Genomic DNA, 144179 nt, shown 5'->3' with positions numbered 1-144179 from the left:
GGTAGTATTTCTTTGAGAAAGCTAAATAAAGTCCTGCCTAGACTTCTCTGCACTGACAATATTTGCTGTGTAGTTTTGTTTGGAGCCCTTCTCTTCTTTGAGGTTTCCTGTTTCAGAGTTGGAGAGCTCTTAATGCATTTTAATTCTCAAGAGTTGCCAAGGTTGTTAGTTCTGTTACCAAGCTGGTCTTGAGGGAAAGACATTTTTGTCTACTTTATACACTGATTTTTGCAACTGCAACAACTAACTATAGCCTCTAATATTTTTAATGCTAATAGCCCTCTAAAGAATGGTATTTTAACACTTTGCACTCTGATTGGTTGATATATACATAAATAATATTAATCAGGAACAACTCCATGAGAAGATGTAGAGCAAGGACATAGACTCCTGCAGTTTTTCCTAAATTTTACTATTTAATTTTCATCATGTACCTCTAAGAAGAAGTATGAGAAAATTACGATTGTGTAAGTAGTATTTCTGCACCATCTATAACCTGCATCTTTAACAAAAAACATTACAGCACCTAGCTGTCTGCAGACATTTAGCACAAGTATCTGTTCCATGGGAAAGCTGGAGAACTGTTTGAAAAACTTGTGAGACTGCTTCTCAAGTTCAAAGAGCAACTTTTTTTTTTTTTTTTCTTCCCTGAAGTTTAATTCTTTTCAATGTGGACACAAGGGATCAAATCTCACCTGAATTTGGGACTGTGTATCTACTAGTAAATAACCCAAGGACTGCTCTGTGGCACAGAGGCCAGCTATCAAAGTGCAGCCTGCATCCATATTATTAACCTGTTAGCAACCAGAACAAGACGGTAACATACAAAATGTGTACCAGAAAAGGCACCTTGGTAACGCATGAATTGTGTGTATGCCAAAATCTATGCTAGCAACTGCTCTACCAATTAGCTGTACACATGACTGAGCTACAGTGCCCCAGAAAATTTCCTGGCACTACTGACTCTAGTAACATAGACGTAGTGTGACTGGCTTAATGTTAAGCTTCTAACTTATTTGGGCCTCTCTTTAGTCAACAATGTGATTCATTCAACCTTTTTTTTAAGCATCTATTTTAGGTTGAAACAACCTCTAAATGTATTCTTATCTCTCTATATAGTTAGGCATCAAGTCAAAGTTTTCTGGTGACAAAAAACTGGTGAGAAGTACCTGACACCTCATGGGCTTGTGGTTATTGAAGCAAAAGCAAAGCAGGAGCAAGAAAAATACCTAGGATCTTATGTTGTTTACTCTTGGGAGCATATTAAGTATGATACTAGAAAAGCTAAAGTGTGATCTCAGAAAATAAGAATGAACGTATTTAACTTGCTCTGTTACCAAATGTTTTTGTTCTCTTGATGATCCAATACAAAGCCAAAAACATTTTTTAATATATATGGCATTTTATGCACAGTTGTAACAGAGTCATAATCATCATGCAAAACCCAGTGTTAAAGGCATTTCCCCCTCCTTTCTTTATCTCATCTCTCCATATGAAGATGTTGTAGTATGTCAATGCCTTGCATAGCCTTTGTCCAATGTCATCTGAAGAGTAATGAAGACCTCAGGATACTCAGGAACAGCATAAGATAAAAGCTTGGGCAAGTAAAAACAGAGTTTGATCTGCAAAGTGACCACAAATTGCAGCAATGCATGAATAGAATCTGCTTGGGAGCTAAGGATGAGTTTGCAGAATTAATAAATGAAAAGTCTTCCTTCATTTTACTGTAGATCAGTACATTCAAGATTATGTTGAGGGTATAATTAACACAGACATCTTTTCTGTTAATACGTTAGCAGTAATTCTTCAAGATTTAGAAGTTGGCATTTGCTCAATATGGCCATAGGCAACATAATTATGCAATTATTTCACTCCTGAGGCAACTTCAGTTACACTTAGCTCCTTTGTTTTCTACATGCTTTTAAGATTAGTTCAAGCTACAGATTAGAGTTTTATAATTAATCTCCAAACCATTATCAGAATAATAAATCATAAACAATGCCTCCTGGATGAGAGGGTTTGAACTCTGTCACTGTTACCTTGGAAACAGAGTAACAATTTTGCATAGCACTATTTAGTATCAGAACACTGTGAAGCACTAAACCCTTCCTGAAAACAGTGTAATCATCTTCCTTTTAAATATTTATCCTTACCTCTCTCAATATTTAAAATAGTTTACTGTTTTTTTTCCAACTTGTCTATTCTGTTCATTCAATTACATAAAATCAAGTGAATAAATTACATTGCAAATATTGTTAGCTCATTTCTATATGGAATAGTCGTGTAGCATCTTTAAATGGAAGACAACACTCCTAAGTCTACAATGTTACTCACGGTATGCTGTGTACAGGGGATATGATGTGTCATGTTCCACTTAAGCTTCTGATGCTTACAATTTAGTGGAAGTATTCTTTCTTAAAAGATAACTACAAACATTTTAAAGAATTTCAGGATCATCTATGATTTTAGATGCTACATCTTCATATTTTAAAATTTAACTTGTCTTTTGCAAGATTTGTGTTTTGCAAATTCTACAAGCCATGGACTGCGAGTCTTTTATCTGCTGTGTAATGTATTTGACGCATCTGCTTTCTAGTCTATTACTTAATACACAAAAGAAATGCTTCTGCCACTTACAACAGGAACGATTATATCCTGACTCCAGAAAGAGAAGCTGTGGGCCCCAAAGACTGACAATAGATGACTAGCTCTCTGACTTGAGACAGTAACAGAGAAAATGACAAAAAGGAGAAGTCACATTACATGAAGTATGGAAGCTACACTGGGGAATTAGCAGAATCAGAACCGGTAGTCATTAAAATGAAAGGAACATAATAAAGGCAGCCACTCGGAGCATTCATTCACTCATCAGTCAGACAAGGCAAGAGGTGAGTAGTCACTGTATACTGGTAAATTAGGAGCCAATAAATAATATAGCTATGGTTGGAAAAAAAATGAAGAGTAGAAACAGTTCAGCATCTTCCTTTCACTCCACACAGTATCAGGACTAATTACAAAAACAGATCTTGTCCAGCTGCCACTTCAGCTAGGGTTCTATTACCTACTTGGGCTACGGTACCTCAAGAAAGGTACGAAGGTCATGGAAACAGAAGTTCATGAGAAACAGAAGTGATTGTGTATCAGGAAAAACACTGCATCAAAAACAAAACAAAGCAGCAAACAACAACACAATACTGATGCTGCAAGTCATACATATATATTGGCAGCAGCAGGGCAGTAGGAAAAAAAACCTCCAAAGTAATATAGTAGTATTAATTAGAAGACAGTACCCACAGACTTTGTGAGTATTCATTATTACTGATGTTTTTCTAATCAAACACATACCAAGAACAATTAAATACTATTAGCCCTGCCTGTAGGTAGGAAGAGAAAGCTCCTTTTAGCTTTCTTTTGTGATTCTGTTTTTGGCTGTTCACTAGACACGTTAGGCAGTCCTTGCTTTGTCCATCAGGAGTGTATGCATGCACACATATATTTGTTTCTGCTGGATACACCCAAAACCCACATCAAGGGTGTTGTGTTTTTTTTTTAGGGTAACATTATGCCTTATGGCTTATTGTAGAATGATAAAATGAATTCTGCAAGTAGTGTACTATTTTGACATAGATTCAATGTCTCCTTCAACTCCTTCAATTGTTACAAGAAAGGGGGCTTAATGATTTCTGAGTGTCAGAATCTGACAAAAACCAAAATAAACTGGAATTAAAGTCTCTGAGGAAGTCTCTTAAATTAATGAAGTGACTAAATACCTAGTAACTAACATTAGAAATTGCATTAGAAAGAGCAGTATTGGAACAAGTAATGCGTGTGGTGCAAGGAACATGCTGAATCTTAAATAGATGCATAACTCAAACCTGTATGGTTAAGTTGTCCAAATTCAGAAATGAATGTGGTGAATACAAGCAACACAAACTACTTCTGTTGGTTTTACTTTACTGGACTGTTATCTCTGAAGGAATTGAGGCAAACATTTTTTTTTTTTTTAAACTCAAACACAAAATTTATCTATAGATTCAACATAATGGACAACCCTCTAACATTAGCTGGCAAGATACAGTGACCTACAGTCCTCCTTCACTTCCAGATCCCGATGGATTTTTATTTTATTAAAGAAAAAAAAAAAAAGGAAAAAAACTAAACACACACAAAACAAAGTTCTTGCATCAGTCCTAAAGAGCACATTTGCACTGCATCGAATAGTTTCATATGTTAAGATCAAATAAGGTAAAAGGCACCAATGGACCTGCCAGACTATTGCCTTATCTTAGGCAAACATAGTGCCACACAGGAGAACAAACTGCTACACATTTTGAGGTAGGCAAGTGGACATATTATGAAAAAGATTGGAAAAAAATCCAGAAAAAAAAAAAAAAGCAAATATCTTTGTCCTCGTGTACCCTCTGGTGGCTGTACAAGGTTATACTGGCTTTACAGTAACTAAGCAGGCAGTTTCTTCAGAATGGAACCAGAGTGCTCACCTCTGCACTAGTTCTGTTAAATCAACAAAGATTCATGAGATCAGGGTTATGAACGAGAAAAACTACAAAAATTCTGCATTGTTAGCTGAATCCAATGGATTCTTATGTAGGTTTTCCACCAAAAAAGTCACTATTCTCATAGGAAGTATTACACATCTGGTGCACGTGCCACATTCTTGGGTGCATGGAAATATGGAAATAGCAGCAGCACCCACCTCTACATTAAACCAAGCATTAGTTCTCCAGAATTCCTCAAAGGGTAGAAACAATTTGGCATGTTGGTTGCAAGAGACCACATAAGAACTGCTCATACTGGACACACAGGTTACATGAGACAGCAACAAATCGCTCAAGCTATTGGACAGGCCTGCTGCTTTGAACCTGCAGAGGCTGCTTTGCCCACATGTGCTGAAGAAGTGGATTGCATCAGGGACCAAAACTGCGAGCGTAAGAACAGTCTTACAGCAAGCAGACAGCTAACATTTAATTTAGTACAGATAAAACAAACATAGAAGATAGCACAACCAATTTAAAATAAATTCACAGAAATAACCTGAAACAAAAACAGCAAACGTAAAAGAAAAAAAAAAACAAACCCACAATAACCACCACACCTCCCAAACCCTCCAATAAATAAAAGGAGAGGTTGGCACCCTAGTCAAAGTACCAAGTCCCCTCTAGGGTGAAAAAAATAAAGAATCCTCATTACATTATGGCTTAGCACAAGGACATAAAGTGAACTCTATTTGGTTGATGGAACATGCAACTGGTGAAGCAGAAAGAGCAGCAGCCAAAAGGACTAAATATAAAGTAGTTTTTTAGCACCTCATGTCTATTACTTCATTAACAGAAAGACGCAACAAGTTTTGCTACTCATTAAACAATGCCAGAAATGAAATATCCTGGCAACTGCTGAAGTGTTCAGCCTTGTACAAAGTTCTATGCAATTTGGCAGGAGGACATATTTCTGAGGCATATGCTATCATTACGCTGTGCCATATAAATAAGGTACTTAGACTGCCAACATGAAAAGGCATAGAGCAAGGTTATTTACCAATACCTGCATATTGACTATGAGAAAAAAATCTAAATACATTCTTGAAGTGAGATAACATATGTTCAAGGTGTAGAGTCCATAACATACAGAATGCACACAACGTATGAACAACACTTGAGAAGCAAACTGAATACCAGGCTGTAGGTGCAATTCACATCCCTTTTTAATTAAAAGGAAACCTCATCTTCCATACACCATATACAGCAACAGTGCTGCCCAGTCCCGAAGACAACTTTGAAAGAGCTTCCCTTCCTGTACAGCAATTGGGAACTCAGAAGCAGGAGAGCTGGCTCTGTTCTACAGATATGCAGATTTTTTTTCTGTACCCAAAGTGTACATTGGAAGAAAGCTACACAACTGGATAACCTCGGTAGCTCTTCTTTCATGCTATTCAACTGCTGCCGTTTTTGTAAGTATACAGTCACAAGCAGAAATCCAAACCCTCTTTTTTTCCGTGCATTTACAGGTGAGTTTAAGAAAGTGAGTTCCTCTTCCATTTTTGAAGATCACACCTATGCAACTGTGTTGCTTGTCTTTCACCCCCATGCCTGGGTTTTGCAATAATGCAGCACCAGCTTGCCATCACTTCCAAAACACTGCAATAAAATAAAACCAAGAGCTGTTAGGTTATTCACAGACTAGCATATACACAAAGCAAAACAAAAACAAGCCAGATGAATGTATCGTGAAATACTGTTGTTCATAACAAAGGTCTCCATCACAACTGGAGGCATGACATACACATGTGAAGTACTGCTCTTCCAGAGGCTGTATGAAGTCATGTCTCTTCAAACCTTATCAATACAGATCTGTGATTTGCAACTCTATTACACCAAATTGAAGATACCACCAGCGCAGCTAGGAGCAGTAACAGATTTAATGTGCCAGAATCATACCACAGCCTCTGCTAAGCACATTTGGAAAGGATATTTAAAATTGAAAGTCACCTCATAGAGGGTCCCAACTTCCTGGTCTGGAGATGGAGCAAAAGACTGGTTCACATATATGAACTGCAAGAAAAGAAAACAGAAGATGGAGACTTCATAAGTAAGGTACCCAGAAGAAATGTTCTTCAGCCTGGGATATGTAAATCTGTCCTATGTTCATGATGTATTTAATAATCTTTACAGACTGCACCAAACTAGAACAAGTTAGCACCTTCACTGCAGGGTAGAGGGGCAGCATGACTTCCAAATGAGCCCCAGCAAGGTGCTGAATGCATTCTCCTATAGGATGATCCACTGCTCTCCCATACTGCAGCAGGAGATAAACTCACTGGTTTAGTTCTTCATCTGATTTTGAGTATCCAAACCACTCCCACTAACCTAAATTTTCTCAATTAGAACAACACTCATAAACACAAACAGATTTTATTTTTATCTTGGTCACCATTCTCACTTCCTGCTTTAAACAGAAATACACAGAGTAGCTAGTCTGTAGTGTCAGAGGGCCTTGGGATCTGCAGCGTAAGATGGCAATATAGATATCATGCAGTTTCCAAAAAAAAGCCTATACAGTTCCTAGGGTTTTGTTCCTGAAGTTTAGCTTTAATTTCCATGCTGGAACAGTCTGTGCCTCTTTATTTTCTTGTTAAGACAATGAGTTAATGAATTAAACTGTTGATAATATTCACCAGCGGTAAAAACTAACTATTACTCTTTTTTGAGACATTGTTAGTTACCTTATCTGATACTTCAGTTGCACGTTTCAGCATTGTAATGAGTCTAGCTTTTATTTTATATCTAAAAAGAAAGCTCATATTAAAAAGTGTATGGGTGTTGAAATAAAAGTGGTAATTTCAAAATATTTCTGTACCAGTTCCAACTCCTACATTATCAGAAGGGCTTTTAGGCTTCAAGGGGATTAAGGAACAGCACTGGCACTGTGCTGCCCAGCTACGCACATTCCCACACTAACCGTTTTGAAAAAGGAATCAGTCTTCTGACAGCACCTTTAAACTGTCTGGAAGAGAACTTGTGAAGGAGACAAGCCACCAGCAATCAGAAAGTCAATCCCAAACACTTCAGCGTTTTTCCTAAACGCTCCTTCCATACAGCTGGTTTTTAGACCTATGCTGCACGTATGAATCTCCCAATGAAGAGCAATTTTGCACGGAATGTACAGAGCTGTGTGAAGTGCAGGCTGGGCTGTAGAATCATAGAGTCACTAGGGGTGGAAGAGAATTTCAAGACCACCTGGTCCGAGCATCGCCCTGCTACCAGTGTCACCCACTAAACCATGTCCCCAAGCACCACGTCCAACCTTTCCTTGAGCACCCCCAGGGATGGTGACCCCACCACCTCCCTGGGCAGCCCGTCCCAGTGCCTGACAGCTCTTTCTGAGCAGAACTGTCTCCTCATTGCCAACCTGAACCTCCCCTGGCACAGCTCGAGGCCACCCCCTCTGCTCCTATCACCTATCACCTGCGAGCAACACCCGCCTGGCTCCCCGCCGAGCCCCCCTCAGGTACCAGCTGCTCGGAGGCCATCAGCTTGAGGAACTTCTTGATGAAGTCGACGAGCCCCTGGATGGTGCGGGTGCGCTCCACGGCCCACTTCTTGGTCCTCATGATGGGGGTGTCGCCCACGGCCTTCAGCAGCACGTCAACTGCAGGGGGGGGGCACCGTTAGCAACCGACCGCGGCGTCCCGCCTCCACCGCGCCCTCATTGGCTACCGCCGCCAGCTCTCTCCGCTGATTGGCCCTCTCGCCTGCCCATCACCCCCTCCCCCCCCCCCCCATACCCGTCCCCACAGCGGCCCAACCGCCGCGTTACTTTTCTTCTTGGCGTCGCCGGCGGGTTCCTCGGTGCCCGGCGAGCCGGCCGCGGGAGGCACCGGCTCAGCAGCGCCCGCCGCCGCCGCCGCCACCCCGCTTTCCGCAGCCTCCTCCCCGGCTTCCCCCTGCGGCGACACCGCCGCCTGCTCCCCGTCCTCCGCCATGCTGCTGCGGGCCGGGCGGAAGCCACGCCCCGTCCGCGCAGCGCGGCGCCGCGAGGCGTTTTGTCCCTCGCGGGACGCCGTCCTTCCCACCCCCTCCTCCCGCCTTCCCCTCCGGTCCCGTCAGGCGCTGGGGGGCGGGGCGGCGGCGGCGGTTGGGTCCGTTAACGGCTGCGGCTCGGCGCGGGCCCGGCCGGCGGGGGCGGCCGCACCATGATCAAGGCCATCCTCATCTTCAACAACCACGGCAAGCCGCGCCTCTCCAAGTTCTACCAGCGATACGTACGGGACGGGCGCCGGCACCATCCCGGGGAGGGGGCGGGTGGGGTGGAAACGGGGGTTAGAGCCGTTGGGGGGTGTGGGTGTGGGTGTGGGTGTGTGTGTGGGGGGTGTCCTCCAACCGCCCCCGCGTCGCCAGGTCCCCGCAGCAAAAGGCGTTTTCCCAACGACTTCCTCGTTTATTGGCGTGTTCTCATTCAGCGCCGAACGTCTCCGTGGTTCTCCGGGTGGAGGGAGAAGCCCTGGTTCACTGGCAGGCTGCGTTCCCGGGCTGTCTATCTATCTATTTACTTATTTATTTACTTACTAATTTACATTTCTCGCGTTAATTAATTTCGTTAATTAATTCATTTGTTTCTGGGAGCTGGCTCGCAGCGCGTGTTTTTTTGGCCTCCTCTCGGATGTGGCGCTACGTGTCTGTCTGTCTGTCTGTCCGCTGGAGCGAGGAGGGCGTTCCGCGGCCCGCGGAGTTAAGTCAGCGCTGCCCTTTTCCCTTTGAAAGCTTTCAAAATAATAGGAAAATACATTTCTCCCCCCCCCCCCCCCCTTCTTTTACACGGGAGGCTGAAGCAGCTCTGAAAATGCGGCGTGAGGGCTTGGTCTGAACGGAAAGTGCAGCCCGAGGGGTCCAAGAAACAGTGTGGCCACGCTTAATTCAAGGATAAGAGATTTTAAGCTAATGCTTTAATCATGCATACAGCTTTTCCTAGCAAACAGGCTAAGCTCTGCTTGGGCTGACCTTGGACAATAAAATCCAAGTAAACAGCTGATACTCCCCAAAATTATGTAAACTAATTATTCTTACAAAGAAGTGCTATTATTTATTCGTATCTGTGGCCAGTTACTTAAAATTCTGGCCACTACGGAAGTCATATTTAGCTTTACTGGAAGGGATGTATCTTGCTACACACACCTCAAAGCAAAAATGATGACTCTGAGGCCTCGGTTTGCACTGCAAGGCTTTTAATTAATGGAGTGTAACTGATACAGGTTATTGCTGTGGGCAACTGAATTTGAGCCTTTCTCCTCAGAAAGTTGATACCGAAAAACTCTAATATATGTTGGTTAATCCCTTTTTCATCTCTCTCATCAATTCTGTGTTACCAAGCTGTTGTCTTTCTTTCACTGTTACTAATTTAACAATTCAAGTGGAGTATTATCACCTACCTATATTGATAAACATTCCCCTTGTGTATTTCTGTGTTTCTTTATGGATAACTTTCATTACAGAGCTTCAGTAACTTCTGAAAGATGTCTCCCTTATTCCTCCCTCTCAGTGGGGATATAACAATTAAATAGGTAGATGAAATACTTTGGAAAGGTATGCATCTCCATCATTAATGTGAAGCACTTAATTCCATTCTCATTTCAATTCAAACATAAATATCTTTTTCTATCTTCTGATATGGTTGTGCATTTGCAAATTTCTGGGTAGGAAAAGGAGAAACAGGGGAAGGAGGAGTGAATGACAAGAGGATAACAGATTTCTCTTAGGAATTCCACTCGGCTCCTGTCAGAAGGAACAGATCCTTAATGTATAAAGTAGGATAATATGCCTACATAAACAACACTGTGTAGTCTTTAAAATGAAAATAGCAAATGAAAACATGAAATGATGTCATTATCTATTATTATTTTTAGTTGCCTGTTGTTTGCAACCTTGTCTTGATCATCCCTTTCTGTGTAGCTTTACGTTTCATATTGTAGACTTGTGGCCATAAATTAGAAGTTGAAAATAAGCTTCAGAACAACTTTGAGAATAAGGGCAGATTCTGAAAATGAAAGCTGTTTTAAGTAGTCAAAGTACTTATCTCAGTTTCTCGAGGGGAAAAAGACACATCCTCTCTTTCCTGATACACACAGGGAAAGAAGCTGAGATTACTACAGTGGAGGAAGGCAGGCACAATGTAAGAAACACAGACTACACAAGCAGAGGAACCTGCACTTGGCTTGTTCTGTGTTTCATGGAGTAATTTATGTCTGTTGGAGCTTTTTGTTAATGTCTCTTGATTGTAGAGGTTATTTGTAAAGTAACACACAAATTTAAGGTGATGAATGCAAACTGCACTGATGCCAGGCTTTGTTTGCTTAGCAGTCGTGGAGGGGACTGCACCAATTGCTAGTTGAAGTCACTTTTAATATGCGTGCACCAGTATTTGTTCATACAGTGGTGTAAAATGCTGGCTTCCATCATTGTTCAGGGATTGGGGCTACCTCTGCTTGCTGTCTTCAGGGTTCAGTGCTTAAAAAACAAATGCAAAATTAGAAGAGTTACTTGTAAATTTTTTGGCTGCTGAAGCATGTATAGATTTGCAAGGAATGAGTCTGCTGTTACAGAAGAAAATGTGCAGAAATGATGGACAGTCACAGTGGGAACTCAAGAAGAATGCGGTGAACTCAAAGTTAGAAGCAATGTTTCTTATCAATAAAAGACTCAGAAGGAAAGTTTATAGCTTAGCTATAAATCTATATTTATATAAAATATAATAATATATCTATCTATATATATATAAATCTTATCTATAGTTTAGAGCTTATACATGGCTCAAATGCAATGGCTACATGAGCATACTTCTGAAAGAGTTATGTTTTGTGGGATTTTTTTACATAGCTGCACCACCCCCCTGTTAGAGCTTTGAGACTACATTCATGCATTTGCAGGCAGAAAACAGTTTCAAAGGATGTCTAGCTGTTCAGGCTACAGTGGAGATGTAGCTCTTCCTGAATATTTCACAGTACTTCCTGTTTATTGAATAAGCTAGTTTTAAATCATGGTATTTGTAGAATTTTCTTAAAAGCTGTCACATTTTTCACACTTCACAGTAACATGTTCTTCTGCAACTTAGCTTGTAAAAATCTTTCTTTTTTTTTAACCGCAGGTGTTAAAATGACATAAGTAACAAACTGCATATTGGTTTTGGCAGATTTAAGGCACGAAAGGCTGATAGTTTAAGGATACTCATATGCTTTGTGTTCTGTTTACTTGCTGTGGGTGCTATGCATTGTTAGTTAATTCATTTTAGCTTGATAGCAAAATATGTTTTCTTTTGTAGAGTGAAGATACGCAGCAACAAATTATCAGAGAAACTTTCCATTTAGTATCCAAACGTGATGAAAATGTCTGTAATTTCCTGGAAGGAGGCTTGTAAGTATCAGGTTTAAAATAAGCATTCTGTACTTGCAAATATTTCTGCTGATAGTAGCACACTTGTTTTTACAGTTCTAATGTAAATGCCATGTCACTTGACCAATTTAGTGCACCAGTAATGATATCATCTTGATCCCAGGTATGCTCTCCCTTACTCACTGGAATAAACACTTATACATGTGTGTGTATGTATCAAAATTACTTAGGCACTAAACCACATTTTTTTCTAGTACTGTAATTGACACAGTGCTATATCTAATCTTAAAAGGTATTCAGGCACAAGATGGGGAAGAAACAGGCAGATGATACCTAACCAGTTTCTCTATAATCCAGCTAAAAATTTATGGTCTCATTTGCAGATGCACTGGCTATTTCCATACCCACTGAGAAAATTAAGATATTTCATAGCTGTTGTTTAGGCTTAAGCTCTTAAAATTTGAGACAGCCTCCGAGAGTAGGAGTCCCCAGCCTTTCTGTCAGGGTTCAGACTTGCTCTATGAAGTAAGAAAAAAAAGTATTTAAAAAAAGCGTTAACTGCAGTTGTAACTAAGACTTTTTATTAGCATAGTTAGAGTAGGAAAAAAGCAAGACTTGGGTCCTACATCTCCAGAAGATACATACAAAATACTATTTCTTGAATCAAGTCTTTTTTTTTTTTATGTACTCTGGATTTAATTGAAGAAATTCTGACGAGGAAAAGTGTTTTGTTTTTAGATACTAGTTATTAAGATTGAATAGCTATGAAGGAAAAGGGTCATAGTCGATAGAGTAAGCTCATAATCTCCAGTATAAACATAGAGATTGTCATAGTCTGCTAAACATTTTAATAATGGAAATTTTCTGATTGATGAAAGCTAGTATGTTAATGCCTTAACTTTCTGTGTGCAGAGTCACACCTAAATATCTAGCTGTACCATGTCAGTTACGATGTCTTTTTCTTAGTCAAGGTGATCCCTTATATACATGTATATACATTTATATATTTAAAATAAAATGCTTCTCTATTAACTACTCAACTTTTGATCTTAGGGTTAGGTTCTTGAAGATGGTTACAAGCTGAAAATATGTTGGCTTGAAATCTCTAAGCTCAAGAACTCATTAGGAGCCTTAAAAAAAATACAGGGTACAACAGAAAGAAGCTAGACACAGAGAACACAAGTCTGGCTTTCCTCTTACTGCTCAATTCTGCAGTTGCCATTTCAATCTATATACTTTTTTTCAGGGCAGGTATCACTTTATAGTTTGCAATTTGGCCAAAGGCCTCAGATTTTATAGATACTAGCTTAGCGTACTGAAATATTTGGAAGAATTTAGGTAGTTCAGTTCTGGTATAGAGGTAAAGGAGAACTGTGAGATGTATAGCCATGTAGGTCCAGGCTAATTTTATCTGAGCAGACATCCTCGTGCCCAAAGTGAACGTTAATGATCTGCTGAACATCTCTTTCCTTGATTTGTGTATCTTATTCTGAGAGGCTATAGCAGACGAGAAATACCAGTTTAAATATTTTCTCTTCTTGCTGAAATTATTAATGTCCATATAGATAACACAAACTGTGCTTGTGTGTTAAATGTAACTTGTGCTGTCCTGGTGTGTTTTTTTTTTTTTTTTTCTCCTTTCTTCCATTATAATTATATCACAAAATAAAAGTTGTGTCATAGATTTGGGAAAGCTCCAGCCAGTCATTAGTAACAGGGCTCCTGTTAACTGAAATAACTCTGGGCAGTTGTCCAGCGTATCCTGAGATGCTAACTGAGCTTTTATGTTTTCTTTCAATTTTAGATTAATAGGTGGATCTGATAACAAACTTATTTACCGACACTATGCTACCTTGTATTTTGTGTTCTGTGTGGATTCCTCAGAAAGTGAGCTTGGCATTTTAGACCTAATACAAGTAAGTTTGTCTCATTGGTTTTTGTTTGTTTTTAAAGTTGAATTACGATTCTGAGTACCTTAGAAATTCAATTCAATATTTATTTTTTTCTGTAATACTTGGAAATGAAGCTAACTATGAATACTCTCAAAATGTAGAGAATTATTTTTGGGTCACCTGCAGTTTTCTGGACTTTCTTTGAAAAACTTATTTCCCAAGTAGATTGTAAAGAAGAGAACAGTTAATTTGGAGCAATCATCAGTTATTTTTAATTGCAGCTTTGCAAGGCCTTGTTTTGGCTGCAGGTCAAAATGATGCAGTCCAACCATTTGCCAAGATGATTTTGGATGATAGAGCTTTGACACACAAAGCTGCTTGTACATGTGTATGCGTGTGTATTTACGACGAACATAACAGATTAAAGCATCCAGAACCTCTTTAGATGAAAAGGTCCATGTGGTTTGGGAGCTTTTATTCATATGTGCCTTGGAAGTTCTGTACAGGGATGGGGAGGGGAAATGAGGACAGAGACAGAGATCTGGTACAGGGTTCTTTGGGTCTCCGTAGGAAAGCATTGACAACAAAGCAGCTTAATAAGGTAACTGTTTAATAAAATAGAATAAGAAGAGGAATGCAGATGCTGAGTAAATCCTATGTTCATTCAGTTGCAATGCATCTTGTGTTCATGCAGCATCAAATGGAGCGCAGGTAGATTTTCTCATAGCACATTGTACAGACTAGATTGTGTCCACAGAGAGAAGTTCTCCCTTTTTCGGGAGCTATTTTCAGATATTATATAATTTCCTCACAAGAAAACAACTCTGTTCCTAAAGGATGTTCTCATGAGTATTTCTTGCTGCAATTTTAGATAAAGACAACACCATGCAGGTGGTGTAATTGCCGCTATCAAGCGGGTGCTGCCGGCAAGCATCTCTGCTATGATTAGCTGGCAGCATTTATCCTGTGGCCAAGATATTTGTGCAGCACAACACTGTTCTGAAAGCTACAGGGTACGTGCAGTATGGCACAGGCTGCTTACATGAAGCATTATGTGGATTGCCAACTCCTGTATGTTCAATGGTCTTTTGGTCCTTGATCAATACATTCCACTCCGTGATCCACCTACAGTTTACCTTTCCCCAAGGTGCTGCAAGTTACAGATTACATTAATAACATATGGGCTTCTCAAGTCCAAAGTACAAAGCCCAGTAGAGCAGATGTGACCTGTATGAGATCACTAACTCCTTGAATACAGTGTCTTCCACAGTGCTTCTAGCATAGCATGTATGATTTAAATTGCTAAATAGGCCTTCATCAATTCAGCAAGAAAAATCATGTCTGGTAATACAAAAACTTGTATGTTCAGAGAACTCTGACTACACCAGTGATTTTCAACTTAAAATTTGCGCATGAGCAATTTCACTGATGATTGTTAGTGTAGTCAGATGTGTGAAACAAAAAATCGTTTCACACCCTGAAGTGATCTAGGTCATTACATAAAATTGGGTCTCAGCTCAGTGATTCACTTATGGTTAAGCATTTTAAAACTTGATTCCGTGCTAATTTATTAATGTGCTTGAACTATGTTTGTATTGTATACTTGTGTTAGGAATATTAATTCCCTTAAAAGCTTGTGTGTCGAGAAAATTGATTTTATTACGTGATCAGTGGTGTCCTGAGACATGGGCCTGTATGTATTGACTATTGCATTGCAGAGAGCCCTGTGAGCCTTAAAAGCCTTGTGGTTCCCTGCAGACCTTTCTTGGCACTGAATAGCTTCTTATAGTTACCTACAAGTGTTCAGAACAGCTCTTAGGAGTGAAGTGCTCTTCCAGACTGTAAATCCAAATTATCTTCGCAGGTGGGTGTGTGGATAACAAGGAAGGAAACTGTTTTTCTAGATTCTAGTATCATTTTTGCTCATACAAACATTCTGCAATACCTGAATAATGCAAGTTGTATAATCGCCTTGCGTGCTTTTAGCATTTTGTTCTACACAGTTGCTTAGTTGCTTGTTGCTTAGTTAAGTCTTCTAAAATACTTCCAAACTGAGAAAAGAAGCATATTAATGTTTCATGCGACTTAGAGATATTTTGCAGATAAAGTGGTTATTTATAATACTTCTTATTTAATCAGATGGTAAGAATAGGAAAGACTTACCTACATCAGTGTCTGACTTGCTACATTCTACCAGGCCATTATCCAGATTCAACTAGCTTTTTATTTGTAATGGTATATTAAAAATGACACACCAGTAACGTCCAATTATTTCCAGTTACATAGTGTAAACTAATTTTACTTTGAGGTTCTGCAGCTTCCTACTACATATATAAATATAGGACCATCAAATTCTCTGAATTAGGCAGTGCTTAACCTTTCCTTTAAAATTGCGTTGCTTCTTGTCCCAAAAGTTCTTTGATTTCCATCTCCATATCTATGTATTTCACATCTTTTCCATTAAGCCCCAGTGTTTATTTACATGCAATTGTAACTACTTAAAGGAAGCAGAAATAATAAAAATGCTATTTCTATGTATAGCAATACTTGTTTATTTTTTTTTCTGAAACATATGATTTTGTTTATAAATACAGTCTCACCACAGTACCTGCAGCTGCTTAGTGTTCCCATTTCTCTAGATCAGTGTAATTCAACCATTTGATTATAGTAGAAAATATACGGAGATTAATTAAACACTTTTGATTTCCAGTATGGCTGCCAGAAAGATCTGTTTAATCCTTTTACCAATAGCAATCAGAGTTAAATGGATCTTACCCTGCAAAAACACCCTCAGAATGTTTATTATTTCATCTCAATCCCATGTGCAGTGCATATTGACAGTATGTACACATACACATGCACATACTCTAGTAAATAAGCTTAGTTTTTGTGTTCAGAAATGTTGAACTTTTTGCATATGTCTTCGTTTACTCTAGTTCAGAGACAACGAGCTAAGAGTAAACCATCTGTAGTTATGAATTGTACATGTATTGAATTGTTTAAATAAGTAGTTATATAGGAGGCCAGTTTACTATTTCATGAATATAAAATGGTGAAATGAACCTAGACCTTTGTGTAGCACTTCAGACTTACTCTGTTTTGTAAACTGAAAGCACCATAGTAGATTAGATTGCACATAGTGGTCATCAGTTCTTTTCAGCATAACATTTTTGCTGTACATAGTAATAGTTGAGATACTTCTGTGAAGGCCGCTTAGGTCACCATTAGGTCTGAGCTGTTTCATGGGTAAGTCTTCTTGGCTCTGGTTTAATGAATGCACTGTATGTATTAAAAGTCACAAGATCTACCCCAGTATTTATACTGAGTACAAATTAGAGACGTTTGAACATAACAGTAGGAATTTGCTTGAGGTATTAATTTTGGTCTTTCTTTTCTTTAACGTGGACACTAGCAATATTTTATTTATTAATGTATCATTATTGAATGATAGGTCAGCATCTGTACCATGTTGTGCAGTCTTTTGGATTCAGTGTAAGTTAGGTGGTAAGTTGTAGCTCTGATAGACTCTTCTTGTTGGTCTTTAAACATAATGTTATAGCCCATGGAAAAAAAGTACATAAAAATATAACAAGCTGTGGACTGGCATGAGTGTACAATTAGTGACATTTATGATGGAGCCTAACTATCCTAAGGGCCTAATGGTCTGTGTCAGCTGTAAGCATTTTTGAGGATTATAGCCCACTGCTACATTCCCAAAGCATGTTGTCTCAATAAGTAGCTAAATCTGTGAGATCATAATCTTGCATGAAAAGTCTTATATAACCTTTATATAACTATATAAGCATGATACTGTTGTTCAGTAAGATGTATATAGATGTATATGGGAGATGTAGTGCAGTTCCTTTTGAGACACAGTTTTCTCAGTTTCTAAGGATAGACAGATCATCCAGACCAGAGATTCTTTTATGCTAATGTGGTGGTTCCGCTCGAGTGGGCAGCCAAGCTCCACCATAGCCGCTCTCTCACTCCCCCTCCTCAAAGAGGAACGGGGAGAAAATACGATGAAAAGGGCTCAAAGGTTGAGATGAGGAGATCACGCACTAATTATTGTGACCGGCAAAACAGACTCAGCATAGGGAGACAATAAGATTTATTGCTTATTACTAACAAGCTAGAGAAGTGAGAAACAAAGGAAAGAAACCGAAAGCACCTTGCCCCCCCCATCCACACTCTTCCACCTCCTCCCCCCGAGCGGTGCAGGGGAACGGGGGAATGGGGGTTATGGTCAGTCTACAGTTCTTCTTCTCTGCCGCTCCTTCTCGGTCACTCTCGTCCCCTGTGCTGTGGGGTCCCACCCACGGGATGCAGTCCTTGATGAACTGATCTGGCGTGGGCTTCCCACAGGCAGCAGCTCTTCCAGAGCTGCTCCAGATATGGGTCTGTACCACGGGGTCCATCCCTCAGGAGAAAACTGCTCCAACCTGGGTCCCCCACGGGCAGCAGCTCCTGCCAGGTCACCTGCTCCTGTGTGGTCTCCTCTCCACGGGCTACAGGTCCGGCCTGGAATCTGCTCCGGCAGGGGTCTTCCACAGGCGGCAGCCTCCGTCGGTGCAGGGCCACCTGCTCCATCATGGTCTCCTCCACGGGCTGCAGCATGGAACCCTGCTCCACCGTGGTACTCCATGGGCTGCAGGGGGACAGCCTGCTCCACCATGGTCCTCACCGCAGGCCGCAGGGGACTTTTTTACATAAAATCCCTCATTCCCTTAATGGTAATGCATTAAGTTCATTGGCAGGTCTGCTTGAAAGCCAATGCACTTTTGTTTTGACTAATAGCAAGACTTCAGTAGTCTTTCCCTTATGCTGTAATCTTGGTGTTCTCTGTAGAAGCTGTGAGTAAGAGTACTTTATTGAAAGAAGGATGGGATGTCAGTGCCAGTGTGGGTAGTGCGGTGGCTTCAGATGCTTGCAGTGATATATGAATGATGACTTACTACCACCCTCAAAGCAGAAAAGAAACCAGCTTTGTTTATAGAGGACTGGCTATATTGTGGGACTGTTGTGTTCCAAAGTTAGTTGGGAGTCTCAAGTAGCATTTGAACAGGAAAAAGCAGTGAAGAGGAGGACCCTTTATGGGCAGATGGAATTAATTGTGTATTAAAGTTTGCCACTGCTGTTTAGCTTAGAAGTAGGAATGGGATCTTCTTGACGTGAGTAATGCTTGCTGGTTTTGTTGCATTTCTGTACATACTGTTTTTTGTTGGTATTTGACTTTATCTAGCCTCAGACAGATGAATTTAACTGATTACGTATTCTGCTTTTTCTGCCATCTTTCTTATCTTCCCAATATTAAACTATATTTTTCTCCTTTGTCTTATTATTTGCCTGTTTAGGAAATAAGGTTTTCTTGGTAAAAGTGGTGGTCTGTGTTTTGACATATTCATGATTATGGGGGGCTCCTGGATTCTGTTCTGTAAATATAAGCAGCAAATTAATACTATGATACATATGCTTTACTCTTGAGTTATGTACCTGGCTTAATTGGAGTGTACTTACTACAAAAGAGGTTTTTTTTTGTTTTTTTTTTGTTTACTTTCATGGAGGTACTCATGCTTTTTTTTTTCTTTGAATTGTAAAAAGCTATAATTTCAAAATTGAAGCACAAGGGGGAGCTAGACAGTCATTGTGAATTCATTCTTAAATCCTTAATTTCCTGCTCTGTATTTGACTCATTCATTTGTTTCTTTTCCCTTTGCTTTTCCAATAACATCACAATGTAAATCTGATTTTTTTTTTTTGTGTTGTTTCGCCTTTTTTATTACCTGAAACAATTGGTGTATATTCTCTTCTGTTTATTTTGATCTGCAAGAATGCAGTATCTGAGATATTTACTGAACATAAATTCTGGCACTGCTTGTTATTGTGTGCAGTGTATTCAACTCTCAATTAAAATTGCAATGAAAGCAAAGTGGCTCTAATTTTATCTAACCGTCAATTTTTTGAAGACATCTTAAAACAGATGAGAAATGTTAATGTAAAAAAAATACATAGTTTGCCTTGTAGATCAGTGCTTTTATAGACCAATAGTTTGTGAGGGTTCTATACCTTGTCAGTGCTGGCATTACTCTGAATGAACATTTCATCATGAATGGAAAATTGAAGAAGCTTCTAGGGCTTTCATCAGAAGTCTTTAGTTGGTGAAAATACTCTCTAAAGAATACTCAGTTCAAGCTGATTTCTGTATAGAAAAACAAATGTTTAGTGTATCCCTGTGTTGTGTGCAGAGATTTATGAGTTCCTGTACTGTGTACTGTTGTCACTGTGCAATGGGTAGAGGTGTGAAAGCAACTACTGTAGATACGGGGCTTTTATGGGAGAAGCCCCGGTTACTGGAAGAAAAATAAAACTTTTGTGTTTCTGATGTGTGGGCATACATACTGCTATTAAATAAACATATCTTTGGGGTCTTCTGAGCTTTTTTTAATGTGGAACATTTGTTTCTCAAGCTACTAGATGAATGTCCAAGTCAGGATATATAAATTTATGTGTGAACTTTGTGATGTGTATGAGGAATATTTTCTTTCAAAAATGGTCTCAATCTGTGAACTCTTATAACTAAAACCTTTAGGTAAAGGTTACGTTTACACGCTATTTTCAATCTTCTTCCTGCAGCTGATCTCGAACAGCACTGTCCTTGTATCCACATTCTTCTAAGGTACAAGGAAAGTAAGAGAACATCTGTGGTTATTTGTTTTGCTGCACATACTTATGAGCTGTGTAGTTTGTTCTGCTTAATATATATATATTTTATTTGCTTGCCTCCCTTGTTTATAGAAGACTTTTATTATCACAACAAATTAACACCTACTCGAAGAAAAAAATCTGCTTTGCTTAGTTTCAATAAAATTTAACATAAATGTGTTCATTTAGGTAGTTAACTTGTTAATGATCTTCATTGTCTTGAGTCTGCCTGTGAAAATGCTCGGTGTTCCTGGTTTACATTATTCACTGGTATTTTAGAATGTAAGAATAATCCTTGCTTTAAATGCATAGAACATCAGTTAGATGTAGTTGGACTTGAAAATGGAAATTAAAAGTAAGTTACTAGCAACAGCAGTACACGGTACTCTTTTATATGTAAGCAGGTTCTGAAACTGAGGGATTGAAAATAGCAATAATGTGAGTTGTTATGCAGAGTAGGCAACTGGAAATGACTGACATCAAATGGACATAAATATGTATATGTAAAGGCAGGCCTTTTATTCCCTTTTTTTTTCGTCAGTAGAAGATGTCAGCAGAAATTTCAATTTCTTTGGGCCTAGGCATTTTGAAATCTGGTTTCTCTTGAAGACTAAGGTGGAATTAATAAGCCACATTGAAAAGACAGGGAATCAAAAACAGGTGCTTAACTTCTTCCATATTCCTGCATTTGGGTGTGAGTTTAGAATTGCGAAAAATAATTTATGTGCAGTGACAAGTTAAGAAATAGTATTAAATGCATATTGTGACAGAACAGCACTGAAATATAGAAAAATGAATTTAAACTTTCCATAGGTTGCAGTTTCTTTACTAGTCATTAATGCATGATCTGTAAATGCTTACAGAAGTTCTTTCTAACTTTGAAAATCCTAAGCTCTCAAACCCAAGCATATGTTTCACTTGGAGATCTTGCCATATCTCATGTGAAGTCAAACAAGAGTTACCCCTTGCGTAAAGGAAATTCTGCTTATATCTCTGTAAGACCGGAGTCTGCCAGTATACCACAAACAGATGGTGATTGACACTCAGGGGCTACAGGAGTACGAGTGTCGTCATTTTTTTTTATTATGCAACCTAAATGGGGGCTGGGATGATCTTAGAGGCCTGGAACTGGCTAGCATGCCTGCCAAGGGTTCTGTTTGGAGGTACCAGAGCAGGGTAACCTACAACCCATAGCTGGCAGAAATCATCCGTGGCTGGACTTGAACAGCTGCTTTGATTTTTCTGCCCTGTTCTATTTTGAATATTTTGTTGATTTTTCTACCTACATTCTAGATTCAAGGAGGGGTTTTCAGCCTGGGTAGAAACTGCTGGACCTTTCTGAGTTTAGGTGGTGGTATGCCTGAAAGTATCAATGGGTGTGACACTAAGGCTGATACCTTTTTACCTTGGTCCTTCCTGAATTCAGCATGTCTGAACCATGTGATAGTTGCTGTGTTGCTCCCTGAACTGTTCCCAGAAGCCATAATGCTGACATCTTGCATTGGATCTGCGTCTCTGTGTAGGAGAGTTGATTGTAGACTGGTAACTGGGAGATGCCTGCAACGTAGTAATCGATAAACGTAACAATAATGGAAAAAAAAACAGTAGATTTTTGCTTAATAATTACATTCTAAGGAAATGGGAATGAAAACTTGAAATGACAGCTGAGAAAATTGTAGTGTAGGTGGTGTCACTTTCTTCAGGATTCAACTATTTTCATAACTGTTTGTGATTTTAGCAGTTACGACATAAAATGACTTGTGCATACAGTTTTTCCTCTACAAATAACATTCTATTAACATAATTATGATAACCACCTAATTTTTGTGTATGCTTTTAATGTCTTAAAATCTGCCCATTTTTTATTTTCTGTATTTGTCTTTGTTGAACCTCAGACATAATGGGTCTATTGAGTTTATGTTAAAACTTGACCTTTGTTTTTGTTTTGCCTCTCTGCAGGTATTTGTGGAAACATTAGACAAATGTTTTGAAAATGTCTGTGAACTGGATTTAATTTTCCATGTGGACAAGGTACTGTGATGAGCTCCTGTACTATTTCTTGCCAAGTGAAATGTTTGGTTCAGCTGATACTTGGTATTAAAAACTGCAGTGATTTGACTTGTATTGTCAGTGAAATCTAGACAGATTCTAGCAAGGTATTATTTTTTAAAACTTGAAAGCTAGGGGGGAACCCACCTTTCTAAGAAAAAAAAAATGTATTTGGGAGTTTTGTGTGGTGTTATTGCACATGTAAAGTTGGAGACAGCTCAATATTGCTTTTACTTATCAGAGTAGGAGAAATTTTAAAGAAATAATTTGTTCTATTTTGTTGATGTGTAGGTGTTACATTACTGAGAATTGGAAGTGTTGCAGTTTTCCTGTTAGGTCTGGCAGTTGCCTTTCAAATACGATGTTTATGTAACTTAAATGCTGTGCAGATCTTTCCTAAATCTCAGACACTATGTTTTTCTTCAAGAATTTAAAAACAGCCTTCTTTGAATATTCCCAGCTATCAAGTACTTCATTTACTAATTTGGTTTTGAGAAAACCTACTATCATAGTACTTTTTATTTAAGAAGACATTGCCACCTCTTGGTATAAGTAATACCTAAATTACTGAGAAATGAATATATAGAGATCATATTTATTCCTTCAGTTGCCTTTTCTGCCTGTGATTACTTCCTGTGCAACTGCCTTCCCCATTTGTGAACATCTTTTTGCATCAGCAGGAAAGGACATGAAAATGAGATGAATATTACTGGAAGTCATTTTCAAATAGTAACAAATATCTGAAATAACCTCTTCAACTGACTAAATTTATTTCAAAATCAGGAAATTCTTTATGGAAGAAACAATTGTACCTTGACCAGACACTGAAATGCAAATGACCTTGAGTAAGTGTTTGAACTGATAACATATTTATGACAAGTCATTAGGATTTCCAGCCTGCCTGGAACACCTTGGCTGTTTCCAAAATGACAGGCTAAAGTTCAAAAACACTTCTAAAATGAGTGGCTTATATATTAGCTTCTGAGCTTAAAGAACCCAGATCTTGCAATACTTTTGTGGCAAGGAGTTTGATCTTTAGCTTAAGCTGCAAAATAGCTGCTGTGTAGTCTAAGCTTTAGCTCTGTAGCATGTTTCGTTCAGCAACATTCCTTAATGTTGCCTTTTACATTCTACAGGAAAACATCTCTCAAAGAAAATTTAGAAAATTTTACGTGCTCCACCATTTTAAATTCCTGAAACTATATTTCACTTTGTATTGTGCAAGTTACAAGCTGCAGAAGTTACTAATGATGAGATTATATTTTCTTGGTGAAAAATAATTGTCAAAGGGAAGCTAAAAGTGAAGTATTTAATTTGATTTAGTAAAAATAGAAGAAAATGCATGAGAATCCCTTTAAATGTTAAGGCTAAAATTTTAAACAGTGAGGAAAATGTGAACCCTCTATACCTAAGTAGGTAATTTAATAAGAGTAATCCATCTCAAAAATAAAAGATCAGTGGAACCTTGAGTTCAAAAGTTTTTGAAAATGGCATTTACCAGCACAGTGATTTTTAACTTGAGCACAAGTCTGTAAGAGAATACAATACTGCAATACCTGTTGAACTGCAGGTAATGCAAGGCTACCACCAACAATACAGTAGCAGTAGTTGTACAGTTCTGTCTAACCTGATGTCGCTTCCATTCTTTTTTTCCTTTTTAGTTAATACTAAAAATGTTGGTCTTTCTACTGCTTATATGTGGGCAAATTTTTGCTAGTACTCTTTTATTTGTACAATTTATTTAAGAGAAGGGAAATAAGTGGATTACGTTGTTTGCATAGTATTACTTGTTATAACCATAATTTCCTTCCATTTCAGATTAACAACTAAAAACATTGCATTCTGTTATTTAGAAAAGCATCTCTTTAAAATGGAGCAAGGAAAAAAAAATCATTAATCACTGTGTTTATAAATGGTTTATAAATGGTTTTAAATACTGCATCTTAGAACTGTATATTGCATACTAAAAGTGGGAATACAATTACAGAGAAACCTAGGAAGCATAATTAAAACTATGGAACTTTTTGCATTGGAGAAGAGGTTAAATATTCAAGACACTGGAAGCAGAGAACAAAAAACCATTAACAATAATAAAGTGTTGAAAGGCCTGAAGAAGATGAAAACTTGTCATTGGCAAAAACAAACAAACAAACAAACAAACAACAAAAAAAAAAAACCAAAAAACAGAACAATGGCATATCAGATAAAATTTGCAGGAAATAAGTTTGAAACAAAGAAAACAATGTATTTTTCATGATTTATAATTAAATTATGGAAGTCCCATAAAATTGTCCCATTTTATTGGATTTACCAATAATACAATAAATAGGTTCAAAAGTGATATATATTAACAAAAGAAAAATCTGACAAGGGCTGTAAAATAATTCAGCAACAAACAACAAATAATTTCTGTTTCAGGAATCCTTACATAGGATACTTTGAAGGAGAGATAATATATCAGGATAAAGAGTACTTTTCAGATTTCTTGCTTAATTTTTTTTAAGTGTCAACTGATGAATTTTTAGAGCTGGATAAAGTGCTGAATGTATTTTGCATCTGATTAATGTTTTTAAAGCAACCATGAGCATAAGTAGTAATTTTCGCTTTCCAGCATGCAAATTGTTTTAAAAAATGTGAAAGTTAAATGTTATGATGAACATATTCTGTAATGTGAAACACCAAATACGAAATACTGAATCATCTGTTCATCAATAATTCATGGTGCTTTAATCTGAACTGTGTATTTAATACTTTTTGAGATCATAATGATAATAGAGCAATCCTATAAAGCACCAAAAGCTAGAATAAAGAAATAGTTTCTTTATGACTGTAAAGATTGAGGAGGTATTTTCTTAATGTTTTGATGTATTGTAGAATACTGAGGTTTCATCTGTATATTAATTTGTTTTAGAAAAGAAATGATATGCCTGTTTTTCTGCCTGTCTTTAATGCTAATTGTATATTCAGAGTTGCAAACATTACAGTTTCAATTATGAGCTTTTGTGTGTGTGTGTGAAGCTGTTGTATTCATTCTTTTTCACTGCATCCATCATAAGAAGTATAAGGGCAGTATCTACCAAAGGCTGTATATTAACAACTGTCCCTGCCCTATGCAGGCATACTGGTGTTCCACACAGTTATAGCATCAGTGCCATAACGGGTTAGAATCCTGAAGTTTGCCTTCTCTACCCTTTTCCGTCTGCATGTAGTGCTACCTTTTCAATTATTTCTTTATCTGTACCTTGCTTCCATGTTGTGGACTTCTTTCAAAACTTGTATAAAGGGCGATTGTCCAGGGAATGCTTTGATGGCAGGCATTCGCCTAACCTTTTAAGTGAAATTCTTTCTCTGTGTCATGCAGCAGTTGCCATGGTTTGTTGTTACAATTGGGCTGCATCTTTTTGTAAGTGGACTGTGTGTTCAAGAAGCATTTTTTTTTCTTTACAAATTAGAAAAATGGCTCATCTTCTTCATTCTTAGAATTACGTAATAGTAATAATAATTTGCTGAATTGACTCCAACTTACATGTAACAATGTATTTCTTGCACTGGCTATTCCCTGAATTGGACACAGTATTCTAAATGTAGCCTATTGTATTGCTTATTTACCATGTTAGCACTCTAGAAGAAAAAAAAAAATATCTTTATTATTACTGACAGGACTGCAATTACTTACCTTTGTACTTTAGGAGGCAAAAATAGTCACCAAAACTGGCATGATTGAATGAGACTTATTTTTTTAAATCTACTTGTAATATACTGCAGAGAAACCAGACCATTTGTAAAAGCAAGATCAGATACTCACTGTCTTTGGTCGTTTTGGAGATTTGATATGAAATTCAATTTTTATTTCAGCGTTTGACGTCTGAGGATGTCATATCAGTAAGCTGTTTGAAACAAATTGTCTGAGAAGAGATATTTTTGTAGTAATATTACGACTTTTTTTTTTAAACAGTAATGAAAAATCTGAAAAGACCAAGACCTGCTCGTTTGTGTTTTTGTTCTGTTCTGCTAGACTTCCATTGCTTCTGTGAAGTTCTCTGCTGACTAGCAAAATAAAAGGTGTCCTTTCTTCCCTCTTCTGTCAGAAATATATATGAGTTACTCCCGTGCTTTAGAAGAAGGGCCAAGTTCTAGAACTTACCAAAGATTTCAGGAATATTAAGAGGAAATTAAATTTCATTTCCTCACCAGGATGTAGGCTGGAATTTAGTTTCTCATGTACTTAACAATGCAGTTTCAGGTGCCTGCGACATTAAAATGTATTCTTCAATGATGAAAATACTGTTTTGCTTCCACCCTCCTTGGCTTTAAAGCGAATAGTGTCTGAATTTTAAGGATATGCATTTGGGCTAAAGTTACAGTGGAATTTCTTTCTTGATATCACCAGCTCTGCCAAAGAGAGCAAAATGTGTGGTACTTCTCTAAAGTCAAAAGGTAGGGACTGTATTTGCTGTTTTAGAGCCACGTATACTTTAAAAAAGAAAATATAATTCAGGTCTATAATATGCAATAGTAAGTGATGGTATTTACACTGTTATGCTGTATTTCTGTTGAGAGAAGGAAAAGAACAATTTAATATTTGGTTAATGCTGGGCTTATGTAAGACTAACCTGAAAATTTCTCCCTGACTTGTTTAGGGAGACATGAATTATGTATTAGTCCTACCATAAGTCTGTACAATGCACATTCAGAAACTAGGAAAAAACAACAACACTATTTACATAATATGTGAAAAATACTTGCTTAGTAAATGATTGAAATATAACTACATTCATAGAACCATAGAATGGTTTGAGTTTGAAGGGACATTAAAGATCATCTAACTCCAACCCCCAGGCCTTATCTTGGTCTCATTGGCAAACTTGCTGAGGGTGCACTAGATCCCACTGTCCCTGTCACTGAAAGATGTTAAACAGTACCAGTCCCACCACTCGCTACTGATCTCCACTTGGACATAGAGCCGTTGACTGCAGCTCTTTGGATGCAACCATCCAGCCAATTCCTTACCCATTCAGTGGTCCAGCTATCAAACCCATGTCTTTCCAATTTCAAGATAAGGATGTCGTGGAGGATGTTGGGGGGGACAGCACCAAACTGACAGACTTAGAACTCTGATTCTGTATCATCTTTTGCTAGACCACTTTAAAGTGGACAGGCTTTATGACCACCACCAGTGGCACAGATGTAGTGTTTTCTAAACATGCTCTGTGTTACTTACTGTTAACATGCTAAGGGAAAAAAAAAAAAAGCTATATCTGTATCAATTTTAATATTATGTGTTTATCATGGTTTCCATATTAATATCTTTGATATTTTGTTTTTCATACTAACAATATCTTAAGTCAGTATTTTACATCATCAACTTGTATTATCAAGCCTTCTCTATGAGTAAAATTGAGAACTGACTGAAAGAGCAGTTTCTTTTTCTGTTGATTCTGTTGAATGAGTTGTATCTTTCATGAGTTGTCTATGAAATCATTCTTTGCAAATCTGTAGCCAAATGCAACTTCACGTAAGTGTTCAGTATTGTAGGTAGCCCATGCAATGTGTATGCTAACTCCTGTTTGTTTAGGGCTGTACATTTTCTTTATACAATAAGTAAAAATGAGTCTTCAATAAAAGGAAGTAAATATTGATGTCATTTTTCAATGCATTTGGATTGTCAGTGAAGAATGTGTTAATGCTAGATTACCATGTTTGTATCTTTTCTGATTGTGATGCTAGAAAATCTTTAAATTCACGTCATTGCAAACCAGGAGAACTGATTGCTTAGCATCACTTTCATATTATGCTTACCATTTTGGTATGTTGTGAGGAATACATACATACTAGGAGTGAAGTGAGTGGTTTATTAAGGAATTTTAGCCTTTCTAACAAATATTTGATTCTTAAATCTTTACTTAGCAGCAATAGACAGAAGAGAGCTGCTTTCTTCTGAAATATACTTATGAGGTATGGCACAAAAGCAGGAAGTGTGGTGGTTTTTAATATATTACCCTCAACTCATCTTTACATCTTTGATTTAGAGATTTACCTTTCATTCATGGGAAAACTTCATGCATATCCAAAATAATAGCGTAGTTATGCTTTGAAGTATCAGGTACGATGTGTTTATCTCAGAAAAGTGATCATATGTTCCATGTCTTCAGAAACACAGAATTACAGAATCATAGAATATCCTGAGCTTGAAGGGAGCCACAAGGACCACTGAGGCCAATTCCTGGCTCTATATAGCCCCACCCAAAAATCAGACCATGTGTCTGAGAGCATTGTCCAAATGCTTCTTAAACTCTGACAGACTTCGTGCTGTGACAGACTTAGTGCTGCTCCCTGGGGAGCCTGTCCCAGTGCCAGAGCACCCTCTGGGTGCAGACCCTTTCCCTAACCCCCAGCCTGACCCTCCCCTGTCCCAGCTCCATGCCGTTCCCTCGGGTCCTGTCGCTGTCCCCAGAGAGCAGAGCTCAGCGCCTGCCCCTCCGCTCCCCTCGTGAGGGAGCTGCAGGCTGCCATGAGGCCTCCCCTCAGCCTGCTCTGCTCTGGGCTGAACAAACCAAGGGATCTCAGTCACACCTCATACGTCTTCCCCTCCACACCCTTCATCATCTTTGTAGCCCTCCTTTGGATGTTCTCTCACAGCTTTTTGTTCTTTTAAACTGTGGTGCCCTAAACCTCACACAGTACTTGAGGTGAGACTGTACCAGTACAGAGCAGAGCAGGACAATCCTTTCCCTCAAACAGCTGGCAGTGCTGTGCCTGATGCACCTCAGGATGCGGTTGGCCCTTCTGTCTGCCAGGGCATGCTGCTGGCTTATTTCAACTTGCTGTCAACCGAAGTGTCCAGATCTCTTTCTTCAGGGCTGCTGTCCAGATTCTCTTCCCTCCGGCTCTACATACAGCCAGCATTGCCCTATCCTAGATGCAGGATATGGCACTTGTTCTACTGTTTGTGATTGCTAAGCTCTCTAATTTGTCAAGATACCTCTTCAAGGCCTGTCTGCTCTCAGGGGAGTAAACAACTCCTCCCAATTTAGTGACATCTGCAGACTTACTGAAAACACCTTCTAGTCCTACATTTGAGTCATTTATGAAAACTTTAAAGAGAACTGGCCCTAAAATGGAGCCCTAGGGAACCACTCTAGCGACTTGCTGCCAGCCAGGTGTAACCCCATTTACTATGACCCTTTGAGCCAAACCCATCAGCCAATTGATCACCCCATCATATATTATGTTTTTATCTAACTGAACATTTTGTGCTGAAGGATACTGCTAGTAACAGTATCGAAAGCTTTGCTGAAATCCAAAAAGTGACATCTGCTGGCTTCTCTTGATCAACTAGATCAACCTTTTCATAAAAGAATTTAAGGCTGTTAAGCAGAAACTTCGCATGTTTCAGCTGTGCTGGCTGTGGGCAATTGCCCTTCAGGTGTTTTTCAATAAGTCTCAAAATAATTTTCCCCATAATTTTACCAAACACTAGAGTGAGACTTACAGGCCTGTAATTACCAGGATCTTTCCTGCCCTTGTTGAAAAATGGAACAATATCTGCCAGCCTTCAGACAACCAGGACCTCTCCAGCTTCCCAAGACCATTGAAAAATAGTGGAGAGAGGTCTTGCAATGACATCAGCCAGCTCTCTGAGTACCCTGCAATGAATCCCATCAGTCCCCATAGACTTTCATGCATCCAGCAGGAGCAGCAAGTCCTGCACAAGTTTGGGCTTGGCTGGGAGTTGTTACTGCAGTCACGGTCCTCCAGCTCGGAGCACTTGGTATACCCGAGCTCATCATTGGTGTTGAGGACAGAGGTGTAGAAGGCATTAAATGTCTGAGCTTTGTCTACATCTCCAAATTGTTTGTGAGGTGACCATCCTCATCAAGTATCAGAGCAATGAATGTTTTCTCTGGTCCTCCTTTTGCTGTTAACATATTAAAAACAACAACAACAAAAAAAATCCTTTTCGTTGTTCCCCACAGTACTGGCCAACCCTAATTGAACCTTGGCCACGTGAATTTTCTCCATTCAAAGGCGAACAGTGTCTTATTAGTCCTCTCATGTTTCCTGACCTCACTTCCAGTGGCTATACACTTTCCTTTTCTGACTAAGCTCTAGAAGAAGATCCTTGCTCAGCCAGACCACCCGTGCCTGCTTGATTTCTGACAATTTGAAATTGCCCGTTCCTGTGCTTTTACTTAAAAATTGACCAGTACTGATGGACCCCCATGCCTTCAAAAGCAGTTTCCCAGAGGACCTTATTAACTAGTTCTCTGAGCAGCCTGAAGTCTGTTCTCCCTATATCCAAGGTTGAAGTTCTGGTGACAATTTAGGGGAAATTTTTGGGATTGCACTATTTTACATTATAAATGAACTCAAGTTTTAGTAGAAAGTATGCGAAAGCAGAGATTAGTGAACCAAGGCTCTCATTCTGAAATCAGGGTTACAGGGAAGAGGAATTTTAGACATAGCAATTTCATTAATGTCTCCAATTGGTTTATTCAGTCTTTCAGTTTGGATCCAGGCTGTCAATCCCCATCCTAGATACCGACATCTTTGTGTTTGTGGTGTGTGTGTTCAGTTGAGTTACAGCCGTTCCTGAGCCTAGTCGTGGTAGTCATGGGTGAACATCACTCAATCTCTTGTCCTTCATAGATGTAGCCCAAAGTAGTTTTTACACAACTGTGACCAATTTGTTAATATTGTAGAACTTATGCTGCTAATTAGAGCTTTTGTTCATAGTGCTTGGACAGAAGACACATACTGAAAGAAAGATGAATGACAGTTTCTTCTCCTAGCATTGATAAGCAAAGTGGGGTAGATTATGAGATTGTAAAAGAACTATGAGCAAAGAGGATGTTGCAGAAACAAACAGCAGGTTATGAGCTTTTTGTCCCAAATTGTTTTAAAGAAATTATCTTAATTTATTTACAGAATATATGTGTTCCTGGATTGATGAACCTAGGCATCATTTGTCCAGATATGTATTTGACATTTAAATTTTTTCCTATGTTCTTTTTTAGGTCCATAATATATTGGCTGAAATGGTCATGGGTGGAATGGTTTTGGAGACCAACATGAATGAAATTGTCACTCAGATTGATGCTCAAAATAAACTGGAGAAATCTGAGGTAAGAATGAAGCAGCACTATGTAGCATCTAAACTAAAAACATGATTGTAGTAAATGCATGCTTTGTAATGCTGCTTGTTCTTCAGTAGCAAACTATATAGAGCTGCTTGCTTATAATGCTAAAAATTCACAGTGTATCACTAAGTTAGTGTATTGTACGTTTCATTATAAGTAATAATTGCTTAAAAGATTAGCTGTTTAGTTTTTGCTATCTGTATCTAATAGCAGTGCCTGTCATTGCTATTGGGATACATCTGTAGTTCTGTAAGTTTCTTCTGCAGAAAGCATTTTATTTCCAGTATACTTATTTTGTTGGAAACCACTGATGACTATAATAGTTGAAATTAGAAGAACCAAAGTATGTAGACAACATATTCCTGTCTGCTTCTGGCAGCTGAAATAAATGGAATTGTATTTAGTGTCACAAAAACACTGTGACACGATATAGTAAATTGGAGTTAGATGGACTTGATAGAAAGTAAAGCCCACTTTTAGGCCCTTTGAAGTTGATATGAATTCTGTTATATTGATAATCTGAACATTTGGTCATTGGTTGAGTAGATTCTAGTGAGAAGATGGAATTCTCTACATACCCATATTAGTCTTAGCAAGGTATACTTGCATAACTTGTGGAAATCTCTTTTCCACTTGCTAAGTGGAAAAGATATACACTTGTGGAACAGTGATAAGACATACCTGTAATTCCACATCAAGATTTGGAGTGTGCAAATCTGGATATTAAAATGCTTGTCTTTAATACTGTTGAATGTTTAGGAGAGAAATTTAGAAAGAGAAGGGATTTTAAAATTATTTTAGCTATGAGACAGAATGCTACTTTTTTAAACATCATCAGACTTGTCATGTAAGCTAAAATGCTAGTAGTAAGACTGTGATTCTTACTGATAACAGAGAGAACATATCAGAAGAACATATCATCTGACTTTCAAAGCTTTTTCAAATTTGTAAACCAACTTTTGCTTGAATTGGAGACTTGTTCTAAAGCTGAGGTCAGCTGAGTGGATTGAAGTACTACAGGTGGCATAAATATGAACTAAATGACATTTGTGGGGAAGACACAGAGAGCTTCCTAGTTTTAACTCAAGTACATCTTGTAAAGCAGAGAGAAATTAATTCTTCAGCTTTTTTGGGGTAAATGTATACTGTTCTCCTAATTCTGCAATCTCACACTGCATCATCTTGAGTGTTTTGATACATTTAATTGTCTGTTTTACACAACTTCCAAACTGTTCCCAAGAACAGGACAACACTGTGAAAAGCAGGAAAAAGCAGTTTGATAGGATATTGTGCATGGCAATACACATCCAGAAAGATCATATTACAGATAATGAAGATATTCAGTACATTCATTTTACCACTTTCTCAAACTCAGAATGAGTTGTTGTTCATAGAGACGAATACTTGGATTTATTCTCATGAATTACTGCTGTATTTGAATAATTTCTGTATACATATATTTTTTATATATTGATGGAAGAGTAGTGTAGTGTCCCAAAAGCTGAATTTACTAAGCAAGTATGTTCTACCTTGTGTTATGCACAAAATCAGTTTCACCTAAAAGCATTTAATGAAGAAGGTTTTTCTTAATTATATGCATTCTATCACCGAATCAACTATAAACCAGTCTCTCATTAGGCATCCAAAACATATAAATTCAGTGCAGCCAGCTGCAATTTTTGCTGTTTTCCATTATCCATCAGTAAGTCATTCTTTCTGTTAAGGTACTTTTAGAAGAAAATCAGAAAACAACAACAAAAACATGGAGAACTCAGAGCATAAGCAGGGAAAATAGCAAATAGTAATTTATTCTTTCACATTCGGCGATGAATTATGGAAGGTAAAGAAGTAGCAGTAATAAATTGAAACACTTGGTGACTGGGATGGAGTAGAACATTTCACAATCTGCTTACCACAAATGTTTTTTTTAGTTCAGTGACTGTCTCTTCTCAAATATAACAGTTATTGTGATAGTTCGCAATACCTGATAAATATCTCTGTAGCTCATTAATTGGTTGTTTCATGGATATTCTCAGAAATTTGCTGATTGATATTTCTTTTCCTTTTGTCTCTTTGATCAAGATTGTAAATCTTTCAGTGTCTTTCCTAAACATGTATTTAGATAGAAGATAGAGGAAAATCCAGTTTGTGTAAATCAAAAACAGTAATAACTTCATTAATAATATTTTTGATTGCTGGTCACTAAGAAATCAAAACTAGTGGATCCTCTTAGTTTTGTTTCATCAGAAAGAAAATTTATTTTAAAAACAAATTATTATTATATCAGCTGTAGTTCATAGGACCTGTGCCACAGCATTCAAGCTTTATTCTGTTCCACTTTTTCAACCGCAGTCATGGTTGTGGCATCTATAATTTATCTGTGTTGAGGCTGAATTGCTTTTTGAATTTTGAATTGCCTTTTTGAATTGCCAGCTGAAATGGTGAATCTAATGAAATTGTAAGTAAGCTCCATTTACAGAAGTGTTCTAAATTTTGCAGTGTGTCCACCCAACTTTCCTTTGATACACAAAATCAGCCATTTGACATTGAGTATTTGATTAGTTTTATATTAGGTTTCTAAATAAGCTTTCAGTTGGATTTTAGCAAGTGAGAAAAAATGTGTTTGTTTAATTCACGAATATTTGAACAATGTTATCCATTCAAAGTATTAATTAATCCTTTCAACAGAGGTTATTTGTTTATATCACTGTGATTGAATCCCTAGCTTTGATTTCTGATTCAGCTCTTTAAGTAGCGTGGATGAGCTAAGAGGGAAATTGTATTTGTACCCTGCAAAAATGTCTTTACTGTATCTCCCGACCTTAAAGTTTAGTGTTTATCTGTGAATGGATTTCTGGTCAACCTTTCTAAAGCCAAAGGATCGTTGTGATTAAGGGAGGGAATTTATGGGAGAGGGGTCATTGGGATTTTATCCAGAGCTTCTGGAAGTATTGTAGGTAAACCTGGGCTACCTTTTCTCTATTTGGAGTGTTCAACTGCCTGTGATTTAGACTTTTAAGTTGGACCTCATTTTTTCCGAACCTCCTGATCTTTTCTAGCTCTTTCATTCTTCTCTCTTACAGACCTTTATCTTTCAGTCTCCCAGACAGGACAGGTAGACAAAGGTATTGCTGACTTTGAGAAAAAAATGTACTTTTAACAAAAAGGGAAAGCAAAATGATGTCAAAGGCAATAAATTATGTAGGCCAGACTCAAAAATTATGTGTAAAAATACCCATACTAGTCCTTGTAGCCTACTTTTTGTGCTAGTTTCTTCTTGTAGCTCCCTCATCTTTTTATTGGCTATAGTGTATTTTACTAGCTTTCCATTGACATCATATTTTTTCTTTTATTTCTCTTCCTGCATTTTAGAATTTAACTTTTCTTTGTATCATTGTTTAAGAAACAAAGAAATATGAACTTGTATGATTTTTTTAAAAAAGGTGCAAAACTGATCTTAATAGAAACTGAACACACAGCTAGCAAAATAGAATGTGATGATATAGTCAATATAGCTTCCTGATTGAAAAAATCTAACATAGGTAAGAAATGTCTTGCTTAGTACAACTTAATACTTCCAGATGAAAACAAACAACTTACCTGCTTGCAAAGAGAAGTGAAGTTTCAGAGTAAGTTTCAGGTAAACAGAACTTAAAAAGAAAACAAACAGATCCAAACAGTTTTATACATGTGAAATAAATTTTTCAGTATAGTTTATAAAGGTGATGTAGAAATACCAAAATTGTTCTTTCAATTACTAAGTGTGTCAAACATAAAATGAAAAGGGCAGTAAGTTTGTACTAAACTTCAGATGTACGTTTACTACCCTTGCCATGAATCACTGGATTTTGGTTTAAGATACCTTGGTAACCCCAGTCACTGAACATGAATGTTAATGAGGACTTGAAAAAGGAGGAGGAAAATATATGTTTAAGGTTCAGTTTATGGTCATTGTCCCCCTGTCATTTGCTATTTGAAACATTTAGTTGAATTCAGCCGTTTGAATGTCGGTCAATGTTAATTACACTATTTCAAACTTCATTTCCATTCATTTTAAGTATCTATGTATTTGAACTGTAGGTAGTTTAAATAGCTAGACTCTTAAGGAGATGAAGTTTATTTAATTTATAAATAGCTTTGCTCTTGTCTTTTTACATGATTTTTCCAGGAAAAAAGGTAATATAATACCTTACTTTAAAACTTAGAAAATACAGTTCTGTAATTGGTTTTACTAGCAGTAAGTTTTATAGCATTAGCTAAAATATTTTTGGGTAGTATGAAATATTTTACATAAATTTGGATTTGTTATGGCACATGAAGAAAATCAAGGAAATGACCTTCCTCTGCCTAATATGTCAACACTTGTAACATATAATCCGTATTTCATTGTAACAGTAGGGAGCTTGATTTCAGTTTTTTTTTTTTTTTTTTTATTATTTGTGCAAAGCTACTTCTTTTCTTTTTTTTTTTTTTTTTTTTTTCTCTGTTCTGCTCACCCATGTTCTGTTTTTATTTTTGGGTCTGGCAATGAAAAACAAACAAACAAATAATTAATCATTCCCATCCATTACTCTTTGTGATTCAAGTGCTTAAAATTTCTAAGAGTACGTCTTAAGTCTTCTTATCTGTTTGGCCTCATTTTGATATACTTGCAGACTTCATTTTGTTTTTTCTCTAATTATGTTCATTTATTTAACCTCATAAGCAGGGGACATGATCATTCCTTTATATTATGTATTGCATCTTTTCATTCTTTCATAACCCTGCTGCTTTGAAGTCATACTTGTTCTGGAAAGAAGTATTAGTATGAAACACCAGCAGCAGAGAGGTCCTTGTACCTCCAGTATATCTGGAAAAGCTTCTTTTGCAAAGCTTTAGCCTGAATTATTTTGTTTTCCAGTAAGCTATATATTTTCACGTTTGTTTTGGTGGTAGCTAGCTCTGTGTAGAGTTGCTTGGGATGGCAGTCTGAATCTTTTTTCCCTTTTCCTGTTTTTGTTTTTGTTTTTTTTTTTTGGTATATACACATTAACTAAATTTGTGATATGTAATCTTCTAATCTTCTTTCCAAATGATATGAGTTGTTTTTTTTTTTTTTTTTTTTTAATAAAACAATGTTTTGGGGGTTACTTTCATGTAATGTTACCGCTGGGATATTATAAGAAACGGTGATCATAACAACAAAGGAAATTGATTCTTACAGTAATAAAAAATGACCTAAGTAAACTAACAACAGTTCATATTTCTCACTTGATAGACTAGGACCACTAGAATAAGTTCTGTTATTAAATTCATCTATTTCAATCTTTAATATAGCATCGTTGTTTTGCATTTATAGAATTGCTTTTTCACTCTAAAAGCGTATGAACATGTTTGCAATAATTTTGTGCAGTAACTGAACCTAAAAAGATAATATGGAGTGTTTCAAGATTCAAGTACAACTTTGATAAGAAATGAAATTGAGAATACAAAGCAGCTGTGGCAAAAAAAAAAAAAATCTGATTTATTGGCTCTTTGTAATACCAGCTGTATGCAATTCGTACTGTATTTCTGAAAATTCATTAATGTGTCTTAAGAAGTATCATTTTCACTTGCTTAAGTCATTTGCTGGCTGTGACAGACTACTCATCATTCACTGCATGTTTAAAGCTTGCGTGTTTTGATTTTTTTTCAAGTGAAACGGTTTTTTCTTTGCACCTCACCAAGTTACTTGCTGAATTATTTTATAATAAAGGCAGTTGAAACATGTCCAATGCAGTGTTACAATGATGGCTCTTTTAATCAGGTACCTCTATAAAACTGCTTAAAGCACAGTGGTCTGGAAATATTTCATGTAGAACCGTTGTGTTTGTAGATACAGTTCACCTGCTCTAAAAGATGATTAATGGCAGACTACATACTAGTTCACTGTTTGACATGCTAAAAAGGAATGCAATCGCATTTGAAATAATTTATTAACTATCCAGTTTTGAAGTTTAAGTAGTTTTCAGTCATTTTATTAGATATTTTTTACAAACTGCTCTGACTTCAAAATACAGTATGACTGTTATGTTTTGTATGATCAACATTAGTTTTAATAAACAGCATTCTGCTGTGCATATTACCTATACATTGATACAAAACCACTTAATATAGAGAATCACGGGAGAAGAGACTGTAATAGTTTGAAATTCTCTACTCCAGTATGTGGTAGTGAAAGACAACCTTGCTGGCAAAAAAAAAAAAAAAAAAGAGGTAAACTGAAATTCCTAGTACTTTTTTAAGGGATCTTTGTTGATCCTGATTCAAGTGATCCTAATGAAATGTGACTGTTGGAAGTCGTGACTACATAGGGGGGTGGAAGGGCAATGTGTCAATTGTGGTATTTTGAATAATTCTCAATTGTGTCTCCATTGTGTCCTATGCCATTGGGGCGGGAGGCAGGGACTGTAAGTCTGTGTAAAGAGGATAGCTGCAGGTAGGTAAAAATAATGACGAGTTCTACTAAAACTTCTATTTGTCCATTAAGAATAATTAACTTTCATTAAAATAGGGTGAGGAATCTCCATCCTAGTCACCTAGAAGGCATCTCTCTTTTGAATTGCCAGCCATGCCTGTTTGTGTGGACCATGTCCATCACTTATGGTATTTTTCTGGTTTCCCATTTTTTCAGTTACGAATTGTATAACTCATTGCTTTTGTTACTACTTTATTAGTATTTTCATCTTCTGTATGGAAAACAGTTTACATTGCCCCATTTTTGGCTTTTCTTCAAGATTTTTTCTTCAATTACTGAATATAGAATTTAAAAGGTAGAACCAAATAAAAAGGAAATGCATTTATTGGTTTATCTGATAAAAATTCACTGGTATTTACTCTTCATTTAAAATTAATAACTCTAAGTTCTCAAACAGGAAAAGATACTGACAAACATCTACATATCTTCTGCACCATTTTTGAACATGTTAAATAACAAGAAATTGCAGTATCTAATGCTGCATCTTTAAGATATTGCAGATTAAGGGTTGTGGATTATGGACATGTACTTTTCTTAATACTACTAGTATAAGGTCCATACATTCCCCTTCAAGAAGGGATTGGAATTGAAACGGCCTCAGAAGTGCATAACACTTGGTGACATGAAGGGAAACCAAGGAAAAAGAGGCTTTAAAATTAATTTTTTCCGCCTTTCTAGTTGTAGTTAGCCATACAGCTGAGAAGGGATAATTTGGATTATGTGAAGGGCAGAAGTGAGAGCAAATTACTTGGTTGCATTAAGAGACAGAAGATTTCTGGAGCTTTCTCCTATACCCCCACCTGCCTTTCAAAACTTTGGCATGTAGCACATAGGAGTCTTTGGCAGGGGGGATTTTGTAACAGATGACTCACGGCTATCTGGTCTCTGTTCCTAGTACCAGGAATCCTCCTGTGGCTAACATCTAGGGATTTATGATGCTTAAGCCTTTCCACATAACATAAGTGGGTTAGCTCAAAGTCAGAAACTTTAATAGGTTTTATTTTGACTATGGGTTATCTTTTTGGAGGGGAGAAAAGACTACAGCAGAACTCTAAGTAGGATTTAAGGTGGAAACTTTATGTTAATTTGGCTATATGTTGTTTCTTTATTAAGAGAGTAGTAAAAGGGAAAAGTAGTTGTGCATAGCCTTCAAATAGTAGATTTGTTCTCTGAGGAGTGTATGAGGTGTCCACCTCCTTTTGTGTATTAGTGCAGGTGTACACATCAGAATTAAAATATTCTCCTCTGTCTAAATATACCCTGTAATTACGATGAGTTTCAGCGAAAATTGAGAATATGAAAAGGTTATACTAAAAGCAGTAATCTACAAACACTAATTAATCAAATATGATATAAACTTTTTCCAGAATATTCTCCTTTTGAAATGCTGTGTTTCTGGCTCAGAATTATTTTATGCACGAGTGCACTGATTTCTTCAGTCTTTGACTCCCTTAAGTAAAATCACTTTTAATGAAAGACCTTCCATTTCTACAGGGTTGTTAGGCTTTTCTTTTGTTTGTTTGTTTGTTTGTTTGTTTGTTTTTTTACCAATTCTTAGCATGTTGCTTTGTTTCTTGTATTTCTCCCCTTTTTTACTGACCTGTCAGATGCCACAATGTAAAACCACAGTAGTTTTGAAGATCGTTTCACTTTATTGTGTTTTATCTTTTGCAAATATTTTTAAGCCTACTTTTAAAACAAAAATAAAAAGTCCTTTTTTTTTCCCCCTACTTATTCACGGAATTTCTGCAACTATTAGTTTTGCTTTAAAGATCTTACAGGCTTTAACTTTTTTTATTTTTAATTTATTTTATTTATATTTTTTTAGCAAGAAAAAAAAGACTTCTGCACTTCAGTGGCAAGTCTGAAATAATGCCACAGAGCTAATTCTAAATATACTTAGTGAATTTGGACTTCTAGAAGAAACAATTCCAAATTTTTAATGAGTGCTACCTTTTCTACACAGTATCAAATATCAAACAGTTTTTGGTCTTTAACAGTCCTTAAACTAAGGAAGCTTTGAAAGCTGTTCTTCAGAAACAGTTGGGAATGATCATGTTCTGTATGTCTTCAGACTTACAAGTTAGAAATCATCTTTCTTAGTACTTCAGTAATAAGCTCTAGTGTGTAAACTGCACAGTTATTTTATCTAAAAGGCAGAACTGAATGGAAGTCAGTAACGAACTTCTATATTGCTAAATATGTATATTTATGAAGTAGAACTATAGCTTTAAATGGAGAAACTGCAGTAGAGGAATTTATTACAAAGTAGGTAGTACAGTACTTAATTTGGCATAATCAGATTATATAATGCTCCTGTGTGCCTAAAGGCTGCAGATATGTTAGCAAATAATTACGAAGGGTAACAGATTACATCATTTGGTCTAGAGAAATAATCTTTCTACATGCTCCTTATCATCCAGAAATGCAAGGTTTTCACCCTTTTCATTTCAGGCTAAGCCACCTTGAAATACCTCATGTTTGTTTGCATTTTGATATGTAATATGGTTCAACTGGCTTTCAGTAACTTGCTACTTTGAGGTTACATATTCTGAACCTGTAACCAATATCGGTCAACTCCAAACCACATGAACTCTTAGAATAGGCGAGAGACAAAGACAGCACGTTGAACTTAAGTACCTCGACATTGTCTCTTCAATAACCTGCATATTGCACACACGTGGATGAGCCCTCTTATTCCTCTCTGCATACTTTTCCATCAAGTTGACATTACATGTTTTACCATATAAAAAGGAACGTGTGAACTGTTTTCTCTTTCTGGTTTAATATTTCCAAATAACCCATTTCATTCCAAACACAATTACCATCTGGTCTTTCTAATTGTGTAAAACCATGGAAATACTGGGAAAGTTAGTTGTCTGTGTACACTGCTATTGAATCTTTTCGTAACCAACTTTGCCTGACTTACATTTTTCCTCGCTTTGTACACAGGCTGGTTTAGCAGGAGCTCCAGCCCGGGCTGTTTCAGCTGTAAAGAATATGAATCTGCCAGAGATCCCAAGAAATATTAATATTGGCGACATCAGTATAAAAGTGCCAAACCTGCCCACTTTTAAATAACATGGCTACTCCAGGTAAAACCAAGGAAAAACGTAATAGAGGTTTACCACATAATTGTTTACTAAATAAACAACATGTCTAACTTTTACTATTTGGATAAAACTCAAGGTACTGTATAGACATTATTTGAAAAATCATTGTGTGGAGTTGAATGTTGCTTTTGTCTTGTTTGTGAAATTAAAGGAAATGGGTAGTTCCCATGTGATTTCTAAATTACATTCCTATGCCCTTGTAAGGCATATCACTGTGTCGCGGCTGCTGCAGTATTTTGGGAAAGTATTTAAGATGTTCTTTACTTTGTATAACCTATAATGCTGAGTTTTTTGTATGTTCACTAAGGTCTATAATTAGTGCATTCCTTAACTACTTCTGCTCTTTGTCATGATAATTTAAGTGCAAATATTGCATGAAAACATTAAACCTTTGTTTTGTTTAAATAAAATCATAACAAACTGGACTTCTAAATACCTGTTTGTCTGATATTGACTCATTGCAATAAATCACTTCTATTTCCTATTCATTGAGCCTATTGACTACACATAAATACTGTTGCAGCAAGCATTAATGTTGTATTTTAATCTCTGAAGGTATTACACTGGAGTGTTGTATTGAACATACTGGCTCTTAACATCTCTCACAAAAGCTGTTCATTGTTATCCTGAAGGAAATACTGCCTTTACTGAAGGTCTGATGACTTCTGTTTACATATAGATGTTGAGAAGATACTTACACAATCTGATAGACTTTTCCTGATGGTCTGACGTTGTCTGGGGAGAAAAGGGGACTCAGAAGGGTTTCTGCAGTTGCCTGTGTCTGTTGTGGGAAGTACAGAACAGGCTGAAATGATTGGGCAGCTCAGAACTGTAAATGTAAGTGTATCATGTAATGTGAGAAGAAAAAGGACTCTGCAAAGATACTTACAAGTATACTTTAATAGGGCCTCTGTGTCTGGTGGAATTTGCAGTTCTCTACTTGGAGATTTATGAGATACGTAGTGTTGTCAAGACCTCAGAAAATCTAAGTACTATCACGTCTGTGTAAGTTGCTCAGCTCTTCAGCTTTTCTGTGATTTAAAAAAATAAAGGAGGATAGTGATTAATTTTTATAGTCATGCACTTAAGCTCTGTGTGATGTACAAAACTCTTCAAATGAATAATAAAATCACCATTCGCATATTTAAGAATGCCTCTAAAGTTTTCTTCTCCAAAAACATGTATGCAATTGTAAATTTATATGAAAACACAATAATATTGCATCAAGGACAACACATTTCAGGGCTAGTCTGACTATGTTACTTTAGAAAGTTGTATTTTATGTAAGTGAAACCTTCTTTTGAGTCGAATGTTAGACATAACCCATAGGATAAATGTGGAATCACATCGCAATCTCAGCTTAATCATTTGTAATTACCATTGGTACTTTTTGAGAGCATATGTTGAGAGGGGAAAAAGAGAGACAGTAATTTTGAAGTATAAAATCTGATACAATCTGAGGAACTTAGATGTGTTTTTTAAGAAAATAAAGGAACTTCATTTGTATTGTTCTTATGACATTTAGTAAGCGTCAAGGAACACTTACTATTTCGTAAGTGCATTTGAAAGAAGAATTGCCCTCTTCATCCCTCATGAATGTATATTCTTCCAAGTTAAGTTTCGTAGTTAAGAATTCTGAGGAAATTTCGGGGGGGAGAGGGATAAGGAGAAAATGAACACTTTGTCATTTCCACTCTTAGAAAAAAGAGAATGAAACATGCAGCATTTTTTATATGATGTAGAGTATCTTTAGTATTCCCAAGTTACACAGCTTAGCTAAAACAAATCTGGAACTGTTAGAGCTTCACCTGCTTTTGCCAACTTTTGTTTTTCTGCTTAATGCATAGACCATGTGACATTCAAAGTAAAGATGTTGGAAATTTTCCACATTGTTCCCTTCTGAGGGATTACTCCGTGCTGCTGCTGCAGAAGAAATAGGAAACTTTGAAACATGTGCTACTCTGACCTACAGATAGTTCTTGCTATTTGTGAAAGAGTTCATAATTTCAGAAATTTTCAAGTCCTCCATTTCTTGTCTCACTTTTCTCCCTCAAGCTCATTTCAGACTTGTAAGTTCACATAATTTAAAAAAAAAAAATCATTCCCTACCGTGAAGTCTTTTCAGGTTTTGTTTGAATCAAACATTTTTCTAACTGTTCAGGGAAAATATGTCTGAGATGCATCTTGACATGAAGCATGTTTCAGTTGAATTTCTCAACTCTCAAGGAAGCCTAGCTATTAACAAATTATTTTAGTGAATTAGAACTTAGCTATTAGCAATTATGTGACTTTTTTAAAGCTTTATTTTATTTTATTTTATTTTATTTTATTTTATTTTATTTTATTTTATTTTATTTTATTTTATTTTATTTTATTTTATTTTATTTTATTTTATTTTATTTTAACTTTTGATTACTGTTATTTGTGCCACCTCCCTCCTACCTGAGAATGTGGCTTCTGCAGGAGGGTATTCTTCTCTGGACAGCTTTTCTATAGACATCAGACTTCAAGAAGCTTCTCTGCATGTGACTGGCTAGCAAACACTTAGTGCAAGGATGTGGCTAAAAGCTACAACTGGAGCTCCCTTAGTAAAAATCCTTGGATGGGGAGAAATTCTTGATTTTTGACATTAGAATTGCATTCCTTTCAAAGAGAAGCTCTCTTTCTCATGCACAAAAGAGGTATACTGCAGAAAGCCTGAATGGTAATAGTTTTGTCTTCACAGATGACATGATCACATGGACTTTCAGCACAGCTGAAGCTATTTACCAGTCCTCTGCTGGAGGAGTGTCATTAGTTTGCCAGGGGGAATGTAACCCATATATGTCACTTGACTCTGCCAGGCATTAAAATAAAACCAGTCATGGGAAGATTGACAGGAATGATGAGAATGTCATCCTTGTTCTTGATCTTCTAGGTCTTGCCTTGCGTGCAGGTAATCAAAGGTTTGCTGTGATGGTGACCTCCCTGTATTCATTGCCTTCATGAGAATTATAATGCATTTTATTTTTTTTTCCTAGTGTGTCCTCTTAAATGCTGAGACTGTTTGGTACTAGTGTTACCTGAAACAACACCTCGTGTTGGTTTCCCATGTTAGATTTTCCTTCGTACTCAGTTGTGTTTTCTCTGCTAGTGAAATTTTTAATGCAAGTTATGGGTTTTGGGGAGAAGCTTTTTCATAGGATCATAGCAACTGAACTGTAGTAAGTGTTATTTGTGCTAATTTTTGGTAGCCCTCACACACAGAGATAATTTTAAGAAGATTGCAACATTAATAATACAAATGAATAATCAAGCATTCAGGGTGCCTTAACTAATCCATTTTCCTACCTTTCCCCACACCTCCTCTTTTTTTTATTATCCAAAATTCCCTGTATCACAGGCCTCAGTATTCTATAAGGTGAGCATGTTCCACATCTGTTTGTGTTCTGGGGATGCAGGGGGAAGTGCCTTAACCAAATCTGAAGCTGCTCAGATTGCTTGTCTTCAAACCACAGCTGATCGTTCTTTTGTTATGTGTTCAGAGATATTTATTATAAAGCATAGTAATGGGAAGATTGATCCTGAATAGACGGTAAGAGTAACTGCCAGCTTGTGACAAGTAATTTTATTTTTTGTCTTTGGAAGGAAAATTCTCTCCTGGGCTAGAATCACAGAATAATAAAATGGTTTGGGTTGGTAGGGACCGAAAGCCCATCTGCTTCCAACCCCCCTGCCGTGTGCAGGGACACCTCCCACCAGACCAGGTTGCTCAAAGCCCCATTCAACCAGGCCTTGAACACCTCCAGGGATGGGGCATCCACAGCTTGTCTGTGCAACATGTTCCAGGGCCTCACCACCCACTGTGTGAAGAATCTTCTAAAATGTGCAGACTACATCTCAAGTATTGAGAGGAAAGGGTATGGAAGCATTTTCCTTTCAAAAGCCAAAGACTTTGTGTTAAGGCCCCTACGGAGCAGAGAGATTATTTTTCTTGCTTGCAAGATGGATCCTTCTAAATAAATGGAGAAAGTGCATAGAGGATACAAGTACCCTCAAGTGAGTGGGTGTTCCCAGTAAACTTGAAACAGTGAAACTAGTTTTCCTGGTGAGGCAGGGACATTAAGTACTGCTGGAAAACCTTTTGACTTTTTCCCCCAGAGGAGGAGGGTTATGTTGGAATCAGCTGAGAATGCTGCCTGCAGTAGCACAGATGGTACAGGTACTGTGTTAAAAGTACTCCCCTCTTCTCTGTGAAGTCACTGTCTTGAGTATGTTTTGGGAAGAGGGAATATTTTACAACATTGAAAGCATATAGAAAATTCTTCCTCTTAAGCAGATGTTGCTTCTCTGATTTATTCTTCCTGACAAGAATGGGTGGAGGAAAGGGTCACTCGTGTAAAGGGAGAAGCAGGTTCAAGCTGGAAACACAAGTTCTCTCTGCCTTCCTGTGAGCACATTTGACCTTTTTCTAGTAGCACATTTAAAAAAAAAAAAAAAAAAAAAAAAAAAAAAAAAAAAAAAAAGCTGAAATTAATCCTGAGCTTTCTTGTGCCTGCTTTGACAGCTGAATGGGAGCTTGTTCTAAGAGTTACCTAATAAAAAAGCTCATTGATACTGTATTCTAGCATATGCAGGACATAAAATACTGAAGGAACTGGAAACTAAAATGTCAGGAATCAAATAATTGTCTGTCTATAATTGTTAGAGAAAAACAGCCTAAATCTTGCACAAAATGTATTTCTCTACTTCTGCACAGAGCACTTACAATTGTACAAAGAACAAGGAAAACACCCAAGTACTGCCAAAAGCAACAAATGGTGAATAGTTAATTTCATAAAAGATACCATCTTTTGTTACTTATAATTATCATAATAGAAATTGTAAATCTGTCTTCATCGCATTGTTTAAGGAAATGATCTGTCCTGTTCATGAATACTCGAGTACTCTGCAATTTTTGGTGTTTGTTGTTTAACCCCAAATGCTCGTCAAGCCAAAGCTAATGAGCACCTTCCATTCCGTGGGTAGAAATGTGAAGGCAGGCACAGGCTATCCCATCAGCTGTCAGTTTTCTTGTCTGCATTTATTTAGGCCTTGTGTGCATCGGGTGTGTTGTGCCTGAGTGACCCAGCTCAGGAGGAGCCTCTGTGCCTGTGCCTGGAGTGCTGGGGCTATCTGAGCTGATCCATCACGCACCCCATGAAGCAGGGTGACGGTAAGTGCCACAGTCCACTGCTTACCTGTCCAGCTTGGCTCTTCTGAAAATCAGCAGCATGGGTAAGCTCCCAGTGCCCCTTTCTGGTCTGGGTCTGCCACCTGGCTTGCCAGCAGGGCAGAACAAGGATGGAGAAAATTCCCCTCTGGATTCTGTCAGAGCAGGACTATGAAAGTATCACCACAGCTGGAGCTGAAAGCAGGCCTGTAATGACAGAGAGCTGCGTAGATGGACTGGTGTTTGGTCTCCCCCTTTCCTTTTGGCTTTCACAGTCCAATCCACAGACTGTTCTGGTATGATTTTCAGTGTTCAGCCAGCAGAGTTACTGCTCTGAGTGCTGAATTTCAGAGCAAATTTCACAGCTCCAGCTGCTTTTAGGGTACCTACATGAGTAGTAGTCTGTGTGTGCAGCAGAGAAAATTCTGCTTTTCCTGTAGCCCTGTTATGGCACCCACATCTCTCTACCTTCTCCACCAAAACCCCGTCAAATTTGAGCAAACTATCTGAAAGGGTGCATACAAAGAAACAAAACTGGAGTGAACTCTACTTAAAACAGTCTTTAAGTAATTTGTTGTGCTGATGTGTGCAAAGACAGCAAAGGTCTTCCAAGATTCAAGCAGCGATCCCATTTGCAAGTGAGGTGCTGTTTCTCATGATAGGTCAAAAAATGGGTCACCCCAGGACAGAACTCTTGGTTCTGTTCCTCCCTGAGACTCCCTGAAGCCTCACGTGTCATGGACTAGCAAAGTCTGCTTCCCAGGAAGGGCTGGCTACCTGTCGTTCTTCCATGTCTCTTCAGGACAGATATTATCACAGACACCCCTGGCAAAGCCCAGAAGTGTCTGGACTGCCATCTCTCTGCGAGGTGGGCACTCAGGCAATGTTTGATTGGCCTGGGAATATTCCCAGGGTGTGTTACTCTATAGAAATAACTTAATGTAGATGTTTGCACCCTGTTTTAGGTTTCCCCTGCTTGCTTTGCACCACAGCAAATAAACACTGGCTAGGGACAAGCCCGTGTATAGACTTGCAAGCTGGAGTTGCGGTACAGAGAAAGCAGGGGTAAAGTAAGAGAGCCTCTTGATAGAGGGTAACATAAATCTGTAGTATCGGACTGGTTGTCTGAGGAAGCCCCGTGAGGTATAGGAGCTCCTTCAGGTGATGCGAGACCATCAGAATGGCCTGAACTGCAGCTCTCCAGCATGTGGTGCTGTCTCTGAGATAATCTTCAGGACCAAGCAGGTAGGAATAGCCTTTCACAGTTTGGAGTTACCCAGGAAGTGTGTAGCAAGGTAAAAGGTTAGTGCTCTTCGTTTTCCTCCTGGCATCAGTGCAACAAAGGGGGTGTGTAAGTACCACCCCCTTGTGTGAGGCCCCTTGTCCCTGAAAGTTTCAGTTTATAGGAATCAGTTACTGTATATTTTAGTAGCTTAATTCACCTGTATTTTTTTTTTTTTTAATTAGTTGGGTTACAATTTTTTAAAATACTTATATCTAAGAGTGTAAGGAGACTGCTAGGATGAGAAAAGAGAAGGTATTAGGGTTGTAGCTGAAAGGAGCTGCGCATGATGCATGAAGTCATTATTTTAAATCTGTTCTTCATTTTTTCAGCATGTGTGATGAAGGCTTCCTGCTACATCTCAGTTAGATTTCCCAACAGAAAAATATCCAGGAAAGAGCTGGGGTGAAAAGAAACTGGTAGTTTGGAAAGCAGTTTAGGAATAATGCTGCCTAGAAAAAAAAAAAAAAAAAAAAAAAAAAAAAAAGAAAAGCTAGAAGGGAGATGAAGGGTAAGGAAGGCTGTAAAAGAAGCAGCAGCAAAACAGGTTGTTTTATAGTCTATGGATGAAAGCATGACAGAGCTGTGAAGTAATTTACTAGATTCACTGATATATGTATATCTGTAGGTATAACTCTATAAATGGACAAACCCATGAAAACCAGATTTTTCAGGTAAGGATAAAAGCAGCAAACTTTAAACTGCTTCTAAATGCGTATGTTTTTTTCTGACTGTTGGTCAGAAAGCTGTTTGTTGGTTTATTTTTACCTTTCTGACAAACATCTCCTTTGTCTAAAGTTGGCATGAGTAATGAGGAAGCAGAGAAAGACAGAAGAAAGCACGTGGATTTGAATATGAGAGAAATCTTGCTGTTTTTTAGCAAGTGCTATGCAATATTTAAAGTGTTCCCAAGCAAAAGAAAATACTTACACCATATTTGTGTGCAATTTGACAAAAAAGAGTTAATGGGGCAGCTGGTGGGGTGGATATTCCAGGTGCATGGTGGTAACAGGTGAGTTCCTTAGCCCCCTCCTAGCAGTACAGCCAGTTAAGGAAGTGGCAGGCTGAAAGGAGAGGAGGGTTGCATTACTTTAGCATGTGTGTTAATTTCAGTGCTGGAGTCTGAGATGTCCAATTGATATTTACTTTATAAGTAAATTTCTCTCCTGTCCACCAAAAGTATGAACAGTATTCCAAAGTCAGTAAGTTTGTTTGACATCCACTTTTTTAAGGTTTTAGACAGTAATCAGATTTTTTAAGAACTGAAATATAAATGCATTTAAGCAACACAAAGTCTCTTGGTTGAAAACAAAAGTAAAAAAATACATATTCTAAAAATACTTTAGAGATGTGTTTAGCAATTCCCACTAGCCTTTCCCAACATATAGTTCTTCACAATGAAAGTCAAAGTATCAATTATGTGTTAGCAGAAATAAAGGCACATAGGGGCTGATCTTGAACAAGAGTGGCAGCTGGGAAGTGCTTGAAATATTGAGACAGTAATTGAATGTCAAATGGTCTAGAAGAGCTAAGGAGGTGTCAGGAAGATTGAGCTGTTGATAGGCAAGCTTCTACTGTAAATATGACAAAACCAAACATGTAGTCAGCGGGATGTATTGGGAAGACTGCTCCATTTGGAAGGCCTACAGTCAGTCAGGAGAGATGAGAATGGCTGTAAGAGTTTTCAAAAAGATAAGATGCTGGCTGATTCTGGTTGTGTTTTTTGTTTTGTTTCATTTTGTTTTGTTTGCTGTTTGTTTTTCTCCATTAGCTGGAGTTGGCACTGTTAGACCCAGACACAGATGTATTAGAAGGACTAAGGTGACTGCAGCCTCCAATGAGCCCAGCAATGTGCAGCACATTTGTGTCTTTCTTATGGTTCAGCCATGCAATTACCCTTCCTTCCCCTTTCCTTCCAGTTCAGATGGGGGCTGTGTGTGGCCCCACAGCACTGATGGCTGTACAGGGTGGAGGCTTCGGGCTGCAGGGCCGCCCCGCTGTGGATGACAAAGGCAGAGCTGTCCCCAGACAGCAGTGGGAGGCTGAATGTGGCGTGTTGCAAGCCAGGGAGAACAGCAGAACAGCAAAGAAAATAAAGACAGTCCGTCACCAGAAGATGTGCTGCCAGTGGCTTTCCACTTGGTCTTTTTATTACACTTAAACATCGTGCCAAAGGTTTGGGAGCCTCACTGGCTCATGACCAAACAGTAAGGCTTGTTTAGCACACACAATTTCAGCATGAAGCCAGTGCAGAAAGGGGGTGGTGGTAGGAAGAGAGAAGAAAGTATGAGAACTGTTCTGAGAAAGAAGATGGATTTGGGTGTAGCCACACAGAGTAGGCGAGTCCATTTTTGACAAATTCCATAAGATTAATGGATTCGAATGAAAGAAATAGTAAACTTTGGGAGGGGAGTGGAAACTGAAAAGTGGAGTTTCCTGGAAAGGAGAGAATGGGAGTTGAGGAGAGTTTGGGAGCAGAATCTGGGAGAGGGAGGTGGTGGAGAAAGTCATGAGAAGGACAAGCATGCAGAAGGCATACAAAGAAACACCTGAAGAAAAAACAGAGAGGTGTCTCATGAATATTGAAAGGGAGGGTGAGAATCAGTATTCTGCTGGGAGGCTCATCCACACAGGGTGAAGTTTGCTGCAGGACTTCCAGATGAGAAATCTGGGAAGGGCTATGACTTTTCTGGAGCTGTTTGACTGGATAAAAAATACGGGTCCTATCGAGACACCAGAGATGACTATGGGGGAAATTTTCAGACTGCTCTGGAATATCTTCTCCAGGTGGAGAGCATTTTATACCATAAATGAAATGGTAATAACAAAATCACACTTATTCTATTTTGTGAACACAGTAATTACTCCGGAATAAAATCAGTTTTATTCATGCTAGAGAATTTGCGTGACTTATGCTAGTGCATTTGGCAAAGTACAGAGGTCCAAATGATGGCTATAAAACTTTTTGGGTCTTGGACTGAATACATTGAAGTTGTGTTGTTTTATTAGCATATTCTTTTTTACAATCTTACTGTTAAATGGTATTGCGTGTTATGCTTGAGGGATGTGCCTTTCTGATTATGGACTTATTTGGGTGGAGGAACTAGCAGAGAGAGGAATGTGACTCAAGGAAGGGATGTGGGGGTTACTGCTGATGCCTGCGGGAGAAAGTGGAATCAGAGATCTCCTGAAAATTTGTTAACTTGTGTAATGTCTTAGCTACTAAGCAGGAATGGGCTCAGGAGACAGATGAAAATGTAAAACCTCTTCTACTATTACTCTAAACTCTTTTACTAACCACGTAAAGGTACTTTGTCCAAGATGGATAAACCACAGCCTTACTTACAGGGTACTTTTGCCAAGATGACTGTCACACATGGTCTGCCCTTACACACCAACTGATGAATAATCACAACTTTAATAATTAAACTTCAGTTATCCCAGTGTCTCTGTAGTTTAAAACACAAAATCAAAAAAATACCAAGATACCCCAATGCAACTTCTGATTTATGTAATTTCTGTTTTCTTTCCTGCGTTTTCTTAATGAGCAGAATCTTTCAGAAGTTAAGGACTCGGGAATTTGCAGTTACAGTGCAGTAACTCTTTAAAATGCACTTCTAATATGAAATATTATACAGCCATAACCAAGAAGTAATAGCAGTAATATCCTGCAAATTGTTGATTTATAAGACTGTAATCTTTGTTTTGATGCTTGGGTTTTTGTTTGAATACGTTCACTTTTCTATCCCGTTTGTTATGAGGGTAGCCCTAAAAATCAGATTTTTCAAGTGCTTTTGAGCTTCAGGAAGTCTGATCAGTTGTGACTGGGAAGTGTTCATATCTGAAGATGAAGCAGTACACTTTTTAAGCTTTAGTACACAGCATTTGTGCCACTTGGTGCAAGCAGCAAAGAGGCTGCCATCCTCACATCTGCAGGCAGCGTTACTTAGCGTTACTTCTTGTGTGGAGCGTACATGGTCACAGTGTGAATGTCCCTGTATAAAGGACAGTAGGGATTGTGACCTGAGCAGTCCTGGGTGTGATAATGACCAAGTGCTCCTTAGGGATTGGCTGTGTGTGGGGAAAGGGATGGGGACGAGCACAAAGCTTCTCTTCTGGAGCTTGCACACCGTGTAGAAGTCCTGCTCAGCGTCTATGTGAGGTTGGCTCTGTCACTCCACTGCTTTCAAATAAAGAAGCTGACAGTCTTCAGGCACACAAAAGTATGATATTAATTTGTACTCTACTGTGACTCACTAATATAATTAGAAACACACTGTGTTTATTTGTCTCCCTAAAACTAATGAGCCTAACTTACTCCTCCTTTAGGAATATTGAGGTACATCCCGTGTTTCCGTGGATCACAAGCAGAGGCTAGCATTTTCACACTCACCATCTTTGTTTACTTAAAAATTTCATAATTCCCTACCACACATTAATTCCCAGATGCAACCACTCATAAATCAATACAGAGCAGCTTGTTTATCTTGGGAGTGAGGCATCAATTCAGCAGGTTAGAAATTTTGTAACAAAAGCATTTTGGACAACTGTAATTTGCTGCAATCACAGCTGCTAATGAGTGACTCAGAGTTGACAGGACTTTTACTGAGGGTGCTCACTGCATGCAATTTTTGCTTAAAACCAAAGAAGCTCCCAAAGTAGCACCCCTACAAGGAATGCTGATGCCCTGCAGTTAAATAGTTGTCACATGTCAGACTGAGGAGGGACTTCATTGAGTTTCTTATGTCTCAGAAGTGCTTTGGTGTGCCTGTTATGAGCAATGTCAGGGCTGTCCTATGCACTATGTTGAAATTCCTGGGAAAATGAAAACGTATGGCACCTGAGACCACAGGAATGGATGATTTTGTGGGCTGCAGGTGAATAGTCTGATTATTTGCTCCAGCTGATACTTGGATGTCTCTACAGTCTGTGCTGGGTCGAGCAAGAGTCAGACAGAAAGAGCCATGTTACGGTGTCCATATCCTCATGAAAATGACTTTCAGCTGGCTTGGGGCAGACCCAGGAACCAAAATCCTGCCCTGTCAGAGGAGCCTTCCACATGGGTAATGTGATTGCCAGCTCTGAGTCTCTGATCCTCAGTTTCTTTGCAGGAAGTCTTGAAGGATATGGTTTTCTCCCTATGTGGGGTAGGGATATGTTTCAAAGTTAGAACGCTTTCCAGGCATTCCTACTAACCCTTTCTGAACTGTAATTGTCTTAATATACAGTATTCTTTAATTTTACTAGTAAAATTTATGAAATACCTGCCCAGTCTTATTCAGTAAGGGTAATGTACAATCTTTATTTTTATGGTATATTCAGTTACTGTAACAAAGGTATAGGAATTAAGGTAAAATAATGCATCATGAGGATCTAGATCATGAGGAAGCTAGTAGGGTGTAGCAGGATGAGGTATCTAAATGTAGTCATTTTGAATAACCAGTCCACATCACAGTTGTCACAGAAAGTCAGATTTTCACTATTAGATCCTAGTGAAATGAAGGTTCACATCAGCATTCAGTGCAGGTTTTTCTCCTACTTTGTATGTTATCATTTAGAAAATAAAGGTGCTCTTTTTTTTTTTTTTTTTTCCTTCAACTTTTCACTTTTCAGAATCATTTCCAATTTGTATGATTAAGATTGATTATGTTGGATGTCAGTACATTCCCTATTTTTATAATAATATGATTTTGTAATGCAATACATTACAGTGCTTGGTTTAGTGTAATATGACTACACCACCATAAAAACAGTTTGTTCCCCCAAAATCCAAACAAACAAAACATGTTCTGTGTTTACTTGATGGGTTCAACCACAAGAAATTTGACCTTTACTGAATTTGCATGCTTTTTCTGCAGTTGAAAATGTACAACATCCAACACATTCATCTAATCTTGTATTAAAACTACTGTAAGAGATTATTGTTTCAATATGTAACATCTCAAAATAATACAAGTGGAGCATTTTTTATTTGCTATACAATGCAAGAGCAAACATTTAATACTTTAAAAAGATAAAGAGACTTAATTTCAGGTGGCAGTTAATATTATATAGGGAGAAAGCTGCCTGTGTTTGTGGATACCATTATTTGTTTATGTAGGACTTTATATATCTTTATATCATTCTCTTTATCCCTCTGACCTCATTTAGTTTATGAAGGTTGTAGGGAGGGGTTGCAAGCAAGACTTACTGACTTTGCTGGTTTATGCCATCTGCAGATTTGTCTTCCTTTGTCTTTGGTAACCAGAAGTTATGGGATCAGTAAACTTGGAGACCAGAGCACTGATCGTGGAGAATGTGGGTTCCAAAAAAATCAGGCTAGTTTTTATAAAGTACAGAGCTGAACTTCCCAGTAGTGCCAACCATCTGGGACTCTGTGCAGAATCAGCAGAAACCATCAGACAGTGTAACTGTACATTCGGAAAGAGGACAACAACCCTGCAATTTGTGTTTCTGGGTGTTAGAGCAGAACTGATCAACCCAGTTCCCTTGTAGCTCTTGCACATCAGTGCATAGGGTTGAGATGGAATAAGGGAAACTGGAAGCTGGTCTCACAGTGAAGCTAAAGTAGCTTTATGTAACTGTGTCAATAATGTTTAGTTAACGGGGCCAGGAGGTTATGCAAGTTTCACAAAAAATCTTGAAAGTAGAATGAGGGAATGGATGCTGTGACCAAATGTGCCAGTGTTGCTCCATGCATTTTTGTACTCTTTTGTATTCTTTTGGGACCGCTGCAATTCTGGAAGCCTCTTGGGTGTTACAATCTGCATAAACTCCTCCAAAGTGTGCAAAGATTAGCTAAGACTGGCAAAGAGTGATCTAAACAAATCTGACTGTTTCTCCAGGGTTACCTCAATAACAACAAGCTCAGCATCATTTTGAAACCACAGGCCATATCAAACCACAAATCATAACATTCCTAAGTGGTTCAAAATATGGCTATGTGTGCAAAGACAAGAAGGTCACATTTAAAAAGCTGTGTTTAAGAGGCATTTGAACACCTAACTACTGTAGCCATAAGCCTAGGTTCATAAAGTAGCTCCGTGACTCACTTTCTGACTTTTTTTTTTCCTTTAGATACCAGTTTCTGTCTCCAGAGAGTAAAGTCCTTAAAGAACTGGCCTAAATAAAAATTCCCTCTTCACACAGAAGAAATCTCTGCCCAGAACAGAGATAAAACCACTGTCAGCCCCGCTGCAGATGAATGTACTAATGAGAGGCTTTGCCTTACCACAAGGAGTTGCAGGGCTCTGTGTACCTACCTACTGGAGCTGGTTTCTGGAGCTTAGGAACAAAATGATCCATGTCAAACAAGATGTAAAATAAGAAAGAGGGAAAAGAAAAAAAAAAGACTGGAGCACCTTCCTATTGCCTGGATTTCACTGCCCAGTCTCTAATGCAGTGGGTTTTTAAGAGCTAGGCCTCTGAGTAAATTCACCAAAGCGCAATGCATGGGTAAATAATTGCTAGAGGAAAGAAACGATGGCGAAGTGTTAATAAAAGCCTAAGAGCCTATGCCTTCCTGAGTGTATTGTGTTGTGGCCAGGTGTACCAGTATTAACCACTCAATGGCAAGATGCTGGTGTACATGACACCAAAATACATGATTCCAGAAGGTGCTGCATACCCTGGAGGTCCCACCGACCTGGTGCTTCTCAGGGTTTGCTAAGCACCAGAGCGTCCTCGTTTGGTCCATGGCCAAGCTGACTGATAGGCAGTTTGAAAGCAAGCAAAACACAAGTTGGTTATTTGTTAAATTTTTGGAAGGATAAAGGTGTACTAGTATTTCTAGTCCTGAATTTATCTTAATAGATCTAAGCCAATCCACTGACGCTGTAAGGAAAATGCAGACAGCTGCATGATACTCTTAGATGTCTGGTTAAATAGAGGTAAATTAATGACAGCAAAAGGGAGAATTTTTATGTTCGGGTTTTTTTGAGGGTGGGGAGGCAGTGAAATGTTGCAACACACATTTTTCCAGTTGAAGCCTTATCTGGAATTTGTAAATGCATTTGTCTCCTCCTTTCCACACAGCTGGATGTGCAGGTTGTGTCCTGGAGCTGGAACGATCAGTCTTTCTTATCTGGACAGTGTTAGCCAAGCACTGCTTTTGAGCAGCAGCATCTCATGGCACCTTCGTCTAATGCATAACAACTAGAAAAAGAGAAACTGTGTTTGAAGAGAGTTCTTAAATATTTACACAATTCAGAAGATGCTATTAAAATACTTCTATTCCATAAGCTTGCTGAAACACAGTAAGTAAACCAAAAGGGAGGAAAGGTTATTCCATGAGCAATGGAGCTAATGTAGCATGATTTCCTCCAAATTTGTATGTTCTATCACCCAATACCTCTCCCTGCAATAGGCCAGTTTCCTTTCCAGTCTCCCATGAGATCTGCATGTCAGTAACTTGAGATCTTCTTGTCCTGACAGTATTTCCAGTCCAGCACTTGACTCTATGATCCTGTTTATTTTTTTTCCCTTGTGCTTCTGAGGTGAGAAACACAAACTAGAACTAGGAATGGGCTGATGAGCCAGGCAGCACCATGTGCTGAGGAGTCACCCAATATACATGCACTGAACAGCCTGCTACATGATGCCAAAGGGAAATGGGAATAACTTGTTCTCCAGATCTGACCTCTATAAGAATCTCTCTCTCTCTCTTTAAAAAAAAAAAAAACAAAAACAAAAACAAAAGCAAAAACAAAAACAACAAACAAACAAACAAACAAAAAAAAAGAAACGTAGAACCATAGAATGGCTTGGGTTGGAAGGGACCTTAAAAATCATCTAGTTCCAACCCCCCTGACATAGGCAGGGATGCCAGAAATCCTCCTGTAGATATTTAACAGCTCAGTCATTAGCTATCTTTGAGATACCTAGTTGAGTCACACAAGCTGAAATGGATCAAGTTCAAAAGTGAGAACAAGAGACTGAAAAAGCTTTCTTCCCTGGACATGTATGCTGAAAATATGTAAACTAGTAAGAATATCTGCCATTTAGGAGTAATACACATAGTGTAAGCTATCTGAGAGATATTGAATGCATGTAATGATTATTGTATAAAAATTTATATAAATTAAAAAATGGGCAATTTATTAGTTGGGTAATTCAATGTGTATAAAGTTTGGCATAACAGCCAAAAGGCTGCCCTCTTGTGCCATTGAGCTGGAGGTGTCATTTGTAAATTAGTAAATGGGCTCAGTGCCTGTTCTTAGTTCTTTAGTCTTAATTATCTAGTTTATGAAGAACAGAATTCATGCTGTACATATCCTTTTCTTGAAGTGCCGTCCTCTTTAAAAGAAGAACCAAAAGTATCTCTGACTTTGTAGATTACTTATTGATTAAGATTGGATAAATGTATTTAGGCTTTTGAAATTTTATTTGTTTTCCATCACTCAGCCGTGACAACTTTAGTCTACTAACTAAACATTGGTATATGCAGCCATTCAAAAAAATCTAATAAACTGAGTTTATGAGAGCTGTGACGTCATATCCACGCTGCATATGTAATTTTCCACATATCTTCACTTACTGAGTGCTTTAACCCTTACATGCACACAAATCCTGTCCTTCTCATATTAATATATTTTCTCATCATTTTTGCTGTCTCTATAGTTATTCACATAAGAATATGGTTTATCTGAAGTTCTTTCTTGGAAATAGTATATTTGAAGCTCTTTCTACTATTTCGTCAAAGCATTTAAAATTTGATTTCTATGTTTTTAATAACCCATACCACTGTATGTGGTGTAACTTGGTTACTTCCAAGAGGTTTTCTAGTGTTGGTCACACTTGGAGAGTTTTCTGCACATGGCTCTGGCAATTACATTCAAGTCTCAAGAAATGTGACTGTATGCTTAAACTATTTTCTGCCCTTCTCTTTCCTTCTGGACCAGGTGGTATCTTTTTGGCAAGGATCACCCACGTCCATTGTGCCCTTTGGGCGGTCTTTAGTAATTACTGCCCATGCCCATTACTACTGCAACAAAGCATCCTGGGGTGGGGTGGCTGCTTGCTCTGTCAGCGTCAAAAGATACCCTTCAGAACTGGAGAGACTTTATTGCAGGTCATTATGTTAATTTTTTAGAAGGGCTCCTCCTATGTTTTGTCATATGTTCAATCCAGGTTGCTCATCTGTCTGATACCTGAACTACCTGGTCGTCTCAGAGTTTCTCCTGCCTCTCTCCTTCAGTCTTCATAAGATTCAGCTCAAATAATATGTTAAAAAGAGCAAGGGTAAGGCAAACATGCTTCAAGAAAAAGTGGAATTGAAAAGGCGCTCATGAGAAGAGGTGCAGAGACAGGTGAAGTATAGAAAACAAGAAAGGGTAATTCAAAAACCTTGAGCTGCTTCTTGGTGTTTGTATGGGATCTGGACATTGTCAATGCATCCTCAAAGAGTACCTCTGCTTTTACGTGACCTCAGGGTATCAAAAAGAGTCTCTGTCATGTGAAATATAGTGTGTCCTAGAACTGTATAGCTTAGTTATATTTTGTGGGTTTTGGCTTAGTTGGTTTCTGAGTAACAATAACAGAATGTAAATCTTCGCCTAAGCTTTCTCACCAAGACTCTCTTTTCTGATCATTTCCTGTCTGGAAAACTTCTTGTTGCCTTCTACCAGAGCCTTACTCTCATCTGTCAAAACCAGATGAATTAACCATAGACTCCTTGAACCCAAAGGGACCTCTTGTCTTGCCTGGTTTTACAACTGAACAAATCTGATGATTATCTCTGACTGAGCATTTTTATTATTATTTTTTGAATCTTCACGTCTTTCCCGTAACCTCCGTTTTGACCTCCATTTTAAGCAAGATTAATTTTATATGTAGAGAGCCAATTGGTGAAGCTTTTTCCAATGCTCCAGTGGCAGCATATGCTGTATAATCTTTCTTGACAATTTGAAAGTACTGCTGGTTTATCTGAGAGTAGGATAATGCTCTCTATCTTAAACGGGTTAAAATGTTAAATGCTGAGGTAGTAAAATGCTGAACTGAATAAGACTGGGGCCAGGTGTCTCCAAACACATGGTGAAATCAGACTTGTGGCTCTCCACTGTCTGATGTAGTTTTTTTAACCATGTGCTGGAAAACAGTTCATGGCCATGTCAGCATATTCTGTCTCTTGATCAAAAGCTTGTTATGGCCTACACTTTGTCCAGAAGTCCTCCCAACCATTCCATAAATCCTTTACATTTTTTCAGAGGCAGATGGTTTATATTTTCCATTCTCTGTTAAAGCTGTTTTGGGATAAAGTCTTTTATCTTTCAATGACTTGAATTGAGAAATAAACACCCATCCATTATATTATTTTTCTTCAGCTGAGAAAGATTCTGCAAAATACTCTTTAAGATTATTACCTTTGCACTAGAAGTCTTAGGACTATGTAAAGGGGTTTTATTTGAAATACTTACCATGGGGTTTATAACATTAAGTCACAAATCAGTCTTAATTTATGCTGAATTCATATAGTGCTTTGCAGACAAAGTATTTTATAGGAAAACTCTAATTAAGCTCTAAAGCTGTTTCTGAGGCAGTGAAAAATGGATGAGAATGCCTAAAGCAGATATATGGAGATGCTAAGTAGCCTGAAGTGGTGCTGCTGCAGGAAGGAGACAGAACTGAGTGAGATCCCTAGTTTCTAGGCTCCAGTGCTTAGCCGTGGGACAGTGCTTTTCTGACTATTGGTCGAGGACAGTATTTTTTCCTGTCTCCTGGGCTCCAGAGAAATAACAGTATTGACCTGGTTCCTTTCTCATCTGCTCCTCTGAGAATGAATTGTTTGTTTTAATGTATTTTAACTGGAAACTGTCTTCTTCAGCCAGTGCTGCATAGAAGTGGGTGTAGCCTCCATGCTAGTCATTCTTTCACTAATTGAGCAGTCCAAACATAAAGTTCAGAGGAAGCAAAGTCGTATCACTTGCAGTAAATTTTCTTTTGCTAATATTCTTAATAAGAATCCAACTGTATTATGCTAACCATGAATTAACTCTAGCTTGTCAGCCTTCAGACATCTAGATTTTAGTTGGGAAGAGCCACATGACATAGTGAGCCACATGACCCAGTGAGCGATACTCTACGTGCATTTATGGTATTTACCTTAGAGATACAAAAATTCATCCAATATGAGTGGAAAGGGACAATCAACAATTCACCATTTCTATACTTCCCTTCTTCTTCTCTATTTTTTTTTTAAATAAGGATGGGGTGATGGGGGGTGGGGAATTGAGGGGGGGGGCTCACATTCTTTCCTATTGCTTTCACAGAGAGTAACACAGCTCAGCACAGGAGGGGTGAACAGCTGTATGGGGCAGGAACAGAAAGTCAAGAGTGAAGGAGGATGGGAAAAAACAGTGTTGCCACTAGACATATTGTGCAGTGAAACTGCACCCTCTCTGATACCAGAGTCAAGATTTGGTAATGTACCAAAAAGTCGTGTGGTGATATTCTTGTCTGTATGCATTGAATCACCAGAAAGCAGAGTTAGCTGAAGCAAGATACAGTTCTTGAAAAATTCCTGCATTTCTACATGTTTTTCTTTTCACCTTAGTTGAAGGATATTTTTTTATCTGAAATTTAAATCCTTCATTTTGAATTCAGATCCTTGTATATTGTTGAGGGATTTTTGAAACAGCAAAGATCCCATGGCTTGCTGCAGCTGAGCAAACCAAGCTACCAGGACGACTATGAGAAGTTCCCATGACAGTGTTCCCACATCGCCCAATTGAGGAATTTAGAAAAATATTGTTGCCAGCAGCTGGCTTCAAGGACAAGGTCTATGTGACTGCTAATCACAAGGGGGTTGTTTTCTTGCAGGTGGGGTTGTTTTCGTGCAGTTGTTTGTCTGAGTGCTTTTGACCAATAATCTTGTGTGAGACACTATCCGCCCCTGTTAAGTTCACTATAAAAGTCAGGCTATTCGGGTAATAAAATGGAGCATGATCTGACCATACTAGTGTCTGTCGTGATTTCAGCTGCTCTTCCTGCAACAGTAGATATGTTGCTATTCCTTATTTTTATAGTTACCAGTTGATCATATATCTGTTCATAGTTACTTTTTTGCTAGAATTATAATTAGTATTTTGAGAAGTATATCAAATGGTAATTGCTGCCATTAGTGAATGATATTCAGATATTTAACTGTTTGCTGTTCATAGCTGATATTAAAAAGATAACACAAAATGTATAAAAATAAAATAAAAAGTGGAAAAAAAAAGTGAACAAAGGTAATTAAGATAATTGTGAAAACAAACAAACAAACAAAGAAACAAACACAATCCAATCCAATCCATTCAATGTTTTATTTCATTGTACTTTATTTGCTAATTTGAAGTGTCATTTTCACATTTTTCACCCAAATTAGTGCTTTCTATTTGCTGTGAAAGATATCTACATATCTATATCTGCATCTATATCACTTATATCTATGCCATCTATATCATCTATATCTACATTGCCTATACATCCTACCACTGCTATATAGCAGTATTTGTCTTGGAAGCTGAGCTAACACATGTACATACAACCTTCTTCTGTCTGTTGTTGGCAAAAACAAAGCTAAGGATTGAGTCTTGAGTGGGACATCTCAGGTTTTAAAGGCTTTTGAAGAGGAAGCAAGAAGCAATAGAAGAAAAATAAATTAAAAAAAAAAAAAAAAAAGGAAAAAAGCCTGCAATACAGGAATACCAAATGCAACACACTGGTATTATTTCACTACTTAAAGCCTGTATTGCTAAGCTATTTTACTCCTTATCTGTTTTGCTGGAACCTAACAATCTCTCCTACCAATAGCTTCTCTTTATTTCACCTGTTGGTCACAGTGGATTGAATGTTCAAGATCTGATTTCTGAAGGTATTGGAGAGGCTGGTCCTCTCTGTGTGTTTAGATGGTTTGTTAGTTCTGTGTGTGCATTTTTTGATACTGCAACCATTTTGTGGTGGTAATCATTTTTATGCAAAAGAGAAAAGATAAGAGAGTTTTGGAAGCAACCACAAGGACTTTTAGGTATTTGAGAAAGGAGTGTGTTTGCATGAAGTTTTTAGCATATAAAGTGTAGTATTAGATATTTATTGTTTGTTTGTTCATTTGTTTGTTTTGCAACAACAGTCTTTCACACCACTTTGCTTGAGCCCCCCTGACCATCATGGGTCTTCCCTCTAGGTCAGACCAGATGTCTTCCAGAGGTCTCTGACAACCTCAACCAATTCTGTGTTACACATATTAAAACATGCAATGCATATAAGTAAGCAGATGTTCAGAATTTCCCCTCTCAGTCTCTCTCCCTCCCCCCTCTTTCTCTCTCTCTCTGTTCAAAACCTATTGTTCCAGTTCTATAATTGTTTGGACCCACTCCTGGAATTCTTATTTTTAACTTAAATATTCTAGAAATTTGTCTTGCTGTTTGTCTCCCTCATTCTTTTCCAATTAGAAACAAAACTGCTTTGCTGACAGTGCTTACAATACAAAATAACAGAATCTTTAAATGCCTGTAATTCAGTTGTACATGTTCACACAAAATACTCTAACAAAACCATAAAATGGTTTGGTTTGGTTTGGTTTGGTTTGGTTTGGTTTGGTTTGGTTTGGTGTGGCTTGGAAGAAACCTTAACGGACACCCACTTCCATGGGATGGGACAGCTCCCACTAGACCAGGTTCTATCCAAGGTCAGGTTCATCCTTGTCCAACCTGACCTTGAACACTTCCAGGGATGGAGCATCCACAGCTTCTCTGGGCAGCCTGTGCCAGCGCTTCATCACCCTCTGAATGAAGGATTTTTTCCTTATATCTAATGTAAACCTACACTCTTTTGGTTTAAAACCATTACTCTTTGTCCCGTCACTCTACTCCCTGACACAGAGTCCCTCCCCAGCTTTTCTGTAGGCCCCCTTTAGGTACTGGAAGGCCGCTAGAAGGTCTTCCCAGAGCCATCCAGGCTGAACTCCAGGCTGAACAACCCCAACTCCTTCAGCCTGTCTTCACAGGAGAGGTGCTCCAGACCTCTGATCATCCTCATGACCCTCCTCTGGACTTACTTAAATAACTCTGTGTTCTTCTTGTGTTGGGGGCCCAAGAGCTGAATGCAGCACTCAGGTGAGGTCTCACAAGAGCAGAGCAGACCAAAGGGGAAGAATCACCTACCTCAACCGGCTGGCCACTCTTCTTTTGATGCAGCCCAGGACATGGTTGGCTTTCTTATCAGCCAACATCCCAAAGCCCTTTTCTTCAGAGCTGCTCTTAATCCATTCTCTGCCCACCCTGTATTTGTGCTTGGAGTTGCTCTGGCTCAGACGCAGGATCTTGCACTTGGCCTTGTTGAACTTCATGAGGTTCACACAGGCCCACCTCTCAAGCCTGTTCAGGTCCATCTAGATGGCATCCCTTCCTTTCAGTGTGTCGACTGCACCACATAGCTTGGTGTCATCAGCAAACTTGCTGAGGGTGCACTACATCCCACTGTCCATGTCATCAACAAAGACGTTAAACAGCACAGGCCCCAGTACAGACCCCTGAAGAGCACCACTCATTGCTAGTCTTCACCTGGACATAGAGCCATTGACCACAACTCTTTGTGTGACCATCAAGCCAATTCCTTACCCACCAAGTGGTCCATCCATCAAGTCCATTTTCCTTCATTTTAGAGGCAAGAATGCTGTGGGGGACAGTGTCAAATGCCTTGCACAAGTCCAGGCAGATTATATCAGTTGCTCTTCCCTTATCCACCAATGCTGTAATCCCATCATAGAAGCCACCAAATTTATCAGGCTGGATTCACCTTTAGTGAAGTCATGCTTGCTGTCACCAACCACCTCCTTTTTTTCCATGTGCCTTAGCATAGTTTCTATGAGGATCTGCTCCATCACCTTGCCAGGCACAGAGGTGAGACTGACTGGCCTATAGTTCCCCAGGTCTTCCTTTTTCCCTTTTTACCAATGGGGATGATTTTCCCCCTCTGGGGGCTATTTTTCCCCTTTTTCCTTCTGAGGTCAGTGGGAACTTCATCAGACTGCCATGACTTCTCAAATGTGATGAAACATGCTTAGCAACTTCATTGGCCAGTTCAATCAGGACCCTTGGATGCATCTCATCAGGTCCCCAGGGACTTGTGCACCTTCAGGTTCTTCAGGTGGTCTTGAACTTGATTTCTCACGGTGGGCAAGTACATCATTCTCCCAGTCCATGGATGTGGATTCTGTGAATTAGGCAGTGATAGTAGTAAGGGAAAAAGCATGGCAGCAAAGGTGGCAATAACAATAAACACAGTCGTTGGGCAAGAGTCAGCTTAGTCCCAGTTTCAGAGGGACAGACATAATGTTAAAATGAAATCACCATTCCCCATTGTGAAGTCTTCAGTTCTTGAGTTCTTGCTTATTATGATCACACCACTTTTTTTTTCTTTTTTTTTCTTTTTTTTTTTTTTTTCACAGATGACACAATGAATTTGGGGAGAGTACTAAGATAATCCTTGGGATATACTCCAGCCATCATTGTTTCTGCTACATGCTACTCACAAAAAGGAACCATTAAGATATTTTGTTTGATCCCAGATTGTCATTTTATGATACAATAAAATATGTTGATGTAACTGAAGTATCTATTATGTGAGTGAAGAAGAAAATGATTAAGTAGTAAAAGTAGCATGGTGGCAGAAATTTAGCTTTTTTTTTTTTTTTTTTTTTTAGATATAACAATTGTGTTAACTAAACTTTGAAAATATTCCCAGTTTGAAAAATAAAAGTAATCAAAGTGAGTAAATTCTGTTGTTCTATTCAGAGATAGAATTCTGTATCACTGCATTTGGTCCAATAAGTTTGTTTGGGATACTTCCCCTAAATTTTTTAAAAGAAAGTACACAGTATCTGAGCAAATTCTCCAGCAATAGGATTGATTCCATAATTTAAAGAATGAAAATGGAAGTAATGAAACTGAGAGTGGGATAAAACAATTTAATGGTGTGCTTTAACACTCGTATAGAGTTATTTATGGGTGACTTAATTACCAAGGGATAGAAGAGTGATGTGTATCTGGAGAGGTAGCTCCTAAAGGTGTAACAGAAAGAGCAAATAAATCTTCAGATGAGAGCAGATATATCTTTAGAAAGTATATCACACACTGTGCTCAGTGTTGCTTTTTTTTTTCTCTTTCATTTAACAACATTTTTCTGGCCCTGAGAAGCAGCAGTTAAATACAGTATGCCAAACAATGTCATATTAATGGTACTGCCATGATATATATATATATATGTATATATATATATATGTAATATTATATGTGCTGTGTTATGCTCATTTCCTGAGTAGGCTGCACCTACCCTGTATCTTATTACAGCATTGGCCAACAATTACAATCCAGAGATTTGTGGAAAGAGCTCAGCTGCTGTGAAGTCTGTGTTTTGCCCTCTGTGCTTTCCAAATCAAAATGGAGAGATGATGTTAGAGTTCAACACTTGAGATTTCCAGGTCTTTTGAAATGAGGTTTGAAAGAATTATGTGAAGTGCTGGGGTTTAATGTACTCTTGTTGCTATACCAATGTTAAGAAAGAAAATACAGCCCTAACAGCAAAAATATGAAAAGGGGAATAAGGATGAGGGAGAACAGAGTCAGATTTGGCAGAAGGGTCAAAGGGTCACTTGGGGTTATTAATGTTTTGCAAAATCAGCCATCCTGGGAGTTGAAACATCTGTAATGGCAAGCCCACATCAAATAAATGTGATGCCAGTAAACAAATCCAAGGAAAAGAAACTGGAGGTTCTCAGGTAATGACTCTGCATGTTAAACACAATTCTTCAGGTCCACCTACAAATATTGTGAATCCCAAAGACCTCCACATACAAACATGGAGTTTGTGCATGCCTCTGAGGAAATCACAACCAGCTGTCTGCCTAAACAAGTTTTCGGAGCCCAACCCCAGGGCTAGCAACACGCTAAAGTGTGCAGAGAAGGATGATCGGTGGACAAAAAGGATGAAAAAAATTACAAGTGATTATTTTTTTAGCAGCAATATTTCTTCCTTTACAAATTCTATACAGTTCTGGCACACCAGCACAGAGCAGAAATTAATCTGATGGAGTAAATGGGATACATATGTGAAAGTGAATATGAGACAAGAAAGTGATCCTTTGTTTAACGTCAGTGAGATGTCTCAGCATTTGCCTGTGTGATGATGGAGGTGACTGTTTGCTGAACATGCTTTTATGTATAAACTTCTGTTGTGTAATCCATGAAAAATAGGAGTGTCCATATGGATGACCATCAAACTATTCAAATACAAACATCTGCATGTTGTGGGTAATATTCACTTTGAAATATGTTATCTCTGGTTTTATCAAGGTAAAGAAAAGCTGATGAATGTATTAGTAAAATATAAGTAATGTAATTCTATGCAGTGGTCTCCAAAAATATGTTGCCATAGAGGGCCAGCACTGGTACCATTTTTTAACAGCCCTTGATAGACTTTCTTGCCTTTTATGATTCATGACAAAATCATTCTGCATTTTTACACTTTCCCTGTTACTCATTTGCCTGTGTTTTGAAATGTCTTGATTTGTGGAACAATGTTCTACTGCAGCTCAATGTAGCTACAAACACAAGGTATTACTGAGATGTAAAGACATGCACTGCCCATGCTGAGATTCATCTTTGTGTATCAACCACTGCAGTTAAAAAAAAACAAAAACACAACCTTTGCTGTGAAGTATCTGTTTATAACCTCTGAGATGCCATCAGCTGAAGTAGAGTATGGAACAGTAGCCATCTGAACAGGGAAGAGAACACTTTGTTATAGTACAGAAATAAACACTTTGGAGCTTACATATTCTTGGCACAATGACTACTGTGAGCACATGTTAAGGAACGAAGTCATGCAACAAGGGACTGAGGGAATATTAAATGAGTAAATGGATTGAGGGGGTGCTTGAATGGGGTAATCAAAACCAGGAGGATTTGATACTTCAGGAAAGGAAACACTACAAAGCATAGACTATTCATCCTGAACATAACTTGGAGTGTCCACAAAATGGGTGTGGGGTTGGTAATAACGGCTGAGCTTGCTTGAAAAGCATCCAATATCGTCCCATGAGATCTCCAGAACAAAAGTTATTTTAGAATTCCTTTTTGTAAGTGAGCCTATCATAATCCTGGTATAGCTATGTTGGACATCTGCTTGGGCTTTGAGGATTATCTCTTCATCAGGGTCAGCTTCAGGGTGTAGAACATGGATCTTGTGGGATGAAATTTTTCAGTTCTGGTCAAAATTGCTGTTGTGACTGCAGGGTTACTTCATTCCCATTGGGAGGGTCCGCAGGGAAGAAAATAAGACCCATTCATAATGTTAGGGTCAAGAACTGTAAGTATCTGACTCTGTACATTATTGTTCTTATGTAAGAGCCCTTTCCTTTGTCACAGCATTGGAGCCTACACAGAAAAGGCCTCCAGCCATTCTTTTCCTTCTGCCATGTACTTACACAGATACAGGCATGAAGGGATGCTGTTCAGACTTTATGTGATTCTTTCCTTTGCACAGACTGAAAGGAAAGTTATGATCTCTGCACCGGTCTGTTCTGACTAGATGTGACTGGCATAAGGCCAAGAATAGTGTGTGATGCTAGTAATGCATCCTTCAAAGAAAAAGGGAGATCTAGAAGCATGCTGGTATTTAAGGATGGATGTGACACAGTCAGTATGAGCAGAGCAGCAAAGGAAGCATGATGAGCCAAAGAGGTCCACTGAGACAAGAATGAAACCAATTAGAGACAGCAGTTGGGAATATTACCTAGGTAGTAAAGTTCATCAAAAACATACCAAACATTTTTCTCTCCAAGTCTCTGAGTGGATTATTCAATTTCCCAGAAGTGACCAGCCGACAATTAAAAAAATGACGGTATGTGATGTAGACAAGCTTTAAGACAAGGACAGGTGACTTATCTGTTTTGCCATTGATTGGATTCTCTTTTTTCACACTGAGACTGAGGATACAGTTTTTTAAAACTGGTATGGATGGCTCACCAAGCCCAGTTTAGTCATCACAGATCTCCCCAAAGGCTCACTGGGCAGTAGGGTGGGATGAACCCCAAGGCCACCCTGCTCTCGAGTGGCTAGTACAACAACTCAGTACTCTTCCCCTGTGTTCAGCATCAAGCTCCACAAAACCTGGAGCTTTGAACACTTTCCCAGAACATTCTTGCTTTTTCCCTGAATTTTTTTTTGGGTTATCTGCCTGCTAGGCTTCCCTCTACTCTTGTCTCTCTGCTGGATTTGTTAGTTTCAGAGCGAGGAGTGTGGCTGGGCAACCATTACTGCACTTCTCTGACATAATTCTTTTTGCTTTCAGAACAGGCCAAAAATATACACTGCATGCACCCAAACTTTCTGAGTCTTGCCTTAATTATTTCATTAACCTGTCAGAGTATTTGGTCATTTCTCATTTTTTGGAGGGAGCTCTGTTTCTGTCACTCCTATAGGAAGCACAAAGAATTTGAGATAATCCTTTGTGTGATGTGTTTCTCTGCCCCTTACAAAACTTTGAGGAAATTTTAACCACAGTGCACTTAGGAGTGGCACCTGCCTGCTGATGGGAAGCAGTGAATGAATTCCTTGGTTTGCTTTGCTTGTGCATGTGGCTTTTGCTTTACCTGTTGAACAGTCTTTATCTCAATCCATGAGTTCTCATACTTTTACCTTTCCAATTCCCTTGCCCATCCCACCTGGGGAGAGAGACTGAGCAGCTGTGTGGGGCTCAGCTTCCTGCCAGGAAACAGTTGGTAACTTTACTGTTGCACAAAGATGAGTTTTAGGCAAAGACTACTCCTGTTCTATTGTGAGTCCTATTTCTGTATCCTGTTCTGTGTCACATTCTCTGTGAGAAAGTGACCTGTAGGACAGCCCTGGGTGTTTCCCTTTGTGTCTCTACCCACACAAAGGTTTTATGAATCATATTTGGAAATTCATGTTTTTCAATACCCTTCCTCGACTCTTTCATGTACAGGTTTTCCGGTGCCATGTTGCATTTCACCAGGCACAAAGATTTGCCAAAAACGTTTAAACTATTTGCCAGCCAATCATACAGGCTTTGGTAGAGGCCTTCCTCTTTTATGAATGAGTGTATCAGACAGCCCAAAATCACTTGAGAGTTTGTAAAACCAAACCCAGCAAGGAGGAACAGAGAAGTGCAGTGGGATGGCAGGCTGCACCATGGCAGCAATGCTGAACTCTGTGCTCTGAGATTCAAGGAGATTAAAGGAGCTGTTTTCCTCCATTTATACACCAGGTTCAAGCCCGAAGTAGGCTCTCTGGAATATGTAAGGTTGCACAGATCTCTGGCCAATTTCATCAAAAAATGCAACCACATTCTGTGAAGCAGGAAAAAGCACCAGTCCCAAGACAGACCACTGAGGGACGCTGCTCATCACCAGCCTCCACCTGGACATAGAGCCATTGACCACCACTCTCTGGGTGCAGCTATTGAGCCAATACCTTATCCACTGCTTGATCCACCCTACAAATCCACATATTTCCAATTTAGAGATTTTGGTTTAATTTATTTGAAAGGAATCCAGTTTGTGCACACTGAAACTTCTCTGCAGTGTGAATCAGAACCTAGTAATAGAAATGACTGGGAGACTGACCTCAGAAGTGGAGAAGGGCAGAGCGCTGCCCACCAAGCTGGGCAGCCATGCTGGCTGGCACCTGCCACATGAGGATAAAATGTTTATTTCTGAAAGGAGCAGTCATGACTCACTCTTCTGCTGTCTTCCTCATAGCAACAGGAGAGCAAGACCAATGCTCCAAGTTTATTTATTTATTTTTTATTATTATTGTTTCTCTTTTGGTTCCTCATGTGGCTCTAGGCTGAAATATGCTTTGTGAAGCATTTCCTGTATTGGGCTGTTGCAATCTCAGGCCTGCATACCATACCAGAGCCCTGCTTGCAAGAAAACAGATGAAATGAGAATAGACACGTGTCCTTGCTCCAGTGTTGTTGGTCTATCTCCATGGGTGAGGAATAGTCTACGGTATCTCAAGATGTCATTTCCTCAATTTGCTATTCCTTCTGGAGAGCTGGTAAATCTTAGCACGCCTAGCACTCAGAGGACAAATACCACATTGCTGGTTCTTTTCAGTGATGTTGACAGAAAAACACTAGGCATCTGAAAACTGAATAAAAAAGCACTTGATAAAAAAGGCCAAAAACTCTGAGAATGCCACCATTCATCATATTAAGAAATATCAAACTACTGACATTCAATGCCATTTAAAAAAAATAAATCCACTTGTAAGTGATTTCTGGTCAAATGTTTACTTGTTTTCATGCCGTCTCACAAGACACGAGCCCAACAATGTTGGTACATTTGGAGAAAAGTTGATATCTATTCAAGTTTCTAAATGCACTGACAATCAGAAAACATTAAACATCACACACACAAATTAAATTCCGTTTGGAAGAGAGCTTCACATGCTGCAAATGATTCATGCATTCCCTCATCCTTTTCTTATTAAAGCCTTAAAAGGTGTTCAAAACTTCATTCTAATTACCGGTGCATTGTTAATTATTTTTTTTTTTCCTGCTAAACAAACTGGTAAGAACATGATATACATCTTTCCTGTATATCCTCAGTTGCAAGATTTGGTTTTATCAGTCTTACTGATTGCCCACAAAAGCTTAGAAGCCAGCTGATAGGTAGAGTTACCAACTATACAAAGAAATTACTGATAAAACTGTGACCTCCTAAATTCCAGCTAGCAGAGCCTCTTGCAATTTTCATCTCCTGTTCATATTCTGGATAGTGGCTTTCTCATCTGCTGTCGTTACTTCTTTGTTACTTTCTGGTTCGTTGAGTGGAGCTTCTTGTGTTCTCTGGAGATGGTTTTGTGACCCTCCTCAGGGGATGTGACTCTCACAGGTATCATACATGCAGACAGGGCTGCAGGCCTCTCTTGTGTGTTTGAGCACCCTGAGGTGTTTGGAGGGAGCCTTCTCCATCGCTGAGTGAAACTCCACCCAACTGATGCAATCATTTTGTTGATACTCTGTTTTATGGTTCATCACTGTGGTTTTGCCCATGTCATTTAGGTATTACTGTATTCTCCTCCACAAGTAGAAATACCCAATGAAGTTATAACAGAATCACAGATCCAAAAAATGGTTTGGGTTTGCAGGGTCACTTCCCACCAGACAGGTTTCTCAAAGCCCCATCCAGCCTGGCCTTGGACACTTCCAGGGATGGGGTATCCACAGTTTCTCTGGGTAACTGGTGCCAGTGCCTCACCACCTTCTGAGTGAAGGAATTTTTCCTTGTATCTAATGTTAACCTAATATCTTTTGGCTTAAAATCATTCCTCCTTGTTCTACCACTGCACTCCCTAATAAAGAGACCTTCCCCCAGATTTCCCGTAGGTCCACTTGGGGCTGGAATGTCTCCATGGGGTCTCCCTGAAGCGTTTTCTTCTCCAGGCTGAAGAGCCCCATCTCTCTCAGTATTTCTTCACAGGAGAGGTGCTCCAGCCCTCTGAGCATCCTTGTAGCACCAGTGCTTGCTTTTGCCCTCTTCCTGTCTTTTCTACAACAGTGTTTACTTGAGGTTGTTGTTGCTGTCTCCTGTTTGCTCTGGAAGATCCAAACCAACATGTTGATACATAGGTCCAAAGAGGCAGTCAGCAAGGTAAAAGTTCACGGCTCATCCCTTGAACGAGAACAAAAGTTTAAAACAAAGTTTTGCATTGTTTGGTAGCCTATGAGACAGCCAGAGGATTTTCAGTGTCTTGTTCATTCAAAATACCAAGGAACAATTTTTAATTAAAGCATCAGTTAAAAAATACTTTAATTACAATATCAGACATCATTGCCAATAATGGCAGACTTTCAAGCATCCTTCCCTACACAAAAGTTTTGAATACAGGTGTATGACTAATTGTGGTGAAAATACTTTTATTTCTTACATGGTGACTACTGTGCAAGGACATCTCACTCCAAACCTTTCATTAACTTGAGTTTTTAATATCAAGTCTTTTGTACAGGCTCTGATGTTTGGTCAAATGTGACTATTTGAAGTTGGAAGCCTGCTCTGTATTGCCTTTCTCTTACCTACCTGTACCAGTCAGTTAAAGCAATCTTGCCAATACAAATGCGGATCTATGCTTAGTTGTGGCTGCGCCACCTTGTAACATGAAATCACCAATAGATCTATACAGAGAGCATACAAAATCTCCTTAAGAACAGAAACATTTAAACTGAGATTTTAGTGTTGTATTCTTTTTTCCTTATTAGGGAAAGGAGACCACCTTCTTCTGAGTCTAACCTAAATTTCTTGCTAGCTAATAACACCTATGTTGACCTTGATATTGAAGATACATTCACCTTGAAAGAGAATGTAAAGTAGTTATCATAAGCCTCCAGGAAAGCTGAGTGCTTCTTTGATGTGCCTGGTAAGAAGTTTTGGTCCTCAACAGCTCATGCTTGGCTCACTGTGCTTATTTATAACTAATTCTGCCTACCTATATATCACACTTCTTCAGATGTCTGGGAATCTTGAAATATCCATTAAATCAAACATACAGAGCAACAGCAAATGTCTACAACTTCAGCATCTCCTATGGAGTAGCTCCTGCCAAAGATACTACCAGGCATTACAACATTTTCAGCTCTGATACGCTATTGATTAGTTAAAGAAGGAAAATAAACAGTGCATAGGAAATCATAGTCCTTAAAACAAACAGCTCAAATTAAAAAATAAAAATTAAAAAATGGAGATTTCATGGACATGAGTGTAGATGGTACACATGAATCCCTCATGCCTAGGACAAATATTGTTCTAGCTTTGTAAATACAGCAAAAATGGGGCATCTCCATAAAACCTGAAAAGAAAACAAGATTACAGTTCTGTTAAAAACAAAGACAAAGTTGATCAGCAGCAGTGCCACTGCTAGAACTGCTAAGCTATTGGAAACTCCTAAATCAGGTTGAATGAAACACGAGCAATATGACGTAGGGAATCATCTTTCAGCCTAACAATGATGTCACTTTACTTAAACACGTGATGAACCTTTTTCTTATCATTTGGTGTATGATTTGCGATGATAGCACAGAATTTCTTTACAAAAACAGTACTAACAACCTGAAAATCTTGATGAAATGGGTGACTGCAATATTTTGCTAATTGAAATTTCATGCCAAATTTCCTGGCCAACTAGCACGTGAAGTGTAGTTTACCTTTCTGTGCCTTAGTGGATAGCAAAAATCGTGCTGCCATATGCGACCTTCTCTTGTTTAAAATTCAGGGAACATAAACGGGACTTTGAACAGCCAGCAAGCATGGCACAGACCCCTTAGGCTGGAATGAGATAGTTAAGTTTGTCAGGTGCTTTGGTGTCCTTCAGAGTGACAGAGCTGTCTGAGTCCTTTTATAACAGGTGATTTGTTCTACCTCCAGGTGTGTACTAGAGGCTTTGGCTGACTTAAACACAAGTCTCCTGTTTCCATCCAAGGTCAGGATTTGGGCTGAGCTGTGGCCTGACATGAAATTGTGTCCAAGATGTCATAGCCACAGTACCTGTCCCCGGCCCATGATTGCCATGGCTTTGACTTCAGGAACACATTGCTCAGACATCTTAACTCTGTAAATGCACTCATCAGGTTGGCAAACGGTATTATCTGCAGCAGAAGCCACTTGCCTGTATTGCACTGCACCAAAAGTGTTTCAAACGAGTAAGTGTCTGTGTTACCAGTGGGTGGGGGAATTCACAGCCGTGGGTTAATAAAAGCCTTCACCCATCAGTTGCTTTGTAGGGTAACTGTTCTAAATCATTTGGGAAAAGAGGTTAAAAAACTTTTAAAAATACGTACTGTAGGTCATTACTATTGTGCTTTTATTACGTGCTAACTTAGGAAAGGAATAGGTTTGAATTCTCCACTGCAAGCAAGAGAAAATAAAGTATGTTTAATGGCTATGATTTGTAAACATTAAAACAGATCCTGCACCATTAAGAAGGGCAAAGTTCCCCTGGAGTCCCTACAGTTTTCAGGCTTATTGCCGAGCAGTCCTGCTTGTTTTTGCAGACACGGAATGAAATGGCTCACAATTTTGATTTTGCCTGTGCCTTGTTTTGGGGGGTGAGTGGGTAAGCACATTTTTACTGAACAATGTTGAAGCTGTATTTGGAATGCAGGACATTAAAATCCTCTATAATTTTCTGCAGTGTGTGGGCTTTTCCATTAGAAATGCTGGTGCCCTTCTACAATTTCTTCTCCCTGTCAGCTCTTCCTTTGCAGCACCGTCCTTTCTTTCCTGACCTTTCTGGGAGTTCTTGACCACTCATCTCACCCAGGCTCTGCAGTGTGTCAGCACTTGCACTGAACAGCCCTCCAGCCTGTCCCTTGGCTTCCTGCAGGCACCATTGCAGAAGAGACCCATGGACAGCAAACAGTTTTCTGGCAGTGAGAGGGAGAAGATGCCTGCCTGAGAACCCCTGAGAACATTTTCTATGCAGTCATTCCCATGACTTGTAGTGGGTCACACAGGTGCAAGGGCTGTTAGTGCAGGGCTGTGGGTCCGGGGACCTCCAAGGAGTGCTCTGTCCTGTGGCAATGCTGCAGTTTGTAGGAGCTTGTCATGAAGCCTTGCAGTGAAATAATAGAGGTTGCCAGGCATGCTGGAAGAAAAGGGAGAAGTTGTTGATGTGCAGGGTGAAAAGAGCAGAGGTGTATGAGGCATGAGGAAGGAGAGGAGGGTGAGAGAACAGAGGATGGAGTGGAAAGAGCATGGAGGCCTGAAACAGAGACACAAAAAGAGGTCCCAGGCATGGTGGAAGGGAAGACTGGGTTAAACAGGTGGTAAACGAGAACAGAGTGAGAAGAGAAGCACAGAAGCAGAAGTAAGCAAACACAAATCTCCTGAAAGACAGCAGAAGGAGGTGGGGCAGTGTGGGAAGCCAGCCTGTTGGGAAACCAGTGGGTAATGGCAGCACAGGCACCGGGCAGGAGGCCGACGAGGCGAGCCCTCAGCCAGCAGGATGGGCTGGCAGAGGGGATCCCTGACATCCCTCCAGCAACAGGCAAATGGCAGGTGCTGGGACCAGAAGCTTTCTTTGTTCGGTGGCATGGATCCGTCCCCTAGACCCGCAGCAGCCAGCCTTGCTGTGCCTAGCAGGAGGAAAGTGATAGCTGCCTTCTGTTCATTACCACGGGACGGGCATCTCTCTCAATTAACAGATATATATTATCAGGAGGGATGGCCTTTAGTGAGGCCTTTGAGGTGAATTTACTTTAGCCATCTCAGCTTTACCTGTGGTGGCGGAACAGAGCTCGGTACCTAACCCAAATGCCTCGGTTTTGTAGGCATCGGGGGGCACATATAGCGTTGGGCGGCAGCTGTTGTATGAACCACTAGCCCAAGGAAATGGGCTAAGATCAGAACAACAGCAAAGGAAAAAAAATAAATAAAAGTGAAAAAGGAAAAGGAGAGGAGGGAAAAACTGCCTGCCATCCAGATTTGGGAGTGCCCGAGGCTCTGGCACGCAAGGGCCGCTGTCCCTGGCTGCTGCCCCGGCTGCTGCGGGGCTCGCGGTGTTTTAGGGGACGAGCTGCAACCAAGCAAAACCGGCGGGCAGGGCTGCGAAAGAGACCGCGACTGAAGCTGGCGCTCATCTGCCGCCCCGTTTAGGTACCGCTCCGGGCCGGCATCACCACACGGGTCCCCCAGACACATTTCAGGGCGGTCGGCGTGCGCGGGGCGACGGGGGGGTCCGCGGTGTGGGTAGAGGGGGCGCGGGGAGAAGCGAGGGACCACCCCCTACCTCCTATCCGCATCCTCATTCCCCATCCCCATCCCCATCGCTGTCCCTACCCCTACCCCTACCCCTACCCCTTCCCATACCCCTACCCCTACCCCTACCCCTACCCCGACCCTACCCCTACCCCTGTCCCTGTCCCTGTCCCTGTCCCTGTCCCTGTCCCTACCCCTACCCCTACCCCTGTCCCCGTCCCCGTCCCCGTCCCCGTCCCCGTCCCCATCCCACCCCCTCCCGCCGCAGGTGCCGCCGCCCCCCGCACCGCCCCCCCGGCTCCGCCGCCCCGTAAGTACCGGGCGCTCCGGGCGGCCGAGCAGCCGCGATGGGCGCCCGCGGCGGCTCGGGGCTCTACGTGGGGCGCCGGGCGGCCGCCCTGGGGGCCGCGGTGCTGCTGGCCCTGCTGGCCGCCCTGCTGGCCCTCGCCGCCCTCTACGGGCGCTGCCGCGGGCAGGCGGCGCCCCCGGCGCCCCCCTCGCCCCCCGACGGGGCGGCCGGAGGAGCCGGTGTCCCCGGGGGTCCGCCGGGGGTCCCGTCGTGGCGGCGGCTGCCCCGGCACCTGCTGCCGCTGCACTACGACCTGGAGCTGTGGCCGCGGGTGCGGCCGGGGCAGGCGGGACCCTTCTCTTTCGTCGGGCAGGTGAACATCACGGTGCGCTGCCGGCAGGACACGCGGGCCGCGGTGCTGCACAGCGCCGGGCTGCGCATCCGGGGAGCAGCCGTCCGGGGACCCCTGCCCGAGCCGGGAGACGCCGTCTGGGGGTCCCTGCCCAACTCCGGAGTCGCCGTGGAGGTGCCGGAGCCGCCGCAGGAGGCAGCGGGAGAGGTGGCGGTGCTGGAGCTCCGCGGGCGAATGCAGGCCGGGCGGCGCTACGTGCTGCAGCTCGGCTTCCAGGGCCGCCTGGAGGAGGACCTGGACGGGCTCTTCCTCACCCGCTACACCGACCAGGGGCGCAGCAGGTAGGTGGCCTCGTCGGCGGCTGTGTGGAGATGCGGGCTCCTGGCTCCACGCCTGACCGCAAGGGGCTGCAGGGTGCATGGTGCAGGAAGATGTGTCATCCCAACGCTGTCCCCAAACCCATCATGAACTCCAACCCTATCCCCATTCCCATCCCCATTCCTGTCCCAGTTTCTGTCCCCATCCCTGTCCCCATTCTCGTCTCCATCCTTGTCTCCATCCTCATCTAAAGCCACATCTCCAACCCCATCCCTATTCCTGTCCCCAACTCCATACCTATCCCTGTCCCCAATCCCGTCTCCAACCCAATCTCCAGCCCTTTTCCCATCCCCATTCCCGTCCTTAACTGCAACCCCCACCTGCTGAGAGCACTGCCCAGCACCATCTTCTCCTCCCCTCCCCCTGCCATCCCCAGTCCTCTGCTTTTTGCCCTATGGCAGTGGGACCGGGGCAGTGTGAGCCTGCCAGACAGGCCATCACTCAAATCAGGTTTTGTCCTCAAAGCAAGGCATGCTTGCTTATTTGTTTATTTTAGTTGGGAATCTTCTCAGGGTACTTTTCATTCTGAATGTGAAATTTCCTGCAGACAAGTGAAGCTTAAGTTTGTGATTTCAGTGGTTCTGGTTGCAGGCAAATTTCTCAAAATAGGTGTTTAATGTAGGGGTAGGAAAAGCGCTTATTTTAAAGGTACTTCTAGGTACTTATACTTAAAGGTACTTTCTAATAATTAAAGACGTGGTGAATTGCTGCAGGACATGAAGCAAGTCAGAAAGGAAGCTAGAGTTAAAATTCAAGTGTTCTTGGCTCCCAACCCACTGATGAGTTCACTGAAGTAAACTCCCTCAAGCAGTTCATGGAGCTCTGGTCCAACCAAGTAATGCTCAGTTACCTGCAGGATCCATATGTGCATGTCACTGTATGCGTACTAAAAATCACAAGCCATGAAATAAATAGTTTTTATTGAAACAGAAGAGAGCTGTGTGACTTCTCTGTAACAAGTAGTAGCCTTTTTTATTTTAAGGAGATAAGTTGATTATCCTTAGAGAAAAGAACAGTATGTTATTGAGGGATTTTAAGAAATTTCTTTTTCTTTCTTTCTTCCTTTCTTCCTTTCTTTCTTTCTTTCTTTCTTCCTTTCTTCCTTTCTTCCTTTCTTTCTTTCTTCCTTTCTTCCTTTCTTCTTTTCTTCCTTTCCTTCTTTCCTTCTTTCTTTCTCTCTCTCTCTCTCTCTCCCTCTCTCCCTCTCTCTCACATTCTCTCTTTGTCTCTCTTTTTTTTTCTTTCTTTTTTTTTTTTTTTTTCAGTTGTTATCTCTTTGTTCAGTTAGTGTCATTTACAGGTATATTTGTGCAAGTTTTGATTCAAGGAAAATCCCAAATTCTTTGCCTAACTTTCATAATTAAAAAAAAAAAAAAATCTAAATTAGAATGGAACAACCATTTAATTGTTTAATACTGTATCAGTGTACTTTATGGTGCCATATTAATTCGGTCAAAAACTATTTACAAAATACTGAGTTAGACTGACATTTTAAAATTCATACTGTGTACAATTCAGAGAATCCAAAACAAACAAATGTTTTTAGCTATTGTCAGCTTTGCTGCCACAGTAGAAAATAAGAAAAAGTGCTTTAATATCATTAAAATAATGTGTATCATTTGATTTCAAGTTGTTTAAAGGACTTTTGGCAATTGTTCTGTTTAATTCTTAGCTTACCATGAAGCACTAAGGAAATGTGAGACTGCGGTCTAGTTTAAAGAGATGCCAGTGGTGTTCAGACACTGAAATAAGTCAAAGGGAATCCACTGATTGCAGATAAAACATATTGTTTTGGTTACTTGTTCCTGCCCACATTCCTGATGTTCTTGAATGGATTTTGCATATCTTTCTGCTTTAAAAGGGCTTTCTCATCAAGAATAGCATCAAGAGTATGCAACACAACCTTGTTATTTTTTTCCTTTACTAAGAATGAAATCATCACTTTACCAGCAGTTTCCTAATCTGATGGGGTCCAGTTACACTGAAGGGGTTTTGCCATCCCCATTTTGGAAGAGGTGCATTGTGAGGAACATATTTTGTAAGCTCTAGCAAGCTGTTAAGGATGGAAGAAGCTGTATTCTGATGGGTTATATAGATCACAAGCGATTTACAAACACTCAGCGTCTTTCTGCTCCAGGCTGCAGTACAAAGCCCATTACTATTCTGCAAGGAAACCACTACCTCCTGTGGGTAGCCCTGTAGCTCTTCCGCAGGGACTTGTACCTGGCTCCGTCAGACCTTCAGGATCTAATTCCTGCACAGGCTTCTGACTTCAGTTTGTAACTGAAACCACCAGCTGCAGCAGACAATGTGCTGTTTATTTGCGGTCAAACAGACTCCTGTATTTCTTGCATGCGCTAGAAGTTTTAGTGGTTTTGTAATTTGTGTTTCTGGAACCACTAGGGACCTCTCATTTCAGAAGAGTTTAGGCACAGAAGGGCAAGTTTTCAGTAGACAGCTAGATCCTAAAGAGAAGTGAAGTCCCTGAAATCTGTGCCTGAGCTTTGGCACCTCCTGGTTTCTTGCTCAGATACCTACATTGCTCTTGACAGGCTGGTAGAATTAGCTGTTTGACATGAAGAGCTGTTTTTTCCTTGTCCTTCCAAGACAGAGAAGAAGTGCACTGGTGAGGCTGTGAGGAAAAGCCATTTGCAATAAGAACTCCCTGATGTTTTCAGAAATGCTAGCCTCACCTCTATGGAAGTCAGAATAAACCAAAACCCAAACTTCACTGAATTTCCAGAAGTTCACAGAAACACAGAAACTGTTTACAATCTGACTGATCACTGGAGACTGTGCATTATTTACCATTATTGATAATTTGTACTACCCACTCAATCAGGTCTTACACATGAAAGAAAATTCTGGAAAAATGGAAGCACTACTTATTAGTACCACACGTCTACACACGTAGACACAATGTATATATATATAAAAAAAAAAAAAAAAAAAAAAAAGATACAATACGGTCCATGTCTACAGTGACTGCAACAACAAAGGAGTTGAAAGAGGAGGATGCCCCTACTTCACCAGCACTAATTATCTGTAAAGATTTCTTGTTGGAATGGGATTTTGTGTTCTGCAAATAGATGGGAGAGTCATGCTAGGGTCAGGGTAGGCAGAAAGATTCAGAAACCATCTTTGCCCTTCTTCTTTAACAGCACTGGTGCAAACATAAACAGTGCAGGAGGTTAGACTGAACATCATCCTACATGCTGATACTACGCTGCTGTGATTAAGCTCATGTATGCTGCTCCAGGCTTAGCAGAATAACAATGACTGTGCTGTGAAGAGCGGGCTGTATGTGTACTGGGTTTATGTGGCAAGGGTTTGGTAGTGGGGGGCTGCAGGTGTGGCCTGTGTGAACAGAGCCCAGCAGCTGCCCCATGTCAGAGCAGAGCTAGCTCCAGCTGCTCCAAAAAGGGACCCTCCGCTGGCCAGAGCCGAGCCATGAGTGACACTGGGTGGGCCTGTGGGACAGCAGAGTTAAGGGAGGGAAAGAACTGCTGGGCAACAGCAGCTGGGAGAGAGGGGTGAGAGCCAGCCCTGCAGCCCCCCAGGTGAGTGAAGCAGGAGGGCAGGAGGTGCTGCAGGCAGGCAGCAGCAGTTCCCCTGCGGGCTGTGCAGGGAGAGGCCCCTGGTGGAGCAGGCTGTCCCACTGCAGCCCATGGGTCCCACATGGAGCAGATCTCCACACTGCAGCCCCCCCCCATGGGTGGAGGAGCCCCCGGTGGAGCAGGTGGATGTGGCCTGGAGGAGGCTGCGGCCCATGGAGAGCCCCCGCAGGAGCAGGCCCTGGGCCAGAGCTGCAGCCCGTGGAGAGGAGCCCACGCAGGAGCAGGGGGTCTGGGGGGAGCTGCCGCCCACCCGTGGGGGACCCGTGCTGGAGCAGTTTGCTCCTGGGGGATGGATGGATGGATGGACCCCGTGGGACAGAGCCGTGTGGGAGCAGTACTTGAAGAGCTGCTGCCTGTGGGCAGCCCCCCAGGGTCAGTACGGGAAGGATGGCATCCCTGGGAGGGACCCCATGGGGAGCAGGGGCAGAGAGGGACCGTGAAGGAGCATAGGAGATGAAGTGCTGTAGACTGACCACAACCCCCTTTCCCTGTGTTCCCCAGTGCTGCTCAGGGGTAGGAGGTGGAAGAGGGTGGGTGGAGGGAAGGTGTTTTTAGGTTTTTATTTCTGGCTGCTCTAGTCTAGCATTAATTATCAACAAATTAAATAAGTCTTCTCCAGCCAAGTCTGGTTTGGCCATGATGATAATTAGTGAGTTATTTCCCTGTCCTTGACACACACATTCTTCATGTTTTCTCCCCAGTCTTCCTGGGGGTTCCCCACCTGGTGGGGGGTGAGAGGGCAGCTGGGTGGGTGGGTGCCTGGCTGCCAGCTGAGGTCAACTCTGCAAATGTAGTCTTATGCAACTTCTGTACAAATACCTGGCTGGGTATGGCTGGTGTTAAAAGGAATTCAAAAATGTGATCAAATGCAGTGTTTGTGCTGATTTTTAGCAGTTGCTGACGTTTGACTACCAGAATGATGGAAAAAGGGGGTTAGAACAGCATTGACACGGCTAATTGGGCTTTACAGCAGGGAACCTGAATGTTTTAATTCTGTTTCATATGAATAATTGAATAAGATCATCAAATTCATGCGACAGAAATCAGAGCAAATAACAGGTTTGGTGTTTTCTTGGGTTGTGTGTTAGCACTGAATATCATATGCCTGAAAAAAGGACTAGTGGTTCAGCCATTACACAGAACAGGATTCTGTTCACTGTAATACCCTTGTCCTTTGAGCCACTTCAGGGTTTGCTAAATTATTTAGTTCTTACATATTTTTAAAGTGAAGAAAATCAGACCTAATATATGTTAGCACAGAAAAATATCATACTATTGTATTGTAATACTATTAATATTACAAATAACATCACCTGAGTGAGAAAACATTTTTACAAGAACAACTTCTTTTGCATCATCATGACTTATTTATTTTACAATAATGCTGTTTTTTTTTAACAAGTGAAGCAGTGTCCATGAGGTATTTATAAACTACACATGAATCATGCTTCATTTTTCCTTTTTCTGTTATTTTCACGGACTGAAAATAATAATAATAATAATAATAATAATAATAATAATAATAATAATAATAATAATAATAATAATAATAATAATAATAATAATATAGTCTAAGTCGTCAAAGCTTTAGATCCTGTTATCAGTTTGTTTCTCTTTATTTAAAAGTAGCATGTCTTTGATCTTGTTTTATAGGAAGAAGGAGGCATAGGATAATTAAGGAAGAAAAAGAAAACTATGCACAAAGGTACAGGAGCAAGAGAGGAACTTTTTTGTCTGCTTATGCAATGTTAAGCTTTGTTGAAAATAAAATTCCTTTGGGGTATTTTTTTTTTTTTTTTTTTTGTGATACAATTGTAACATAGAACACAGTTTGGTATTAATTCAGTTCATGCTAATACCTTCATCATTTTGTTTTAAACAAGCAAAAAAGAGCCCCAATGATGAGTAATTCTGACAAATGATACGAGGTAATGTGTGTGTGAAATGCCAATTATTTGTGTAACATGCATGAAACATTCCCATTTATCTTTTTTATTTGGAGACCTGCTGAAAAATAATATTTAAACTGTCCTCAAATTTCTTTTTTAATGTTGATGCTTTAGCCCAATGTCTGCTATTTGGTGCTCCTGAATAAGAATTTCTTGTGTGCAAATTTGCTAAATGTCTGTGTTAGTTTCTGCTGGCATGGAGCCTGCAGAGGCAGTGATGCCTCTGGTGTTGCAGAGTTTGCAGTCATGAGGTTGCTCCATCTTTTCTAGAATGACAATCAAATGCACAACAGCATACTTTCCTACACAGGAAGACAGTGATTAGGGCAAGAGTATTTCTGCTATTGATTCCCTTTATGAAGGCAGGGGACAGCCACTTTTGCTGCTTGCACAACCTCAACAGAAGGTAGAGTCATGTTGTGTCACCGGGCACCACAGAGGGGAGGTGACACAGCAAGGCAGCTGGTGGCTGGCACAGCACACACATGACTCTGCAGGAAGCCAGGTCCATCAAGGACATCTTCTACAATGATAGGCAAAAAGTCAAATACATCATGCTGCTTTCTCACTTTAAAGGAGGCATTGTGGTCCTAGCAGTCACCTGGTGACAGCACATGTTCCACGTGGGTTCTTTTATATGACATAAATTGTATTATGGTACAGCATCACGGCATATCTGCTAAATGCAAAGGATACCACATTTTGAGAGTACAGTTGTTTTGAGCAGGGTTAGGCAACACAGCTGTGAAAATGGCAGCAGCCAAACATCTTTCAAAATACACAAATTTAACGAGGGCTGATCTTGGGAATTGGGTGCAAAGTATTGCTGGGTTTTGCCAGCTCATCTCCTTGGGTCAACTTGCACACAATGCAATACATCTTCTGTGAAGTGGTATACATATAAATGGAAAGCTAAGCCATTCATTTCAGGTACTGAAAAAGGGAATCTCAAAACATGGAACTTTAGGTTTATGTCCTCATGTCTCAGACATGGTTCAGTGCTGTATATCACAACCAGGTGGAGTCATGCTGTACACATAGCGTTGATCTGCACTGCAGGCCAGACTTGTTATATACTGTTACTTACTATAAAAATACCTTCCTGGTGGCCTCTGTCTTGTTTGCTAAGTGTGAACCTCTGTGAACCTTGCATTAGGGAACATCTCTGCTACAACTGAAAAATACTGGCCTTGTGATAGCATCCGGGTTACTGGAACAAAAAGACCATGCCATCCATGTATCCTCTCCGGGGACTACTTGGCTCAGTTTTGAAGTCTTCAGAACTTTCTGGAAGTTTTAATAGTTGAAGTTTATGTGTTTGCCTGCCTGTTCTGCTCAGTTTTAGCATGTGCATCACTGCTCCCTTCATTCACGTGTATAGCAGTCTGATTCCTATAGAGTCTTTCTTGTTGTCTTTGGGCTGATAGGTATGGGGCTTTGAGAAACATTATAGTTGTTTTCTTTCTAACACCTGGTGAAGATGCCTTGACGTGAACAGCCCATATCTATAGCTCTTTATGGAAATTTTTGCCACTAGGCTTAGTGATTCCATCATCATGGCCACTGGACATCTTGATTCCAGCCACCATGTCACAAAGATTTGCCCCAAATGGGTCAAAGCTGCACAGTGTAAGGTAGAAAATGATCTTGTATATTTTTCTGGGTTTGACAGTGCAGTGGGACATTCTTCTCTGTGTGGTTTGACAGAATTGTGCAAGTGCATCTATTCACGGTTACCTGAAACATACCATGTGTACAATTTTTTATTAAAATGCACCATTAAAATAGGACAGCATGCATTAGGTAAGCAGGTAAGCAGATGTATGGAGAGATTGTATTTAGAATCCTAGAATTATTGGGTGGAAAACACCCTCAAAATCATATAGTCCAACCATACCCCTACCACCACTATCACCCACTAAACCTTGTCCCTAAGCACCACGTCCAACCTTTCCTTGAACACCCCCAGGGATGTTTATACCAACACCTCCTTGGGCAACCCGTTCCAATGCCTGACTGCTCTTTCTGAGAAGAAATGTCTCCTCATTTCCAACCTGAACCTCCTCTGGCACAACTTGAGGCCATTCCCTCTAGTCCTATCACCAGTTATTTGTGAGAAGGGGCTGACCCCTGCTCCCCACAACTGCCTTTTAGGTAGCTGTAGAGAGCAATAAGGTCTCCCCTGAGCCTCCTCTTCTCCAGACCAAATGACCTCAGTTCCCTCAGCCACTCCTCACAGGACTTGTGTTCCAGACCCTTCACCAGCTTTGTAGCCCTTCTCTGGACACACTCCAGCACCTCCATGTCCTTCTTGCAGTGAGAAGCCCAAAGCTGAACACAGTACTCAAGGTGTGACCTCACCAGAGCTGAGCACAGGGAGACAATCACCTCCCTAGTCCTGCTGGCCATACTGTTTCTTATACAAGCCAGGATGCTGTTGGCCTTCTTGGCCACCTGGGCACACTGCTGGCTCATGTTCAGGAGAGCATCAGCTAACACCTCCAGATTCTTTTTCTCTGCACAACTTTCCAGCCACTCCACCCCAAGCCTGTAATACTGCATGGGGTTGTTGTGCCCCAAGTGCAGGACCTGGTGCTTAGCCATGTTGAACCTCATACCCTTGGCCTCTGCCCATCAATCCAACCTGTCTCTCTGCATGGCCTTCCTACCCTCCAGCAGATCAACACTTCCCCCCAGCTTGGTGTCATCTGCAAGCTTACTGAGGGTGCACTCAATTCCCTTGTCCAAATTGTCAATAAAGATTTTAAAGAGGATGGGCTCCAACGCCAACCCCTGGAGAACAAATTATGACAGTTGGCACCGTATCGCTTTTGAGCACCTGCCTGCTACGTGCAAAACTTTAACATACTCTGTCTTAATAACCAAACTAGAATAGCTTAAATATTGAAAATTGGGAGCTTTTTCCAGATATTAAAAACAAAACACACACACAGAAAAAAAAAAAAAAAAAAAAAAAAAAAAAAAACACCATAAACTAATTTAAAAAGACTGGTTTTCCCTAGAAGCATCCAAGCTGAGCTGTCTGTTAGGTGTGGCTATTTGATCAAGACTTGGAATAATAAACTTTTCGAAACCTGCATATCCATGTGATTAACTTTGTGCTTTGTATTTGGCATTTTAATGCACAGTATATTGATTTTGATCAATGTAGCATGCTGGATTTATCCTATTTGTATTTTGTATATAGCATGCTGATTGCTTCCCAACTGGAACCAACATATGCCAGGACGGTTTATCCATGTTTTGATGAGCCTGCCATGAAGGCCACATTTAATATCAGAATTATCCACGACCCAAGCTATGTGGCTCTTTCCAACATGCCTGCTATTGGTAGGTAAAAAACAGTAGACTTATGTTTGTTTGTTTGTTCTTTGAATTACCTTAAAAGAGGGAAAATTTACTTGAACAGACTGTAGATTTATCATCTTTTGCATTTAGCATTCTTTTGCCTGTGGGCTAATCTCTTGAAAATGTGCAGAAAATCTGTGTCTATGAACTTAAATATTTGGAGAGAATTATTCATAATTAATGTCTTTGATGGCAATAACTCCTTACTGCCAGTTGTGATGTGCTCTCCTCTGGCTGCTGGAGGCCATTCAGGGCTTCATTCTTACCCTTTACCACTGTGTCAGCATCTGTCTTACTGCATGACATCTGCTTAAAGCAAAACAGCAGCTCCAGTATGCAAAGCCTGTAATTGTGGTATTAAAGGATTGCATTTCATTCTAAGCTGCTTTTAAGATGTATTTACGTCATATAAAAAAAGTATTTTAGCATACAGAGAGACTGCAGCCTCCTGTGTGTGTGCAGGATAAGGATAACAGGACTATAATGCTCTGGAAATGCTCCTTCTGCCTCTTGCTGGGATCTCATGTGAGACTCATGTTGGATATAAGATTCCAAGCAAATTCCATAAATTACTGTTCTTACGGGACTCTGTGGGATCTCTCGCCTCCTTCTTAATGCTTTTTTTTTTTTTTTTTCTTCTTTTTTTTTTTTTTCCCTGCATTTCAGTGTCATGATTTTTGTTTCACCCAAATAATTTTCAGCCATGAGAGGAGAGTTTAAGATTTGCATAGAAGCAAAGTAATTTAGGAATTATAATGGATGGGACGTCTATGAGAATTGCTCAGAAGAATTTTTTCCCCTAAGAAATGTTTTCCCCTAAGAATTTTTCCCCACATTTAGAAGAAAGGTACACATATAAAGTATAAGTACTTCATAGTTCTCAGGCACACATAACGTATATTTGAATTGTAATATATTATACATTTCAGAGATATGCAGCATGGGATAAATTGTCCACAGTTCATCCACACCCTAAAACTGATGCAGTTTGATATGCTTCCAAGACTTTAGTAAAGAAGTTCAAGAGTAAATTTTGGATGTTTTCATGAAAAGTAATGACTGATCTATGGTGGTAGCAAGAAGTTTGGCTGCTTGCCTTTTACCAGAAGCATATGAAGTTAGTGCAGAAATGCAGCATATCAAGAGAGGTGTAACAACAACAATAACAACAGACATGCAGAAAAGACTAATTCCTTGTTTGTTCTGGAAGAACAATAGATTGACTGTTTCTTTAATTTGTTTTTCAAGACACATCTGAGATGAAGGACGAAAATGGAAGCCTGTGGACTGTTACCACCTTTAACACTTCATTGAAAATGTCGACTTATATAACTGCTTTTGTGATTTGTGATTTTGATTATGTCACCAGAACTGAGCGGGGAAATGAGGTAAACATGAGGCTGCATAACACATTATAGCAGTTTATGACAGAAGTTGGCTCTGTGGTGCATCATGTGCTTTAGAAGATATCAGAGACATAAACTGTGCTTTCCATTCCAAAAGTATTTGCTTATGTGGCAAAACTGCTAACATTAATCTTGCAGATATTTCTGCAGAAAGCTTTCCTTTGGAGCAATTAGTTTATTATCCTGTGCTGATCATTTCATATGTGCCTACAGATACAAATCCAAAAGTAGGTATGTGTTCCATATGTTAAGACTTTAGGGCAGCTACTCTGCAGAAGGTGATGTTCAAAATTCAGAATCCTGTTATCTTCTTAACAATCTTGATTGGAAAAGATGCCAATTTCCACTGCTGTGACAAATCATTGAAGTGCAGTGTATTGTTCAAAGATGATGTCTGTCATGAATTCCATACTAGCAATAATCTACTCCAAACCTTTTTTTTTATACTTCTACTTTAACTGTTTTGTTTATTTATTTATTTTCCCTGCAATGAGCACATTTTTTAGCCTTTAAAAGTGTCTGTTTTGTGTTTGAAGCCTTTTCATCACTGAGGATTCTGTTTTCCTCTTCTACTACAAGAGTCAAATCTTCTTAAGGGAAGCTGTGAAAAAATAATGCCATGGCACTAGCTGCTTGGCTTTCCTTCTTTTGTTGAAAGTGAACAGGGAAGAGATGTAACAAGTTGTCCTAAAACAAAAGGTGAAGTCAAGCATATAGCCCTACACTTGCTACCCTTCATAAATGAGGTCTTGGTGCCAGCTCTATGATTAGTTCACTCTCATCCTACTACAGAAAGGCAGGACAAGGTGAGAGGACAGTGCTGAGGTGTAGCAGGAAGCACAATATAAGCTTATTTTTAAAGCGAAGATTGGACATGCATGTCATATCTGCTGTCCCCTGCATAAATTCTGTTGGGTTCTTTTGTCTCTTGCTGGTAACTTTGTCTTGGACAGATGTCTCCTGACAGCAGTGAGCCAAACCAAGCATTAAAACTAGTGTTCTTTCAGAGCAAAAAGGCACCACCCATGCTCTGTTAGGGGTAAGAGGATATTTTGACCCCATATTTCAGAGGTGTTCAGTTTATGCCTCCACAGTGTTTGTGTGAGCATGTTCATTGTGTCTGTTTTATTATTTCCAGTAAGTGAATTACAACCCAAAACATGTGTATTGTATTTCAAAAGTCATACTGGGATTAGGGTTTTAAGTCTACCCATTATGTCTAGGTTTTGTAAAATGAAGAGATCTGTTCTTTGAAACCTCTCTGAAGCCTTGGCTGAAAAGAGGGGCTCAGAGACTAAGAATACTTTGTTGACTGAATATGCTTTATTTTTTCTCTTGTAAATTAAATCCTGATGGTTCCCCAACTGTGCTATTAGGGTTTGGCTGTGCAGCTCCTTGTGATACCCTCCATTGCATTTAGGTGCAAGAAATGTTGAGCTTTTAAGCTGGTAGGCACTTGGAGTCCTTGTATCCAGGGATACATGATGGAGACATAAACCTCTTCTCAGTCTGCTCCATCACTTTGGGCAAACAGTTGCCCTCTTCAGTACCATGACATAGCAAATGGGCACTGGGAAGGAAAGCTTGTAGCTGCTGTCTCCGTTATTCAGAGGTACAGGGATCTTCTGCTCAGAGGTTCCTCTCTGTCTAGCAGCAATGGGAAATCAGTTTTTTGTTTCAGGCAGCAAGAAAGCTAAAGAAGAGTTTTGGAAGATAGCAAGAGCACTCTGAACTTCCATTTCTCTCTGTTTGGGAAAATAGTGGAAGGTCTTCCACCCATGCCCACTGGCTGGAATACATTGGCTTAAGATGTGTGGATCTTAGTAGTTTTACAGCATCTTGTATTTAATAAAAGAATAATTAGGAATCCAATTGCTCCAATCATCTATAGTTGGATTCAAGTCTTGGCCCTTCTGAAGTGCTGGAACTCTCCCTGATTTTTTAGCAGGATTAGGCTCTGGGCCATACTTTGTCAGGTCCAACAATATGTGGGCTGGGATTTTTTTTTCTTCAAAAGCTCATTACATGATATGATGTGGACAGACAACATTTTCAAACAATGATTCATAGAAGAGAAACAAGGAAAATGAAAATATTAGGGTTGTCTGAAATAATGCTTCCTTTTTTTTGTTGCAGATACGTATTTGGGCTCGGAAAGAGGCCATTAAAAATGGGTATGTTGACTATGCTTTAAATATCACAGGCCCAATATTTTCATTTCTGGAAGACTTGCTTAACATCAGCTACCCACTTCCAAAGACAGGTGAGATTCATTATTTTCTTAAATGGACCAGGAATAGCTGTTATAACATTTACGGAAACAATGGGTTCTCTTGCAGTATTCTCTTCTTATAACTTACCGGTATAAAACCCTTAAGCTTTAACTCACTGAATTCTCCTTTCTGCACCGTGACTCTTCTTAACCTGTCATTCAGCACCCTTATCTTCACATTAAGCTCATTCTTTAAAGTAGCATTTCCTAATAAAGTGGCAAATAGGTCTATAAAGTGGAAAAGGAGTTGTTTAGTCATTTGGTCTATGCATCCCAGAAAGAGACAAAGATGCTGGAGTCCCCAGGTGTGCCTAAAAAATCCTTGCTTACTGTAACACATGCTTCCCTGAAACATTCCTTGCTTTCTTCAAGGTGTCTTCACCTGAATGCTGAGCTGGCTGTATGTTCATGCACATTTCTCCCTGGAAAAAAAAAAATCCCATAGGAAAACATTATTTCTATTTAAAATCGACATCAAGTTAAGTCACTTCAGTCAAGAAAGTAGGGTGCCATCATGTGGTCCCATTGTGCAGTTTGCTGCTGGTATTTGGACTCACAGAGGCTTCATTCAGCACTGATGTCACGAGGGAACTTGCTCTGTTACACAAATCCCTAAGACACTGAAAGCACTGAAGGTAGAGCTTACCTGAAATGAGTTGAGGATCTGCCCATGATCTTGGCAGATCTGGGGGAGAAGAAATTTCCTCCCTTTCCTGACTAGATAGTGTGCTTATTTGTCAAATCTGTATTTTGGCACTTCAAAGAAAGAAATTTTCATCTGGGTAAATGTAATATATGAGTATAGAGTAATATACAGAATTACTTACCGCACTTCCTACATAGAATGTAATATATGCAGTTGTTGCTTTTTTAAAAGTTATTTTAGTAATCGTGCAAGGTAACCAAAGACTGTAGACAATTATTTTTCACTGGTGAATTCCTCTTTTTAGCAGCAATGTCAATATGTTGATTAATTGCTATAAGAATATTACAAAAGTGGTGTAGAAGAGCAGTATCACTGATTTCCTATTAGGTAGGATTACAATTTCACATAATGCTGTTAATACAGTTGCAGTCCCCACAGTAATACAATACTGCATTTCAGCTGCTTTTCCTACTGACTCTCCTTGAAGTTCTGCTTAAAAATCAATAGGATTAGATCAAACAAGAATAGCCTCTTGTAAATGCTAGAGATTTCTGTTGCAAATTAAAAATGCAAACCAAAACATAAACACATTTAAATCTAGGGATATTTATGGATTTGTTTTCAGCTGCTTTTAATCGAGTTACAAGTGAGATCTTTCACCCCAAGCTGGCTTTGCTGTAAGCCAGCAGTGATAAGCCTGGGTGAGATGCAGTTTACGTCGCTTGGGTTCAGTGTCATGCACATGTTAACTGAGTAGATTTTGGATTGGAAATGGCCCATGGACTGCTGAATTTCAGTATAAGCTCAAGTCTGCTTCGAAAACTCCGTGTACGTTTTGTGAAGTTTGTGCTCTGCTGCTGAGCTCAAGCAGTCCTCCTCTGAGATCCTTGATGTTCATCCAGGGCACATCTCCATTTCCTCCAGCTCCCACATTTGAACTGGAAAACTGCATAGGTAGAACATAGCCTTCATTTTTATTCAGAAATGTTCTGTGTACAAGATACAGGACAGATGTGGGCTTTGTGGGTATTTATTATACAGCTCCCTGAAATATTGGCAATCATAGATGAAAAATGACAAGGGGAAATTTTGCAAAGTATTTTCAAGGGTGTTGCCATAATATAGCAAAGAAAGGATAAAAATGTACTATCTTTTAACTACACACTGAATTCTTATCCAGTGTGATCATAAAATCATGTGAGCATTTAACTTCCAAAAATTTTTAAGATACATTTTTTTTTTCTGTTTGAATCAATTTAGATCTGGTTGCACTGCCTGATTTTGGAGCAGGTGCTATGGAAAACTGGGGGCTAATGACTTTCCAAGAATCATCACTGATGTACCTCCCAAGTGATAAATTCACAAGCAGAAAGGCAATGATTGCCATAATTGTGTCACATGAGCTAGGACACCAGGCATGTGGTAAAAAGTTCTGTACATTTATTTGTCTATAAATTTTTTTCCTTCTGTTGCTGATGATGCAGTCACTGATTATTGATAAAATAGTGACTTAACAGTAGGGGGTGAGAACACCAGAGGGTTGAAATACTATTCATGTGATCTTTTGTTCTGCTGATAGACCAATATTAAAAGCAGATTTTGTCATATTCTGTCATATTATAGGCTGCATACTGACTGCATAGGACTCATTGATAAAAACCTGTTAACAGAAAACTTTTTTTTTTATTATTTTTTAAATCTTACATAGTAACTGAATGCCATACTAGAAGATACTGCAGGGAAGTAGGGATGATAGTACTGTCTATATACTATACATTTGGTACCTCAGTGGGAGAATGAATGGACTTCATAAGGGCTACTTCATAATGGGATTGCATGTACATATTGAAAAAGGAATTTGCTTTTCTGTAAGAAAGCCAGTGATATCATACAGAAAATGGAACATGAGCATATTTTACACTTTTTTTTTTTTTAATTGACTAAGTCTAATTTAGTGTTCTTTGCCGGAAGAAAGCACCTAGTCAACAAAGTTAGCACAAGATTTTAACTTGGCTAGTACACTTGTATGTCCTTCTGACAAGGTCTGTAACTTTTCAGACCTTCAGATGAGCAGATTGTCTTTATTGCAGGCCAATAAAATAAATGGCAGCACTTAATTAAACTTTACTTTAAAGTAAAGCTATAGTCCAAGCTTTTAAGAATTAACAAATAAAGTACAAATCTTCAAATTATCATTTTTTTCTTAAATATGAACTGCCAAATATGAGTACATAGCAGCTGTTGTGGAAGTTTTATTGCTCACTAGGATAGGGATTTTCTGATTTTGGAAATGGTTATTTCCCCAGTTCTGTTTATTATCCCCTTGACAATTTCCTTTTGTTAAGAACATGGAAAAACAAAAGTTATTATTTTATTTATGAGTGACTCTTTGGAAAATGTTTTTGCAATTGTTTGATAAATGTACTATTTTTAATTGTAGCCTGATATGATCTTTTAGATCTGTAAATTTTATTGGAAGTGTTTAAAATTAAACAGAGTAGAAGACTGACATAATGCACTGACGTGCTTATGGCATGAAATTGTAGGCGAAACAATTAAAAATAACTGACTTTTGACTTTTTCCGAGATGCATTTTTTTTCTACTTAATTTTCACTATCTGCAGGAATACCCAGCATTATATTTGGTTGACATGTACATGTTGAACAAAGTTCCTTCAGCGATGATATGTGTTTAACCTATAAATGAAAACAGCAATCTGAAGAGATATTAAGACTTTTATTTTTTTTTCTTTTTATTTAAGTGGTTTGGAAATTTGGTTACAATGAACTGGTGGAATGATCTGTGGCTTAATGAGGGGCTGGCATCTTACTTTGAGTACCTGGGAGCTACCTTTGTTGAACCCAAGCTTTCACTGGTAAGTGCTAGCAGTTACTGAACTAAGTAAGCTAAGGCACTAAAGTTCTAGCATGTAGGAAGAAAAGGAAAATGCAGGTGATGGAATTTAATTAAGCCATGGCATTAGCATCTTCACTCCTTTGGGAATGAACAGCAGCTCTTGATTCTTCCCTAGAGGGCTTCCATCAGCTGGGGACTGTAATCATGCCCAGCTCTCTTACACCTGGCACAGAGGGAAGCTAGAGAGCTGTGACTTTATGATGACAAGGATCTAAAGAACCGTGTTGGTGTTTTACCCCCGATCTGTGATTTAACAAACTTAGCTGTTTTTTCCTGGATTCTGAAGCTGATGGTTTCCCTCCCTGTGTTTCCAAGCTCTGTGTGAGAGAGCTGGGCACCCCATATCTCAGGTACATTTACTGGGCAGTGTCTAAGCTGTTTCATTCTACTTCTTCAGGTCCATGGATGTTTGGTTGTGGATGAGGCAAATTGTAGTGCATGTAGCCCCAGCTAATCTGATGGGAGGGTAAAAGCTCCTTCTTTCTGCCCAAATGGGAATAAGCATAAATCCCACTCTGTATTGGAAAACTACATCCATCATTAATCTATGCAGCAGGAGGATGGGTGCCGCTGACAGTAGCCATGAGTTGAGGTGCACTTGCCTCTACACTCAGAAATGTCTCTGCACAGTGCCCTCAGCTTCTGAAAGAAGGAGACACCCTTAGTTTGGGCAGACCTGAGACTGTAGATAATCCAGTGTGCTTTTCATTTGGCTCAGATGGAATACTATTCATCCCTTTCCTTCTCTAATTTGCCAGAGTACTTAACTACATGCTTAATTGGAAACTAATACAAGCACGTCCAACAAATTATTTGAGAAGGATTTTTAGGTCACGGGATGTGCTAGCCTCTTCCTCTGAATTTCAACAACAGCTCGCTTTATTCTCTGTAGTGGAATTACTTTAATATCATTGAAAAATACAAAGGTGGATCAGTTTTAAATTGGAAGTAAGTCCTTGTTTCCTTTTTATTTTTAATTTTCTTATTTTGAAGCTTGCCCTTCTAAAAATCAGCGGTTGCCATTTTATTTATGCTTGTAAAGTAAATTTGAATACTGGTATTGGCACCTGCTCCAACCCCTGCTCAGTTAGGGCCACCCAGAGCAGGTTGCCCAGGACCAGGTCTGGACAGCTTCTGAGGATGGACAGCCCAGGACACTGTTAGCCGTCTTATCATCAAGGGTACAATGAAGGCTCATGTTGAACTTGGTGTCCACCAGGACCCCAGGTCCTTTTCTGTCAAGCTGCTTTCCACCCAGTCAGCCCCCAGCATGTACTGGTGCTATGGGTGCACCCTGCCCCATCATCCAAACCATTAATGAAGATGTTAAGCAAGACTGGATTCCTGGGGTACACTGTTAGTTACTGGCCTTATAACAGACTTTGTGCCACTGATCACCACCCTGATACAAAGTGAACCTGGAAAACCATATTCACTGACTGTTAACAAAGAGAAAAATTAAAAGCCTGTGTCCTCCTTGAGAAAAGAAAGTGCTCAAAGTGGCCCACAGTGTTTTAAAAAATTATTAGTTTTCTTTAACTAACTAGTTATGTCATTTAACATTCAGTGATAGGATGGATAATCAGCTGTGAGAAAATAAATAATCGTTTGACAAAAGGAGAACTTCACTGATTTACACCAAAGGAGTAGTTTTCCTTCTGTTATTTTTTTTTTGCTGTGTGACAGCCAAAATGCTGCACAGTTAAACCATGCTATACTCAAGTATTTAGTTTTTGGTTATTTTTCAGGGTTGCAGCAGGAGAAATACAGAATTTAGGAGGAAAATGTGGCATGCTAATGACATACCAATGTAGATGAGAAATATGTTTTAAGTTTTCAATGTTCGCTTATTTGCTGGTTAATGTAGCTGACTTCTTCCCTGAGGATTAGAGTGTAATCATCTTTGTCAGGCCCAAGCCCAATGTCATCTCAGATTTAAAATTTTCACTGCCAAAAGCAGTAGCACGTGGAAAATGTTAGGATTGAGTGTAAAGTCCTTTTTACCTCAAGGGGAAGTTATGGAGAGGGAAAAGGATCATCCCTTGTTTATTGACAGGCTATTTCTATTAGTGCTAATACCATAATCCACAGTATCTGCCTAAGAATATGTATTTTCTATTCAGCTCACTTAGATTTGTTTTTTTTCTTTGCAGGATAAAATCTTCTATGATCATGTTGTACAACCTGTCTTAAGGGAAGACAATGAAGTAGGAGTTCGATCACTGTCACAGAATGAAGACAAGATCAAAGGATCATTTTCATTAATTTCTCTGTTTGACAGCATCACGTACAACAAGGTGAAAAAATACAAAATTCTTCCTGTTTCTTGTATATTGCGAACTAACGTGATACATGGTATGTTTGAGAAGTAGAGTGGAATATCCTCTTGAATTACAATGCTTTGTAGTTTTGCCATTCAAAATTTATTTTTGCTGTGCACACAAACATATCTGGTGTTGCAAATCTTTCTCTGAGAGAAACTGTGAAAACATTTTTAATCACCATGAGCTATGAAGCATAGGAGTAAACTAACTTTTCTGAAATAATTTGAAAAGATACTGCAATAATAATCACAACAACTGAAGTTTTCTCATAGCTTGTTTTGTACTTTAGGGGGCTTCTATTACCTGGATGCTTTCTGGTTTTCTGACTGAGAAGTTGTTTATCAAAGCTCTTAATGTAAGTTTGGAAAACTAACATCATCATCCTGATTTATAAGCTTGAAAATGGCAAGTGTACTAAGTACTGTCTGCCCTTCTGATGTTTTTTATTGAACTCTCATGAATTCTGATTCTTCTGCTTGTTTTCCTGCAGTTATATCTGAAAGAATTTTCCTTTTCAAATGCTAACCAAGATGATCTCTGGACCCACATACAGATGGTACTCATTTTATCTTCAGTATTTTGCTCTGGGGTTTGGCTTAGATCAAATGTAGTGTACATACTACTTGCAGAAGACTGCACTGGATTTGGCTATGCCTAGTGCAGTCTTTCTCTCTCACACACACACACAAAAATTGCTTTGCCAGCTCTTTTGGCTTAGGTCTTCAGAAATGTTTATTTGGCTACTTAACAGCACTTGAGATCATTGCAGCAAAGTACAAGGAGCAGAGAAATGAGATGGAAAATTAGGGTCAAGTGGAGTTTTCAGGCTCATGGATTGCCTTAGCCTACATGAAATTGCATAGCCTGTATTTTCTGGAGCTTATGTTTTGCCAGATTAACGAGTATGATGTTTTGGGCTTGGTGATTAAGGATGCTGATATCTCACAGATCCAGCAAAGCCTGTAGTCTCACAGTCCGACAAAGTCCAGGGCAGTAGCTCAGCATTTCATCCTTTGCTGATTTTGGCAGAAATCCGAATAAGAAAAAAGGTGCTAATGATAGGTTTAGTTAAAAAAACAAACAAAAAAACAAACAAACAAACAAACAAAAAAGCAAACCAAACAAACAAACAAAAAAGAAAAAAACAAGCATTTCCCTATTCCTCTAAAAAAGGCTTTCATTGCACTACAGAAAAAAGTCTTAGGTTAAGAACAAGAGTGCCACAATTTCAGATATGCAAGTCTGTCACATCTTCTATACCAACAGATACCAATTCACACTGGTTGGAACTCTAGCTTAGTATCTTTTTTGGTATATCTTTTCTGTTCAATTTGTATATTAGGCTGTCACTTAAAAATCTCTTGTCTTCTGGTAGCTTTATTTCAGTAAAATTAATAAATTGAGTCTGTCACAGACATACAGGGCTGTAAGTATATTAATACTAAAAAGAGAAAGGTTAGCAGTCAGGTTATAAGAATGAGAAACATCTTCTCCATATGTCACAATTCCTGTTTGTCCTTAATCTTTCTAATTCCTGTTTCTCTTGAAGGTTGTAGACGCACAGGATGAAGTTCAGTTGCCAGCATCTGTAAAAAAAATAATGGATTCCTGGACATGCCAAAATGGGTTTCCAGTTTTAACATTAAACATAACCACTGGCACAATCAGTCAGGAACAATTTCTTAATAAAAAGAGTGAAAACACCAGTACTGATTCTTACAAGTATGTTTAGTTTGTGTCCTTATCATATGTTTATTCCTTTATTCCATTTTTTTTTTTTTTTTTTTTTTTTTTTTTTTTTGTAGCATGAACTGTAAAGTAAATCTTGTTTAAAACTGGAGTTTATGATAGTTTTTCAAGTTGCTTGTATCACTGAAGATTGCGTTCCTCTGCAGTAGTGACTTTTCTAGCCACATAATATCTTTGTAAGGAAGGACATGCAGGCCATGACTATGTTGCAAGGCAGGAGTTTTGCCTGGCATTTTCTTCAGTCTTCATCTCAGTTGTCCATACTGGGGACTGGGGACTTACCTGAACCATGTGTCAGCTTCTTTCCAGTTGACATATTTCCAGTATCATCATTGTAGAAAAGACAAAGGGGTTGTTGTTGATGACTCCTTACTCAGAAAGTGCTGAGTACCTGACATGCAGTTCTAAAGCTCCTGACTGTCAGTGAGCGTTGCTGAGTTCCTGGTACTTTTGAAGGCTGTGCTGCATATTTAGATACCTAAGTACGGTGATAGAAGGAGCTGTCTTTGGTCATCTACTTGGGAAACTCATGGCCAGAGTTTGAACTTCTGTGAAATTCAGCACTTGTCATGAGCATTGGGATGTATGGAGAAAGTCCATGAGATGAGTTATCACCTAGGGAAGTATAAAGGGGAGCATAACCCAAAGCATTTTTTTCCTGGCTGCTGTTGCTAGTCATGCAGAGAGCCAAAAGCAAAATTTTGATGAGAACCATAGAGTTTCCTTTGTTTCCAAGCTCCAGGAAATGTAGAAAACTAGTCCAATCAATGTCTTTGGCTATTTTAGATAAGGAGTTCCAAGTTACAAACATCATGTCTGTTACTCTAGTTACAGCAGGAGGCAATACCATGTGAATTTAAGCAAATCCAGGACAAGTATTACAGAATTTTTCATTTTCATTGATGACTTCAGGCTGTCATAGCTTTTATCTGTTTTCACTGGGAGATTTAGATTCCTCAGAAAGGAAATTAAAGTCATCACAATTACAGTTGTGTTGCTTGCCTGGATCCTTTTTTAGTAGGCGCAGTTCTGAAAAGAATCTTTACAGTCTCCAGAAATAAGGTGAAGAAGCAGGGAAAATAAAATTATCACCTGGAGAAGGGCAGCCAGAGCACAGGAGTGAAGTGATGTAAGAAAGGTCTAGCACAGAACAGTCTAAATATGAGTGCCTGTTTAAATCCAGGCTAAAAATCCTTTATCATCAATGAACCAAAGTGCTGATCCAGCATAAGTACCACCGCCTGACACTGTTTTGTGTATCAGAGAGGAGAGATAGTAGATGGAAATTCCTGTAAGAACTCATTTGCATTTAGGTCAGCAACATCAGAGAATAGTTTGTTTGTTTGTTTGTTTGTTTTAGCAAAATAATTAATTCTCTCTCTCTCTCTTTTTTTTTTTTTTTTTTTTTTTCTTAAGCAACACATGGATTGTTCCTATTTCTTGGATGAGAAATGGATCATCACAACCTCTAATATGGCTAGATAAAAGCAGCAGTAAGTAACATGTTTGTTCACACATGCTAAAACCAAGATGATAAAAACATGTTTAATACTCCTTTAAAGAAAATATATATTTGAATTAGTTAGAGAGATAAATCTTTATTCCACTAAAGTCTACATCTAACTATTGTGTTCTATTCCTTTTATAAACTGAGATTTCCACAGTAATTTTAATTTTAATGTTGTCATTTTGTACACAAATCAAAATTTCCAGCTCCTCATAGTTCTGTATTATTATTACTTTAGCAGATCCTACTGACATTAAAGAGAGATTCTGAATATAGGTAGCATCTCAGAGTTTGTCTGCGATACATCAGAAAATGATCAAGCTCAAAAAGTAGATATGAAAACTGAAAAAAATTAAAACCAGCTGTGTTAAGAGGAAAAACATTGTTAAGGGCGGATAAAACCAGAAAATGAGCTTTTTCAACACTGTGTATTTTGTTTATGCAAATTTAATGAAAAAATGTAATCTTGACAACAACGTAGACTTCCAAAAGGTTTTAAGAGTTTATAATAAAAAAGTGAGTTTATAGGCATCTCTAGTCAAATACAAATCCAGTTTTCTCATTCTAGTGCTTCCCAATTAACAGCTGTATTTTTTTGAGAAAGAAGAAAAGTAATAATTAGGATGGGTTAATTAGTTTTCTTTGGTAAGTCACTCCTCAGCTCCCTCAGACTTTGAATCAGTTACAAGTAGGTGCACAGACTGTAGTGTTCACTGAATACCTAAGAGCCAAACTACAATACTACAATAGTGTGTGTGTTTTGTCACTCTCTGCCCTCTGTTTGCAATGGTCTTGCCCTGCTTTTTAGGCAATAAGATAGCTTGAGTGATTATTTCACAGTATATGGGCAAATGAATAAGCAATCAGTGGATGTTCCAGTGAGGTGAAAAATCAGAAAATTTATAGAAAAGAAGTGTTAAGCACTGCTTGCTTGGAAGGACTAGTGTTACATGCTAGGCTTATATTATTGAAATGACAGCAATTCTATGTGATTTTGATCTTAAATCACCCATTATGTGATTTAAGAGCTACAGAAAAATTTATGAAATAAACATTGTGTTGCATCTGCCTGAAGGAACTACAATAAAGTAGAAATTCAGTCTTTAAAATGCATTCCACTAGTATTTGAAAGCTATGTATGAAACTTCCCAGACGCTAGACTTCAGCCAAGTGACTTGCTTTCAAACTTGAAGTTTTTAAAAAATAATAATAATTCTTTTTTTTTTTTTTTTTTTTTTTTTTTTTATGACTTTTTGATGTAGAGATAAACCAGATGGTTCCTTACAAGGGTAAAAATGTTGAGATATTTTTCAATTCAGCTACCATTTTGCTCCTGTGAGACTGAAATGGCTTCTGGTTGAGAACTTCTGTTACTGTGATGATTCAGAAGTGTTCATGAGAATGGTTTGGGTAAATGAAAATGAGGGATTTGGTATGAAGTACTGTTTTGCCTAAAATTTTGGAACAGCTTCTGCAGTGATATAACAATACATAAAAAGGAAACAATTCAAAAGCGATGCCATGTATGTTTATTTTTGATGAAAAGAGTTGCATGGGAGTTGATTTCTTTTACTTCTAAACAGGTTAAATTGAGTCATGAGCTCCAAACTATCAGGTACCAAGCATGTTCTTTCACAGCTGTGCTATAAAGTGTTAACAGCCTGTCCTGTTGGTTTAAGGCTTCTCTGGCAATGTCTAGATACTTATCTTCTGCTAATATAATTGCATTGGTCTCTGGTAGGTAAAGACACAATCCCTGAGTGATGCACATCTGCTCAGTGAATGTACAAAACACAAGCAAACCATGCTGCTGTGGTAGAACGTTTCACTTGGCCTGTGGGTGTAGCTTAGGAATGGGCTGCATTTCTGGGCATGTTTGCTATTTTAGATGCATCTAAAAGTCCTTTTGATAATTAGCAGAGCATTGAACTAGTATATGGAAAACACTGCTAGTGCCATATCCTAGCCACCCACAGTCTTTTAAATGCTTAAGTTAGTAACTGTCATGTGTGACATTTTCCTTTTGTTTTATTTGTGAGAATGACTCGGGATGAATCCTGTAGTACTTGCTCTGTCAAAACACACTGTAGTCCCAGCCTTCTCACCAATACTGATTTATTGTCTTAGAGTTTGCTGTCTTCTTAAACCAAGCTGATCATACCCAGTTGAAGCAGACTCTGAATCCCCTTAAAGCCTTCCAGGCTGCTCTGTTCCCTTCCAGTGCACTGTAAGCTGTTGGGAGCAAGTAATCAGACAAACACCTAATGTAGGCAGTAGTGAAATGAAACAACTGAAAAAAAGGAGACTTTAGGATGTGATGTAACTCAGCAGGACCGCAGGACTTTTATTTAAAGTAATCTTTTTCAGTTGTTTGCCTCTCACATAAACCTAGGTGTTTTGTTTTTCTTGATCACCTATTACACAAATTCTAGTAGGCAGCTGTTCTGTTGGGTACTGAAGGTTGTGTTTTGGAGGAACGCTGGGAGCAGCAGGTGTGCCAAGGGTGCATGTCTCAGTATGTGGAGGTATTGAATCATAGAATGACTTGGACTGGAAGTGACCTTAAAGATTGTATAGTCCCAAGCTGTTTACTTTTAGATGACCTCACTGAACTCTCCAAACTGATTGTCCCATTCTACTCTGCACTGGTGTGGCCTCATCTCAAGAACTGTGTGCAGTTCTGGATAACACAGTGTAAAAAGGACATAAAACTATTAGGGACTGACCAAAGAAGGGCTACAAAAATGGTGAAGGTTCTGGAGGGGAAGACATATGAGGAGCAGCTGAGCTCCCTTGGTTTGTTCAGCCCTGAGCAGAGCAGGCTGAGGAGAGGCCTCACAAATGTACCCGGCTTTTGTTGATTCTCAGTGTATCCAGCCTCAGACCTCTGTCTCAGGGGATCATTGAGTTCCCTGTTCATAAATGCAAGAGAATTTATCAGGGTGCATAAAATAAAATAATACTTTTTAATATCATTTTACAGAAATTTTTCCTGAAATGCAAGTGTCAGAATCAGAATATGACTGGATCCTGCTAAATGTAAATTTAAGTGGATACTACAGAGTGAACTACGATCAGTTAAACTTAAAAAGATTAGTACACTTGCTTGAAAATGATCCAAAGGTAAGATATTTTTTTTAAACTTGTAAATTGCCTTCTTTCCATATATTTCTTCTTGCAGTTCTTAAAAGTAATAATTTTGATTATATTATACATGATCACATAAGAACAAATGATCCACCATTGCATGACTAAAGTTACTGACAGACTTCCATAGTGGAATAGAACAAGGCCAAGTAGTTTCACATAAGCATTATGTTGAAAAATAGCATACGTAAGATGGCATTCTGCCTTCAAAGTTGTCTTAACAACTTGTGGTTCTTCCAATATCTTCAATTTGGCTTGAAGAATTATCAGTGTGAATGTATGACTAAGCCTTATTTGCTGTTAGGTAAACATGGAGAGGAAAGTTAGGAGAAAGTTTTTATTTCCACATTTTCTCAAAGCACAGTATTTCTGCCAATGAAACAGCAACAACAAAAAATGCATCTGATGGAGTTTTTGGGTGTTTAGGGCTTTGTGTGTGTGTTGTGTGAAGAATGTTCTGAGAGGTTCCAGTCAGTTCTGCTAGGGCTCTTTCAGTCCTCTGTAGACTATGCAACACAGAGGACACATGTCACCTCTGACTTGCCACAGCATGGGCTGGAGGTAAATGAGGCTTAGAGCAGCCCATCCATATCACCGTATATAGGGTTGTGTGGTATTTAATGTTTCCTAGACCTAGAGTGAGAGAAAGGCTCTGGTAATAATATTGGTTCATTGGTTTTGATATCAAAGCTGAGAAAGTTTAAGCTTTCTGAGTCTGGGGCACACACTAATAACGTGCAGTCAGATGACTTACCTGGGAGGTCTCAATACACAGAATCACAGAATCACAGAATTTGCTAGGTTGGAAGAGACCTCAAGGTCATCGAGTCCAACCTCCAACCTAACGCTAACAGCCCTCCACTAAACCATATCCCTAAGCTCTACATCTAAACGTCTTTTGAAGACTTCCAGGGATGGTGACTCCACCACTTCCCTGGGCAGCCTGTTCCAGTGCCTCACAACCCTTTCAGTGAAGAAGTTCTTCCTAACATCTAGCCTAAAACTCCCCTGGCTCAACTTAAACCCATTCCCCCTCGTCCTGTCACCAGGAACGTGGGAGAACAGGCCAACCCCCACCTCGCTACAGCCTCCCTTGAGGTACCTAAAAAGAGCGATAAGGTCGCCCCTGAGCCTCCTCTTCTCCAGGCTGAACAAGCCCAGCTCCCTCAGCCGCTCCTCGTAGGACTTGTTCTCCAGGCCCCTCACCAGCTTCGTCGCCCTTCTCTGCACCCGCTCAAGCACCTCGATGTCCTTCTTGTAGCGAGGGGCCCAAAACTGAACACAGTACTCGAGGTGCGGCCTCACCAGAGCTGAGTACAGGGGGACGATCACCTCCCTAGCCCTGCTGGTCACGCTGTTCCTAATACAAGCCAGGATGCCGTTGGCCTTCTTGGCCACCTGAGCACACTGCTGGCTCATATTCAGCCGACTGTCCACCATCACTCCCAGGTCCTTCTCTGCCTGGCAGCTTTCCAACCATTCCTCTCCCAGCCTGTAGCTCTGCTTGGGGTTATTGCGCCCCAGGTGCAGGACCCGGCACTTGGCCTTGTTAAACTTCATGCAGTTGACCTCAGCCCATCGGTCCAGCCTATCCAGATCCTCCTGCAGAGCTTTCCTACCCTCAAGCAGATCGACACACGCACCTAACTTGGTGTCATCTGCGAACTACGAATACGAATACGAATACCTAACTTGGTGTCATCTGCGAATACGAGGCTGATGAGAACACACAGGTGTGACCAAGCTTCTCTATGGCACACTGGCTTCTTTTTTCTAAGCTTTTCTTTCACAGCAAATCTAAGTCAGAATGAACTGCTGACTTGGGTACTGCTGTGCTTTGGTACGGGTTGGTGGTAAGGACGGCTAGAGCATCACCCAAGCCTTACCAGTACGGAAACAGGGATAAGTACGGAAGAGGGATAAGCATGAGATGTAGGCAGTGCCTACAGTCCTTCTCCAGTAAGGTAGTTTGTGATGGTTGTCAGACACTCCAGTCTAGACTAATGTGAGTATGTATTCTGAACTGAAGCCTCAAAAGGAAAAAATGTGCCAGAATGATATAACAAGGTTATTTTTAGGAAATGTACAGTTTCTTTATTTTTATTTCAGCATTCAAAGAAGAGGGGTCTTGAAGTTCCAAACACAGTGTTTTGCAGTTGTGTATTTATATATATGTAAATGCTCCTAAAATCACATAAACAATTTCATCTTAAAATACAGGATATGTTTTAATATGTTTTGTAGAAGATTTTGGCTTAGGAAAGATGTTAGGGACTTGTATTACACATATGAAACCTAGTACAGCTTTTTTAAATTCTTAATGATGTGTTTAAATCTATTAACACGGTATTGATGCTTTCTGCAGGCTATTCCTGCTGTCAGCAGGTTCCAGCTCCTGGATGATGTTTTTGCATTGACACAGTAAGTATGTTTTGCATATGCCAAAGAAAGTAAATAAAATACATGATTTCATTCAACATTCCTGCTTCTGCTTCTTTCATTCCTATCCATATGTGCCTCATAAGAACGACAGACCGTTCAACAAAATGGGAGGGTATAAAGTATTCAGTGCATTCTTCTGTCAGTGTTGAGTGATTTCAAAATTTCTTTTAAAGTGTTCCATCTCTTAGCAAGTATTTTAAATGACGGCACCATCATGAATGTTTTAGTGACTAACCTAGATTTGTTATAACAGAAAAAAAAAAAAAAATGAAGATAGTGAATTTTCCTTTTCTTAGTTTATTCTGGGGAATATCAGTTGTGCTGCCCTGTGTAACTCATAGGACCTCCTTCATTTCCTCTGCTGGTGGATGAGTTGGTCACTCATGTCTTGGCAGAAAAAGATCACGTTACTTGCACTGCAGGTGCTACAGTTCTGTAGAAAATCACTTTAAGATAACCCAATTTTGTATCAGTTTTCCTGTCACTCTTCCCTCCTTCTGAAAGCTGGGCAGTTCTTAGAGGAGGTTCATGTTTAGAGTCTACAGGAACATGCTGCTGGAGAGCTCAACAGTACTGTGGGGAGCCAAAGACATACAGTCCTGTGTCTTAGTCATACCAGAAATGCCCAAAGCCTCAGTCACCTATGATGCAGGATGTCACCTAGGGAGGACGTGGCCAAAGCACACTGCCACCCTTTGAAGTCTATGGAGGTGGACCTGGGAGCAGGAAGTCAAAATTACCTTTATTCCTCTTGTAAAAGTGTCCTTTCTCATACGAGAGCTCAAGCCTGACACATAATAAGGAGAGTAACTGTGAAGTATTGAGCTATGGTCCTGTATAGGCATGCTAGAAGTGTTTCTGTTCTGGTGGATTGGGGCTTGAATTGTTTTATTTTATTTTATTTTATTTTATTTTATTTTATTTTATTTTATTTTATTTTATTTTATTTTATTTTATTTTATTTTATTTTATTTTATTTTATTTTTTATTTATTTTCTGTGGGAAAGAATGGTTTCCATGCTAGCTTCATGCTAAAGTACAGAAATGCCATGCTCAAATCGCTAATCCCTGGGATAGTGTGCATGTGATTTAAACTGATTGACTTTTATAATTATGTTTATTCCATGAAAGAACCTGTATTGCAAATCTGTTGTCTAGCAGTAAAAAGATAAATGTATTAAAAGTGGAAACAGTGTTTTTTTCCTGCATTTTTAATCTAGTGAGAATGACATGTGCTGTAAATGTGCTTAGACCTAATCCTGCGGACACACCCACAACTCAGTCTGCATGTGGCTGTGCTTACCGCCATGATCGCCCCATTACTTGGATAGTGGCATTGTACTCTGCAATAAAGTGCTGGAAAGTTAAGCTCCTAAATGATGAACCACTGTTTTACATTTATTCTAATTTTCCAGTGTCTTCTCCAGTTCACTCCCCATCCTGTATCATCAGTTTATAAATAAACAGATATTCATGATAGATAGTTAATGTGAATAAGTATGCTGAAATATAAGTGTTTTTTATCTTCAAATAGGTTTGGATATATTCAGATTGAAACAGCACTTGAACTAACAAAGTACCTTGCCAGAGAAGATGAACTCTTCATATGGAATGTGGTATTGTTAAATCTAGTGCCCGAGAATTTGGAAAGTACTCTGAAAAACTATGAAGTATATCCACTTCTAAAGGTATCACATTTTTTGTGAGCAAAGATACTAGCCCTTTTAAATAAAACAGACTAAATTGAGTGCTTTATAAATTCTCATGAAAGTAACGAGTATGATGGGTCATAGTTTTAATAATTCCCTTCGCATGACTTTGCCAACTTCTTCTTTAAATATGAGGTTCTTATTTGTACATACTAGTAAATGATGAACATCACTACACTATGAATAATTCTTACTATAAAACAGAAATACGTTTACATTCTTAATATTAACCTTGATCTTAGGGTTTTGTTTTGTGTTGTTTTTGTAAAACTGAGGATCAGGAAAATCTACATGGAAAATACAAACTGGCTTGGAAAACTAAATGAGATGATTCTTTCCCATATTTGTTACATGAGATGGTATTTTCTTATTTATTTATTTGACTGCTATTTGACTGTACATTTGTTTTAAGTGTAATACCACAACAGTGATTCTCTTAAGTACTTAAAGTATAGGCATGTTTAAAATATGTGAGAAGAATACTTTTCTTTTGAGAACTTCTCTTTTTTTTTTTTCTTTTTTTTTTTCTTTTTTTTTTCTGTCTTATTCTTTGAGAATAAGCATTTATCTTCTTTGTACTGAGATCAAAGGTGTTAGTGATGTGAAATAATAACTTCCCACTTTGAATAGTACAAGTGTGTTGAATTTTATATAGATCATTCATACTTCATTTTAATGTGCTATATTGTCAAGAAACTAATAGTGGTAAATTTTTAGGATAAATCTGAGTAAGTAGAGACAAACACAGTATAACAAAAATGTGCATCTACATGAAAATAATTTTTCTTTCCCTTCTTTTAAAAGAAATACCTTTTAAAGAGAATGTTGCCAATATACCATTATTATGCAGGTTTTATTCGTCAAAATGTTGATGCTTTGGAACATGACTATTTTGCAAAGTAAGTATTCCATTGTTCTCAAAAGTTTGGACTGACATGATTGGATCTGATACACTGTAGTTCACTTTTATAAGTTTAAATAGAAGACAGAGAAAAATGGTCTAATTTGAATGCAACTGAATTGTTATTTTAACTGTCCTTATGTGTGTGTTACTTATGATGATACTTCTAATGAAAATGCAGTATCAGGGTTGCTTGGGATATTTTTAGTGTATTTAGTGAGCATAAAAATGATATCTTAATGATCTGAATGGTAGCTCCTGTTTATTGGAGAACAGGTGTAACATGCTGCTGCTATTTGGGGAAATTCCTGTAGCAATGAACTTCAGATGTGATTTATAGATCAATCACTAGAGCTTCAAATATTGCTTTTTGCATTGCAATTGAAAGCCACAGTCTTGACTGTCAGAATGATTGAGACTAGGTGCAACTAGAGCAACAGATCTATGAAGCACACAGAAAGCTAATAAAAATAAGAGTACATGGGTAGCCTCACTAATATCCGTGACTACTGGTGTCAGGAATCCATTATTAGCAATTTATTTTTTTTTATTTTTTATTAAACTTCAAATAACTTTTGTAGAAGTTCTCCTGGGTTAACAGCATAATGTTCAATAATTGTGGTCAAGCATAGTCTGAGTACTCCAAATGTGGAATACCTATCTTTTATTCTTGCTGTTTTGGCTTCCCTTCAAGAGTGTATTTGGAAAAACTTTTTGCAACAGCATGCTGGCTGGGCCTCCAAGACTGTTTGGACCTGTCATATGAACTGTATACTAAGTGGATGGACAACCCTCAGTACAAGTAAGAACAATAATGTGCTCTTAGAGGTGTGCATGTGTAAGTGAGGTGGGAAGTTAGTGGGCTATTACATGGGGCAGGCAGAATGAGAAAGGCTCCTATACACTGCTTGTTCTCCACAGACCTACAAAATTTGAAAAAAACAAACAGAAAATCACCACAAGACAAGAAAATGAACATAAAGCCTCACCACTTCCCCAAATCCCAACTTGATTTCATAATTACTGCTTTTTGCATACAATTTACAGACCATAGTCTGTTCAGCCACATAAGAGATCAAGCATAGATTAGGGCTTAAATCCCATACTGTCCAATCCCTTTTCCACAGTACAACCTTGGGGGCATCACATATACTGACTCAGTTTCTAGGCTTCTCTAAGTAGTAGAGAGTGAAGCTGTGTTTGTATGATATGGGTTCATGTCCATATCATTTGATGGGTGAACCCATCACACCATTTTGCATGTTCTCTATTTGCATGAACTGGGAGGGGCTGTCAGCTCTTGTGCTGAGACTGGAGCTTAGTGGTTAGGTTTCTGCTTTGTGAGAATGGAGTCTGGGCTCTACCAGGATCAGACTTTCTGTATTAGAGTACTGCATTGTTAAAAAATATTACAATGTATTGAAATTCTGATTTTCTTTTCCTTCCTTTTTCTTTTGATTTTTTTTTTCTATGCATTAATCATATAGTATTGGCACTGGTGAGTGAATATTTAAAGTTTATTTCTTCTTTTTATTTGTTATAGTGGTAAAAGGTTAATGTTTTGGTTGTTAGTCCTGCCTCTGTTGATATGTGTGACTGGCTAATTGAACTGAACTTGTATTTGTATTTTTTATTAGCATGTAGTGACCATTCTCATTAAAAAAAAAAAAAAAAAAAAAGTGCTTTGGAGATGAAGCAAAAAGTTGAAATGGGCTAAACACATTCTGGTATGTTCCAGAAAGAATATTTGTACTATCCCACACCAATAGCAAGAATACTATTCTGAGCTCTGAGACTATTGTCAAAATAGTCACCCATTTTCCCCTGTTAAGAATACTCAGAATTATTTTTTGCTGATGGAATTCTATATACCTTATCTGAGTTCAAGAGCTGACAAGTCTAAGAAATATTAGCTGATCTGGTTTTGAATTACATGGAGAAAATTAATTTAGATATCTTTTTTTTTTTTTTTTAGAACTGAGATAAGTTCGAAGAGACTTCACAGCATTGAGCTTAACATGGTTAAAATGTGGGGAAATAATGCAATTATGCATTTTATTAAGTGAAAGAAATCGCGCTTCAAGGAAAAAATCATATGAGATAGGAAACTTCATAGGTTTCAAATGACAGATTGCAGTTCCTGTTCAATTAAAGAGGAAGCTCTTCATATGCTGGATAGTAGGGGAAGAGGGCACAATACACTTTTGACTCATACTTCACAGAAAAGGTCCCTTTATGTTACTTTATGCTATGCTTGTGTGTTCTCCATTCTGAGAGCAAAAGTCCTAAAAGTCAGTAGTGCTTCTCCTTTTCACATAAGGTAATTAGCTTTCAGCTGAACATTTCCAAAGGGTTCCTGGCCTTGCAGAACTTAAATGGACTTGATATGGTACATTTTTGTGGGTGGGTGGGTGGGTGTGTGTGGATATGGTTAAGTAGGTAGGTAACAGGCTAAGAGCCATGATTCCCATCCAGTTTCTCAGTTTAGCTCATTTTTTTGCTTACAGGATTCAAGTAGACCTATCTAAAGTAGTGTTGTAAAGTAGTGTTCTCTGTGGTGTTGTATAATGCTGTTGCACTCAAAGGTTATGAAACCACAATGTCACCTCTGCAGAAGCTCCAGGAAAATGGTTTCAATCAATGCACCTTCTTTCCAGAAGTTTTTTGCATCCTCCCCAAGAAGTACAAATGAGAAAATCCTGGCCAGTAATCTCAAACCACACACCTATTCTCAGGAAAAAAAAAAAAAAAAAAAAAAAAAAAAAGCCAAGATTAATAAACCCCATCCCTCAGCAAGCATAACCTCAAACTCCAAATTTCCCTAGTGCCACAATGGGCTTCCTCTGTGAACTATACAACATAAGTGACTTCAGGGCCACCTTAGTTGTCACCAACCAGTAGACCAGTGTCCCATAACGTGCTGCCTGTACAGCCTGCCTTGAATAGCCAACATCAGAGCTGCAACCGAAAGATATAAAAAGCTTATCTATTTTATGTTCACTCTCAATGGCTTTACACTCAATAACCAATGTATTCTTCAAACTAATACAGCAGCTGCAGATATCAGAATAGTGGTATTTTAGCCAAGGCAGTTTTTCGTGAAGTATCTTGAAAATAATAGGTTAGCTAACCATATACCCTGTTATCACACATCAACCTACTGTGGCTTCTTTCTGAAAGATTATGAAATGGTTATTAAAAAAATTGCTAGACCCTGCAACTCAAATAAGATCCAGAAGAATTCCTCACAAAAACATCCCTTATCTTAACGTAACCACTCAGTTCCAGCAAGTATCAATGTTAGCAGCAAATTCCCTATGCTCCAGCACATATCCAGATAAAACATTCCAATGCTTTCTGTTATGCCAGTAAAATCACCCACTCCCAGCAGGGCTATCAAAATCCCTGCAGCTTGCATTTTCACTTCTCAACAAGCGATGCCTACCATCCAGAACACCCGTCTCTCTCCCTACAAAGTTTATAAATTATTTGTGTGTGCATTTTCCTCTGAATATTGCTGTCATATAGCCTTTCCTCTGACTAATATTGTCTCTGCTTATGCTGGTATTGACTCTGTTTTCTCTATGACTGCCTAGTGAAATTCAGAGAATTTTTTTTTTCTTAAATCATATATAAATTTGAATTCTCTGTTTCTGGTTTTGTGCCTGAAGAATGGCTTGTGTGACAAGAAACTGCTTTTCTTTTCCAAGTCTAACTCCTGATGTAATGGAAAATAGTTTTATAGCTCTACTTACCACCTTGGTCTTATCTAATGCTATGCAGATTAACGATATGCTATTGGGAGGTTAAAAGCTTGGTTTGTAGCAGTGAGACACATTCTGCTACAGGGAATTAGTTCAAAATAGCATTAAAGTGTTTTCAGATAGCTTGCAATAGTAGAGTAGTAGACATGTTGCTAATACTGGAAAGGGTTGACGTGTTGTAGTGTTAGTGACATGTCATTACCACAGGAGAAATTTTCTATTCAGCCTTTGCACCTGAGGAGCAGTGTTATGCTCAAAATGCTTGCATTTATTTTATTTTATGAACGGCATTGCCATGTTGAGGATTGTCCCCTGAAGGCTGAGTAATGGGAAGGTGCTTGTTGCATGGAGAAATGTCCCTTCTGTTTCCATTTGTGCTGCCCATGGCTCTTCTTCCTGGATGCACTCACTGAAGACACTTTCAAAAGGCTTGTCTGGGCTGATTCTTACAGAGTCATAGAAGTACATAATCATTTAAGCTGGAAAATACCCTTAAGATCATCAAGTCCAGCCATCATCTAATACTAAGAAGTCCATCAATAAATCAGCTCCCTAAGCGCCAAATCCACATGTCTCTTGAATAACTCCAGAGATGGAGACTTCACCACCTCCCTTGGCAGCCTGTTCCAACAACCCTTTCTGTGAAGAAATTCTTCCTGACATGTAATCTCAACCTTCCCTAGTGCAACTTGAGGCCATTTCGTCATGTTCTATCACACCTTAGAAAAGAGACCAACGCCCTCCTCGCTGCAACCTCCTTTCAGACATCTGTAGGGAGAGATGAGGTCTCTTCTCAACCTTCTTTTTCTCCGGACTATACAACCCCAGTTACATGCAGCTGTAGCCTCTTTAATGGTGTGATTGATACACTAGCTAGGATGTGCAGTAGTGGCATTGGCACAGTCTGTACAGAAACTGACTTGACCCAATTGCTTAAAATGAAAAGTTCTTGTTTTTCCTTTAGACTGCATTTTGTTAATATTTAAATCATGGATAAAGCAATCAAATTTAACAGTTTTATTTAGATTGCTCATTTATATTTCTCTTATTGTGCATCTTTTAACTGTAAATAAACTTTTTTTTTTTCTTTTGTTATTTATCAATTGCTTGTTTTGACTTTATAACAATACAGTACCTTTTAACCATATTTTGCTTTGCAGAATTCCCTTTCTAATTAGGAGAACGGTCAGTTGCTATGGTGTTGCACTGGGAAGTGATAAAGAATGGAATTTTGCATGGGAAATGTATAACCATACCGACTCCACAAAGGAAGACAAAGACATCCTCCTCTCTGCCATGAGCTGTGCCAAAGAGTCATGGTTACTTCACAGGTGACCTTGATCAAAGCAAATCTTTGTGGGTAGAAATCACACAAAAACAAATACTGCACCGTACGAACCTGGCAGAGGTTTGCCTGCTGCAGAGCCATGTGTCTAATACAAAACAATGTCAGAATCTTAAGAGTTTTCTTACAGAGAAAATATGATAAACAGTGCATACACAAATGGTCATTCTGCTGGTATAACATCCTAGATGCCATTAATGAATGAGAAAAGGACTTCCCAAGCTGGTAACTAGTGTGCCATGTCTAACACTACCAATGGATGTGTCAATATACCTAAATCTCCTTTTGAACTAAAAGTATGCCTTCAGGTGCTACAGCAGATTGTGACAACATGTTCCATAATATTGCATGCAGTATGCACCTTTTGTATATATTGTATATATCTTTTGGTTTATTTCTTGTCATTTTTGTTTGCTTTTGCTGCCCTTGCTCTCTGCACTGTAAGAAACAGTATTTATAATTTGCAGTGACATTTTTCTCCACCATTTAAGATTTTATATTTTTCCCACAATGTTTCTCCCCTGATAATTTTATTTTCAAGCTGAAGTTTCAAAGCCTATTTAGCCTTTGCATGGAAGCCAAATTATCCTTCGCTATGATGAAAATTATAGTAGACTAGCTAGTACACTGTTCACTACTCGAAGTGTAAACTGCCACAGGGAAATAATTTATTTAATTTTCCAGTTAGGAATACTGTATTTATTATCTTTCAGTGACATCCATGTAAAATGTTTTCACTTAATCAATAAAAAGGTGTTGAAGCTGAGTTCTCTGATATATCATGTCCACATTGCCTGAGGAATATCTCACAGGACAGAAGTTTGCCAGTGATGATGGCCTAAAGAATGATTATCCATGTATTGGCATAATACAGTGGGGCTAAAGCTCTGAAAGTGGTAGAGGTGTTTCTGCTGCCAACCACCTGCCCCTGTGATGGTGGTCATTTGAGAAGGCAGAACAGACATGGCTGAGAAGATAGCCAGATGAATAGGGAAGATATCTGAGTGGAACTATGCTATTTTCCACCTAACCAGTTGTCATTTGATGGCTTTGTCAATGGCACAGACTAGCAGTAGTCCCTTGACAAGCTGTAAAATATGTTGTGCTCTAAACAGAAAGACACCATTTCAAGAAGTTGCGATGACCTCCTTTCTCCCTGTGCTGTAGTAGTTGACAAAGCAATCTATATTTCTAAATGCCACCCTGAATGTCTTTTGGGTTGAGGAATGTTCAGCTGGGCTTTTCCTGGTCCTCATTACAGATTTTCCATTTTGTTAAGCATACTGGTGGCATACAAATGGGAGAAACCCAGCTCATCTCCTCTACCAGTAGTTTTCCATACTCTTTGAAAAGATGTTTTTTTTTTCTTTTTTAAACAATGAAAACCCATTGAAAGCAGGAGACTGTAAAGTAATGCTCTTATGCAATAAAAAGAAGAGTTATTTACTTTTCCAAGATGCTCTGTCACCCACTACCATTGACGTCAGTGGCAGGTAGTTAAATATTTCTGAAGTCATGGCTTAGTCTGCCTGAGGGTATCTTAGATGCCTTATTACTGCAGCCAGTCCCGTCTGCACAACAGTGTATGTCACTGCTACCTCATTTCCTAGGCTCCGTCTGGAGATTTCTCCAGAAACTTGGGAGCAGTTTCTCCTTCCACAGGGTTGTCTGGTGGGAGTCATTCTCTGTATTCTTTCTGTAATATATACAAAAAAAAAAAAAAAAAAGCAAATATATACACTGGTTGTGCTACACCCTCATTTTACTGAGAAATGGACAGCCAGTGTGCAAGACCAGGGAATTTTACCAACATAAGGACAAAACACAAGCTGAATACATGGCTCAGAGTGGCTCAAGTTTGATATAACTGTCCACATTCTGGTATTTGGGAAGACAAGAATTGTTCTGAACTGGTACATATTTCCAGGTTATGACCGTTGAACAGCAACTGATAGTTATTAACTTCTTTTCTAACAGATACTTGCAATATGGACTCAGTGATACATTATTTTCTTCCAACTGTACATCAATCATCATTTCATATGTGGTGACTAAGGACATTGGGCACCGAATAGCCTGGGATTTTGTTACAGAAAATTGGCCCCTTTTAAATGAAAGGTATGGTAAGCAACCAGCTTTAGTTTCTCTTTCTTTTTCTTTTTCTTTTTCTTTTTCTTTTTCTTTTTCTTTTTCTTTTTCTTTTTCTTTTTCTTTTTCTTTTTCTTTTTCTTTTTCTTTTTCTTTTTCTTTTTCTTTTTCTTTTTCTTTTTCTTTTTCTTTTTCTTTTTCTTTTTCTTTTTCTTTTTCTTTTTCTTTTTTACTCCTTTCTTCATCTTGCTGTTTGAGTTGTAAAATCCAGGTACAGATTTTCCTTTCAGAGATGACTTTTTTTTGGTAATGATTGATACAATTCCTTATGTACACAGACCAAGGTTTTCAGATCATCAGGTCTTAATGTCAAAGAAGAACTCAGCGTCAGATATAGAATGCTTTAAAATGAGCCTGTTTGTGACTGTCTCAGTGCTTTTAAGTGTAAACATTTATAGAAAATCTGACACTTACTTACCTACTTAAATGGTAAGCTTTCCCAGTTCTGAGACAGTAGAAGATAAAAATCCATCTCCCAGAGTATGCTTAAAATGTGCTTTGTAACAACTGGTAAAGGGAACAAGTAAGCAAGATATAAGTGAAAATATGACTTAGTATCTGTATGACTAGCTGCTATGAAATCTATAGTTCCCTGCTTCTTGCTATCCAGGCAGCATTTCACATGGAACAGAACAAACTTTCAAAACAGGAATATCCTCGTGCTTTTACTGGTTTGGAAGAACAGAAGACTGCACGGCTAAAGTACAGTGATGGCTCTGTTACAGGTCCTTTGGATGCTGGATGTTAGGATGCCAAGAGACCATGGACAGAGTCTGATGGATTTTATTGTAATTATATGCATTGTCTACCAATATAATTAAGCTTGAGAGGAATATGAGCAGTATAAGCATAAGCAGAAAGAAAAGAGATAAGCCACTTGCTGTGTAGGCAAAGCACAGTACCATTAATGAATACTCTTACCTGCTGGTAGGCAACAGTTAGAAAAGTTGTTGAACTCTCATGTCCTCCATCATGACACTGGACATCTTGACCAGCCAGTGAGAGCTACCCCAAGTTGGGGCACTTTATTTATGGGATCAAGACTTAGTGGCAATTGCATGATTGACAGGATGACATGAGTTATATCTTTCACATACAGGGCTGAGAACAAAGCTAGGCATGTTTTGGGTAGCTAGCGATCCGTAAATCGGATAGCCTTTTGATGTCCCCATGGAGAACATTGTTTAGACTATCATGTGATTGTTCACAGGTCCCTTTGTAAAAGCTGGCTATGCAAACACATTATACAAGTGTTCCCACTGACCCATGCTCTATGTGTGGTCAGGACCGTCTCGCACTTTACACTGGCCCTGTAGACAAATGATTTCAGGAGCAGTAAAAGGAGAAAAGTGGTGGTGGAAAACTAAAAGCCAAGAAAATGAGTAAGAGTTTTGAAAATGAACAGACCTGATGGAAAGTGATGGAACAGGATTAGTCTCAGTGCTAGGAACATAGCATTGGACTTCACAGATGAAACCATCATTGACTTGACTTTTGTACGTGTTTTTATTCAGGCTGCTTGTAATATAGTGTGAGGCAATATAGGCTTCCTGTGGGCAACTGGAGAATCTTTCTAGTTTATCTTTTCAACTGCATAAATAAAAAGGTAAATTTCTTGGTACACATTCGACCAGACAGTTCCACAATCAGGAGAAAAATGCATAGCATAAAAAAAATATATAAATAAATAAATAAATAAAAGCATGCCCCCATGTACTATAGAAATGGGTTTACCCACTATCATTTCATAAGCATGGGTGTAAAATGCAAAAGTAAGATTGTAACCTCTTTTCTAAAGACAGCCCCCTCTCTTTTTTTAGAGATGGTGGATTGAAACATACAGGTTTACAAGGGCTTCATGGACCAGTAATACTATTAATCACTGTCTTAAGTCCTAACCCATCTCCAGTCTACCTGCTTTGATGCAGGTGAATTGCTCATGAGCTTGGGCTATCTACAAATACCTTTAATACCTGCTAGAAGACTCCCTCTCTCCTTGCAATTCTAAAAGACAAACAGCTGTGACATCCGTCTATTCCTGCTATCTGTGGTGGCACAGGAGTCCCTCAGGACTCATTTGTGGCAACAAAACTAAGACCAGCCATCTCGGAGCACTGAAATGTGTAGCTATATTGCTAGCTCTAGTAAAGGCAAGTTGTAGCAGGTTGGTGTCACACCAGCTTATAGAGCTTTAGCTGTTCCATACTGCTGAGAAATATGCTGAGAAACTGACATGTCATTTTCAAACAGAAAGAACACTGTGGATGTTAGCTTCATACACTATTCTCAAGACATGAACAGAAACACCAAGCTGTTAGAATTGTTGCTGCACAGCCTTTCTAGATGGTTTTGTCTGCATGGGCTCACAAAGGTTATCTTTTTTAAGCCAAAAAAACTACCTTACCAGAGTAGAAATACCAGATCTTAAAGGGAAATGAAAATGAAGGATAATTGGTGTGTTTCATCTTGTTCAAATGTCTAAATTGAACTTTAATGGTACTGCTTTAAAAGGGGGGAGGGAGTATACAACTGCAAATTTTAGCTTAGTTGGTATTTTCAACATGATAAATAACAAACAAATAGTAGGAGTATTTTCAAGTGAGATGAAGTTTAGTGTTTTTGCAAACATGCTCATGGAAGGACCTTTGTCTCAACTTTACAGGTATGGGAAGGAATTATTGCATGATGTATTAAAAGTCATGGGAAGATTTGTCAATACAGATGTACAGATCCAAGAGGTAAATGAGAAAAGCAATTAGTTTCAACTTTATCATCAGTATGCAAATACAGCTTTTTAAAGCTCTTTTCTTAAAGACATTCAGGGCATGTATAGTATAATGTTGTGTTGAAACGCTGAGAAAAACAATACCTCCTCATGAGAAATAAATGTATCAACATGCACCCACAGCTCTGAGTCTTTGCATGCAGTCAGTTATTCACCATGGCATTAAAATGAGCTTTTGCACAGGGATGGATGTTGTCTGGCTCTGTGTGGTTGCAACACATGAAGTTGCCTGCCCATGTGCTGAACAGATAGCCTGAACATGTGTGAAATAGTTCTTTCCCTTTGTTTGCGTGGCAGCTCACGATTCTCACTGGGCTGATCTATGTTTGTAAAAAGGGGATAGATGGGGCTTGGGATACCTGTTGGTGGGTAGAAATCTGTGGAATATGGTTGTAGCTTCTCTTTGGGTTATTCCCCACAATAAGACCTCCACATATTAGTGTCTGTGATGAATGGATAACCATCACTCATTGTTGCATTCTCTTTGTCTCATTCTTTCCTCTCCAGTCCATCTGCCTAGATTCTTTCCCAAGGTACTCTCTATTTTTCCTGAAGAGTTCAATTTTTGTGCTGTCTGCATGTGATCAGCACACCTGTGTCAGCCCTGAACTGCAGTTCAAGAAGCACATTTTTTTCTGTAATGACAGATTCTCACGAATAATGTGCTTTTTCAGCCATTGATTGATGCATGCATATATACAGAAAGTAACTGAGAATTGATGGCTAATTAGAAGAACTTTTCAGTCAGTTAGTTTCTAAAATAAAAGAAATCTCTCCTAAACGTGCATGAACTAAAAGATTTTTGTCTTTTGTACCTCAGGGAAAAGTTAACTACCTGTGATGACAAAAACAATAGTCCAGTGTCACCCTTTCCATTAACTTTCAGGTTTGGAATAGAGTCCCAGTAAATATCATCAAAGTTGCCTCATTTTCACCTTTAAAATCTGTCTGTAAAGATAACCTTCTCTATAATGTCTGTAGGCAACTTAACAGAAGTTAGGCTGCTGGCATGTTAGGTTGTCATCTGTGATGTAGACAGCTGCCTCATTTCTCTCATAGTACATCGCCCCCTTCCTCTCTTCCTCCCTTCCCTCCCCCCCACCCCCCCCCCCACCCCACTCCCCCATCTGTGTAAATTTCTTTGCTATTCTTAAGTCCTGACTTGTCTTCTGCTCTTTAGATCGATGGGAGAGACTTCTTGCACTGTGATTGTAGATGAAAAGGACAAGAGGATTCTGCTCCCCAACTAGTTGTAGACACCAGTGGTAGTGAAGCTGGCTGCATCTGGAAAGACCTTTAGAGGGATGGCAAAAAGGCACACTCCTTGTGTGCAAGGAGCACGTACTGTAATCAGTACCCTTGCCTTGTCCACTACTCTCTACAGTTGTTCCCTATTCTATGTCTAAAGGGTCTGTCAGATACATGGTTGTTTGTTTCAAGTGCAATTACATGGACTAACCTCACGTGTTTATTTATTCAGTTGCAGGTTTTCTATAATACTACATTGGAAGAAGATGAGAGAGTGACTGCTACTCTACTACTGGAGTTTGCAAAAGTTGAAAATGTGGAAAGGAGACAGCTTCTAACTAAAGTTGCTGACTGGTTACATAAAAATGTAGATGATTGACTTGGGAAAGCAATTTCCAGTATATTTTAGTGTGTGATTCACTAGCATTTTGGTATTCATTTTAAGATGTAATTAAAGATAAAGCACATTTTTATGAGTCCTGTGGTTGTCTTCCCAACTGGAAAGCTGGGCTAAACCAATTCACAAAGAAAAGAAAGATTCTGATTTCAGATCAGAAATAAGATATATATTTTCATATTGTATCTAAATATCTAAATTAATTCCTTACTGGGATGAGTTGTTTGTAGGGATGTGTTGCTAATAATAACCTAATACACAGATACAGCTCTAAATCTTTTTTTTTTTTCTTCTTTTTTTTTTTTTTTTTTTTTTTTTTTCCTGCCTAAATATCAGAACAAAGGGTGTGGTACAAGTTTTTGGCAAAAACACATAAGGAAGCTGGAAAAGCTTTATATTCTGTTTTGCTTATCTGCACTCCAGCCTTGGGCAAGTCATTTCATCTGTTGCTTTCCAATTCTCTGTTTGTAAGATGCAAAGGGGATAATAATTTAGAACAGTGTCATGAAACATAAACTTGTTAACGGCTTCAGAGCTGTGGACAGAAAAGGAATAAAGAAATATCATCTTTTAATTATAATAAATTGACACCTTGTCATTAAAACTTTATTTTTCTTGAGCAGATCTGTAAAGGTTTGTACTGAAAGTGTTTACATTCACATTCATGTTTGATTAGGAATGGGCTTTTGAAGAGACCCTCCCTGTTGTCTCTGTTATCATGCTTTAACCCCCAGGACAGTCTTGGGGTATGTAAACCAGATTCTTTTTGGAAAAAATTAAACAAGAAAATGATGAGCTCTTGGGATGCAAGTAATAAGCTCCGCCATTTGATGGTCATTTTTTTTCATGGCCCTAGGTTACAACTAGTCCAAACTAAGCCCTCTGAAACATCACCAAGTGTTTCCATTCTTATGGCACAGATCTGTATGCTAATTTAAACACAGGTTAAATCATCTTGCTTACTCAGTGTTTCAGACATGACGGACAGAATTCAGGCCTCTAGAGTACTAATACTAGCAAAACATATTAGCTTGTGTGTAAAGAATTATGGGCTCCCCAGTTCAAGCAATTCATTTGTGTGGTAATAGCATTATGGCAAAGCTACCTGTACTGGTGCTCTGGTTAACACAGAAAACAGTGTTACATAGATGCGTAGGAAACCCAAGAAGTTCAGTACCACATGATGAGGAGACAAGGAATGTAAAAACAGACTTGTTGATACAAAGAATTTTTCATTGAAAAGAATTTTTCACCTCTAAATGCACTTAAGGAAAATGTAGCCATATTGGATGTAATGAAAACTTTTTGCTTCTCTGTGGTGCAAAACAAACCCTGTAGCTGTTGTGACACTACCCAAGGATCCCTTTAACACTTGGGCATTACCAGCTGGTGCAGCCAGGTTTGTCCTGAAACTTTTTGATCTCTTTAGCAGTTGATCCAGTTAAAGGTAGTGCCAAAGAAAATTGCATGCAGTCTTGAGGGTTTTCATCAAGCTGATTCAGACAGGAGACCCATTCAGCTAGGCTATGATGAGTTGGAGGGGTTTTAACTCAGCATGTCCCAGGACTCCCCTTAGTCAATCACTAGCTTTGCCTTATTAGGCATCAGATGGGCTAAGCAAAGCATGAGAAAGTCATTGCTGTAAGATTTATGGACTAAAGTTTCCGTAACAATGTTTAGCCTGTAAGACTAGCATGTTCAAACCATTTCCTTCCAGCTGTGAGCAACCACTCATCCTCTCTAACCACTCTCCCCTTTCCTTATTATTCTTTTATGATATTTTCTTCTTTCTACTGAAGAAAAATCTTAATTGAAAAACAAAACAAAACAAAAAACAAAACACCAAAAAATAACCATTATGTAAATAAGGATTAAAACAGTTTTAAACTAGAAGTTATTTTCAAATAGGCAGTCCTGACTGATGTGCACCTCTTGGCTGACATTCTGTCTTTCAGACTGCAGCTGAACAGGTTTCATGACAGAGGGAAATGCTGAAGGTGATTTCTGAGCAAGCTGCCTGTGTAGGATCTCTCTTGCTTCCAGAGTGTGGTGGTTTTACCATGCTAGGCAGCTAAACACCACAACCACTCTCTCACTCCCCCTCCCTAGATGAGGAGGGGAAGAAGTAAAGTAAAGAACAACTCACAAGTTGAGATAAAGATAATTTAATTAAAGGAAAAAAAATATATTAAGGAAAGATTATTATTAACTAAACAATTTAACTAAAGGGGAAAAAAGAGAAAGGGGAAAAGGAAAGGGGGAAAGGGAAAAAACAAAAACAAAAACAAAATAAAACAAATAAAGGTTATGTGGAAATGCAGAAGAAGGAAATTACTCTACTTCCCACAAGTGAGCAATGCTTGACCACATCCTTGGAACAGGGCCTCAATGCACGTAGCTGGTGTTCAGGAGGAGGACTGACGTTTTTGCAATGAGACCCCACCCTTCCGATCTTCTTCCTTTTTCCACCTTTTATTGCTGAGTGTGACACCATATGGTAGGAAATATCACTTTGGTTGGTTTAGGTCAGCTGGCCTGGTGATGTTTCTTTTCTCACTTTTTTGCCCACCCCCTAGCAGGGTTAGAGAGAGTCCTGATGCTGTGCCAGCACTGCTCAGCAGGAAACACAACACTGGTGTGATACCACTGCTGTTCTAGCTACAAGTGCAGAGCACAGCACTGTATGGGCTGCTGCAGGGAAAGTTAACATCCCAGCCAGACCCAGTACACAGAGTCCGCACATTTGTACATGGTGGCATCAGTAGCTGTACCATGTCAGTTCGTACTGCCATTGAGTACAAGTTGAGCATAGACATTTGGGAGTGGCAAATGGGAGCTGCAGCAAGGGAGGGTGAGGTGGAGGAAAGGAAATCCATGGCGAGCTGGAAAGCTGCTTTATTGCAAAGGGAGATGAGGTGAAAGGAAGTTCATTGAAAATGATTATGAGGACATGGATGGGAAATGAGCTTTTATAGTACTTACGCAGGCTGTGTAGGTGGCATGGGGCAAGCAGTTGTGACGATGTAAGGGTGTGTAGGGAAATTTCCAGAGAGAGAAGGTGTTATTAATAGGCAGGATGTATTCAGTGGGCCCTAAGGCAAAAAACACAGATATGATGGGAAAAGATTAGCCTTTTGGCTTATGTCCTGCTCTCTGCCCTGAGAGAGTGTAAGTCAAAAAGTTAAGCTTGTTCTGAGTTTATGGCACACATGCACGACTGGCCAGGAGTCTCAAGGGGAACTGCAAGGATGTGGAAGAAATTATGCAATGGAAGGAGTAAGGGACCTGACAGAATATTTGGGAAGGGAGGATGAAAACAGGTGAGAGGATTATGGGTATAAAAAGGAGACAGGATGAAGAAGAAAGTGAGGGAAGCAAGATCCAAGGGGAACAAGAAGGGGGTAAAGATGGAGATGCTCAGGCATCTTGAGTGTGTTGGGTGCCCTGCTTCCTTGCCCTGAAGTAACTCAACCTAATGTATGTCAAAGGATTATGTTGTGTTCTCCGTTGTTCATCTAGATGGGGATTAATAATCCCAACAAAGGTATCCCGGTCCTCTTGTGGGTCATCCACAGCTCCTCAGCAGTGTCCCTTCCCCTGGCCTGAGTTGCCCACAGGCTGCAGTCCCCTCACAGGCGTTCATTCTCCAGTACCAAGCAGTGCCAGACATCTTCTGCCCTGTGCCACCTGTTGTGTCTGCCCCACCAGCTCATGCCCCTTTCCTCCCTGGCACCCTGAGGAGCTCTTGGGGCAGGTAAGGAGAAAGAAATCAGCTGTGGAGTCTGAGCAGTGAGGCACAGGCCCCACGCCACCTGGCTATGTAAATAGTATGTGTGCACAGGGCAGGAGGACCAGCCTGATCCTTTCAGGGTTGTTGTGAGTCCCAGAAAAGGTGGGTATGGGGTGGGGAGAAGGGAACACAGGCTAAGGTGTCATGAGCGAAGAGTGATGTGGCCTCACCACACTCACATTGTGTAGAGAGACTCACAGAGCACAAAAAGAGCTGTCACCTCCACACGCCCTGGCCCAGAGGTGCAGGGGCTCCTCTCTAGCAAAGACAACAGGCTCTGATCTTTCAGGTGCCATTTTCTGTCTTTCTTTGCAACGTGACGTTATCTGAGGGAAGGACCTGACAGGGTATGGTGGGCTGGGGTGTGGTGGGCTAGCCGGAACCAGCTGCCATATGCCCAACCTGATCTGTTTCACTTCCCTTTTATGAGAGGACCAGGGAAGAAAATGACATGAAAACTCTTATGGATCAAGACAAAGACAGGGTGATTGGTTACTGTTAGTGTCATGGGCAAAACCAGACTTGACTTGGGGAAGATGAGTTTAATTCATTGCCAAGTAGGTGGCTGAGAAACAAAAGTAAAAAAATAAAAGCACCTTCCCCCCCCCCCCTCCTGTCCTTCCTCCCAGGCTGAAGAAATTCGCTCCCTCATCCTCCTCCCTGGGCGATGCAGGGGAATGGAGAGCAGCAGTTGTGTTTGGTCTGTAATGGTTCCTCTTTGCAGCCCCTTCCTCCTCATGCTCTTCCCTGCTCCTGCCTGGGTCCTCTCCATGCACTGCAGTCTCTCACGGAAGAGCTTGCTAGGAGCACCTGCTCCACTCCTCCTTCGATGACCTTTGTGCCTTGGTGGCTGTTCTCGCTTTTTTAGATTTTAATTTCCTCACTCCTCTCTTTGCCTGGCATTTTCACCCTTTCCAAAACACTTTCCCAAAGCACCTCTTGCCCTGCTGGGGGGCTGTTGGTGGCGGTTGGAACCAGCAGCGTGGGGATGTGCTGGCCACCTCCCACCGAGCTCCCCACAGCTCCTGCTGCCAGCATCCGGATGTGTGTGGGTGGTAAAGGGAGGAGATAACCATACAGGAGGTTATGGCATGGCCTGGGGTGGCATGGCATAACATGGCCATGAGGGAAGAGCAGCCATGCCAGCAGGTGTGGAGACCATGGGCCCAAGGGAGGAAGCTGGATGACCCTCTCCCAACAGCAACACAGGGCTGGTGAGGGTTGTGGGGAAAGGCCTGGCTGAGGCAGCCCGCCTGAGCTAGGGTGTTATGGAAAACAAGAAAAGAGTTAAGCCATGTCTCTGGCTTTGGGCTTGAAACAGCACTGGCTGGGAGGAAGCAGCCTCTTTTGCTGCCATGAGGCCTGTCACTGGTGGGGCTGCGGACAAAACTTGCTGGTGCCAAGCTGGTCTGGAGGCGGGATTCACAGCTCCTGCCCTGGGGAGAGAGGTGTTTTGTTCTCCCCTGGTGTCACACAAGACTGTCATGACCTCTTCTTATCAATATCTCTACAAATAAGTTTGTAGTGACCTTTTCAGAGCACTTTTTTTTTTTTTTTTTTTTTTCTTTCCACTGAACACCTCACCTGTAATTACGTTTAAACAATGAAACCACAGAGCCCCAAGAAACTATTTACAAAAAGGGTAAGGACATTACACACTCATTTTTAATGCTTTTAAATCCAGTCTCTCCTTTCCAGCTGCCTCTTTCCTGCTAGCTGCAGGATACAGATGCACTCAGGTGCATGAGAAGTACCAGCAGAGGCAGTATTCAGTCTGCTTATCTGACGCTGTTCTGAAAAACTACCAGCAGCAATCTGTTTCCAATCAGTTGCAAATTTTTTATTGTCATTTAATGGTGGAGGGAATTTGCATGGAGGAAAGCTGACAGTGAAATGAATAATTCAGTCTGCCTGCAGAATAAAGCCTGTCCAGTGTTGGCCTGGCCACTGAGATACTTGCATAATACTCTTATCTTTTGGGTGATGAAACAGAAACCTGTTTATATATCAGCCAATAAGTTTATATTGCAGATCTCAGTGGCACAGAAGGAAGGTGCAGTGGTTTTGGCTGGGATTGTTAATTTTCTCCATAGCATCCTGTATTGTGCTGTGTTTTAGATTTGGAACCAAAATTGCTGATAACACACTGATGTTTCAGCTCTTGCTGAGCAGTGCTTGCACAGAGCCAAAGGTTTTTCAGCTTCTTATGCTGCCCTGCCACCAAGGAGGCTAGGGGTGTGCAAGGAGCTGGGATGGAGCAGGGCTGACCCTAACTGACCAAAGGGATGCCCCATATTACATGACATCATGGTCAGCAATAAAACTGGGGATAAAGGAGCAAAGGGGGGATGTTTAGAGTGATGGCATTTGCCTTCCCAAGAAACTGTTAGGCATGATAAGCTCTGCTCTCCTGGAAGTGTCTGAACATTGAATGAATTCCTTGCTTTGACTTGCTTGCATGTGCCACTTCTGATTTACCTATTCGGCTGTCTTTATGTCAACCCATGATTATTCTCACTTCTACCTTTTCAATTCCCCCCTCCACCCCCCCGCTATCACTTCTGGGGGAGTTGGTTCTTCTCCCTTCCCCTCTCTTTCCCTCGCCTCCCCTCTCCTCCTTTCTACTCTCCTCTCCCCTCCTCTCCCCTCTACTCGCCTCTCCTCTCCTTGAAATAATAGGGACATTTGCATCACATCTCCCAATACATACTTGCAGTTGCATACTCAGAGAAGGGAAGATTTGCATCTGTAGGAACCACTGGGAGTTTTGCCACTGGTATCAATCCCTCTAAATGTCACCAAAAGCTTTAATGTATGTGTATACCCTCACTCATAGCCTAACAGAGTACCAAACTATTCTGAGTAGATTTCAGGCTGCTAGCTATTATCTGACATGATAAAAAAAAAAAAAAAAAAAAAAAAAAAAAAAAAAAAAAACTAACTAACTAAAAAAAACAACAACACATCCTTGATAATTCATGAACATAAAGTTCAAAAGTTCATATATGTATAAGTATTAGGAGGACACCAAACTGAAGAAAATGAGATATTAAACATAACCTGGTTTAATAATACATTTTGTATTTGTAGAGATATTAATTCCTCTTTTCTGCATTATATGGAAAGATCAGAAAAATAATGAAAAATATGTAGGAAAATAAAACAGGTGGTAGTTTTTTATCTGTTTCTTATTGTTGCAGGAGTACCTTGGAGGTTTAGATTTTTCTTCTCCCTTGAGGGATTTCTGTTTTATTTTTCAGGACAAGGAAGACAGTCTGGGAAACAAAACAAGTGCATGTGTAGCATCATTTAAATCACCTAGCTAAGGTCTGCTGCTAGAAAGTGTTTTTTTGTTTGTTTGTTTGTTTGTTTTGGTTTGGTTTGGTTTAGTTTGGTTTGGTTTTAAAAATGTTTGGAGGGAAAGAAAAGAAAATAGTAAATGGTAAATATACTTGCCCTCAGACTGGGTTGTGAAATGCCTTAGAGAATGGATGATGAAGTTAAAAGGATGTTCTGAACTATTTGTCTAAGCACACAGAAGAATTTATAAGACTTGACAGCTTTGGATGTCCTTTAGGTTTTAGTAGCATTCTAAGGAAGAGCAGTGAAAGCCATCAATGATTGTGGCATGCTGGCAACTGGCATCTGGAGGTAACAGGAGGAGCCTGAATTGACTCCGTCGGGAAAATAAACAATCATGAAAGGCAGCAAGCTAAACCGTGAGGTTGTGATGTCAGTGTAGCTATTAGGGAGTGTATTTATTTGGTGACTTTTGACTATTGGAGATGAAAACAGAATCCAAACATTTTGTCTAAAAGGTATATGGTAGAATATGACTTTGCTGCATCCTTGTTCTGAAAAACAAAACAAAACAAAACAAAATGTAAAATGCAATAGTTATTACAGTTTTGTTATTTAGTTATTCTTTAAGATAAAAAAGCTTATACGTTTGCTCTATGAAGACACAACAGATGGAAGTAACACGAGGATTCTTATTCCCATTTTTATTGTTTCTCTATTTACACTCTTTGTGATAAGTACTACTTAAAAACCATAATTAATGAGACAGGAAGTGTGAGGTTCTTTAAGATTGTTACCTGGCACTGTCTTCAGCCTGCTTCTCCAGGGAATGTTATTTTGATTATTTGTCTTCTGTTTCAGTCACTGTGGGGCTGACGTCATACTCTCACTGTCAGAGGAATTGTGCAGCAAGAAACCTGTGCTGTGACAGCCTCCTTCCCTGGTAAGCACAACATAAAATTCTGGAGAAGATCCTTTCTTTCTTATGGTCTACTCTGAACTGAGCATATCCCCTTCAGAACTGCAGTTTTTCAGAAGGTGAGTCTGGCAGATCTCTTCTGCCTATTGCATGACCACCTGCAGGTGCACATGGTTTTTAAATTCTCTCTAAGGGTTCTGCTAAAGGATCCCCCACTTCCAAGTATGGCAGAAAGGCTCTTGGACTAGAAGGGAAAATTCATGATGATTAGTTTTATTTTACTGGGAGAGGGCAGGATTTGCTCTGAGGGACTCTTGTCACAGAATGGGCCACTCTGGCACCATGGAGCAATCTCTGTTACCACCAGAGTAAACCCTTGCTGAGCTGCAAAAGATGAGACCTATTTCTTCATTTGATCTATGTTTCCTTGCTGCCTTAAAGGCCATCTCGGGAACACAGATGAACATTTGGGGGTATGAGAGAAGGTGTACACAAGGTGGTAAGTGGCCTTTCCACTTCATGGCAGCTCAGCCCACAACTGATTCTGAGGAAGATTAATTTATTCTCATCCTTAATTAGGCTGTCACCAGATTTCCTATAGAGATTTCAAGATGCATATGAGAATGTACCACAAACCTGACTACTGGTCTCAGCCCACAGACATCTCTGAAGAACTACTTTATGAGGAAGATGTGACCATTGAAATGTCTCATTCTAGTCCATTTGGGTATAGGGTTGCACCCTCTTTTGCCCTGGTGAAGGTGAGGGACATGGTTACAGATCCAAGCCAGAGGTCCCCTGGAGTGAACAAATGCAGCTTGAAAACAGCATGCAATCACTCTGGAAAGCCCTACAGAGATACTAGCTGTAGGCTGCTAAAGTATCTGGAATGGTGGTCATCACATTTCACCAGCTGAAATATTTAGACAGTGCAATCTGCAAGGATCATAAATAGGAATATTAAATTCTTGAAAGAGCAATACAGGAAAATATTTCTCTTATGAAAATCATAAACAAATGCAGCTCCTTCCAAATCCCAACATCTTCTGAAACTATTCTCTGAACAGAAACATCTGTCACTTGGATAAGACCAAGTCTCTTTTAATATAACACAGCCTCTGATTTTTTCCTCCCCTAATCTGCTTTTAGCTTTGCTTTTGGCTGTGCCAAGGATCTGTGTTGAAATTGCCATTTCTCAGCCGTATGCTGCAGTCACAGCGGTATTTTGGGTTGTGGCTGATCACCCCCAGGAAGATCTTGCTCTGCTAAAGAGATTTTGGAGAGCAGAGTTTTTGGGGGAGGAACAGTGCAACTAGTGGCTTTCCTCTAGAGACATCAGAGTTGAAATCTGAATGAAAATGACTGGAGTTGAATGCATTGTCCCTGGTTTATCACTACATCCAGACACAGTAGACCAAAAGTTTACTCACATTGGATGGATAAACAGTACTTCAGGAAAAAAAAAAAAAAATCATTTCCTCTGGTTTTGCAGACTTGAGAGTGGATGTCTGAGTTTCACAGTCTCCCTCTTTTCCCCATCCTTCCCCCCTGTCAGGACATGTTCTGGAGGAAAATGAGTCCTGTGGGTCTCACCAGTTTCTAAATCTTGCACAGTTTCCTAGTCCCTTATTGTCTTTCTTGGAGATTAAAACTTAACACTTTATATCTACAATTATGTGGAGACAGAAATGTGCTACATTTTCTCTGCAGAATATACTCAATTAGCACCTGTGAGGGTATTTGAAGTATGTTGTTTGGAAAGAGACACGGCCTTGTTCCTTTTCTGCCAAGATTTTAGAAGTGGCGTCTGATTTGGGATATTTGGCTCCAGATAAAAGCTAGGACCTAGTTTACAAAGGGGTCAAATATTTACAACACCAAAAGACACTGGGAAATTCTGCACACTTACAGTGGTAGGTGCTGATGGCTGTCCTGCTCCTGGAGGACAAGCAGGCAAAGATGATGCTCGTGCATACTGATAAAGTGCTTTGACAATGTTACGTGCATGGTTGAACATAAGAATAGATGTAGGAGGAAAATCCTTATCAGGACTCCAGGCTGAGTGCAAACTGAGAGCAGTGTTCACTTTCTGTGGAGTGGTGGCTTTCTTTCTTGTTTTATTTGTGGGTCCCTAGCAAATTTCCAGGGAAGCAGGCTCTCCCATAAAGCAAATGTTAGTTGCCTGTTAATAGCTTTTCTTTGCTAAGCCTGTGAAGATACCTGAGTACCAGGATTGAAACTTGCTCCAGAGCATCCTGTTGTGAAGAGTGTCACTGAATAAGATAAAGGGAAAACCTCTCTGAAACAGTTTGAAGGCTGTTCTTCTGCCTCTCAAAGGAAGTGTCACCTCCTGCTACTACAAGCTCACTTCTTTCTCATTGCTAATCCTGCTTTGGCTGCGGAGAGGTATTAAAGGCCTGGATTCCTCTCCTGCTTCCCACAGAGAGATGCTGGCCCTTTGGTAATGGTTAAGCAAAGATCTCTGGAATAGGGCTTGGGCAACAATCCTAATGCACAGGGTAACCTGGCAAAGACCCCTGTGCTAATTGGCAGAGTTAATGGGAGTGACTGGGCAGCACCAGGGGAAGGGTTAGAGGAACTCCAAAAAGAAGGTTAAATACTTCTGGTGCTGCCCGCGCTAATGAAGAGGCACTCGAGTTACATACTTGTACTAAGTTGTAAGCAAGTGGTTTCACAAGCTGAGTAAAAAGAAGTAGTTAACATCTATCCTGAACAGTTGTCACCACCGTTTCCGTGTGACAGGGAGGAGAAGGATGGCATTTGTAAGGCAGACTCACAGAACCCATAGTCCTTATGGGTGCTTTGTTAGCTGACTAAGTGATGCACTTTTTTTCCATTAAACCTAAAAAGTTAGGTATTATTACTATTATTAACTATTATCATTATTACTAGGCTCTATTTATAAGCAAAAATCTCTTGCAAATCTAATGGCTGAAATATAAATGTCAAGAAGTTTTCTTCTAGTTAATCGGCTGAAAGCCTCCAGAACCACCCTCCCCACTCCAATCAGCCCACCCGCTCATTTTTGGAGCATTACAAAAGGAATTGCAGCTAGAACAACAGTGTCACCTTCTGGTAAGCGAAACGACTGCTCATACCTTCTGTTGGCTTCAACTCCACTGGACACCACAGATGGTTTCTGTGCGTTCAGTGAGAATACCGGTCCTCACTTTTATTACATTAAAGGTGACAAAGTGGTGATGTGGAGTTAGTAGCAGACTCAGAGATGACAGAATTGCTTTGAGTTTTGCTTAATGATGAATAACAGAATGGCTTTGGTGATACAGCTCTATATTATATTATTTTAATGCAGTTTTAAAATCAGGGCTGATACTGTGCCGCATTTTGTTATGTGTTTGGTGTTGGTTAATAACACATAAATGTCTAATGTGGATATCACCTACTAACCTTAAAATGTTCACTTAAAATTCTGAGATTCTTACACTTTTGTATATATCTAACATGTGTGTATGTATTTCATAAGAGTAATCAAATGAGTGATCACATGGAAGCAAATGGCAAGAAAAGCAACACTGGACAGAAAACATCTGCAGAAGGAAATGTCTCTCCTACTAAGGACTGCTCAAAAACCCAAAAAAGATTGGTATGACTTCTCTAGTCCCATTTTGTTGTCAAGATCCTTGCCATTTGCCTTCAATTTCTTTCATGATTATAAAAATAAAAAGCTGGAGTCATAGGGAAATATCGGTAATGACAACAGCAAAATAGTCAAGTTTGCAGGGCAGTAAGATAGAGGGCTAGGAGTACTTCAGAGCTCTAAGTAAATGTGAAAGAAAAAAAAAAAAAAGTATTCTTAGAGGGATAACTTATGATTTGTTTCAAACTTGAAATCACATTTTTTATGATCACAGGCTGTGATGACACTGGAATATATCTCCTGCACCAAAAATCTACCTCACACTCCAAAGCAGAAATGTCTGAATAATGTAGGTGCATGAGATTGCCCAGTTAGTTTTCATGAGAATTCAACTGAAGATGCACAGCACCAATGACCTGTAGTAAATAAGTCACTAAGTCAGATCTGGTCACTAGTGGTGTTCCCCAGGGCTTGGTACTGGACCAGTCCTCTTTAATATCGTTATCGATGATCTGGATGAGGGGATCAAGTGCACCCTCAGTAAGTTTGTAGACAACACCAGGTTAGGTGCGTGTGTTGATCTGCTGGAGGGTAGGAAGGTTCTGCAGGAGGATCTGGATAGGCTGCACCGATGGGCTGAGGTCAACTGTATGAAGTTCAACAAGGCCAAGTGCCGGGTCCTGCACCTGGGGCGCAATAACCCCAAGCAGAGCTACAGGCTGGGAGATGAGTGGTTGGAGAGCTCCCTGGCAGAGAAGGACCTGGGACTATTGGTAGATAGTGGGCTGAATATGAGCCAGCAGTGTGCTCAGGTGGCCAAGAAGGCCAACAGCATACTGGCTTGTATAAGAAGAAGTGTGGCCAGCAGGGCTAGGGTAGTGATCGTCCCCCTGTACTCAGCTCTGATGAGGCCGCACCTCGAGTACTGTGTTCAGTTTTGGGCCCTTCGCTAGAAGAAGGACATCGAGGTGCTTGAGCAGGTCCAGAGAAGGGCGACAAAGCTGGTGAGAGGTCTGGAGAACAAGTCCTACGAGGAGCGGCTGAGGAAGATGGGGTTGTTCAGCCTGGAGAAAAGGAGGCTCAGGAGTGACCTTATTGCCCTCGATAGGTACCTTAAAGGAGGCTGTAGCGGGATTGGGGTTGGTCTATTCTCCCACTTGCTTGGCGACAGGATGAAGGGTAATGGGCTAAAGTTGCACCAGGGGAGGTTTAGGCTGGATATTAGGAAGAACTTCTTTACTGAAAGGGTTGTGAGGCATTGGAATGGGCTGCCCAGGGAAGTGGTGGAGTCACCATCCCTGGAGGTCTTTAAAAGATGTTTAGATGTTGAACTCAGTGATATGATTTAGTGGAGGACTTGTTAGTGTTAGGTCAGAGGTTGGGCTAGGTGATCTTGGAGGTTACTTCCAAGCTAGACGATTCTGTGATTCTGTGAAGTGCATTCAAGAGCATGTATATTTCTAAATCAGTAGATTGGACTGAACTGCCACTGTTTTCTCCATGAGAAACAATGAAGGAACTCAGCTGATTTTGAAATCAGTGTGGATTCTGAAAGGATCAACACCCTCCACAAAAGCCGAGGGGTGGCAACTCACCTCCATTTTTAAAATAAAATATCAATTTGTATGCACATTTATGCCTGTGCATAATGAATTATAACTGAATATATAGTGTCCACAGTCATTGTCTAAAGAGAAACTGACAGAAAGCCCAAGATGACTTTAGAAATGACTGTCAACATACATGGGCTATGTGGAGTCACAGGAAACAGAGCTGAAGTTTTAACCTCCAGAACTATTCAGCAGTTTTAGATAAGTGCAAACATGAATTCTATAAAACATGCAAGAAAATACTTCCTCCTATATCTCAGAAACTGTGTCTCTACTAAAGGTGTTTAGTTTAGCTTCTTTACTTTTGTCTGTGCTTGTCCCTTGGTTATCACTTACCAAATACACTAGCTGCTTCTCCACACATTTCCTTTGTCCCAAGACTGTTTGAACAAAGCAGAGTTATAGGCACCTCAGTGAAGATAAGGGCCAATCCAGTTGAGATGTGAATGATTATATTACTTGTTTTTACATAATCAATCAAGTTGAAGAAAAAATATGTGATTTCTGCCTCCCACAAGACAACTTTCAAACCATGCCACTGTACCCGAGTAAGAATCTCTATTCAGTCCTGACTGACTGTTCCCTGTCCTGTTAGGTTCTACATTATTAGTCAATGGAATAATCAATTAACAGCTAGACAAGGAAATATTTAAAACAGTATTACCTTAATTTATGTTGAGTTTTGCCTCACCTTCCTACCTGTGTTGTTTTGAGTTATCAAGAATACTTACTGTCATTTGGAAGACAGGGAGGGCATTTGGTAGCTAGTAAATGTTTGTTCTACCTACAGAAATTTTTGTAACTTTGCTCTTGTTTGTTTTTCTTAGCAACAAATCGAGAGACAACTAAAATGCTTAGCTTTTCAAAATCCAGGACCTCAGGTAGCTGACTTCAATCCTGAAACTAGAGAACAGAAAAAAAAAGCATGCATTTCACAGATGAACCAAGATTTTTTTAATAAGCCCAAGTAAGATATAATATATTATATATTTCTATTTTAAAATGGCTAGCATGCCGTTTACATTACATTATATTTACATTTATAAATGGAATGAATAAATGCATTAATATTTTTCAGAGTGATTTTTTATTACACATGAAAGCAGTTCTGGGGAAAAAAAAAAAAGCAAAAAAAAAAAAAAAAAAAAAAAGCAGTCTCTAATAATCACTTTTTCTTTGCTATTGCAGAATTATGAAGAAGTATGACAAACATGGCCGGCTGCTTTGTAATAACATCGATTTGTGTGACTGCCTGGAGAAGAACTGCCTGGGTTGCTTCTATCCTTGCCCCAAATGCAATTCAAATAAATGTGGACCAGAATGTCGCTGCAATAGGAAATGGGTTTATGATACAATTGAAACTGAAGCTGGGAATGTGATCAGTGCTTTCCCATTTTTTATCAATGACTGATTTGGGGCTGATAGCTTTGGTGCCTGAGCAAAGTTCTCATTTCTTCACATTTTGTTAAAGTATATCTTGACTTTGTGAATTGTCTCTAGTGAAATATCTAGCAGTGGTGATTATGCTTCTTTATTGCTGCCTACCTAGCATACTTTAACCTTTCACATTAAATAAAAACATGCATTTCATTCTTCCATAGCCATGTGAGCTTTACTGAGGCACCTAGTGAGTTCTTTCTGAATCCTGACTTTCTTAAAATGAAGGTGTATGAACTGCTGTGGACAGACAATTTTCTTACCCTGGGGAGCGGAACCACATTTCTTGTAACCTTTTTTTTTTTTTTTCCAATCTCTCCACTTGTGCATTTACTCAGACATGTGACACATTCTTTTGTGAACACTTACCCAGGTGCCTTTCCCTTCTGATGCATTCATGTGTTGTATAGATTAAGTGGGAGTTATTTGAGCTAACACTGTCTTCTAAAACTAGGTCACCACCTTCTGTGTCACCCAGTATATAAAGAGGAGGAGAGTGGAAACTACTTATCAGCTCTTTCTTGCTGTGTCCAGGCTACAAGACATTTTTTTCCCTGGCATTTTTTTCCCCTCATCAGCATATGGTGCACTCTCCTCAATCAGTCATTAATTATAGCTCACACTGGAAATAAAGGGATTAGATATTTTTGCCTCTGGGCAGAAAAAGTCTCTTCAGTTCCAGAAGTCTTCTTCTTGCTAAAAGACATTACAGATTTCAAATACCACAACAGACACCCTGTCTTTTTAGGAGGTAGCTATTTTCATTCATAATGGGCACTCAGGGTCTCCTCTTACACCATTTTTAAGGAGTGAGGATCCTAAATCATGCAGGCTGTCCCAGGCCATCTCAAATTGCATACTGCTAAGTGGGGGAATCATCCTCTGGGCCCACTGCTTGTTTTTCCTGAAGTGGCTCTCTGATTTTTGAAATTGGTAACATTTTTCTTCCCTACATGAGGCTGTTGCCTGTGGACAGAGGCCCCCTGCTCCAAGGTACAGGTATCTCCCTGTAGGAGAAAATTCCTAGAACAGACCCCAAAAATACCTTAACATCAGAGCCTACTTCTGAGTTGATACCTCAGAATGATTTTTTGTCCCTTGCAGATAATGACACTTTAATACTTAAGCTTGTAGCATAAAAAAGACACAGTACCAAGACACTTAATAGTTATATCTGCTATGGTGGTTAAAACGCTCTATATTTTGCTCTCAAATCTGGTCCTGTTACCTCAGATACCTCCCTGGTCCCAAAGTATCCTTTGACCTGTACTAGGAGTCCAAGAAGTCCATGACTACCTCTGAACCATATTCCTTTATGGTAAGTGGAAATCTTGCCAATACACTCAGGTTTGTCAATGGTTTCTTGTTCCAGGCATGCCACAAACTCCGTCTGAACTTGACAGAAGAAGCAGCTGTTGAAGAAAGTGAAGATGACAGGAAGATGTCAGACTTTCTTTAAAATAATTTGGACAGATTTGAGCGAGCTCTTCTTTCTTTCCACTTGGAGGAAAAAAAAAAATAAATAAATAAATAAATAAATAAAATGTTTCTCAAGTGAATTCCTGTGGTAAAGTTACATTTTAAATTATATGTGTAATGTGATTAAACACCATGTGTAAGTATTCAGAATCCCGTTATTGAATTAATTAATTTTGCTTTATGTTTTTCACACTCCATCAGAATTACGGCCAAATGCAAAGGGTGAGAACTCTGTCACTAACACATTCAATGCAACCTTGAAAATATCGAAAAAACAAACACAAAAACAAGAACGAAAATCTGCAAAAATCAGAAGTGAGACCCAGGATAAGGATAATGAAAATAGGAGAAAGTTGCAGAGGCACATCTGTTGAGGTTTGGGAGTGACTCCTTATTGTCGCAAGGAATGGCCCTACTAACTTTTCCCTTATTTCCAAGTTGGCAGCTGATTGTGAACAAATATAACCACTATTAGGACATTCAGACACAGGAAGGATAAGGAAGGAAGGGAGGGAGGAAGGGAGGCAGGAAGGAAAGAAGAAGGAGAGAAAAGATCTGTGTCACTGTTGTGGTTCAGCCCTGGCATGCAGCTGAGCTCCACATAGCCACTTGCTCACTCCCAGCTCCTGGTGCACCTCCAGCCTCCTCACTGGTGGGGCAGCACCACAAGCTGAAAGGTCCTTGGCCCTGTGTTCTGCAACAACTGAAGCATTGCTGTTTTCACCAGCATATTGTTTTCAACCATATTTTCACCACAAATACAAAGCACAGCACCACATGAGCCTTTATGAAGAAAATTAACTCTATCCCTGCCAACATCAGGACAGTCAGCTTATGCTTATACTGGTTGTGAAATTTAGTGGTAGATGCATGTATATAAAAATTACAAAGTTCCCACATCTGATAGGTTCCATTAAGCAATTACCCTAAACCACACTGGATGACACCATGGTTACAAATAAAATCCCATAGCAGAAAAGGCAGAGGACATTTCTCAGCCTCTTATGAAAATGCCTGCTCTCCAGATGAGACTAGATCATCCTTTTACCTTGTCAGTCCAAACAGAATTTTTTTTCCTTAAGGAATGGGTTTGTTTTAGAAAGCTAGTGCTTAAAATGATAAGGGGAGGCAGATCAATGAACTGTTCCATGAGGTCTGTCATTCCTTCTCTCTCTAGATTATGCAGGTTAAACAGTTCGTGACACTGTCAGTTTACTTAGCATATCTGCTCCTTGTCCATGTGGCTGCTTTTGCTCACCAGTGATCCCACAGCAGCTTAAGGAAAGATGAAAGCACAGGTACACATCAAAGTATAGCATACCTAAGATACCATCTGTTTGTCTCTTGCCTAAAAATTGATTCAATTTAATCTGAATTCATTGTAGCCTCCGGTTTATTTCTGTTGACTGACAGTTGGTGTGCATCTGGAAGTAGATATTCACCTTCTGCTTTCTTAGTTGTTATCACTGCAGGGAAGTATATGTCATATAAGTGAATAATGTGCTCCTGTACAATTTTTGTGAAGGTAAAGATGTTCTTTCTCCACTAACCTCCCACATGCTTGAGCATTGTGCTATTGAAATCCTTTATTTCTGAAGACTCTACTGCACATCCTCTGCCATTTTTAAACTTGAAAATTCCAAGAAATAGATAGAGCTATTAAGCTATGAACATAACCTTGCTGTTTTGCCTCATTTTCCTGTTAGACTTAAAGCTAGACAGACACTGAAGACAAGCAGCATTCAACAACTTCTCTATACTTTTAGATATAAGAAGTTGTCACAGCTGTGAGTGAAAAAAAGGGGAAAAAAAAAAAAAAGAAACTAACCACCCAACCAAAACCAAACCAAACCAAACCAAACCAAACCAAAACAACAACAATAACAACAACAAAGCAGCTCTCCTTGCATATTGCAAGGAATACTTACAGCTGCTTCCAAAACAACAGACAATCTAAACAAAATGTTAATACAAATATTATTATGTGGCTCAAAGTGGCCACAATGAAAGTCAAGGCCATTACGTATTATGCTTTTGGATGTGAAGGTGTGCTAAAGAGAAAGACCCCTTTAGGTTTTATCAGACGAGTTAGAAGATGAATGGAATTTTGAATAAGTCAGTCTATCCTCTGTATTGCAACAATCTCCATCAAGAGGAAAATAAAGGTTACTCTCATAGAGGAGTCCCTTCTGAGGGGAACAGAGGGCCCAATGTGCTGTCTGGACCCAACCCATAGGGAAGTCTTCTGCTTCCCTCGGGCCTAGGTCAGAGCTAATAAAGGGGATGTTGTTGTGGAGTCTACTATAGACCACCCAGCCAGGATGATGACACTGATGAATCATTTTTAAGGAACTCAGTGATACCTATAGATCAGCCACCCTTGTCCTTAGGGGTTACATCAACTTGCTAGATGTTGACTGGGAATGCCACACAGCTGATACACGTGGGTCCAGGAGGTTCCCAAAACACCAGGATGATAACTTCTTGGTACAAGTACTTAGGGAGACAAGTAGGAAAGGTGCCTCCTAAATCTGTTGCTTGTGAACAGAGAAGGTTTCATGGGCAAGGTGGCAATTGGTGGCTATCTTGGTCAAAGTGCCAATGAAGTAGTCAAGTTTAAAATCTTTGGTGATAGGAGGAGAATTGCCACCAAAACTTCAACCCTGGATATGGGGAGAACAGACTTCAGACTCAAGGAACAGTTAATAAGGTCCCCTGGGAAACTGCATTTGAGGGCCTTGGAGTCCATCAGTGCTGGCCAGTTTTTAAGTACTACCTCTTCAGAGCACAGGAACAGACAATTACAAAATGTTGAAAGTAAAGCAGGCAGGGCAGAAGGTTGGTTAGGCTGAACAGGGATCTTCTAGAGCTTAGGTAGAAACAGAAAGTGTACAGCCACTGGAAGTGAGGTCACGCGACATGGGAGGACTAGTAAGATGCTGTTTGCCTCTGTAGGTGACAGATAAGGGTGAGAAAATTTGTATGGCCAAGGCTCAATTACAGTTTAAACTGGCCAGTACTGTGGGGAACAATAAAAAGGTTTGTTTGTTTTTTTTAAATATATGTTAACAGCAAAAGGAGAACCACAGCAAACATCGCTCTGTTACATGATGAGGACTGTCACCTCACAAATAGAGATAAATAGATAAAGAAGAGACCTTTGCCTTATTCACCTTCTTTGCCTTCTTCACCTCTGTCTTCAACACCAATGATGTGCTCTGGGATCCCAAGTGCCCTGAGCTGGAGGACTGTGACTACAGTAAACTCCCAGCCAAGCCCAAACTTGCGCGGGACTTACTTCTCCTGCTGGATGCATGAAAGTCTATGGGGACTGATGGGATTCATCCCAGGGTACTCAGAGAGATGGCTGACGGTATTGCAAGACATCTCTCCACTATTTTTCAATCATCTTGGGAATCTGGAGAGAATCTGGGTGTTTTGGTCAAAAGCAAGTTGAATATGAGTCAGCAGTGTGCCCTGGGATCCAAAAGAGATAACCATACCCTGGGGTGCAAGAAGCATGACATTGCTAGCCAGTCAAGGGGAGGGATTGTCCTGTTCTGCTCTGAGGCTGCTGGTGCACCCCCACCTTGAGTACTACGCATGTTTTTGGGCACCACAGTATAAAAAGGACATAAAACTGTTAGTGTCCAAAGGAGGGCTTCAAAGACACTGAAGGGTCTGGAGTGGAAGGCGTATGAGGAGCAGCTGAGGTCCCTTGGTTTGTTCAGCCCCAAGCAGAGCAGGCTGAGGGGAGGCCTCATGGCGGCCTGCAGCTCCCTCACGAGGGGAGCAGAGGGGCAGGCGCTGAGCTCTGCTCTCTGGGGACAGCGACAGGACCCGAGGGAACGGCATGGAGCTGGGACAGGGGAGGGTCAGGCTGGGGGTTAGGGAAAGGGTCTGCACCCAGAGGGTGGTCAGGCACTGGGACAGGCTCCCCAGGGCAGTGGTCACTGCACTGAGCCTTACAGAGTTCAAGTAACATTTGGATGATGCTCTCAGATATACAGTCTGATTTCTGGGTGGTCCTGTGCAGAGGCAGGAGTTGGACTTCCATGATCCTTGTGGGTTCCTTCCAACTCAGGATATTCTATGATTCTGTGATAAGAAGGCAGACTAAAACTGTCTCTCAAATCAAAGGACAATGTCACCACTTTATCGGCGGGAGGCAGAGAAACTGCGTGCGTGAGGTGCGAGCAGGTGGATGACCTGGTCCGCATGGTGGCGGAGCTCAAGGAGGAGGTGGAGAGGTTGAGGGCCATCAGGGAGTGTGAGCGGGAGATAGACTTCTGGAGTAACTCCCTGCAGGGCCTCAAGGGGAGGTGCCGAGGTGAGACTCCCCAAATGGGGGCGGACCCCCTGCCCTGTCCCCGTCGGGCAGAGGGAGGGGATCTGGGAGCTGAGGAGGAATGGAAACAGGTCCCTGCTCGACATCGCAGGCGATGCCCTCCCCTTCCGGCCCCACCTTCCCAGGTGCCCTTACACAACAGGTTTGAGGCCCTAGAGATTGAGAGGCCGGTGTGTGAGGAAGAGGTAGCAAATGTTCCCAGGAGGATGCCTGGAGCGAGGAGGTCGACTCCGCGCCTCAGGACTGCCTCCACCAAAAAAGACAGGAGGGTTATTGTTGTTGGTGACTCGATTCTTAGGGGAACAGAGGGCCCTATTTGTCGGCCGGACCCTACCCGTAGGGAAGTCTGCTGTCTCCCTGGGGCCAGGGTCAGGGACGTTGCCAGGAAGCTTCCTAACCTGGTACGCCCCTCTGACTATTACCCCCTTTTGATAGTCCAGGCGGGCAGTGATAACATCGAAGAGAGAAGCCTCAAGGCTATCAAAAGGGACTTTAGGGGGCTGGGTCGGTTAGTGGATGGAGCGGGAGTGCAGGTGGTGTTTTCGTCCATCCCTATGGTGGCAGGGAGGAGTTCAGAGAGGACACGGAAAGCCCACCTGTTAAACACGTGGCTCCGGGGCTGGTGCCAACGCAGAAATCTTGGGTTTTTTGATCATGGGGCACTTTACTCAGCACCTGGCCTGATGGCCGCAGACGGGTCCCTATCTTTTAGGGGAAAAAGGATCCTGGGCCAGGAACTGGCAGGGCTCATTGAGAGGGCTTTAAACTAGGTAGGAAGGGGGATGGGGCTGAGGCTAGGATTGTTGGGGCTGTGCCAGGGGGAACAATGGCAAGGCCGGAGGATAAGGCAATGGCCCAGCTGAAGTGCATCTACACCAATGCACGCAGCATGGGTAACAAACAGGAGGAGCTGGAAGCCATCGTGCGGCAGGCAGGCTACGACTTGGTTGCCATCACAGAGACGTGGTGGGACCAGTCTCATGACTGGAGTGCTGCAATGCCTGGCTATAAGCTCTATAGAAGGGACAGGCAGCATAGAAGGGGTGGTGGTGTGGCTCTCTATATTAGAGAGTCTTTCGAGGCTGTAGAACTCGAGGTTGGGAATGACAAGGTCGAGTCCCTTTGGGTTAGGATCGGCAGGGACAACAAGGCTAGTGTCCTGGTCGGGGTCTGCTATAGACCGCCGAACCAGGATGATGAGACGGATGAGGAATTCTACAGGCAGCTGACAGAGGTTGCAAAATCATCAGCTCTTGTACTCGTGGGGGACTTCAACTTCCCTGACATATCCTGGAAGCACAACACAGCCCTGAGAAAGCAGTCTAGGAGGTTTCTGGAGAGCGTGGAAGATAGCTTCCTGACGCAGCTGGTTAGTGAGCCTACCAGGGGAGGTGCCCCGCTAGACCTTCTCTTCACAAACAGAGAAGGACTGGTGGAGGACGTGATTGTCGGGAGCTGTCTAGGGCAGAGTGACCACGCAATGGTGGAGTTCACTATTCTTGGCGAGGCCAGGAAGGGGACCAGTAAAACCGCTGTATTGGACTTTCGGAGGGCTGACTTTGAGCTGCTCAGGACATTGGTTGGTGGAGTCCCTTGGGAGGCAGTTCTGAAGGGCAGAGGGGTCCAGGAAGGCTGGGCGCTCTTCAAGAGGGAAGTCTTAATGGCGCAGGAACGGTCTGTTCCCACGTGCCCAAAGACGAGCTGGCGGGGAAGAAGACCGGCCTGGCTCAACAGAGAATTGTGGCTTGATCTTAGGAGGAAAAAGAGGGTTTATAAGCTTTGGAAAAGTGGGCAGGCCACTAAGGAGGACTTTAAAGAAGTAGCGAGGCTGTGCAGGGACAAAATTAGGAAGGCCAAAGCTCATCTGGAGCTCAATCTGGCTACTGCCGTTAAAGATAACAAAAAACGTTTCTATAAATACATCAACACAAAAAGGAGGACTAAGGAGAATCTCCATCCTTTACTGGATGCGGGGGGAAACTTAGTTACAAGAGATGAGGAAAAGGCGGAGGTGCTCAATGCCTTCTTTGCCTCAGTCTTTAGCGGCAATACCGGATGTTCTCTGGATACCCAGTACCCTGAGCTGGTGGAAGGGGATGGGGAGCAGGATGTGGCCCTCATTATCCATGAAGAACTGGTTGGTGACCTACTACGGCACTTAGATGTGCACAAGTCGATGGGGCCAGACGGGATCCACCCAAGGGTACTGAGGGAACTGGCAGAGGAGCTGGCCAAGCCGCTGTCCATCATTTATCAACAGTCCTGGCTATCGGGGGAGGTCCCAATCGACTGGCGGCTAGCAAACGTGACGCCCATCTACAAGAAGGGCCGGAGGGCAGACCCAGGAAACTACAGGCCTGTCAGTTTGACCTCAGTGCCAGGAAAGCTCATGGAGCAGATCCTCCTGAGAGTCATCATGCAGCACTTGAAGGGGAAGCAGGCGATCAGGCCCAGTCAGCATGGCTTTATGAAAGGCAGGTCATGCCTGACGAACCTGATCTCCTTCTATGACAGAGTGACGCGCTGGGTGGATGAGGGAAAGGCTGTGGATGTGGTCTACCTTGACTTCAGCAAGGCGTTTGACACCGTCTCCCACAGCATTCTCCTCAAGAAACTGGCTGCTCTTGGCTTGGACTGGCGCACGCTTCGTTGGGTTAGAAACTGGCTGGATAGCCGGGCCCAAAGAGTCGTGGTGAATGGAGCCAAGTCCAGTTGGAGGCCAGTCACTAGTGGCGTCCCCCAGGGCTCGGTGCTGGGGCCGGTCCTCTTTAATATCTTCATCGATGATCTGGACGAGGGCATCGAGTGCACCCTCAGTAAGTTCGCAGATGACACCAAGTTAGGTGCGTGTGTCGATCTGCTTGAGGGTAGGAAAGCTCTGCAGGAGGATCTGGATAGGCTGCACCGATGGGCTGAGGTCAACTGCATGAAGTTTAACAAGGCCAAGTGCCGGGTCCTGCACCTGGGGCGCAATAACCCCAAGCAGAGCTACAGGCTGGGAGAGGAATGGTTGGAAAGCTGCCAGGCAGAGAAGGACCTGGGAGTGATGGTGGATAGTCGGCTGAATATGAGCCAGCAGTGTGCTCAGGTGGCCAAGAAGGCCAACAGCATCCTGGCTTGTATTAGGAACAGCGTGACCAGCAGGGCTAGGGAGGTGATCGTCCCCCTGTACTCAGCTCTGGTGAGGCCGCACCTCGAGTACTGTGTTCAGCTTTGGGCCCCTCGCTACAAGAAGGACATCGAGGTGCTTGAGCGGGTGCAGAGAAGGGCGACGAAGCTGGTGAGGGGCCTGGAGAACAAGTCCTACGAGGAGCGGCTGAGGGAGCTGGGCTTGTTCAGCCTGGAGAAGAGGAGGCTCAGGGGTGACCTTATTGCTCTTTACAGATACCTTAAAGGAGGCTGTAGAGAGGTGGGGGTTGGCCTGTTCTCCCACGTGCCTGGTGACAGGACGAGGGGGAATGGGCTTAAGTTGAGCCAGGGGAGTTTTAGGTTAGATGTTAGGAAGAACTTCTTTACAGAAAGGGTTGTGAGGCATTGGAACAGGCTGCCCAGGGAAGTGGTGGAGTCACCATCCCTGGAAGTCTTCAAAAGACGCTTAGATGTAGAGCTTAGGGATATGGTTTAGTGGAGGGCTGTTAGCGTTAGGTTGGAGGTTGGACTCGATGACCTTGAGGTCTCTTCCAACCTAGAAAATTCTGTGATTCTGTGATTCTGTGATTCTGTGACTAAGTACTGCGACACAAGGGTTTACAGATAGACAGCTATAGGAAGGCCATAACTTCTGTGTGTTCATCTGTTTCCATACTGATACATGGCAAAATAATGCTGACTTTTACTTGTACAATGCTTGCAAATCCTTCCTGCAGCGTTGCACACTCAAAACCAACTTTTATTTTTTATTTATGTATATCTCCTCTGATTTAAAGACTCCATGAGTATTCATCTACAGTTATATATGCGTACTAGCATAAAATGAAATAAACACTAGGAATGGAACAGATTTTACCACTTTAAAACAATAGGCAGAACATTGAGATTATTTTTTTTTTCCCCAAAGCAAGCTCCCAAATCTTGTATGAAGTGCTACAGGATTCCTGTCTGCCTTAAGACCTGATTGATTCTAGGTAACTGCAGTAAAGTGACTGGTACTCGGACTACCTTTAGTGCTTCAAAATGATGGACAGTTAGTCCTGGGAGATGTCAGACCTGTGACTGCAGAAAGTCTAGATACTTCAGTCACAACCTCCAACCACTAAACTATTCCTCCTGCCTTCAAATGAACTTCTGCATATTGGCACAGCGCCATTCAATTCTATTGCATTATTTAGAGAAAAATGCGTCCATGCCATTATTGAACTTACATTAGTATGTGCCAGCATTTGTTGAAGTAACTCTATAATTTGCCAGCCTCTGATTCATGCAAACACAGAAACCCATAAATTTTTTTTTTAAAGTACTTTGAAATCTTTTCCAGATAGTTTCCATGGTCTTTTTAACCTCCTATAAGAGCAGAACTTTATATACATCCAAATGAAAGTAGAATATAGAGTTGATAGACTTCAGTGGGAAAACCAGAAGAACGTGACTGAAGAAATACAGATTGATACTTTCTAGATATTTAAATATGCCTTAAAAAAATATTTGCACCAAATTGATTACAGTTGTTGCGGCTCTGCTGAATTTCTTAGCTAGTAAGAGCAATACTGATTGTAGCTTCTCCTTTAACATGTTTTTCATAATCTTATAACATTTTAAAATAAATTATACATGTTTCAGTGGATGATTTTGTTTGATTCCATTCTGTTAGAGAAATGGATACATCAAGTCTAAGCTAACAATTTAAAATATGCTAGAAGGCCATAGTTACATTCCATTAACTCTAGTTTATAATCTTCGCATGAACCATTGAAAGATTTTCCATCCTATTATTTGTAGAGGGCAATATATTTTTTACCCACTAGCCTGACCATGCCACTACTGACCTGCTTTCACCTCCACTCAGGTGCAAGTGTATGAATGCTGTTCCCTTACAGGATCATGTCTGTTCATGTTATAATGGAATAAATTGAAGTCCATTGCCCATGACCAAATCTCCTGTGTGCTCACAGTTGCATTTCATTAAAGGAGTAGGCTGTGCAACTCTGATTTCTGTTGCGAGTGACGACACGATCCAAATAATTTTACTCCGTTCACAGGAATAGATGTGAGTGTTCACAAATAAGCATAAAAATAGTATATAATAAACTGACACATAGGACTGATAAAGTGAGAGTCCCCCACCCTTATTCAATTTGAGCAGAACCCTGTTGATTTTAATGAGATTATTCACTCAGTGGAACTCAAATAATGGCATAGAAAGAATGGCACATTGTTTCTTAATGGTAACAGTCATAGCCAGCAACAGGGAAGTATTTATTTCTGACAGACATGATCTAACTGAAACACTTAAAATACATTTTTTTTTTTTCTCCAACAAGATTTGCAGAATTGTGCTATTTAA

At 40.0% G+C, this 144179-nt stretch overlaps 4 protein-coding genes and 1 long non-coding RNA gene across 10 annotated transcripts; 3 read left to right on the top strand and 2 right to left on the bottom strand.

Moving 5' to 3' along the window:
* Positions 1-5695: 5695 nt before the first annotated feature.
* On the bottom strand, positions 5696-8573 carry ATG12 (autophagy related 12). Of its 2 annotated transcripts, XM_084504970.1 has the most exons (5): positions 8332-8520; positions 7980-8163; positions 7238-7298; positions 6504-6566; positions 5696-6152 (listed from the first exon to the last, which is right to left on the bottom strand). In XM_084504970.1, exons 1-5 carry the CDS (start codon positions 8495-8497, stop codon positions 6093-6095), a joined length of 534 nt encoding a protein of 177 aa, XP_084361096.1. In that variant the 5' UTR covers positions 8498-8520; the 3' UTR covers positions 5696-6092. The 2 variants fall into 2 exon arrangements, with proteins under 2 accessions (XP_084361096.1, XP_084361097.1); XM_084504971.1 differs by lacking the exon at positions 7238-7298 and having other exon boundaries at positions 8027-8163; positions 8332-8573.
* Positions 8574-8609: 36 nt separating this feature from the next.
* AP3S1 (adaptor related protein complex 3 subunit sigma 1) lies at positions 8610-42437 on the top strand. 2 transcript variants are annotated; one of them, XM_084504969.1, is made up of 7 exons: positions 8610-8776; positions 11827-11918; positions 13702-13813; positions 22451-22522; positions 31558-31665; positions 34764-34805; positions 41129-41364. In XM_084504969.1, the coding sequence occupies exons 1-6, from the start codon at positions 8708-8710 to the stop codon at positions 34797-34799; spliced, it is 489 nt and encodes a 162-aa protein (XP_084361095.1). In that variant the 5' UTR covers positions 8610-8707; the 3' UTR covers positions 34800-34805; positions 41129-41364. The 2 variants fall into 2 exon arrangements, with proteins under 2 accessions (XP_084361095.1, XP_084361094.1); XM_084504968.1 differs by lacking the exon at positions 34764-34805 and having other exon boundaries at positions 8618-8776; positions 41129-42437.
* A 27595-nt stretch (positions 42438-70032) lies between these two features.
* Positions 70033-75945, bottom strand: LOC311426725. The gene is made up of 3 exons (XR_014686985.1): positions 75835-75945; positions 72114-74404; positions 70033-71439 (listed from the first exon to the last, which is right to left on the bottom strand). It is a non-coding gene; the product is annotated as an uncharacterized lncRNA (long non-coding RNA).
* On the top strand, positions 74995-118250 carry LVRN (laeverin). 4 transcript variants are annotated; one of them, XM_084503315.1, is made up of 21 exons: positions 74995-75414; positions 76179-76498; positions 85310-85452; positions 86719-86858; positions 89013-89139; positions 91055-91209; positions 92557-92670; positions 94865-95008; positions 95325-95390; positions 95526-95591; positions 96585-96757; positions 98201-98277; positions 101275-101414; positions 103804-103859; positions 105415-105568; positions 106394-106488; positions 107185-107292; positions 111415-111585; positions 113577-113717; positions 116410-116485; positions 118013-118250. In XM_084503315.1, exons 2-21 carry the CDS (start codon positions 76392-76394, stop codon positions 118157-118159), a joined length of 2400 nt encoding a protein of 799 aa, XP_084359441.1. In that variant the 5' UTR covers positions 74995-75414; positions 76179-76391; the 3' UTR covers positions 118160-118250. The 4 variants fall into 4 exon arrangements, 3 of the variants coding, with proteins under 3 accessions (XP_084359441.1, XP_084359439.1, XP_084359440.1); XR_014686984.1 differs by lacking the exon at positions 74995-75414 and having other exon boundaries at positions 75839-76498; positions 106440-106488; XM_084503313.1 differs by lacking the exon at positions 74995-75414 and having other exon boundaries at positions 75839-76498.
* An 11450-nt stretch (positions 118251-129700) lies between these two features.
* Positions 129701-132993, top strand: ARL14EPL (ARF like GTPase 14 effector protein like; the record flags this gene model as incomplete). Its single annotated transcript, XM_084504637.1, has 3 exons — positions 129701-129811; positions 132243-132382; positions 132604-132993. The coding sequence occupies 3 exons, from the start codon at positions 129701-129703 to the stop codon at positions 132824-132826; spliced, it is 474 nt and encodes a 157-aa protein (XP_084360763.1). The 3' UTR covers positions 132827-132993.
* Between the last annotated feature and the right edge of the window lie 11186 nt (positions 132994-144179).

This window comes from Aythya ferina (genome assembly GCF_964211825.1).
Source record: "Aythya ferina genome assembly, chromosome: Z".
NCBI classification, from domain to species: domain Eukaryota; kingdom Metazoa; phylum Chordata; class Aves; order Anseriformes; family Anatidae; genus Aythya; species Aythya ferina.
The sequence above is the reverse complement of the archived record's forward strand: the minus strand, read 5'-3'. Positions and strand labels throughout refer to the sequence as shown.

Excerpts from the sequence above, each read along its gene's own strand:
- ATG12 (XM_084504970.1), bottom strand. The coding sequence starts at position 8,497 with ATGGCGGAGGACGGGGAGCAGGCGGCGGTGTCGCCGCAGGGGGAAGCC. Across the intron at positions 8,164-8,331 it reads CGGCGACGCCAAGAAGAAAA|TTGACGTGCTGCTGAAGGCC; the intron begins GTAACGCGGCGG and ends CCCCCCCTGCAG. Across the intron at positions 7,299-7,979 it reads CAGGCGGGTGTTGCTCGCAG|ATATAAAATAAAAGCTAGAC; the intron begins GTGATAGGTGAT and ends CTTTCTTTTTAG.
- AP3S1 (XM_084504968.1), top strand. The coding sequence starts at position 8,708 with ATGATCAAGGCCATCCTCATCTTCAACAACCACGGCAAGCCGCGCCTC. Across the intron at positions 13,814-22,450 it reads GCATTTTAGACCTAATACAA|GTATTTGTGGAAACATTAGA; the intron begins GTAAGTTTGTCT and ends GCCTCTCTGCAG. Across the intron at positions 31,666-41,128 it reads ATAAACTGGAGAAATCTGAG|GCTGGTTTAGCAGGAGCTCC; the intron begins GTAAGAATGAAG and ends CTTTGTACACAG.
- LVRN (XM_084503313.1), top strand. The coding sequence starts at position 75,864 with ATGGGCGCCCGCGGCGGCTCGGGGCTCTACGTGGGGCGCCGGGCGGCC. Across the intron at positions 91,210-92,556 it reads CACATGAGCTAGGACACCAG|TGGTTTGGAAATTTGGTTAC; the intron begins GCATGTGGTAAA and ends TTTTTATTTAAG. Across the intron at positions 101,415-103,803 it reads TGCTTGAAAATGATCCAAAG|GCTATTCCTGCTGTCAGCAG; the intron begins GTAAGATATTTT and ends TGCTTTCTGCAG.